The sequence below is a fragment of the Agelaius tricolor genome, unplaced genomic scaffold, assembly GCF_023055355.1.
Source record: "Agelaius tricolor isolate 1412-34295 unplaced genomic scaffold, bAgeTri1.0.p SCAF_55, whole genome shotgun sequence".
NCBI classification, from domain to species: Eukaryota; Metazoa; Chordata; class Aves; order Passeriformes; family Icteridae; genus Agelaius; species Agelaius tricolor.
The window spans coordinates 501,207-635,788 of record NW_027269315.1 but is presented as its reverse complement, the minus strand read 5'-3'; the positions used below and the strand labels follow the sequence as shown (position 1 = coordinate 635,788).

General features: G+C 57.4%; 11 protein-coding genes across 23 annotated transcripts in view; 5 read left to right on the top strand and 6 right to left on the bottom strand.

Annotated features, from left to right (window-relative positions):
* The window catches only part of LOC139604761 (keratin, type II cytoskeletal 4-like), a 5,459-nt gene extending 3,465 nt beyond the window's left edge, over positions 1-1,994 (bottom strand). Inside the window, exons 1-2 of the mRNA XM_071455994.1 lie at positions 1,482-1,994; positions 555-772 (exon numbers count right to left, since the gene is read on the bottom strand). Of these exons, the coding sequence (XP_071312095.1) occupies positions 555-772; positions 1,482-1,994 (731 nt within the window). The remainder of the gene's footprint in view (positions 1-554; positions 773-1,481) is intronic.
* A 7,431-nt stretch (positions 1,995-9,425) lies between these two features.
* KRT8 (keratin 8) lies at positions 9,426-16,930 on the bottom strand. Its single transcript, XM_071455998.1, has 8 exons — positions 15,761-16,930; positions 14,631-14,839; positions 13,945-14,005; positions 13,730-13,825; positions 13,488-13,652; positions 11,831-11,956; positions 11,194-11,414; positions 9,426-10,572 (listed from the first exon to the last, which is right to left on the bottom strand). Exons 1-8 carry the CDS (start codon positions 16,085-16,087, stop codon positions 10,239-10,241), a joined length of 1,539 nt encoding a protein of 512 aa, XP_071312099.1. The 5' UTR covers positions 16,088-16,930; the 3' UTR covers positions 9,426-10,238.
* A 3,150-nt stretch (positions 16,931-20,080) lies between these two features.
* On the top strand, positions 20,081-26,013 carry KRT18 (keratin 18). The gene is made up of 7 exons (XM_071456004.1): positions 20,081-20,533; positions 21,328-21,410; positions 22,775-22,931; positions 23,001-23,165; positions 23,799-23,924; positions 24,659-24,882; positions 25,908-26,013. Exons 1-7 carry the CDS (start codon positions 20,081-20,083, stop codon positions 26,011-26,013), a joined length of 1,314 nt encoding a protein of 437 aa, XP_071312105.1.
* Positions 26,014-27,151: 1,138 nt separating this feature from the next.
* On the top strand, positions 27,152-38,063 carry EIF4B (eukaryotic translation initiation factor 4B). Its single transcript, XM_071455990.1, is given in 16 exon segments — positions 27,152-27,257; positions 30,423-30,560; positions 31,781-31,989; positions 33,036-33,152; positions 33,347-33,401; positions 33,571-33,714; positions 34,107-34,217; positions 34,381-34,548; positions 34,967-35,201; positions 35,666-35,784; positions 35,864-36,074; positions 36,716-36,737; positions 36,739-36,784; positions 37,098-37,185; positions 37,292-37,346; positions 37,882-38,063. Coding segments are annotated over 16 exon segments (1,809 nt in total). The 5' UTR covers positions 27,152-27,244; the 3' UTR covers positions 37,960-38,063.
* A 1,979-nt stretch (positions 38,064-40,042) lies between these two features.
* TNS2 (tensin 2) lies at positions 40,043-54,665 on the top strand. The gene is given in 28 exon segments (XM_071455957.1): positions 40,043-40,543; positions 41,931-42,042; positions 42,449-42,486; positions 42,575-42,613; positions 43,001-43,039; positions 43,560-43,603; positions 43,845-44,013; positions 44,423-44,473; positions 45,057-45,179; positions 45,519-45,583; positions 45,860-45,943; positions 46,303-46,415; positions 46,489-46,549; positions 47,087-47,153; positions 47,254-47,377; positions 47,967-48,032; positions 48,120-48,224; positions 48,621-50,423; positions 50,856-51,143; positions 51,466-51,591; positions 51,955-52,047; positions 52,252-52,329; positions 52,832-52,860; positions 52,862-52,910; positions 53,281-53,467; positions 53,814-53,882; positions 53,971-54,000; positions 54,096-54,665. Coding segments are annotated over 28 exon segments (4,260 nt in total). The 5' UTR covers positions 40,043-40,477; the 3' UTR covers positions 54,238-54,665.
* Positions 54,666-54,759: 94 nt separating this feature from the next.
* On the bottom strand, positions 54,760-61,211 carry SPRYD3 (SPRY domain containing 3). Its single transcript, XM_071455965.1, has 11 exons — positions 61,055-61,211; positions 60,069-60,242; positions 59,763-59,838; positions 59,504-59,628; positions 58,837-58,972; positions 58,380-58,568; positions 57,704-57,853; positions 57,269-57,326; positions 56,446-56,565; positions 56,222-56,373; positions 54,760-55,623 (listed from the first exon to the last, which is right to left on the bottom strand). Exons 2-11 carry the CDS (start codon positions 60,227-60,229, stop codon positions 55,489-55,491), a joined length of 1,302 nt encoding a protein of 433 aa, XP_071312066.1. The 5' UTR covers positions 60,230-60,242; positions 61,055-61,211; the 3' UTR covers positions 54,760-55,488.
* Positions 61,212-61,623: 412 nt separating this feature from the next.
* Positions 61,624-65,294, bottom strand: MFSD5 (major facilitator superfamily domain containing 5). Of its 2 annotated transcripts, none has more exons than XM_071455963.1 (2): positions 64,736-65,294; positions 61,624-64,178 (listed from the first exon to the last, which is right to left on the bottom strand). In XM_071455963.1, exon 2 carries the CDS (start codon positions 64,152-64,154, stop codon positions 62,838-62,840), a length of 1,317 nt encoding a protein of 438 aa, XP_071312064.1. In that variant the 5' UTR covers positions 64,155-64,178; positions 64,736-65,294; the 3' UTR covers positions 61,624-62,837. The 2 variants fall into 2 exon arrangements, with proteins under 2 accessions (XP_071312064.1, XP_071312065.1); XM_071455964.1 differs by having other exon boundaries at positions 65,168-65,253.
* Positions 65,295-67,840: 2,546 nt separating this feature from the next.
* On the top strand, positions 67,841-76,493 carry RARG (retinoic acid receptor gamma). Of its 3 annotated transcripts, XM_071455966.1 has the most exons (8): positions 67,844-68,522; positions 70,912-71,057; positions 71,625-71,766; positions 72,181-72,335; positions 73,149-73,325; positions 73,892-74,096; positions 74,469-74,627; positions 75,313-76,493. In XM_071455966.1, the coding sequence occupies exons 1-8, from the start codon at positions 68,402-68,404 to the stop codon at positions 75,486-75,488; spliced, it is 1,281 nt and encodes a 426-aa protein (XP_071312067.1). In that variant the 5' UTR covers positions 67,844-68,401; the 3' UTR covers positions 75,489-76,493. The 3 variants fall into 3 exon arrangements, with proteins under 3 accessions (XP_071312068.1, XP_071312067.1, XP_071312070.1); XM_071455967.1 differs by lacking the exon at positions 70,912-71,057 and having other exon boundaries at positions 67,841-68,522; positions 71,625-71,747; XM_071455969.1 differs by lacking the exon at positions 70,912-71,057 and having other exon boundaries at positions 68,441-68,522.
* A 1,538-nt stretch (positions 76,494-78,031) lies between these two features.
* On the bottom strand, positions 78,032-83,053 carry ZNF740 (zinc finger protein 740). 4 transcript variants are annotated; one of them, XM_071455974.1, is made up of 8 exons: positions 82,936-83,050; positions 81,880-82,188; positions 80,360-80,491; positions 79,082-79,168; positions 78,919-78,978; positions 78,661-78,775; positions 78,419-78,537; positions 78,032-78,337 (listed from the first exon to the last, which is right to left on the bottom strand). In XM_071455974.1, exons 2-8 carry the CDS (start codon positions 81,886-81,888, stop codon positions 78,245-78,247), a joined length of 615 nt encoding a protein of 204 aa, XP_071312075.1. In that variant the 5' UTR covers positions 81,889-82,188; positions 82,936-83,050; the 3' UTR covers positions 78,032-78,244. The 4 variants fall into 4 exon arrangements, with proteins under 4 accessions (XP_071312075.1, XP_071312074.1, XP_071312076.1 ...); XM_071455973.1 differs by having other exon boundaries at positions 81,994-82,188; XM_071455975.1 differs by lacking the exon at positions 78,919-78,978 and having other exon boundaries at positions 81,994-82,188; positions 82,936-83,052.
* Positions 83,054-83,134: 81 nt separating this feature from the next.
* Positions 83,135-89,945, top strand: CSAD (cysteine sulfinic acid decarboxylase). 5 transcript variants are annotated; one of them, XM_071455959.1, is made up of 16 exons: positions 83,135-83,595; positions 83,883-84,117; positions 84,191-84,654; positions 85,470-85,596; positions 86,247-86,337; positions 86,698-86,804; positions 86,907-87,022; positions 87,517-87,596; positions 87,673-87,727; positions 88,305-88,421; positions 88,496-88,560; positions 88,672-88,753; positions 88,838-89,037; positions 89,105-89,156; positions 89,436-89,525; positions 89,631-89,945. In XM_071455959.1, the coding sequence occupies exons 3-16, from the start codon at positions 84,511-84,513 to the stop codon at positions 89,802-89,804; spliced, it is 1,500 nt and encodes a 499-aa protein (XP_071312060.1). In that variant the 5' UTR covers positions 83,135-83,595; positions 83,883-84,117; positions 84,191-84,510; the 3' UTR covers positions 89,805-89,945. The 5 variants fall into 5 exon arrangements, with proteins under 5 accessions (XP_071312060.1, XP_071312059.1, XP_071312062.1 ...); XM_071455958.1 differs by having other exon boundaries at positions 83,198-84,117; XM_071455961.1 differs by lacking the exon at positions 85,470-85,596 and having other exon boundaries at positions 83,198-84,117.
* LOC139604747 (ankyrin-3-like) lies at positions 89,918-91,970 on the bottom strand. 3 transcript variants are annotated; one of them, XM_071455972.1, is made up of 2 exons: positions 91,571-91,970; positions 89,918-91,078 (listed from the first exon to the last, which is right to left on the bottom strand). In XM_071455972.1, exon 2 carries the CDS (start codon positions 91,021-91,023, stop codon positions 90,382-90,384), a length of 642 nt encoding a protein of 213 aa, XP_071312073.1. In that variant the 5' UTR covers positions 91,024-91,078; positions 91,571-91,970; the 3' UTR covers positions 89,918-90,381. The 3 variants fall into 3 exon arrangements, with proteins under 3 accessions (XP_071312073.1, XP_071312072.1, XP_071312071.1); XM_071455971.1 differs by having other exon boundaries at positions 89,918-91,059; XM_071455970.1 differs by having other exon boundaries at positions 89,918-91,056; positions 91,571-91,969.
* Between the last annotated feature and the right edge of the window lie 42,612 nt (positions 91,971-134,582).

Sequence of the window (134,582 nt, the reverse complement as noted above, 5' to 3'; positions counted from 1 at the left end):
TTGTTCTACTTTTTCAAACTGGACACATTTTATGTTCATATTTATAGACTAAAATAAATTATATATTATAATATTATAATAACTAACAGCAGGAAAATAGTCTTTACTTTTCCTTTTTTTTTTTTTTAACTTCTTGTCAGCCTTCCACAGAAACCCTCAAATCCTGAATGATATTATGTGAAAGAATCATGAGGAAATCCATAAGGAAATTAGAACTGGATTTAGAAACTGATTAATAAATTAAATCATAATGTCACTGATTCTTAAGGAATTCCTTCTTGAGGAGGACAAAGAGTGGAGGATCCTCCTTCAGGAAGAAGCACAATTCAAGCAATATATTGAGAAAATCTGAGAACAGTTGAAAAAAACCTTGAAAAAGCACCACTTTTCATCCAAACTCACTTTTCCCAAAACATTTTACATTTTCTAACCATCGGGGAAAAAATCAATATTGATCAATATTGATAAATATTATCAATATTTTTCATTTTTTCACTGTTTGAAGTGAGTTTTTCTCTCTGATTATTCACCACCAGACACTTCAAGCAACTTACTTTGTCTTGAAGTCCTCCACCATATCCTGGAAGCTCTTCAGCTCTGTGTCCAGCTGGTGCTTCTCACTGGAGAGACAATCCAGCTGCTTCCTCAGCCCACTGATGTAGGTCTCAAAGAAAGGGTCCAGGTTCCTGCCCCCCGTTCCTGCGCCGCCCTGTTCCTGCAGCAGCTTCCACTTGGTCTCCAGGACTCGGTTCTGCTGCTCCAGAAACCGGACCTGAACAGGTGGGGAAAGAGTCAGATGCTCCCTTCAAAACCCCATCTTTTTATTGATTTTTCCCCCCATGTGCTTTCCATATTTTATTCCCATTTAATGTGTGATAACTCCCCAGTCCTACAGGACAGGTAGGACCACAGTGAATGGGGCAAGTGGGCAAAAGGGGGTCACATCCCCTTCCCAATGTTGGAGCTTCTGAACAGGAGAAACACAATGAACTTCATGGGTCTGGCATCTTCTTGTTCAAAATAGCCAAAAAAGTCGCAACATCTTCAAAATGGACCAAAACACCCAAAAAGTCCAATCGCCTCCTTAAAAAAAGCCTAAATCACTACTTATCCCATCTTCTCCTTAAAAATAGTCCAAAACGCCCCAAATCCCAACATCTCCATGAAAATATAAAAAAAAAAAAATCCCACCTTCTGCTTTAAAATAGCTCAAGTCACCAAAATCACATAATCTCCTTAAAAGAAGCCTAAGGCATCCAAAATCCCATTAAAAATAGCCCTAAACACCCAAAAAATTTCACCTGCTCTTTCAAAGTAGCCCAATGTTCCCCATAAAATAGCCCATTTTCCCCTTAAAAACAGCTCTGAACACCTTCAGTTTATGGTGATCTGGGCAACTGCAGCTCTGGGTGCCGCTGGATGAACATCTCCTGGTCATTCCCACCCTCCAGAGCCCATCCTGGAGTGAAGCCCCTCCAAACCTTGTCGATGAAGGAGGCGAATTTGTCATTGAGTTTCTTGATCTCCTCCCGTTCCTGTGTCCGAACCTTCTGGATCTCAGGGTCAATCTCCAGATTGAGGGGGGCCAGCAGGCTCTGGTTGATGGTCACCTCCCTGATGCCACCCGGGGGGCACGGCGGGAAGCCCTGGCCCCCCATCCCACCGTCAAATCCTCCACCAAAGCCACCAAAGCCACTGCCAGGGCCTCCACCAAAGCACCCTACACCATAGCCCCCCCCAAATCCTGCTCCGGCCCCGAAGCCGAAGCCTCCTTGGCCACCAAAGCCTCTGCAGGCACCACCAGCACCCCCAAATCCTCCCAGGGAGGTGCTTTTACTGCCCCCCAGGGAATAGAGGCTCCTGCTGCTGAAGCCACCGGCAGTTCCCCGGCATCCTCCACGGGGCATGGAGCCAAACGTGACCTTGTTCTTGCCCCCGAAGCACACAGAGCTGGAGCTGAACCCCTTGCCAAGAGCGCAGGACTGGCGAGACATGGTGAAGGGTCCCCAAAATTCTGAGCAAAAAGCTGAGGCTGGGGCTTGAGAGGCAAGAGAAGCCAAGTCTGTGGGAGCAGCTGCTGGGTCCCCCTTTTTATGGGCACAGGGAGTTGATCGGTGCCAGGGGGGAGTGGAAATGTCACCTTTTGGGGATTGTTTCATTCTCTTCATTGTTTTCAGGTTTGAAAGGACGCCCTCCTCACTTTGGCACAACCGTGACCTGCCTGCAAACACTCTCCAGAGTGCAAAGAAAAACAAAAGTATTGTTGGTGTTGGAGGTGAACTCCAACCCAAATTCCCTGGGCCATGGCCAAAGCCCCGTGAACTCTCTGATGTATCACACCCTCGAGGGAAACCCTTGTTTTAGCTAAATCTGTCACTTTCGGCCTGACTCCAGTGGCTGGGTTCACTGAATTCCAACAAAAACCCAGCTCCCAGACACACCCTCAGATGCACTCAGTTTCAACCTCCTGCTCCGAGGAGGGGTGACGTGGGTTGTCCAAAGTGTTTCACAACTGGGAGCATTAGTGTTGGGCAGGGTTCTAAAACTACTTTTATGTCAATAAAGGTGATTTTAAAATCTTCTTAAACCTTCTGAAAGCATTTTGAAGTCATTCTGGATCTCTCTGAGTGATGGGTTGAGCTGGGTGAGACACACTGGGATTTGCAGAGACTGAAATATCTCAATATATCTGTGTTGGGCACACCCCAGCAGCATCAAGACTGTTCCCTGACCCACAACTTTGACAGGGGATCACATCCCTCCTCTGAGGAACCCTCCAGGGATTTTGTGATGTTTCCTGAGGGTCCCTGTGGATCTCCAGTCCCTCCACAGCACGTCAGCACATGGTATTCAGCAAAGCCACTCCCAGCCTACCACATTGTTAAAACAACACAATTTAATTGCTTAATTGCTTTAAATTTCTATTTAAATGAGGTGTTGAGCTGCCTCCATTGAGGATCCCGGTTTATCCCACTGTTAAAACAAATAAAAAGCCTCAAAACTTCCCCCAACCCCACACTGCCAATAAAATCCAGCTCTGGATTATCCCGTTTATTGGGAGGGGTTTGTGGAACCAGTTTCAGCTGCAAGACTGTTCACCCCGGCTTTTTTTTCACTGAAAAGATGTAAATCTAGGTCTGGGTGCATGTCCCGGTGTTTCCTCCTGAATCTCATTGGGGATTCCTGAAGCTCCAGGATTTTTAGCCCCAGGGAATTTGCAGTGCAGGGAACAGGGAAGTTGATGCTCCCCTTGAACAATGCGCGTCCTGCATGCCCCAATCCCACCTGGAAACCCCCTCCCACCCTCCGGGGTTCCCCAGCTTTCCAGCTGGAGAGGAGAAGCAGTTTGAACTGGCGGAAGAAGGCGGAGGCTGCATCTCCTCACCTTACGCAACCGGCAGATCAGCCCCAAAACCGAATGAACCTGTTGGAGCCTGGGCGGAGAGCATTCCTGCCAGGAGTTCCCAGGGTGGCTTCAGCAGCAGCTCCTGGCCCAGCTGCTGCCCTGCGGCCAGCCCAGCACTTGCCCAAGCAGCTGCTGGGCCAGCAAAGCCCTGCCCCACCCTGCCACCAAGGGGTGAAGACACCTCACTGGGACATGGGATCAGTTCCCAAATCCCTCCTGAACTCCAAGGTTGAGCATCTCAGATGCTCCAGCACTTGCCGGGATAGGAATGCATCAGGAGCAAAGCTGAGGGTCCAAGGTTGGCCACTGTCACCCAACCAGTGCTGGCCACCATCACCCACCCAATGCTGGGCAACATCACCATCCAACATTGGCCACCGTCCACTCCTCAGTGTTGGCCACCATCACCCACCTAACACACTGGCACCCATGGAGGGCCATCCCCCACTCAGTGTTGGCCACCATCACCTACCCAACGTGGGACACCATCCTCTGCTCAGTCTTGGCCACTGTCACCCACCCAACACTGGCCACCATCACCCACCCAGCAGCTCAACCTCCCACCTTCCCCGTGTATCCTGTGGGACAACCGTGCCCAGCAGTCCCAACCACGGCAATGTGTAGCACAACCAGAGCCCAAATACAGCCATTTTCACCCCAGAACTGTGCTGGGACTGGGTTCAACTGGGAAAACCTCAGATCCGGAAACTCCTGGCTGCTCCGTTGGCAGCCACCGAGCTGGGAAATTGCAGGGCTGGGAGCAGGAGTGGTGGCGGCTGGAACAAGATGGAGTCCCGGGAGATCAAAGCAGGTGTTGCAGAAGACGGGCGGCACCTGGCACTGCCGAGAGCCCCGGGCACCCCGGGATCCACGGCGGGTGCAGAGCTGGCAGCAGGAGCTCATGGCACCCCCAATCCCAGGGGTCACAGCCCCCAGGGGCGGGTTGGCTCATTCCTGATGTGGTGCCATTGGGGTCACCTCTCCTGCTGTCCCACTGCCGGGGGGGACCCCACACCATGCCCAGCCGGAGGGAAAGCTCATCTGAGCCCCAGCGCTGGGAAACAGATCCCAGGGAAGGAGGATTGGGATCGTCAGGGAGGCAGCCCCAGGAAGGAGCACCCACTTGGACTTGACAGCCCCCCATGATCCCCATGAGGGGGTGAGGACCCTTCTGGGGGTCACAGGGTGGGGGTGGGCGCCAGACACAGGCAGGGCTGACCCTGGGGATCCCACAGGAATCCACGGGAATATCCCATGGGAATAAAGACCCACCTGATACACAGGTCCCCCTGCATGGGGGGCAAACAAGGACACCAAAATGGGGTGAATTCAGTGTTAAAAGGGTCAGGGCAGGTGCTCAGGGTGGGGGGGATCCCGTGTTTTTGAGGGAAAACCATTTGGACTGGGGGTGTTGAACCCAGTAGCCCCCCAGCTGCAGCATCACCAATTCCTGAGGGTGGGAAGCAGGTGGGCTGCACCCCAGGGTATTCCTGCATCCATCCCTGCATCCATCCCCACCCTTCCTCCATCCCTCCCTTCCCAAGCCCTTGGGATCACAAATCCAGAACCACCCCTAAAGGGCCGGAACGTGCCCCAAAGCCCAACCAGGGTCCCAAAAATGAGACCACACCCCAAGCTACCCCCCCCAGGCCCCATTCCTGGGGGTTCCCCAGCTCCGGGGGCACTGCACATCTCCCCCCAGTTAAAAGGCAACACTGACTCCAAACGTGCTGGGTCTGGGGGTGCAGTCTCAGGGGCTGCGGGGGATCACAGGGAGGGGACAGGAGGAGGTTTGGGGTGCCGGGAGGAGAGGAGTGCAGGGGTGTGCGTGTGAAAGTACTGAGAGTTTTGGGCGGCTCCTCCCGACGCTAATTACACAGTTAATTGCCCCAACAGGCCCCAGCTTGTCACTGCACCCCAAAACCCCACCCGGGTGGCAGCCAAGGGACCAACCCCCAATACGGGGCACGGATACCCCACTGTGGGGCAGAGACCCCCCCAAAAACACCCTGGACACATCTGTGTGAGGAGGTGCCCACCTGAGCACCTGATTTTGGGGGTCCTCTCTGTGGAGAGGTGGGTTTTGGGGTGAAGGAGCCCGTTCAGGAGGTGGATCTCTGGAGGGCTGAGCTTGGGGGGGGGTCACGTAAAGACAGAGATGGGGGCTGAGGACTCCCTGATCCAGGAACACTGGGGGGCAGGAAGTGTCTGTCTGAGCCTGCAGATTTTGGGGATCCCCTCCATGGGGAGGTGGTGTTTGAGGAGAAGAAGCCCATTCGTGGATTTGGGGGGTCTGAGCTTGGATGGACCCTCAAGGGGTGGAAATGGGGGTTCAGGTTCCCTAGCAGAAAAATCTGGGGGGGGCACAAACCCCAAGTCCCCCGGGCCTGACCTCATCCTCAGACACAGGGGAACCCCCCCAGAGGGCAGGGTCCCCCACATTTCCTCCATCACCCCTCATGAGGCCCCAGAACCACCCCCAACGGTTCAGCACCCCCAAACCCCTCACCCCACTCCCCCCATCCCAAGAGGAACCCAGGTGATCCCAGAAGGAGCAGGGACCCCCCAAAGCTGCGAAACCCAAACACCCTGAGCTCGACCCCAGACACCGGAGGACTCCCATGTCCCCCCAGCATGCCTTGAAGGCCCCGAGAATGGGCCCTAAGGGACCCCAGGGTCCGGGTCCCCTCTCTCGGCTCCTTCTCAATGCCCTGAAAGGCTCAGGGACTCCCCCAAACCAAAGGGGGCGCCCCCGGGCGGGTGAGTCACGGCCCCACCCATGGGATGAGCTGGGTCAGGTCTCAGCCTGCCGCACCCCCCCTCCCCCCCCCCGGCCTGGGGGGGTCCCGAGGTCTCGGGCATGAAGCCCCAGGGTGGGTTCGGGGTCAAACCCTGCATGGGGAGGGATCCCCGAGATGTCCCCGTGCCTCAGTTTCCCTCCCCGGCCACCTCCAGCACCCACAGCTCCAGTGCTGGCAGGTTTGGGTGATGGGGGGGATCAAATCCCTCCCCAGGACCCTGTGGGTGCCCCGGGACCCCCGAGGGTCCCCCGCAGTGTCCCAGCGGGGAGGGGTGAGACCCCCTACCCCAGAGACCCGCCCACGGTTGCCCCCTCCCTGGTTTGGGGTGCCCTCCCGTGGGGAAGGGGGCGAAGCGAGCAGGGGATGCTGGCACTGAGGGGGTCATGGGAGGGCTCCTCTCCCACCCCCCGAGTCCAGATGGCGCTGAGGGTGACACGGGGTGACATCCCGGGGGTCCCACCGAGCTGGAGGGCTCCAGCTCCCCCCCCCAAACAATCCCTGCCTCAGTTTCCCTGCAGGGTCCCCGTGACCCCCAGTTTCCAACCAGGAGGGGTCCGTGGGGCTCAACCCCCCCAGAACCACCCTGATTCCCCCCCCCCCCCCCCACCCCCGAAGCCCCTGAGACCCCAGACCCCCGCTCGGCCGCACCCCCCCACACCCCCCCCCATCTACTTCTAGACCACCGCAGACACCCCCAGACCCCCCCCGACCCCCAGCTCCCCCCAGCCCGCCCGCAGCCCCGCAGCCCCCAACACCCAAACCCCTCCGGACACCCCCTAAACCCACCCCCTGCCCCCCCCCGGCACCTCCAGATCCACCCCAGAGTCCCCCAGACCCTTCCTGACCCCCCCCTAACCCATCAGACTCCCCCCTAACCTCATCTGCCCCCCAGATCCAGCCCCTGGTACCAAACCCCCGCCCCCAAATTCTCCGTGCAGCCGGACCTGGGCGGGGACCCCCATTCCCAACGGGGACCCCCCATTCCCGACTCACCCCACCCGAAATTGGGGGGTCCCAACTCCCGGCTGCCCCCAGCCCCCGCCCGCGGCTCCATTCCCGCTCCTCTGCCGCCCTCCAGCGCCCGCGAACCCCAAAATCACCGGGCCGGGAGGGCCGGGGGAGCTCCGAGGGCTGCGGGGGAGACCTCGGGGGTCCCCAAACCAGCCCTCCCCCCCGCCAAAAATAACCGGACATGGGGTCAGGGGGGCAGGACGGGGGTGCAGGGAGGTGACCCCAATTTAACCCCCCGGTTAAATTGTTTTTTTAGGGGGGGGCGGTGTCAGCCCCCCCGCGAGCCGGCGCCCCCCGTCACCCCAAAGGCCCCCCAAAAGCTCAAGCCCGAATCCCAGGGACCCCGAGTGCCCGACCCTCGGACTCCCCAAATCTGAGGGGCTCGCGGTGGCTCTGAGGGAGCCCCCCCAGCTTGGGACCAGCCCTCCCCTGCCCCCCAAATCGGGGAAGGGTCCCCAAAACCCCCGGGGTGCGAACTGGGGAGCCCTGAGGGCTCCGTGTGCTGCAGGACTGCAGCGCCTCCCCAGCTCCTTAATTAATTAGTGCTTAATTAATTAACCCTCTGCTGGCACTAATTACGGACACCAGGTGTCACCCCCCGGCCTGCGGATGGAACGCGGGGAGGGACACCCCCAAAACCTGCAAGGCCGCCAGACCCTGTGGACACTCCCACCCCCCCCAAGCCATGGAGGGACCCCCGAACCCTCCCTCCCTCCCTCCCGGGCCCCGAGGGCTTAATGATTAACGGGGGTGTCCCCCTTCCCCCCATGGCGACCCTCCAGGGCGGCTCCGAGCCCCCCAAAACGGCTCCGAGGCCCCCAAACCATGCCTCGTACCCCCAAATCTCCACCACACCAGCCCAAACAGCCCAGGGCACCCCCCCGACACCCCTAAACCAACTGGGGGGGGCCCAGGACCCCCAAATGAGGCCGCTGCCCCCCCCCCCTCCCCTGCTGCTCCAAAATGGGGGGGGTCGGAGGGCAGCCAGGGGTTTTGGGGTGCGGTGGCACCCCGAGAGAAAAGGGCCCCACAAAGGCCTCCCGGAGGGACATGGCCACCCCAAAACAGACCCTGGTACCCCTGGATGAGCCCAGGAAGGGACCCAGGCACCCCAAAATGGATTCTGATGTCCCAGAAGGGGTCCTGACACCCCAAAACAAGCCCTGGCATTCCAAAACAGACCAAGGCACCCCAAAATGAGCTCTGAGGGCCCAGGGTAGGTGCTTGTACCCCCAAACTGACCCAAGTACCCATGAACTGGTTCTGGCACCCCAGAGGGTATCCAGGAACCCCAAAACAGACCCTGGCACCCTGAGATGGGCCCTGGCACCCCCTGAGGGAACTGGCCACCCCCAAAAAATCCCTGGCACTCCAAGATGGGTCCTGGAACCCCAGAAGGGACCATGGCCCCCCAAAATTGGGATGGGTTCTGAGATGCCAAAACGGTCCCAGGCAGCCCAGGATGGGCACAGACACCCTAAAACTGCTCTAGGCGTCCAAGAAAGGACCCAGGCACCCCAAAACAGGGATTGCTATCCCAAAACAAGTCCTGGCACCCCTGGAAGGGTCCTGACGCCCCAGGAGGGACCCTCGTACCCCCAAACAGATATTGATAGCCCAGGATGGGTCCTGGCACCCCAAAGCACAGCCAGACATCCAAAAAGGGACCTGGGCACATTGGCACAGTCACAGACACCCCAGGAGGGACCCAGGTGCCCCAGGATGAGTCCTGGTACCCCAAAACAAACCCTGGCACCCACAAATGGGTTCTGGCCCCCCAACACAGACCCAGGCACTCCAAGATAGGTCCTGGCACCTGGGAGAGATCCAGGCAACCCCAAACAGGTATTGGCACCCTGGGATGGGTCCTGGCACCCCAAAACTGGTCCTGGCACCCCAGGATGGGGGCCGGGCACCCCAAGATTGGTCCTGGTGGCCACAGATGGGTCCTGGCACTCTAAAACAGATTCTAGGACCCCCAAACACACCCAGAGACCCCAAAACTGATCTGGCAACACCAAGACTCGTCTCAGTCCGCCAAGAAAGTCTTGGGAACCTCAAAACAACACCAGGCACCCCGAGATATGGATCCCACCACACCCAGATTGATCTGAGCACCCCAATATCGTCCTGGCACCCCAAAACACCCCAGGCAGCCTGGGATGAGCCCTCCCCCACTCCCCTTCCCCCCAGTTATCAACACTCCCGAATTTCCAAGGTTTTATTCCAGCAGCAAGCAGAACACCCAGGGGAGGCCCAGACCTCCCAGTTCCCACCCCCCCGTCCAAGAGGGGACAATGGGGGGGTTGGAGCCCCCCGGGGGAGACTGGCACTGGCTCAGGTCGTCAGCAGAGGGTGCCTGGTGTCCTGTCGGGAGCTGGGGACCCCCGGGAAGGGGGCCAGGATGGAGGGGGGACACACCAAGGGCGGGGATCAGCAGATCAGGACATGGGGGACCCCCCAGGAAGGGAATGGGCTCAGCTGGCCTGAACAAGGGGGATGCCCCACCAAAGATCCCCCCAGGACATGGACAGGACCCCCAGGAAAGGGGACTCAGCCTGGACTTGGGGGCACCCCCCGGGCAGGAAAGAGGGGACCTGGGGGAGGGCTCAGAATGTCAGGACATGGGGGACCCTCCCCCCCACCTCAGAAAAGGGGGTTCAGCTTGGGAGGATATGGGGGAACACCCTGAGAAGGGGAAGCCCAGGGGTCTCAGCTGGGCTGGACATGAGAGACCCCCAGGAAAGGGGGAGGGCTCAGCTGGGCTGGACATGGGGACCCCCTCTCGGGAAAGGGGGTTCGCTTGGCCAGGACTGAGGGGGACACCCTGGGGGGGGCAGGGAACATGGAGGAGCCCCCTGGGAAAGGGGGGGGTTCGGTTTGTGTGGGCATGGGGGACACCCCAGAAAGTGGGGCCCAGGGCGGGGTCAGCAGGTCAGGATTTAGGGTTTGCTCAGGAAAGAGGGGGGCTCAGCTCAGCCAGCCAAGCCAAGGCCTAAGGGTCCCCCAGGAAAGGGGGTTCAGCTTTCCAGGATGTCGGAGGACTCAGACACGAGCTTCCCATCGCGAGTCTCAATCTTCTTGATGACGATGGCCCGGGATTTGAGGGGGGCCGTGCTCTCGGGGGGTGGGGGCGGCACCGAGTACCCTGAGCTGACCACGGCCCCCCCAAACGCCCCCCCAAATCCCCCCCCAAAACCTCCCCCGAGTCCACCTGTGGGGAAGAGGGAGCAGCTGTGAGGAGGGGCACGGGGGGGCACCCAAAATCGGGGGGTTCTGGGGACCCCCCCAAACTCACCCAGGTACCCTGAAGGCTTGGTGTGGATGCTCAGGTTCTGCACAGCAGCCTCCAGCCTGGGGGATCCCCCAGATAGGATCAGTGATGGGGTGGGGGATAAAGGACATGGCCTGGGGGGAAATCTGGGGCGGGGGGGGGGTGGGTCCCCCAGACTGAGTGGTTTTTGTGGGAATCCATAAAATCTTGTCATAGCGGCCCTGTCCCATTTGTGTCTGTATATAAACTGCCAGCGCACAGTTTTGGGGGGAGAGGAATAAGGGACATGGTCAAGAGGGGGGAATTTGGGACGTTCATGGGATGTGAGACATGGGACATGCAATGTCCGTGGGACATGAGATACCCACAGGGTATGGGATGTGGGACATGGGATGTCCATGGGACATGGGATGACCACAGGGTACAGGATGTGAGATAGGGGATGTCCATGGGATATGGGATATGGAACGTGGGATGCCCTGGAATATGGGATCCTCACAGGATATGGGACATGGAGTACAGAATGTTCATGGTATCCAGGATGAAGGGCATGGTAAAGGGGATGCCCATGGGATTTGGGATGGAGCATGGGACACCAGGTGTGAGATATGAATGCCCAGAGGTTATGGGATGTGGGATGCAGTGGGTTATGGGATGTGGGATGCCCATGGGATCTGGGATTTGGGACTGGGGCTTCCCACCTGCTCTCCTCGCCCTCCAGCAGCTTCCTGTAGGTCGCAATCTCGATGTCCAGGGCCAGTTTGACGTTCATGAGCTCCTGGTACTCCCGGAGCTGCCGGGCCAGGTCCTGCTTGGCCTGGGCCAGGGCCCCCTCCAGGTCAGCCAGCTTGGCCCGGGCGTCCCTCAGTGCCAGCTCCCCGCGCTCCTCAGCCTCGGCCACGGCCGCCTCCAGCCCAAAGCGCTGTGGGACAGGACACTGAGCCCAGCATCCCCCCGGACCAGTGTCCCCATCACCCAAAATCCCCAGTATCCCAATGTCCCTCATCCCCTCAGTGTCCCCATGTCCAAGTACACCCAGTGTCCTAGTATTCCATGTCCTGTCATCCTCTGTGGTCCAGTGTCCCTGTGTCCCAGTATTCCTCACCCCCCAGAATCCCTCATATCCCACTATGCCTCACCCCCCTTTTCCCACCAGTATTCCCAGCCCCCCAAAATCCCCCACGTCTCTGAGCCATTGCTCTCTCCTCCCGTTTCCCGGATGACATGCCAAGGGATCCTCAGGAATCCAGTGTGGGGGTTCCCTGGGGGTGCTGGGGGATGTGTGGGGGAGGGGCAGGCCGTGTGCTTCCAAATTTCCATCCGAGTTGGACCCCAGACCTGGTTTTTCAGAGCTTCAATCTCTGCCTGGATCCGCTGGATGCGCCGGTTCAGCTCCTGGATCTGGCTGCGAGTCTGGCGCAGGTCGTCCCCCTGCTTCCCAGCTGCTGTCTTCAGCTCCTCGTACTGGAGACACCAGACAGGGGTGGCAATGTGGGGCATCCCCCAAACCCACCAGTGCCCCAAAACTGGTAGGAAAAAGCTGGGATGTGGCCAAACTTGGAGGGATAGTCCAGGGTGGGATGCGGTAGGTCTGGCTGGGTTTGGGGCTGGGATCTTGGAGGGATGGAGATGGGGGACCCCCCTTTTTCACCAGCACCCCAAAAAACTGGGATGGAAGAGCTGGGATGCAGTGGAGGCAGAAGGGATGCCCTGACAGGGATGTGGTAGCTCCAGTTGGAATTTGGGGGGTCCAGCTGGGTTTGGAACCAGGATCCTGGGGGAATGGAGATTGGAGGGACCCTTTTTTCCCCCAGCACCCCAAAATTTGGGTAGAGCTGGGATTTGCCTGTATCAAGAAGGATGTTCCAACTGGGATGTGGGATCTCAGGGGATGGAGATGAGGGGACCCCTCTCTTCCCCTGCACACCAAAACCAGGGTGGAGAGAGCTGGGATGTGGCCATGCCAGGAGGGATGCTCCAGCTGGGATGCCATGGGTCCGATTTGGAGTCAGGGTCTTGGTGGGATGGGGAGGGGGGAGCCTAATTTTTCTACCAGCACCCCAAAAATTCAGCGGAAAGAGCCAGGATGCAGCGCTGCTGGGAGGGCTGATCCAGCTGGGATATGGCAGCTCTCATTGGGATGTGGTGGGTCTGGCTGGGCTTGAATCTGGGATCCCAGTGGGATGAGCCCTCCCCACTTTCCACCAGCATCCCAAAACGGAGGATGAAAGAGCCTGGGAAGTTCTGGCACTGGGATCTGCACCAGGAATGGAGATGGGGCCCCTCCCTGCCCTGTGGCTCCCCGGGACTGGGATGATGCCAGGGGGAACACTTCAGGCTGGATGTGGCAGCTCCGGTTGGGTCTCAAGCCAGAATTTCTCCCACGCAGCAGCTGCTTCCTCCAGGGCAGGGAGGAAGATGAGGAGGATGAGGAGGAGGAAGAGGAGGAGGAGAAGGAGGATTTGGGGAAGGGAGGAGGAGGAAGATGCAGCAAGGAGGAAGAGGAAGGTTCAGGGAGCAGGGAGGAGGTGACAAGGAGGAAGAAGGATTGAGGAACGGGGAGGAGGAGGAGGACGGGGCAGGGAGGGAGGAGGATGAAGGCTTGGGAACTAGGAGTAGTATCAGGGAGCAAGGAAGAGGATGAAGACTTGAGAAGCAGGGAGGAGGAGGAGGAAAAAAGCTCAGGGCAGGGAGGAGAAGTAGGAATAAGAGAGGATGGGGCAGGGAGGCGGATGAAGGCTCAGGGTGTGGAAGAGGAGGAGGAAGTTTTAGGGAGCAGGAAGGAGGAGGAAGTGTCAGGGGGAGGTAGAAGAGGAGGAAGGATTAGGGAGAAAAGAGGAGGAAGATGAAGGTTTGGGGAGCAGGCGGAGAGGAGGAGGATTAGTGGGTAAGCAAGGAGGAAGAAGGTTTGGGGAACAAGGAAGAGGAGGAAGAGGAGGAGGAGGAGGAGGAGGAAGATAAAGGCTTGGGCAGCAGCAGCAGGTGCTGTCCTGACCTTGACCTGGTAGAGGCCTTCAGCCTCAGCGCGGCTGCGGCCGGCGATGTCCTCGTACTGCGCCCGCACCTCCGCCAGGACCCCGGCCATGTCCAGCTGGCGGCTGTTGTCCATGGACACCACCACGGCTGTGTCCGACACCTGCGCCCGCAGCTCCTGCAGCTCCTGCACACACAGGGGGTGCCTTTAGCAGGGGGGCACCTCCTGAATCCAGGCACCCCAAATCCCAGGCACCCCCAAACCTCCTCATAGAGCTGCCGCAGGAAGTTTATCTCGTCCGTGAGGCTCTCCAGGCGTGATTCCAGCTCCACCTTGGACATGTAGGCTTCATCCACATCCTGCAGGAACACCCCTGTCACCCCCTGTTCCCAGCACCCCAGGGACCCCCACAGCAACCCCTTGGTCTCAGGGACTCCCCCTATGTCGGGGTCCCCCCTCAGTGTCGGGGTTCCCCCACCTTTTTGAGCAGGACAAACTCGTTCTCCTTCTCCGTGCGGTGGTTGATCTCCTCCTCATACCTGGGCAGGGGGACACAAGGATGGGGGGGGACAGGGGCACATGGAGAAATGGGAATGGGGGACATGGGGAACATGGGATATGGGAATGGGGGACATGGGGACAGGGATATGGAGACAGTAGGGAGGGGACATGGTGACAGGGGGGACATGGGTCTATGGGGACATTGGGACAGGGAGGGATACGAGGATGGGAGGACATGGGAACATGGGGACACAAGGGGATGGGAGGACATGGGGAGGTGGGGACAGGGGGACAAAGGGACAAGGCAATGGGAGGATGTGGGGACCTAGAGAGGACTTACACCAGGGATGTGGGGACATGAGGATACAGGGAGACCCAGGGACACGGTGGGGACATCGAAGGCCATGGGGACAGGGGGACACGGGGATGAAGGGACATGGGGGTGAGGGCACACAGGGTGGGGACACAGGCATATGTGGGGGAACACTCGGGGACACAGACGTGCCCTTGAATTCCTCCAGGAGGCTGCGGGCGTGGCGTGGGTGGCATCAGCAGGCACAAGGTGGCATTGGGGGGCTACAAGGTGGCACTGGGGGGTTGTGGAGGGATCTGGGGAGACGTGGGGGTACCCGGGAGATTTAGGGGACATTTGGGGACACTGACTTGGCCTTGAACTCCTCGACCAGCCCGCGGACGTGGCCGAGCTCTGCGCGCAGCCGCTGCCGCTCCTGCCCGAGCGCCTCCAGCTGCCGCCGCAGGGTCCCCGCGTAGCCCTCGAGGAGCCCCCCCAGGCTGCTGCGGGGAGGGGGCTGTGCCCGCAGGAGCCCCCATTTGGTCTCCAGGAGTTTGTTCTGCTGCTCCAGGAACCGCACCTGCGGACAGGGAACAGCACCCCAAAACCAGCCAAAATCACCCCAAAATCACACCTGGGGGAAAGCAGGATCAACGGCACTCCCATACCTCAAAATCACCCCAAAACCACCTCTACCCCCAAATCACACCTGGGGGAAAGGGGGTCAGGGGCACTCCCATACCTCAAAATCACCCCAAATCACCTCCACCCCAAAATCACACCTGGAGGAAAGGGGGTCAGAAGCAATGCCACTCCCCAGAATCACCTCAAAATCACTCGACATCCCAAAATTACCCCAAAATCACCCCTGCACCCCAAAATCCCACTTGGGCGAAAGCAGGATCTGGGGCACTCCCATACCTCAAAATCAGCCCAAAAACACCTCCACCCCCAATTCATACCTGGGGGGAAAGGGGGAAAAGGGAATCAGAACCCCAAAACTACCCCCAAATCACCTCTGGGGGAATGGGTTGGGCTGGAGAGGGGCATGGAGTGGAAGGGGGGGGGGGGGGGCAGGTGGAAGATTTGGGGTCCTGGGGCAAGCTGGAGTCTGTGTGTCCTTGGGTAACCCAGGAGGGGGTTCAGAGTGTCCCCAAAAGGGGGTGTCACTGTCTCTGAGGGTCTCAGAAAGTCCCCAAAGGTGCTCAGGAGGTCCCAGCTGATCCAGAGGGTCCCTGGAGGGCACCCAGAAGGGCTTCTCAGTGTCCCCAGGGGTCTCAGGAGGGCCCCAAAGGTGCTTGGGATGTCCCATCTGAGACTCAGGGGGTCCCAGAGAAGGTCTCAAGTCCCCAAGGGTACTGAAGTCCCCAGAGATGTTCAGGAGGTCCCAGGGTGGTCTCAATGTCCCCAGGTGTCCCAAGACGTCCCAGGTGCCCCAGGAGGTCCCAGAAGCCAGTCCCCAGAGTGGCCCCACCCCTCCTCGGGGTCCCCCCAGCCCCACCTTGTCGATGAAGGCAGCGAATTTATCGTTGAGGGTCTTGATCTGCTCCTTCTCCTCCCGGCGCAGCTCCTGCAGCTCGGGATCCACGGCCACGTCCAGCGGCGCCAGGAGACTCCGGTTGATGGTGACGGCCGTGATGCCCGCGCCCGGCACCCACGAGGGTCCCCCGAGCCCCCCGGAGCCGCCCCGGAGCCCCCCGTAAGGGCCGAGGGCCGGGGCCGTGCTCATCCTCAGCGCCGGAGCGGCCGTGAAGGAGCGGGATGAGAAGGAGCGGCCCGGAACGGCCGAGCTGCTCCGCAGCGGCTCCCGGGGGATGGAGACCGACATCTGAGAGGGGAGAGTGGGAACAGAGGCTGCAGAGAGCCTGCCAAGTGCTGGGGAGGTGCGAAAGGAGGGCGGCTGGAGGATGAGGAAGCTGGAGAAGATTGGGAGGAGGTTGGAAGTTGGGAAAGGAGATACGAGGGAGTTTGGAAAGGGGTTGGAAAGTGGATGAAGAAGGTCGGGGATGGTTGGAAGAGGGTTGGAGGAGGCTGAGGGGGATGAGGAGGCTGCAGGGAGGATGGAGAAGGTTAGAAGGAGGATGAGGAGATTGGTGCAAGTTTGGAAGAGGGTTGGAGAAGGTCCTCAGCTGAGCAGGACGAGGACGACTGGAGGAGGCTTAGGACGGCTGGAAGAGGCTGAAGAGGCTCAGGATGATGAGGACGGCTGGAGCAGGTTGGAGAAGGCTGAGGAGGGGAAGGCCGAAGGCCGCGCTCGGGGCAGGGAGGCTCCGGCGGCAGCCCCGGCAGGACCGGCCGGACGGGTCGGGGCAGGACGGGCCCGGCCGGGCGGAGCGGCCGGGCGGGTTCCGGGCGCCTTCCCGGTTTGGTTCCCGGGTTGGTTCTCGGGTTTATCCCAGAGCCGGGGGAGGAGAAGCGGGGGGAGGGACCGGAGCTTTAACCCCTTCGGGACGTGGGATTGGCGGGATCACCGGGATCCACAGGCATCGGGACGGGAGGGTACGCGGGGGTGGGCTTACCCCAAAATGCGGGTCCCTGTGCTCCCCGTCCCCCTCCGCGCCCCCTCCCGAAGGAGGACACCCACCAACACTCCCTCGGGAGTGTCCCCAGCCCTTCCCCACCGTGTCCCCACACCTGAGTCTCCTAATCTGAGTCCCTGACTCCATGTCACCAAGTCCTGTCACCCAGTTTGGGCCCCCGACCCCAGTCCAGATCCCCCCAGTCTCAGCCCCCAACCCCTGACCCAAGCCCATGTCCTCAGCTTGTCCCCCAGTCTGGGTCTCCAGACCACTGTCACTACCCTGTGTCCCCCAGTCTGCGTCCCTAGCACCACATCCCCAATCTGTGACCCCAAACTATTCCCACAACCCCTGACCCCAGCCCCTGTCCCCAAATCACAACATGGGACTCCAGTCACATCACTCCAAATCTAGCCCCAGACCTGTCCCCAAGCCTCACCAGGGCCTGTCCCCAGTGCCAAACTCAGCAGCAAAATAGGAAAAACATCCCCAAAATGGCATGGGATGGATGGATGGATGTGAGTTCAGGTGAGTTCAGGTGTGTGCAGGTGGGTCTGACAGGTGCCATTGTGTGCAGTGGTGTCTCCTGCCCAGACTTGCCCGGCACGAGGGCGGCACACGCTGGGCACTGGGAGGGCGGCACCCACGGGTTTGGGATCCCGCAGCTGGGATCTAGAGGGAGCTTCCTTCCTTCCTTCCTTCCTTCCTTCCTTCCTTCCTTCCGCCACTTCCGCCACTTCCGCCACTTCCGCCACTTCCTTCCTTCCGCCACTTCCTTCCGCCACTTCCTTCCGCCACTTCCTTCCTTCCGCCACTTCCTTCCGCCACTTCCTTCCTTCCTTCCGCCACTTCCTTCCTTCCGCCACTTCCTTCCGCCACTTCCTTCCTTCCGCCACTTCCTTCCGCCACTTTCTTCCGCCACTTCCTTCCGCCACTTCCTTCCGCCACTTCCTTCCGCCACTTCCTTCCGCCACTTCCTTCCTTCCGCCACTTCCTTCCGCCACTTCCTTCCTTCCGCCACTTCCTTCCTTCCGCCACTTCCTTCCTTCCGCCACTTCCTTCCGCCACTTCCTTCCTTCCGCCACTTCCTTCCTTCCGCCACTTCCTTCCGCCACTTCCTTCCTTCCCCCACTTCCTTCCTTCCGCCACTTCCGCCACTTCCGCCACTTCCTTCCTCCTTCCCTTCTTTCCCTTCCTCCCTTCTTTCCCTTCCCTCCCAAATCCATCCAGATTCCACCTGGGGGGGTCAACGGGTCTGAGCAGCCCAGCCCTACAGGGAGGGTCTCAAGCCCCCCCAGACCTGAGACGCCCAGGAGGGAACACGATCTGCTCCCCCCTCTGCCCCCCCAGGGGCTCCCACCACCTCCAGCTCCCTCCCTAAATCCCGCCCGTCTTATCAGGAAGGAATTTCCAGAGATAACCCTGGAAGGGGGGGTAGGGTAGGTCCCAGACCCTGCAGGACACTGCCCCAGACCCCCAAGACCACCCAAGGAGCAGTGGGGACCCCCTAAGGCCTTGACGGCCCCAGCTGAGCCCCCCCTCGCCATCAGATGGGGACACTGAGGCACGGAGGGACACGGGGGGAACACGGGGTGGCCGTGAGGTGACGGGGGGATGGGGGACGTTATGGGCATGGGGGGGACTCAGGGGGACACGGGAGGACACGAGGAGTGGACACTGGGGGATAGCGGGTGACACACAAGGGACACACTGGGGGGATGTGTGGGGACACCGGGGGCTCACAGGGACATGGGGGACATTTGGGGCAAGTGGGAGGGGGAACACGGCGGGGCGGGGGGACACGGGTGGGACACGTCACCCACCCGGAACGCCCGGAATGTTCCTGATAAGGCCCAGGGTGGGAGCAGCCCCGACACCCCCGCCCCTCCCCCATGCCCTTCAGGGGGTCCCAGGGGGTCCCCAAAGAGGGACGAGGCCACTGCACCCTGGGCGGGACCCCCTGGGACCCTCGGGTCCGGCACCTCAGGGACCCCGCGGGGAAAATGGAGACAAAAGAAGGGAAACGGGGCAAAAAGGGGGAGAAGGGGGAGACGGGGCAGAACAGGATAAAATTGAGCATAAGTGGGGGAAAATGGGGAAAAATTGGGCAGGAATGGGGCAAAACAAAGGGAATGGAAGGGAAGGAATGGGGCAAAGCGGAGAAAAACATGGGTGAAAAGGGAAATTGGAGGAAAAGGGGAAGGACAAAATGGGCAGAAACGGCAAAAAAAAATGGGGTGGAAACCAGCAAAACTGGACAGAGATGGGGCAAAATCAGGCAACAAGGGATAAATGGGACATGAATGGGATAAAACAGGGCAAGATCAGGCAAAAAGGGTTAAAGTGGGACTAGAATGGGATAAAATGACAAAATAGGGCAAAAACTAGTAAAATGGGACAGGAATGGGGTAAGACAGCAAAATGAGGCAAAACAGCAAAATGGGAAGATTTTGCATAAATGGAGTAAAATGAAGCAAAAAGACAGGAATGGAGGAAATGGGGAAAATGAGAAATGGGCAAAAATAGGACAAAAGAGATAAAGCAAGGCAGGGATGGCTCAAAAGTGGGCAAAAATGAGTAAACGGGATATGAACAGGCTAAAATAGGACAAAATGGGGCAAAATGGGGAAAACAGAGCAGAACAGGCCAGGAATAGGGTAAAACAGGGGGTCTCAGTCAGGCAGGGGCTGCAGCAGTGCAAAGATTAGTAGGGTGATGTGGGGCTGGCTATGGTGACCTGAAAAGGTGTGGGGCTGACCCTGCCCCACATCCCACAGTTCTGGGGCCGAGTCCTATTCCTTCGTTCCCCACCCCACAGTTATGGGGTCGATGCCATCATTCTGAACACACATCACAAATCCTGGGTCAGATACCCATCCCTCCAACCCTCATCCTACAAGTTCTGGGGCTGATTCCTTTCCCTCTGTCCCCCACCCCACAGTTCTGGGTCATACCCCTTTCCACCCACCCTGCACCCCACAAGTTTTGGGGTTGATTCCCTTTCCCTTGCCCTGCATTTCCCATTTCTGGGTCAGACTCCCAAACCTCTGCCTCACATCCCACGAGTTTTGGGGCTGATTATTTTCCCTCACACCCCACTCCTCAGGTTTTGGGGCCGGTCTCCGCAGGAACAAAGCCCTGGGCCGGCTCCAGCCGCACCTTCCCTTCCCGGGAGCGAGGCCGTGGGGAGGTGCCGCGGGGCCGCTCCCGGCTATAAATCCCGGCCAGAATTCCCGCCCGGAATTCCATCCGTGCGTCCGTCCGTGCTACTCTCGGGCTCCCGCCGTCGTGCCGCCGTCCCCATGAGCTTCTCCCGCCGCACCGTCTATTCCAGCTCCGTCCGTTCCGGCGGGATCGGGACCCTCGGGACCCCCGGGATCGCCCCCGGCCGCCGCTTCGCCCCCCTGGGCAGCGCCGCGAGCGTGTACGCGGGGGCGGGGGGCGCGGGGTCCCGGATCTCCGTCACCCGCACCCTGAGCAGCGCCGGGGGCGCCTTTGGGGCCGGTTATGGGGCCGGTTATGGGGCCGGCCTGGGGGGCAGCCTCCTCCTGGGGGGCTCCGGGACCGTGGCCAACGAGAAGGAGGCGATGCAGGACCTCAACGACCGCCTGGCCACGTACCTGGAGCAGGTGCGGAGACTGGAGCGGGAGAACCGGCGCCTGGAGACCCAAATCCGGGAGTTTATGGCCCAAAAGGGACCCAGCGCCCACGACTGGAGCCCCCAGTGGGAGCTGATAGAGGAGCTACGGGACAAGGTGGGCGCGCGGGGGGGTTGGGGTTAAACATTAACTGGGGAGGGAGAGGGAAAGAGCTGAACTTTGTATCTGTGGAAGGTCTGTACGTCCCTGGGAGGGCGTAGGGGGGCTTGGGGAGGTCTGTAAGTCCCGTGGGTGGGGGGCTCGGGGGGGGGGGGGGGTCTCCCCACGGGGGGAGCGAAGGACGTGACCAAGGCCACCGTGGTGGGGCAGTGTCGAAGGAGTCCCCCCTCCATTCTTACTCCGATTTTTGGGTAAATTAGACCCCCCCGGTGTCCCCAAAGCCCCTCCTGGAGCCTCCTCAAGGTGACCGGCACCCCTCCCCCCCCACACACACCTAGGCGCCCCCGCCCCGCCCCCACCCTGGGCTATCGCAGCTTTTCCGGGGCGAGGCCCTGCAGGGAAGGGGGGCCGGGGAAGTCACCCTGCCACAGCGACGGTGACACGTGTCCCTGTGTCCCTGCGTCCCTGTGAGTGTCCCTGTGTCTGCGTGTCCATGTGTCCATACCCCCCATATCCATGTGTTCACCTGTGTCTGTGTCTCCGTGTCTGTGTGTGTCCACCTGTGTCCCCTCATGTCCGTGTGTCCCTCCACACATCCCCCATCCGTGCACCCCCATGTCCACGTCCCCCTGTCTATGTCTCCCCATGCCCCTCCCCATGAGTCCCCATTTCCCCGTGTCCACTCGTGTCCGTGTCCCCATGCCCATGTGTCCATCTGTCCCTGCATGTCTGTGTGCCCCCATGTCCGTGTGTCCCCTGTATCCACGGGTGTCCTCGTGTCCCCATCCCAGATCCTGGAGAGCACAGTGGAGAATGCACGCACTGTGCTGCAGATTGACAACGCTCGGCTGGCGGCTGATGACTTCCGGGTCAAGTGAGGGAGGGATACTGGGGATACTGGGGATACTGGGAGTAAATGAGGATGGGAACATGGCAGGAGTGACACGGGAATGAGGATGGAGCGAGAATGGGGATGGAAATGGGGGTGGGAATATGATGGAAAAGAGGGTGGAGATGGGGTGGAAATAGGGGTGGGAATGGGGATGGGGTGGAAATGGAGTTGGAAACAAGGTGGGAATGGAGATGGGAATGGGGGTGGGATTGGGTAGGAATGGGGATGAAGATGGAGGGGGGATGAGGGTGAGGATGGGGGTGTGAATGGGGATGAGGATGGGGACGAGATGGGGATGAAGACAAGGACAAGGATGGAAACAGGGGGATGGGAATGGGGATAAGGATGGTGAGGGAGATGGGATGGAGACCAGCATGGAAACAGGAGTGGGAATGGGAATAGGGTGGAAATGGATGGAGATGTGGATGGGGATGGGGACTAGGGAGAGAACAGGTGGCAATGGGAGTGAGGATGAGGATGGGATGGGGACTGAATGGGGATGGGTGGGAAGGAAGTGGGTACAGGGATTGGAATGGGGTGGAGATGGGACAGGGAGTGCACAAGGACAAGGATGGAAATAGGAGTGGTAATGGAGACTGGATGTGGACAGGGACAGGGATGGGCTGAGGATGGAAATCAGGATAAGGACAAGGTCAAAGATGGAAACAGGAGTGGGAATGGGGATGGGAAACTGGATGGGAATAGGGAAAAGAACAGGATGGGGACAGCTGTAGGTTAGAGTTGGGATGAGACAGGAATGGGAACATGGATGGAGACAGGGATGGGACAGAACTGGAGATGAGGATGAGGAATAGGATGAGAGAGGAATGGGAACGGGAACAGGGGATAAAAATGGGGATGAAGACAAGGAGAAGGATGAGAATGAGAATGGGAACAGGTACCAAGATAGGATGAGTGGAGGTGGCAGAGGAGATGAGACAGGGATAAGAACATGGATGGAGACAGTGATGGGATGAGGTCAGGTGGGGCTGGAGATGGAAATGAGGTGAGGGTGGGACAAGGAGATGGGATGGAATTGAAAATAGAGATGAGGACAAGGATGGGAAGAGAAATGGAGAAGGAAATGAGGATGATGGGAATGGGATGGGGATGGGACAGGGATGGGGAGAAGGATGTGTTGGGGATAGAAACGGGGCTGAGGATGATGGGGATTGAACGAGGATGAGGAAAAGGCTGTGTTGGGTTGGGGATGGAAATGGGGCTGATGATGGGGGTGGGGGACAAGGATACATCAGGGACAGAAACAAGGACAAAGTAAAGAACGGGCACAAGGCTGGCTCAGCTCTGTGTCCCACCCTGGCTCTCCATTCCTGCGGCGTGTCCAGGTTCGAGGCAGAGCTGGCCATCCGCCTGTCTGTGGACAGCGACATCGCCGGGCTGCGCAAGGTCCTGGACGACACCAACATGACGCGGCTGCAGCTCGAGGGGGACATCGAGGCCCTGCGTGAGGAGCTGATCCTGCTGCGCAAGGACCATGACCTGGTGGGTCCAGAGGACTTGGGGGGCTCGGGAGGGGCTGTGGGACCCCAAACTGACCCATGCTGCCTCCAGGAAGTGCAGGACCTGCGGGCGCAGGCCTCGCAGTCAGCGCTGACGGTGGAGGTGGACGCTCCGCAGTCACAGGATTTAGGGAAGGTCCTGGGAGAGCTGCGGGCTCAGTATGATGCCCTGGCCCAGAAAAATCTGGAGGACCTGGAGAAGCAGTGGGGGCAGCAGGTAAGGAACCCTAAAAAACCTGAAATCCCACCCAAAACCAGCCCCAAAACGATCCTGGGGGAGCAGTGCATCCAGGACAATGGTCCTGGAGGACCTGAAGAAGCAGAGGGGGTGAGAGTTGGAGACCCCAAACCCCCACCAGTCCACATCCAAGGGTCCCCAATGACACTCCATAGGGGTGTCCCCAATGGGAGGCCACTGGGGGGGTCCCAAAAAAGGGGAAACCCCTTTTGGGGGGTGTCCCCAGGGTAGCATGGGAGGTCCCCAAAGAAGCCCCACAAAGCCAGGGGGAAGAGGGGTGGCACACCCAGGAGGGACCTGGGTGGACACTCGTGACATTTTCAGTGGCAGCCCTGGGGTGAACTGCTCCAGGAGGTTCCTGGTCCACCCTTGGGGACACTTTTGGGATGGCCTCTGTCCAAGGTGCAAGTTTGGAGCCCCTCCTAGGGCACCCCCACAGTGTGGGACCCCCATTAGGGTCCCATGCCTGAGTCTGGCTCTTCTTGGGATGGTCTCACTCCCCCACCTCCCCTCCAGGACTTGGGGTGCTCCTGATGGGTGGCACCAAGGCTGCTGCCCCCCAGACCCCAAGGTTGTCCCCAGGCCCCCCTAGACCCCTCCTTTCCCTCCCAGATCACAGAGACCACCCTGGAGGTGACGCAGAGCACGAAGGACCTGGACGTGGCACGAGGCACTGTTGGGGCCCTGCGTCGCTCACTGCAAACCCTCGAGATTGACCTTGAGGCCCTGCGCAACCAGGTACCCCAAAATTCTCCAAACTCCCCCAAAAAACCCCAACCCGCCCCCCAAATCCCTCAACTCACAGCCTCACATTCCCAACTCCCCCTCCAAAAAACCTAGCTCCCCTTAATCCATGGCTCCAGAGCCCCAAAACCCCTCCAACCCCCAACCCATAACTCCAGCCACACAAAGGCCATTTTTGAAGTCTTGACCCCCTCCACCGACCCCAAACCCTCTGAATTCCCCAGAACTCGGGGCTGGAGGTGGCACTGCCTGAGCCTGAGGCTCAGGGCATGGTGAACCCCCATAAGATGCCCTAATCCTCCCCTGATCCCCCCCAGAACACAGGTTTGGGGTCTGCATCAACCAATGCTCAGGGTAAACCCCCAGGATTTGGGGTGAACCCCTGCAAAACCCCTACATTCCCCTGAATGTGGGTCTGGAGTCACTGGCTGAGCCCAAGGTGACTCACCCCCCCATTTTCTTGGTGCAGATCCTCCAATCCCCCCATTTTAGGGGTTCTGGCTGCCCCAAAACCCCCTAATTCCCCCACGAACACCCCATAACACAGATTTAGAGGCTGCCGTTGTCGAGGCTGAGGCTCAGATCAAAGTGAACTCCCCCAAAACCGCGTTAACCCCCCAATCCCTCCAGAACTTGGGTCTGGAGGCGGCGCTGGCCGAGGCTGAAGCTCGGGATGAACTCGGGGTGCTGAGTCCCCCGAACCCCCCTAATCGCCCGGGTTCCCCCAGAACGCGGGTCTGGAGGCGGCGCTGGCCGAGGCCGAGGCGCGGGCCGGGGCTCACCTGGCGCAGGTGCAGCTCCAGGTGAGCGCGGCCGAGGCAGAGCTGCGGGACGTGCGGGCGCAGCTCCAGCGGCAGAACGAGCAGCACCGGGAGCTGCTCGGCCTCAAGGACCGGCTCGAGGCGGAGATCGCTACATATCGGCAGCTGCTGGAGGGCGACGACGGCTTCAGGTTAACAGAGGGGGGGGAACTGGGGAAGGGATTGGGTACGGGGGGGTTCAGCTGGGGGGAAGGAATTTAGATAGCGCCGAGGGGGAAGTTCAGGTGGGAGGGGAAGTTCAGGTACGGGGGCGTGAGTTCAGGTCAGGGGAGGTTCAGGTGAGGGGGAGGAGTTCAGGAGGGTTCAGGTGAGAGGGAAGTTCAGGTATGAGAGGGTTTGGGGGGGAGTTTGGTGGAGAGGGAAGGAATCCAGGTACGGGGTGTTAGAAGTTCAGGTGAGGGGGGAATTTGGAGGTATAGTTCAGATATGGGTGGTTTGGGTGAGAAGGGGAAGGAAGGCAGGTACAGGGGGTGGGAGTTCAAATCAGAGGGGAGTTCACGTACAGGGGCTCAGGTGAAGGGGAGGAATTCAGGTTTTGGGGGAAGGTGAGCAAACAGAGCTCAGGTGAGGAAGTTTGGGGGGTGAGTTCAGGTATAAGGGCTCGGGGGGGAAAATTCAGAGGGATGGAAATTGAGGTGAGGGGGAAATGGAGACAGAGGGGGGAGTATATGGGCTGGGAAGGGGATGGAAAAGGATAATTCCAGGAATTGAGTGTCCAGGTGCTGTCCCTGGCATGGGGAGGGGACACCCAGGGCAGATGAGACCCCTGTGATGAGGTGTCCAGGTCCCACCAGTTATAAGATTTTGGGGACAGCCAGGGGACAGCAGTGACATCCAGGGGGATGATCCCAGGAGATCATGTATCCCAGGTCTGTCCTTCAGACAGGATGGCCTGGGGATGGGGACAATGGTGACATCAGAGGGGATGAGCCCCAGGTGTCCCAGTGTCCGGGTCCCAGCAGTTACAAGATCTTGGGAACAGCCAGGGGACAAGGGTGACACCCAGAGGGGACAATCTCCAGGGTGCTGGGACACCCCAGCCCATCCCACTGGACATGCCATCTCCGTCACCTGTTGGGTGACACTGAGGGGAGGACACTACCAGCATGGGGAGGGGACCCCTGGGTGCCCCCACCGCTAACCACCCCCCCCACAGCCTGAGGGATGCCCTGGACAAGGAGACCACGGCCACCACGGCAGGGACAGGGCCCACCAAGCGCGTGATCACCGAGACCAGGGAGGTGAAGGTCCGCACGTACTGAGGGGGTCACGGGGGATCCCTGGCCCCCAAAACCCGGGGGGGTCCCCGAGCTCCCCCCAGATCCAAATAAAGTGCTGATTCCTATGAATAGGAGATGGGATGTGTTGGTGTGTCCTTCCGGAGGGGGAAAACGGGGGTGGGGACATGGGGCTGAGACCGGGAGGAAACTGAGGCACGGGGTGTGCGGAGCTGTCGGGGGAGGGATGGATTCCTGTACCCCCTCCTTGTCACCATCCCGACAACGACCCCCGGTCGCCCATGCCCCCCCGGGACGCCCCTTTTGCCCCCTGCTCATGTCGGTGTCCCTGGGGGCATCGACCTCCCAGAACCAGCCGGGAGGACCCCAAAATGTCCCTGTCCCAGCCGGCCCCGGGATCAGCCCCGAGCTCCGGGCGCCGTCCTGTCCTGAACCGCTCCCGGGGGGACACGGGGGGAACGGGAGCGGGGATCCCTGTGCGGTACCCGAGGGTCCCGGTGCAGTGCTCGGGTGTCCCGGTGCGGTGCTCGGGGGTCCCGGTGCGGTGCTCGGGGGTCCCGGTGCGGTGATCAGGGGTCCCGGTGCGGTGCTCGGGGGTCGCGGGCATCCTCGTGCCGAGGAGTCCCGGCGTCGGGAGTTCCTCGGGCGTCGGTGCCCGGGGATCCCGGCGCAGATGCCTGGGAGTGTCAGTGGCCGGGGGTGGCGGTGTCCGGGAGTCCCCGGGGTGTCAGCAGACCGGGGGTGTTGGTGCGCAGAGGATGACGTGCCCGGGGATGCCGGGACTGGGGGGTCTCGGGGCGCTGCCACGGGTGTCGGTGTGCGGGGCATCGCGGTGCCTGGGGCTGTCGGTGTGGGTGGGAGCCTGTATGCGGGGCTCCTGCTGTCGGGGCTCCCAGAGACCGGGAATCCCGGGGGTGTCAGTGCCGAGGGGTCCCAGTGTCCCGGGCTCCGGGGAGTGACGGGGTCGGCGCGTCTCGGTGTCCGGGGTGTCGGTGCTCGGGAGTTCCGAGCACCCCCGGTGGTGCCTGGGGCGCCGGGAGCTGTCGGTGTCGGCCGATGCCCGGGGGTGTCAGTGCCGGGGGTCCCGGCGGTCCCTCCCCCTCCGGCCCCACCCCCGCAGAACCAGCCGGCCCCAGGCCCCGCCCCCGGCCCAGACCACGCCCCCGAACTTCGCCCCGCCCCCTGACAGGGCGCGACGCTCGTGGTCACGTGACGCCGCCATCCGGGTCCTTTGCCTTCTCTGCCTCGTCCCAACATGGCGGCCCCAGGTGAGCGCTGCGCCGCGGGCCCGGGCCCCGCCGGCCCGCGTGGAGCTCCGCGGGCACTGATCGCGGCACCGATGGCGGTCCCGGGGCTGCTCCGAGCACCGTCGCTTCCGGAGATGGTGCTGGGGGGGAGGCGGTGGCGGGAAAAGCGGGGGAAGCGGCGGGAAAACCGAACCCCCCCCCCTTCCTCCTCCGCCGCGTCCCCTCAAGGCGGGCGCGCGCCCTTCCTCCCCCCTCCCGCCGCTTCCCATTGGCGGGGGTGCGCGCGCGGCCTGTGATTGACGTGCGCGCGCCGGGCCCCCCAACACCCCCCCCGTCTCCCATTGGCGGGGGCGCGCGCGCCCGGCCGGTGATTGACGTGCGTGCGCCCAGCCAGTGATTGACGTGCGCGCGCCGGGCGCGGCCCGGCGCGCGCGCGCGGAAGGGGGGGAGGGGGCGACGCGCCCACGTGGCCGCGAACGGGGGGGGTCGGAGGGGCCCCGGTACCGGGAGTTTGGGGGGAGAGGTGGGATCAGGCTCCCCCCCTCCATTTGCCCGCAGGGGCTTCACCGGGACCCCCTTCCCGGGCCCGCGGTGCCCTTGAGGCTCCTCGGGGTCAATTACGAGGGAGGCGGGGCAGGATGTGACCCCTTCCAGCCTCTTCAGGGGTCGGTCCCGGCGTGGGGGGGCACACCAGACGCCCCCCAGTTCCAACCCGGCTCTCCCCTCCATTCCCGATCCCGCAGCATCTCCCGGGGTCCCCGTCTCTGCTTGTAGAGGGAGGTGGGGTCCCGGTACTGGGGTGAGCACGGGGGGGTTGGAAGGTGCCCCCACCCCACCTGGATCCATCCCTGTCCCGGCTTTCCCTGGGCCTCAGGTGCTTCCCGCATTCCCAGCAGTGTCCCATGCTAGTTTCCTGCGGGAGGTGGGGTCACCCTGGGGCAGCTCTGAGCACCTTGGCGCTCCTGCATCCCAGGCTGGGATTCCCATAGGAGTCCAGGAATGGCCCCACACTTCCCTGAAATCCATAGTGCAGAGGGAAGGGATGGACTGGGAGAAGATGGAGCCATCCCGAGGGTCTCACACACCACCACCCCCTCCCAGTTCCCATGGGAAAACACCGGTGGTGATGGTTCTCTCCATGCTGGATTTCCATGGAATAACGCATTTCCAGGCCATTCTATGAGCAATCCGACCTCCATCCTTTTTATCCTCGTTAAAGCCCTTTGGTTGATTCATTAATTATTATTATCTCTGGTCAGGGATATCTGACTAGAAGCTCTGCCCATCCAAAAATTCATGATCTCTCCTTAAAAAAAATAGGGGAATATTTTTCCAAGCCTTTCTCTTTCATGTCCTTGAAACCCATCAGTTTTGCTCCCCCTGGGACCACTATTGACGTCCCCAAAATCTGATGGGGGAAGGAGGTGACTCCACCATTTCTCTGGGGCTCCAACCCCCCTGGCTCCACCCAGAGGGATTTTTCCTGGCAAATGCAGCAGTTTTTGCCAGGAAAGGTCCCAGATTCAGCGACAGAGCCACATGAGGGCAGCAGTTCCTCCCAGAGGGAGGGAATTGTAAATCCAAAGCCACCTTCCAGGAAATACCCAGGTTTTCCAGGAGGGTCACAGCTTGTGCCTGGGTGTGTCCCCACAGGGGGTGGGATGGGGACAATGTTTCCAGTGGGAATAACAAATAAAGGGGGCTGGGGGGTGGCTCCTGGCCCCTGGTATGTCCCCTCCCAGTGGCTCCTGTCCAATTCTGGTGTCCCCTGTCCCAGTCTGGAACCCCATCCACCCCTGTGTCTCCTGTCCCTATCCTGGGTCCTCATGTCCAGCTCCTCGTATCCCATCCCATGTCCCATCTTGTGTTCTATTCTGTCACTTCCTGTCCCCTCTTGGCTCCTCCTGTGCTGCCTCCTGTCCCATCCCAGTTCCTCATGTTCCATCCTGGTGCCCCACATCCGTTCCTGGTTCCTTCTGTCCCGTCCTGGTGGCTCCTGTCCCACCCTGATGCCCTCATGGCACATCCCAGCACCTCGTGTCTCTCAGTGCCATATTCCATGCAAGTGCCTGTGTCCCATCCTGTGTCCCCTCCTGGTGCCTTCTGTCCCATCTCAGTACCTCATGTCCCATTTGTGTCCCATCCTGGTGCCTCATGTCCCATCCCACTGACTGCTGTCACATCTTGGTGGCTTCTGTCCTCTCTCAACTCCTTGTGTCCTATCCTGACACCTCCTGTCTCCTCTTGACTCCTCCTGTCCCATCCCAGTGGCTGCTGTCCCATCCTGGTGCTCTGTGTTCCATCCTAGCACTTCCTATCTCATCCTGGTGCCTTGTGTCCCATCTCATGTCCCCTCCTGGCACCTCATGTCCCATCCCAGTGGCTTCTGTCCTGTTCCAGCTCATCCCATCCCATCCCATCCTCATCATCCCATGTCCCCATCTGTCACCTTGTGTCCCATCCCAGGGCCTCCTGTCCCATCCTGGTGCTCCATGTCCTCCTGTACCGTTTCCTCCTGGCTCCCGCTGTCCTGTCTCATGTCCCTTCCCAGTGGCTCCTGTCCCATCCCAGCTCCTCCCATTCCATCCCAATGTCCCGTGTCCCATCCTGTCACCTTGTACTCCATCCCAAGGCCTCGTGTCCCACCCTGGTGTCTTCTGTCCCATCCCATTGTCTCGTGTCCTATATCCTGGTGCTTCACGTTCCATGTCAGCTCCTCGTGTCCCATATCCCATCCCTGTGCCTTATGTCCCACCCTGCTGTCCCCACTCCCATTATTCCAGTGTCCTGTGTCCCACCCCAGTGTCCCCAGTCCCTCTGCCCCCGCCCTGTTCCTGTCCCTGCTCTCATGCCACCTATTCTGACTCTCCTTCCCTCCCATTCCCACCCATTCCTGCTCTCATTCCCTCCTGTCCCAGCTCTCATTCCCACACATTTCTGCTCCCATTCCCGCTCTGATTCCATTCTCATTCCCTCTCTGTCCTGCCCATCCCCACTCCCATTCCCACCATTTCCATTCTCATTCCCTCTCTGTCCTGCCCATCCCCACTCCCATTCCCACCATTTCCATTCTCATTCCCTCTCTGTCCTGCCATTCCCACTCTCATTCCCACCCTTTCCCTGTTCAGTTCCCCCCATCCCCACTCCTGTTCCCGCTCTGATCCACGTCTCTGCTTGCTCCTGCAGCGGCAGCGAAGAAGAAGCCAAAGAAGGGGAAGACGCTGACGCTCACGGATTTCCTGGCTGAGGATGGGGGGGGCGGGGGCGGCCCCACCTACATCCCCAAACCTGTGAGCTGGGCCGACGAGACCGACGACCTGGAAGGTGAGCGTGGCATTCCTGGAGCCGGGATGGCATTCCCAGCCCTGGGGTTGGCATTCCCAGCCCCCAGAGCCAGGATGGCATTCCTGGAGCCAAGATGGCATTCCCAGCCCTGGGGTTGGCATTCCCAGCCCCCAGAGCCAGGATGGCATTCCTGGAGCCAAGATGGCATTCCCAGCCCCCAGAGCACCATCCCCAGGGCTAGGATGGCATTCCCAGCTCTGGGGTTAGCATTCCCAGCCCCCAGAGCCAGGATGGCATTCTTGGAGCCAGGATGAGAATGGTATTCCTGGAGCCAGGATGGCATTCCTGGAACCAGGATGAGGATGGCATTCCTGGAACCGAGACAGCATTCCCAGCTCTGGGACTTACATTCCCAGCCCCGAGAGCAGCATCCCCAGAGCCAGGATGGCATTCCTAGAGCCAGGACGAGGATGGCATTCCTGGAGCCAGGACAACATTCCCACCTCTGGGATTTACATTCCCAGCCCCCAGAGCAGCATTTCTGGAGCCAGGATAGCATTTTTAGTCCCCAGAGTGGCATTTTCAGCTCTGTGATTGGCATTCCCAGTCCTAGAAGCAGTATTCCCAGAGCTGGAACAGCATTCTCAATCCCTGGACACCATTCTGAGCTCTGAGGTTGGCATTCCCAGCTTCCAGACTGTCATTCCCAGGTCCTGGAACGTAATTCCTGCCTTCCAGATTGGAAGGCTCCAGGATTGGCATTCCTAGCTGCCAGTGGCATCCATAACTGGAAAAATCCACTGGCTATTCAGTTTTTGGGGAAAAATGAAGCTGGGAGAGCCGTGCAAGTTTTCCTTAGGGATGGGACTCAGTGTCCAGCCAAGTGGGGGAGCAGCAGTGGGATATTGAGGTTTTGGGGACCGGATTCACCAGAGCTTCCCACTGAGCCAGGCTGGAATCCAAGCTGGAATGAATCCTGGAAAGCCACTCATGGGATTGTCTGTCCCTGCCTTGGGTGCTCTGGATGGCTTCAGGGCACCTTTTCCGTGGATTTACCAGTTGCCTCTGGGTGCCTCTGGATGACTCCGGTTTCTTCCCAGTGCCTCTGGTTGCTTCCAGCTGCCTCCATCTGGGTGGGCTGTGGGATGATTTGCTGCCTCCAGCTGACCTGGCCAGCTCAGGATGGCCCCAGTTGGCCCCAGTCAGCTCCAGCTGGCTCTGGCCGTGTGTCTGTGCCCACATCCCGGGTTTCTCTGCAGTCTCCACCACGTGGCACAGCAATGACGACGACGTTTACCGGGCGCCTCCGATCGACCGCTCCATCCTTCCCACGGCCCCGCGCGCTGCCCGCGAGCCCAACATCGACAGAAGCCGCCTCCCCAAATCCCCTCCGTACACGGCATTCCTGGGAAACCTGCCCTACGATGTCACGGAAGAGTCCATCAAGGATTTCTTCCGAGGACTTAATGTGAGTGACATTCCAGAGGGCAGAAATGCTGCTCTCTCTCTATTGGGCACCCGTATTCCATTGCCATGGGGCGTTTTCCTGGGATGTGGGTGTCTGTAGGTTGATCCTGAGAGAATCCCTTGATTCCCCAGCCATGGATCAGCCATTCCCGCTCTTCCAGTGGGATTGAGGAGCCTCCAGTGGGGGGGTTTCCCTGTGGAATCGGGTGGAGGTTAGACTGGGGGGTGGGGCAGGGTAGGGCAGCTCGTTTGCTCCCAGGTGGAAAGAAAACAGCATCAGGAAGCTCATGGATCACACAGAGGTGTTGAAAACCACAAATTGGGAAAAACCAAGTTTATTCCCATTTGAACCTATCCTGTTTTTCCCTCTCCAGCTCTGTACCTGACCTTGGCCTTCCTCATTCCTTTTCCCTATTTCTTGGCATTTGTCATTCTTTAAATATAATTCCATGGACGTGTTGTGGATTCTCCTTTGGTCCAAGCAAGATCCTGGCTTTGCAAGAGGTTTCCCATCAGGAAATCCACCCCAGAAAAATCTAAGGGATGCTTTGGGGACCCCATGACCCCCTAAGATGTCATTTAGGAATGTGGCTCCTGACATTTCTCAGGGCTCCGATCAGTAATGAGCAAGGAGCTCCCACACTTTGGGAGCCAAAATCTAGGAAAAGGAGGTTGTGGGCTACCCTGTGTCCACGTGGGACTTGTGCTGGACACATCCGGGGCTGGTTTTCCACTGGAATGAGCTTTGAGATGGCTCCTGCTTCCCTGAGCCCGGGCAGGAGCCTGCAGAGCATACCTGGCCCTTCCCATTGTTCCCAGTGCAGCTGCCAGAGCTGGGATTCTCTTCCCAGTCCCTCAATCCAAAGATGTTGGAACGTTCTGCAGTGTTTAGGGTGGGACCCCTGTCTTCCTCCTCGTGCACGAGGAGCCCCCTCAATCCCTCGATATCCATGAGTTGCTCCATCCCAGATCCTGCCACCCTTCCGCATTCCCCTTTTGGAAGCCAAGATCCTGAGGTGAGCTTCCCTGCCTTCCCTCCCTTCGCAGATCAGCGCCGTGCGGCTCCCACGGGAACCCACCAATCCCGAGAGGTTGAAAGGTTTCGGATACGCGGAATTCGAGGATATCGATTCCCTGTTCCAGGCCCTGAGCCTCAATGAAGAGGTGAGTCCAATCCCAGCTTCCAAGAGCACATCTCAGGGCCTAAAGGGGCTCCAAGGACCTGGGGAAGGGTTTGGACATGGGACTGGAGTTGGTGGGAAAAGGGCAAATGGCTTCCAGCTGGAAGAGAGGAGGGTCAGGTGGGATATGGGGAGGGAAGTCCCAGCCCAGCACTCACTTCCCATTGTTGTTCCCAGTCTTTAGGAAACAGAAGGATACGAGTGGATGTGGCAGATCAAGCTCAGGATAAAGGTGAGTGTCCAGCCGAGGACATGGATCAGGCAGGGTAGGGATTCAGGGAGAGTGGCCAAGGGCCCAGCCCTGACCCTGCCCTGTTTCCTTCCTTTCCTTTTAATCTTCATTCCCTTTCCCACTCCTTTTGCCTCCCCTTGTCCCTGGCTGTGTCCCTGGCTGCCAGCAGACCGGGATGATCGCTGCTTCGGCAGAGACCGAGATCGCTTCCGGGACTCAGAGCGGTTCGAGAGCGACTGGCGCGCGCGTCCGGCTGCTCCCGATGCCTTCGATGACTTCCCCCCACGCCGGAGCGACGATGGATTCGGGGACAGTGAGTGAAGAGAATGGGCCCAGCATTCCAGGCACTCCCTCCTTCCCCTGTGTCCTGGCAGCTAGCATTGTCCCAAGATCTAGGGGCAGCTGACACTGCTCTGCCTGAGATTAGGAACCACCTGAGCTCATTCCCACCCTGAGTTTGTTCATTTCCATTTGGAGCTCAGTCCCACCCTGAGCTTGTTCATTCCCCATTTGGAGCTCATTTGTTCTCAGCTCTCATTCCAACTCCAAGCTCATTCATTCCCAAAACTCTTCATTCCTACCTGAGCTCATTCCCAGTTTGTAAGGATGAATGGGGCCTCCTCCTTTCCCACATGGAGCACTGGGATTTTCCTCCTTCCTCGTGGAATCTGTGCCTATCCCAGTAAAACCCCATCCTGCTTCCAGGATATCGTGATCGCTATGACGACCGGTATCGGGACGGGCCACGGCGGGACATGGATCGTGGTTTTGGGAGCCGGGATCGCTACGACGACCGCAGCAGGGATTACGACCGAGGTGGGAATTCCCAAGGGTTTTCATGGGCAGAGAGAGTGGGACCGAGACCCCCCCCCATGGCCAGCGAGTAACTGGAAATCCCCCAAATTCCCAAACTGTTGTCACTGGGAATCTGGGCTGCATTATCCCTAGTGACTCTCAGATGATCCATCTCCTTCCCCAGGCTACGATTCCCGAATAGGCAGCGGCCGGAGAGCCTTTGGAAGCGGGTACCGCCGGGACGATGACTACCGTGGCTATGAGGATCGTTATGACCGGCGGGATGACCGGATGGATCGGTGGAATTCCCGGGATGATTACGGCCGGGATGACTTCCGCCGTGAGGACAGAGGTGGGGTGGGACTAGGGCCGTTCCTTTGGGAATGGTGGGATATGATGGGAATGATCCCGTGGAAAAGGTGGGAGCAATAGGGAGTGGTCCCTTGGGAATGGTGGGATATGATGGGAATGATCCCTTGGGAAAGAAGGGATGGGGGGAGAAGGGTCTCTTGAGAAAGGCAGGATGGTACAGGAATGATCCCCATGGAAAGGTGGGAAGGACACAGAATGGTTCCTCAGGAAAGGTGGATTAGGATGGAAATGTTCCCATGAAAAAGTGAAAGAGAATGGGAATGATCCCTTGGGAAGGGTGGGCTGGGGAAGGGGATGATTCCTTGGGAATGGCGGGATGGGACAGGGATTATGCTGTCAGTCTCAGCACTGTTGCAGGTGGGATCAATGCCCACCTGGATCTCCTGGCTCGTTCCCAGGTCCCACCCAGAGACCGAAGCTCAACCTGAAGCCCCGGAGTGCTCCCAAGGAAGAGGAAACTTCAGCAGCTCCCGCTGCCCAGTCCAGCCGGGCTGCTTCCATCTTCGGGGGGGCCAAGCCTGTGGATACAGCAGCTCGGGAGCGGGAGGTGGAGGAACGGCTCCAGAAGGAGCAGGAAAAACTCCAGCGGCAGCTGGAGGACGACAAGAGGATCGACAGACGGCCCCGGGAAAGGTGGGAATGCTGCCTTGGGAAAGAGGGAATGGGATGGGGATGGTCACTTGGGAAAGGTGGGAAGGGCTGGGAGTGGTCTTTTGGGAAACATGGGATGGGTAAGGAACGATCACTTAGTAGTGATGGGATGGACAAAGAATGATTTGTCACCCAAAAGGTGAGGGGATATGGAATGGTCTCTTGGGAAAGGGGGTATTGGCTAGGAATGATCCAGTGGCAAAGCGAGGGATGGGCATGGAATGATCCCCACGGAGGGGTGGGATGGAATGGAAATGATCCCTCAGGAGATTGGGGCTGATCCCCACAGAGAGATGGGAGGGACAGGGAATGGTCCCCAGGGAAAAGCGGGATGGGTGGCAGTGATCCTTGGGAGTGGTTCGGGTGGGATGGCATTCATCCTATGGGAAAGGTGGGATGGGGCAGCCCTTTCCCAGTCCCCTGATCCTATTTCCACCCTATCCCAGGCATCCAAGCTGGCGAAGCGAGGAGAACCAGGAGCGATCCCGGACAGGCAGTGAATCCTCCCAGAGTGGCCCCGCGGGACCCCCGGGAACGTCCACGGGCTCTGGCCCCACCGGCCGGAGTGAGTCGGGGTCCGGGGCAGCCGCAGCGTCCCAGCCCGGGGCGGCCAGCAGCTGCCACACGGGTTTGTGTCCCCCCAGCCACACGGAGGAGGGAGAGCGAGAAATCCCTGGAAAATGAGCCCCTAGGAAAAGAGGAGGAGCCACCCTCACCGCCCCCCAAATCCCGGGAGGAGAAGCCAAAGGTGATGCCAGCACCGCCTCCCAAGGAAAACGCCTGGATGAAGCGGAGCAGCCAGAACCCCCCCGGCAATTCCCAGAGCTCTGACTCGGAGCAAGCCTCCCCAACCAGGTGAGTGTCCCAGGAAGGAGTGGCCTGGGGGGTGCTTTTCCAGCCCTAATCATTCCATGGGTCCCTGCTTTTCCCTAGTGGAGGACCCCAAGGGCCAGGAGTAGGGGACCCTGACATTCCCAGGGATGATCCTGTAGTGCATCTCAACATTTCTGTTGCCTATCCCAACCTTTCTAAGGCCCATCCCAACACCCCTTTATCACAGACATGTTCCTGTGCACCATCCCAGTGTTCCTGTGGCCCACTCCATGGAGTCACTGGCACATCCCAACATTCCTGTGGCCTGGGGATGCTTCTGCCACACATCCCAATATTACCGAGCCCCATCCCCATGTTCTGTGGCACATCCCAACATTCCTGCAGCCCCTGGAGACTCTTCTGCTCATCCCAACCTTCCTGGGTTCCATCCCAGCATTCTTGTGCCCAATCCCAACTTTCCTGTGGCTCAGGGATGTTCCTGTGCCCCATCCCAACATTCCCAGGAATTCCCTGTGGACAGACCATTCTAATACTCCTGTCCTCCACCCCAGCATTCCCAGGCCCTATCCCAACATTCCCATGCCCCATTCCCCCATGTCCCTTGATTGGGGCCATTCCAGGGACCCCCCCTGATGCCCCTCCCCCCTTTTCTGTCTCCCCAGTGGGGGCCCCTCTGGCCCCACCCCCCCCTGGAGATGATGCGGGCCCCCCCAGGACCACCCAGAGGAGAGGTGAGAATGGGAGGAGGGGATTGGGAAGGCTTGGGATGGGTTTTGGGGATTTGGGGAAGTCTTGGGAGCACTTGGGGGGCTCAGAAGGTGTTTAGGGGGGCTTTGGGGGATTTTAGGGGAGCTCAGGGGGGCGTGGCAGGGGGCTCGGGGGGAGGTTGGTATCAGGGGATCTGGGAGGGTTGAGGCATTTTGTGGGGGTTTTAAAGGGGGTTGGGGGGTTCCAGGGATGTTGAGGCCTTGCTGGGAGGCTCAGGAGGGCTTGGGGAGCTCAGGGGATTCTGGGGGCTGTGACCCCCCCACCCTTTCCCAACAGAGGAACTGAAGCCTGAAGGGGGTCGGGAGAGCAGCTCCAAGGGCCGGAGCTGCAGCCGTGGCCCCGCAGGAATGGGGGACCCTGAAAGGTGAGACACCCCCACACCCCCCCCCCCAAAACCCCCTCAGGAACCGGGAAACCCCCCCAGGCACATGGAATTTCCTGGGAATTGACCTCTGACCTCTGCTCCTCAGGAGGGACCCCCGGAAGGAGCACGAGCCAAAGAAACTGGAGGAGAACCCCCTCTCTGTAAGGATCCAGGGGGACCCAGAGAAGGGGGAGGGACCCCCCTCAAATCCCGGGTTTGGGGGGTTTTGAGGAATTTCACCATAACTGATGCCCCATGCCTCCAGTTACCAGCAGGGGCTGTGACCCCTCTTGGAGGTGACTGAACCCCCAGGGGACTTCGACCTCTCAAATCTCATTTTTTGGGGTATTTTGGGAATTTTCTGCTTTACTGTCCCCCTCCCTCTGCCCACCCCCACAGTTCAGCCTTGGGCAGTCTGAAACCCCTTTGGAGGAGGCTGTGAACTCCCCTTTTTGGGGTGCATGACCCCCTGGGGGTCTTCACCCCATTCAAATCTTGGTTTTTTGCGGGCTTGGGGATTTTTTTTTTCACCAATGACCCCCCTGGCCCTCCCAGCTCAACCACCCCAGCAGTTTTGGATTTCTCTGGCCCCTTTTGGGAGGCTGTGACCCCCTGGTTTTGGGATGTGTGAGTCCCTGGGGATCTTTATTCCTCTCAAATCCCATTTTTGGGAATTTTTCCTGGTTTTTCCTGCAGTTCAGCCATGCCAGCAAATATGCCGCGCTCTCCATGGATGGGGAGGATGAAGGTGATGATGAAGAAGGAGCTGAGTAAAAGCTTCCTCCCCCTCCTCCTCCTCAGCTGCCGTGGGAACCTCCGGAGATTCCCAAAAATCCCAACCTTGATCCAGGCGAGACGGAAATAAAGCCTAAAACTCATCAATTCCCTCAGCTTCTTAAATCCCGAAAAAAACCCACCATGAATGAACGGGAATCACCCCAAAATCAGCACAGGGGGCGGGAGGGGTAATTCCAAGAGTTTTCTCGAAAGAAAAGCCCCCCTCTCTGTGTTTTCCATGGAATAAGGGGTGAGGAAGAGCTGGCCTTCCTCCCACCCCCTCCTCACTGGAGCCCCTCCAAAACAGGGATTGGGAGGGATCCAACTCCCCAATCCCCCCTCCTGGGATCTCCCTCTGCCTCCCATTTTCCTCACCTCTGGAATGTTGATTTCCCCCTAGACACCTTCATCATCCTCCTGCTCACAGGTGCCCCCCAATTCCCCCACCCAATTTTTGGGATGCAAACCCTGCCCTTTACACAGGAAAACCTGGATTTCCACCCCAGAACCTCAAGATACTCTGAGATTTTGGGATTTGGGGTGGGCTGTAAAAATGTGTAAAAAGAACCTTCCCAGAGGTTTTGGGAGGTCCTGGGGGAGTTTTGGGGTTCTCCCCCAGGCTGGGGGCTGTTTGTCTTCTCCAATAAAATGAGCTGAAAAAGATCAGAAAGGCCCCAAATCCTTCTGCCCTTCTCCTCCCCACCTTGGAGGGGAGCGGGGCAATTCCCAAAGCCCCCCAGGGGGAATTTCCTGTCCTGACATTGGTCTTCCTTTCTCTGGGCTTCCTTTTTCCTTCTTGCATCCTTCTCTTCCCTCATTCCATCTTTCCTCCTCCTTCCTCATCCTTCTTCATTCCTTCTTTCTTCCTGCCTTTCCTCCTCCTTCATCCTCCTCCTTCCTTCCATCCTCTCTAGCTCTTCCCCCCTTTCCTCTTCCACTTCCTTATTTATTCCTCCTCTCCATCATTCCATCTCCCGTTTCCCCTTCAACTTCCTCTTTCCACCTCATTTTCTTCCTCCTCTTTCCTTCTTTTTCCTTCCTCCTTCACTTTTCTCCTCCTTCCATCTTCTTCCTCCTCATCCCTGATTCTTCATCCTCTTCCTCCTCCTTTTTCATTTTTACTCCTTCACCTTCATCCTGATCCTTCCTTCTCTGCGTCCTTCCATTCCTCCTCCGCCCCCGTTAATTAACGGTAATTAACTGGGGGCACGGGCCCAGCACCGAGCCCCGGGATGCCGCCCCCCCCCCCCCCCCCCCACCCTTCCTCTTTCCCGGCTCTTCCCAACCGCTGGAATGCTGGAGCCGCCTCCCCACCGCTGGAATGCGGCCCCCCCCGCGGCGGCTCCGGCCCCACAAAGGGGGGTCTGTCCTGGCCGGGACGGGGGCGGGGGGAGGACCCCAGGGGCCGGGAGAATGGGATCCTGCCAACCCCAGCCGGGCTGGGACCTGATCGGGCCCCTCAATCCCGTCTGCACCTCGAAAACCTCAAACCCAAATCCTCTTCTTGCACCCCCAAAAGCCCCTCCCCAATTCCCCTCCTGAACCCCAATCCCCTCCCTGCACCCCAACGCCCCCTGCACAATAACCCGCACCCGAAACCGGCCTTGCACCCCAAAACCCTCTTTGCACCCTATTTCCTCTCTCCCTTCAATAACCCCCACCCCAACGGCCCCCAAAACCCCTGTACACCAATTCCTCCCCTTGAAACGAGCTCCCCCCGCAGGGGCCTCGCAAGGGAGGGGTTTGGGGTCCCTGCAGCCCCTGGGGAGCCCATCCCGAGACTCCGTGGGGTCCCTTGAGCCCCTCCGAACCAACATCCCCCGGCCGGAGTTTGGGAGTCCCGTGTGCTGAGGATCCCCTTTCCCACCTAATCTGGGGGTTCCGTGGGGGGGTCTCAGCCTCCCCTTTCTCCTTGACTTTGGGGGTCCCCATGGGGTGGGTCTAGCCCCCCCTTACCCCCCGAGTTTGGGGGTCCCGGGGGCCCGCGGGGGCGGGTTAACGGGGAGGACGGTAGGAGGAGGAGGAGGAGGATGAAGAGGAGAGGGCGGGGGCAGCGCCAGGAAGGTGCCGGGGGGGGCTCGGGAGGAAATTTGGGGGATCCTGGAAGTGAGAAAGGGGGAAACTGAGGAACCGTCAGCAGAGGGAGGTGTCACCCCGTGTGTCCCCCTGTGTCCCTCCCCTTGTGTCCCCTGTGATCCTCCCGGTGTCCCGTCCCCGTGTCCCCCCCGTGTCCCCCCGTGTGTCTCCTCTGTGTGTCTCCCGTGTCTCCTCCTTGACTCCCGTATGTCCCTCCCGGTGTCCCCTCCCCGTGGCCACACGTGTCGTTCCCGTGTCGTCCCCCCCGTGTCCCCCCCGTGTCCCTGTCCCCCCCCGGCACGGGAAGCGGCTCCGGGCTCGCGGAAACGGCCCCTCCCCGCGCGCCTTCGGCCACGGAGCCGCTCGCGGGACCCGCGGGGAGCCCCGAGAGCCCCCCGGGAGCGCCTGGCACCCCCCGAGGTCCCCGCGGAGCCCCCCCATGAAGCCCCCCGGGGCTGTGGGGACGCTGCTGCGCGCGCTCGGCCGCCGCGATGGCCCCGACACGGTAGGAGCGGGGGGAGGTCCCCGTGGGGGGGGGTCCCGCGGGGTGGGGACCCCCTCGGCGGGGAAGGGGGGGCTGGGGGCGTGGGGAGAAGCGGGGGGACCCCCCCCATGGCGCCCCCGCGGGGTTCCCGCTCCAGCCGCCCCCTCCCCACGCGTGACGCTGGGTGACCTCGGAGGGCGGGGGGGGGCAAAGTTGAGTCTGACCCTCCCCCTCCCCCTGCCGCCCCTCCCCATATTTTCCCACGCTCACCCCTCGCTTCCACTTTCCCTTTTCCCCCATTTTCCCCCATTTTCCCACTTTTTCCCGTTTTTCCCACGCCCCTCCCTCCCCGCCCACGCCCCCCCCCGCTGCCCCCTCCCCCCGCTCACGCTCCGACGCCCCTCCCCCTCCGTGGGAACGGCGGGGTCGTCCCAGGGGTCGCCGTTTCCTGGGCTGGTCCGGCCCCGCTTCCTGCGGGACGCGCTGTCCGTGGCCCGAGGCCAGAGGGGCCGGGGGGGACACGGGGGGGACACGCGGGACGACACCGGGGGGGGGACACGGGGAGGAAGGCGAGAGGACCCTGGCGGACACGGGTGGGACATGAGCGACATGGGGGGGACCCGGGGGGACACGAGAGAGAGCGGGGCTGCCGGGGGAGGGACCGGGAATTCCGGGAGGGGCAAGCGGGGGGGACGCGGGGACACGGGGGTGGCGCGGGGAGTGACATGTGGGACACGAGGGGCTCACGGAAGGGACATGGGAGACACGGAGGTGGCACAGGGACGATGTGGGGGGGACAGGAGCGGGATCCGAGAGAGGGCACAGGGGAGGACGGGGGGGGCACGGGGGAATATTGGGGGTGACAAGAGGGGGACATGGTGGAGACACATGCGGGGACACGTGTGGCGCCATGGAGGGGACACGGGTGACACGGAGGAGACGCGGAGTGGTCAGTGGGAAGTCATGGAGGGAACATGGGGGACAGAAGGAGGGACACGGGTGACACCGAGGGGGACACGGGGGTGACACCTGGGGACGCGTGAGGGGTCAGAGGAGGACGGGGGCTATGCTGGGGGGCGACACGAGGGGACACAGAGTGACACGGTGGGAACTGGGTGGGACTGGGGGGCCGTACACGGGGGGGTCACCGAGGGGACCCGGGGAGGACACGGGGGGGCTCACGAAAGAGACACAGAGGGTGACAAGGGGGGAGGACAAGGAGGGGACACGAGAGGTGACATCGGGGAGGACATGGGAGGACACGAGAGGCGACATCGGGGGAGACATGGGGGGACAAAAATGGGATCCGGGAGGGTGGTGAGGGTGACACAGAAGTGACGCGAGAGGTCGTGGCAGTGGCACGGGGAGGACGCGGGGGACAAGCGGTGACCCCGCCGTGTCCCCCCAGCCGAGGCCGTCCCCAGCCGCCCCCCACGCGTTCCGCGAGCGGAGCCTGCGCCGGGGGGCGCCCTGCGGGGGCTGCGGGACCCCCCTGGGACCCCACGGGCTCGTGTGCAGAGGTGACACCCCCGGGACACCCCTGGGACACCCCTGGGTCACACCGGGGGGGCTGGATGGGATGGTGGGGGGTTACTGGGGCCAGTGGAGGTACTGGGCAGCTCCTGGGGGCACTGGGAGGGCACTGGGCAGTTACTGGGAGCACTGGGGGGGCACTGGGCAGTTACTGGAGCACTGGGGGGGCACTGGGAGGGCACTGGGCAGTTACTGGGAGCACTGGGAGGGCACTGGGCAGTTAATAGGAGCAATGGGGGGTTCCTTGGGTGGTTACTGGGGGCACTGGGGAGTTCACTGGAGGCAGTGGGCGGTTACTGGGGATACTGGGAGGTTGCTGGGGCAGGGGAGGATGGGGGGGGGGGGGTACTGGGGGCCCTGGGGGTCCCTGATGTCGCCGTTGTCCCCCCACAGTTTGCAAAGTCGCCGCCCACAAGAGATGTGAGAGCAAGGTACGACGGGGGGGCGTCACTCATGGGCGGGGGGGGGCCCTTTTGGGGCTGGGGTCCCATTTGGGATGATTCCCGTATCCTCCTCCAGGTGACGGCTCCGTGCCAACCTCTGCCCCCGCCTGAGCTGGTGAGTGGGGGGGGGGCGCGACCTCCCCGAAGCCGCCGGGCAGGACCCGAGACCCCCCCAAATCCCCCTCGAGACCCCCAGACCCCTCGGACACGACCCGAACTCCCGAAGCATCCCCGGGCAGGACCCCCCGAACTCCCCTCGGGACCCCCAAACTCCCCAGGCAGGATCAGGGACCCCACGGAAGGGGTGAAACCACCCCAAGCCCCCCCGAGCAGGAGATGGGACCCCGCACCTCGGGAACCCCAAACGCCCATGTCAGGACCCGGCACCCCCGATATTCCCGCTGAACCCTAAACCCCCCAAATCCCCCTCGGGACCCCCCGGGCAGGACGCTGCCCCCTCCCCGGTGCTCGGGCCCCCCCAGACCCCGCTGTGTCCCTGCAGAGGCGGAACACGGCCCCGGTGCGGCGCAGCGAGCGCGTGGTGAGAGCCCCGAGACCCCCGGAACCCCAAAACCTCCTGGACTCGCTGAGCCCCTCGTGACCCCTAACCCCTCCCTGTATCCCCAGTCCCCCTCCCGGGAACCCCCCAATATCCCCCCTGGGACTCCCAAAACCCTCTGACCCTCCCCAGGAGTTGGGGACCCCCGACCCCTCCCACCCCTGACATCCCCGTGACCCTGCGGTGTTTTGGGGACCCCTCTGACACCCCCCTTGGCCCCCCCTTACCCATCCATGACCCCTCCCGACCCCTCCGGACCCCCCTCATGTTTTGGGGACCTCCCTGCCCCTCCTCGTGTTATGGGGACACCCCAGGTACCCCCGACCCTCCCTTGATTCCCTCCACCCCTCTCTATTTTGGGGACCCCCCCTGACCCCCTCCTTTGCCCCCCCTTCCCCACCCCCGTGTTTGGGGACAGCCCTTAACTCCCCCCGTGCTTTGGGACCCCCCCTGAGCCCCTTTTGCCCCCCCTCGTTTTTGGGGCTCCCCCGGGACCCTCCAGGGCTCCTCGCTCGACAGCGCCCCCCAGCGGAGCACCCTGCCCAGGTACAGGGTTTTGGGGGTGCTGGGGGGTCTGGGGGAATTTGGGGCGATCCCAAGAGGTTTTGGGGTGCTGGGCGGGTCTGGGGGAATCTGGGGGAGATCCCAAGAGGTTTTGGGGCCCTGGGGGGTCGCGGGGAGGGTTGGGGTGCTGGGCAGGATTTAGGGCGCTGAGGGTGAGGTTCCCCCCGGCGCGTTGGGGGTTCTGGGGGTGCCCCCCCCGTCCTGAGCCGCTGCCTCCCCCCAGGACCCCCCGAGCCCCCAGCCCCGAGGCCGCGCCCCTGCCCCCGCTGGACCTGGCGTTCGTCACCGAGCGGATCCTGAGCGTGGCCCTGCCGGGGGGCGAGGGGGGGCCCGGGGCGCACCTGCGGCACCTGGCGCGGCTGCTGGGGGCGCGGCACGGCCCCAACTACACCGTGAGCCTGGGGGGCACCTACAGGGCAGCTGGGGCTGCTGGGGGGCAGCTGGGGGGTAACTGGGGCTGCTGGGGGGGTAACTGGGGTGCTTGGGGGCAGCTGGGACTGTCAGGGAGGTACTGGGGCTGCTGGGGGGTAACTGGGGCTGCTGGGTGGCAGCTGGGGCTGCTGGGGGGGGGGGGCAACAACTGGGGCAACTGGAGCAAATGGGGCTGCTGGGGGGGCAAGTGAGGCAACTGGGGCAACAGCTGGGGCATCTGAAGGGCTCTGGGGGCACTGGGAGCCCTGGGGGTGGGATAGGACACGGGGGAGCCGGGGGTGGTGGGGGCTGGGATCTGGGGGTTCCAGGGCAGTTTTGGGGCGCTCCCGGTGGGTCCGGACTCCCCCCGACCCCGCGGTGCCCCCGCAGATCTTCAACCTGGCCGAGAAGTGCCGCGACCTCCCGCGCCTGAACCCCAAAGTGAGGGGGGGTCCGGGGGTCCCGCGGGTTTGGGGGGTCCTGGGGCCGGTCCCACGGGGTTAGGAGGGCGGTGGGGGATGGGTGGGGGTTCCCTGGGGGGTTGCGGGGGTCTCGAGGGGTGAAGAGGGTCTCGGGGGATGGAGTTGGGGTCTCGGGGGCCTCCCGGTGGGTTTGGGGTGCCCCCGGTGGGTTTGGGCTGTCCCGGTAGGTTTGGGGTCCCCCGCGGTGTTTGGGGGTCCCGGTGGATTTGGGATGTCCCGGTGGATTTGGGGGTGTTCCGGTGGGTTCGAGGTCCCCGCGGTGTTTGGGGTGTCCCGGTGGGTTCGGGGTCCCCGCGGTGTTTGGGGTGCCCCCGGTGTTTGGGGTGTCCCGGTGGGTTCGGGGGTGTCCCGGTGGGTTCGGGGTCCCCGCGGTGTTTGGGGTGTCCCGGTGGGTTCGGGGGTGTCCCGGTGGGTTCGGGGTCCCCCGCGGTGTTTGGGGTGTCCCGGGGGTCTTGGGGTCCCCCGCGGTGTTTGGGGTGTCCCGGGGGTTTTGGGGTCCCCCGCGGTGTTTGGGGTGCCGGCTCTGAGCCCCCCCGCCTCAGGTGCTGGATTTCGGGTGGCCGGACCTGCTCGCCCCCCCCCTGGAGCTGCTCTGCTCCGTCTGCAAAGCGCTCGAGGGGTGTCTGGGGGGGCACCCCCGCAACGTGGCCGTGCTGCTCTGCAAGGTGGGGCCGGGGGGGGCTGGGGGGGCATCTCGTGGGGTCGGGGGGGGCTGCGGACAGCGGGGAGGGGGCGCGGAGGGGGCTGGGGGACGGGGAGGGGCGCGGGGGGCACTGGGGGGGCACTGGGAGGCACTGGGGAGGGGCATTGGGGGCAGGGAGGGGCACTGGGGGGGCACTGGGGGTCCCTGGGATGCGCTCGGGGCTGTGGGGGGCACTGGGTGGTGCTGGGGAGACTCTGGGAGACACTTGGGGGGGCTCTCGGAGCCATGGGGGGGTACTGGGAGGTACTGGGGGGTACCGCGGGGTTCTGAGGCTCCTCCCCTGTCCCGTCCCGTCCCCCAGGGCAGCAAGGCCCCAGTCGGGGTGGTCGTGGGGGCGTTTCTGCACTACAGCGACGTGTGGGGCAGGTGAGGGGGGGCGGGGGGACTTTGGGGGGACCGAGGGGGGTAAGGGGGGACTTGGAGGCTTTTGGGGATAATGGGGGCTGGTGGGGGTTTATGGGGGGTTGGGGGGCAGGGCGGGGGTCCCGGGAGGGGGGGGAGTGCAGGGTGTCCTGGGGGGGTAAAGGGGCCGTGGGAGGATTGGGACTGTGGAGAAATCCTGCGGGGTTTGGGGGAGTCTTGGGGGTCCCGGGGGTTCGCGGGGTCTTTGGGGGTACCTTAACCCCCTTTTCCTGCCCCCAGCCCCGAGCAGGCACTGAACGCTCTGAGCATGAGGAGATTCTGCGAGGAGAAACTGGGGGGGGTCCTGCAGCCCTCCCAGCGCAGGTGGGGGAGCTGGGGGAGGCCATGGCGGGATTTGGGGTGTTTTGGGGGTGATTTGGGGCAATGGTTTTTGGGGTGGTTTTGAGGGGTTTTGGGGGGTGTTTTGGGGTGTTTCTTCTGGTGACTTTTGGGTGCTTTTGGGACGGCTTTTAGTGTTCTAGGGGTAACTTCTGGTGTGGTTTAGGGTGATTTTTGGGATGGTTTTAGGGTGATTCTTAGGGCTGATGTTTTGGGGGTGGTTTTGAGGTTATTTTTGGCGTGGTTTCAGTTGGTGTTTGGGCTCGTTTCGAGGGGATTTTTGGCATGGTTTTGGTGTGGAGTTGGGACGGTTTTGGGGTTCCACCTGTGCCCCATCCTCCCAGGTACACGGAGGATTTTGGGGCGCTGCTCTCGGGGCGGCTCCGCCTGAACAGCTCTCCCCAGTTCCTGCACCACGTCCTGCTGCCCCCCCTGCCTGCCTACGACCCCCCCGACGGTCAGTTTGGGGTGGGGGGAAGGACTCCAGCACACCCCCAGGGCCGCCAATAATCCCCCTGTGCCCCCCCTAGGTTGCCGCCCCTTCCTCAAGATCTACCAATCGCTGCAGCTCGTCTACACCTCGGGGGTCTAGTGAGTGACCCCCCCCCCCAAGCCTGACCTCCCCTGCACCTCGGGGGGGTCCGGGAGCCTCCCAAACCTTGCCCCCCCCCGTGCCGTGCCTGCTGGGGGCGTCCCGGCCCGTCCCCCACCCCTCCCATCCCCCACTGTGCCTGTTTGGGGGTCCTGGGGCGCCCCCAAAGCTCACAGCCCCGCCCCCCAACCTGACCTGCACACCCGACCCCCCCCTTTGAGGGGTGCAGGGACTCCCCCCAATTTCCCCCAGTGCTCTGTGGATGCTGAGGTTTCAGAGGGTACCCACAATCCTGACACACCCCCCAAAATGATTGCCCCAAACGTGCCCCCCCGAACCCTGCCCCCCCCAATGCCCCCCCTTTCCCCGCAGCCCCCCCCAAACCCTGACCCCCCAAACCCTGACCCCCCTTTCCCCAGCAGCCCCCCCAAACCCTGACCCCCCAAACCGTGACCCCCCCTTTTCCTCAGCAGCCCCCCAATGCCCCCCCTTTCCCCGCAGCCCCCCCCACACCCTGACCCCCCCTTTCCCCGCAGCCCCCCCGCCTCGCAGTCTCTCTGTGTCACCCTGGAACCGGCACTGCTGCTCAAGGGGGACGTGATGGTGAGGGGGAGCCGCGGGGAGGGGGGACCCCCGCCCTCTGTGTGTGACCCCCGCCCACCTGTGCGAGCCCCCCGCCCACCTGTGCCCCTCCCCCCCCCAGGTGCGCTGTTACCACCGGCGGCGGGGGGGGCGCGAGGCGATTTTTGGGGTTCAGTTCCACACGGGGACCCTGCGCGGGCCCCGCCTGAGGCTGCGCCGGGACGAGCTGGACCTGGCCTGGCAAGGTGGGGGCACGGGGGGGGGGCACGGGCCGGGAGAGCCGGGGCGGTGCGGGGCTGGGGGGGCGCGGGAGCACAAGGGGGGTTTGGGGTGCTCAGGGGGCTGGGGGTGCTTGGGGTTGGGGTTGAGGTTTAGTGTTTGGGTTTGGGTTAGGGTTAGAGTTTGGGTTAGGCTTAGGGTTTAGCGTTAGGGTTAGGCTTACGGTTAGGTTTAGGCTTAGGGTTTAACATTAGGTTTAGGGTTGGGGTTAGTGTTTAGGTTTAGTCTTTGGGTTAGGATTAGGGTTTGGGTAAAGGTTGTTTTAGGGTTAGGGTTAAGGTTTGTTTAGTGTTAGGGTTTAGTGTTAGGGTTATGGTTAATGTTAGGGTGACTCAGAATTTATCTGGAGGGTTGCATGGGTGGATTTGGGGTCACAAATAACAGGAGCGCCCCCAGTTCCCCCATGCCCCCCCCCGACGAAAGCAAGCAGGGCGGTGCTGGGGAATTGGGGTGTGCAGGTTGGGGGGTGAGGGCTGGGAATGGCACCACCGGGGGTGCAGGTTATGAGGACCCCCCCTCCTCCACCCTGCCAAACGCTCCTGCTGATCCCCCCAGACCAGCGCTTCCCCCCCGACGCCACCGTCGAGTTCATCTTCTCCTCAGGCCCCGAGAGGGTCGAAGGTGGGTTTCGGGGTTTTGGGGGGCAGAGAGAAGCAGGGGTTCCCCGCTGTTCCCCCCTGACCTCTCACCCCTGCTGGCCCTCCCCAGGCTGGGTCGCCCCCCGCGGCCCCCCCACCACCCCTATTGATTATGGGGTGCAGGACCCCGCAGTGCGGCGCGACTCCTTTGAGGAGCCCTGGGACAGCCCCGAGGGTGAGTGGGGGGTCCGGGCAGGAATTGGGGTACGGGAGGAGGGACCCTGTGACTGGGGTTTTGGGGGGTGCAGGGGGGTCTGAGGGTGCTGGAGGGTGCTGGGCTGTCCTGGGGCGGCAGGGGTGGGTGCATAGGAGGGTTTGGGGGGTCGAGGGGACTTTGGGGGTGCACGGGGGGCTTTGGGGGAGGCCAGGGGGTCCCCCCTTCAACGGGGGAGTTGAAGGCCTGGAGAACATGCCAGTGGGTACTGGGGGTGCCCGTGGGGCTCTGGGGGGCAACGTGGGTGTACGGGGGGGTGTCCCCATGGCCTGAAGGGGTGCGGGAGAACACGGAGGGTCCCGTGGGGGTTTGGGGGTCCGGGTGGAGGGGGGGTTTGACCGCCCTTCTTCTGCCCAGAGCCCTCCCACACCTGGGGTCCCCTGGATGGCAGCCCCTACGCCCGCGTGCAGAAGAAGGGGGGTCCCTCCTCCCACGGGGGGGACTCTGACTCCCCGCCCCCCCCCGGAGCCCCCCGCGGCCCCCCCACGGCCGCCGAGCGCCGGGAGCTGGAGCAGCTGCTGGGGGGGTTCGGGGTTCGGGGGGGCCGCGAGAGCCCCGGCCCGGGGGAGGAGCCCCCCGACACCCCCGAAGCGCTTGGGACCCCCACAGTCTATGGGAGCCCCGAAGCACTTGGGAGCCCAGCGCCCTACCGGAATCCGTTACCCTACAGGACCCCGATATCCCACGGGAGCCCCCCCTTCCATGAGACTCCCCCATCCCACGTGACACCGCCATCTCATGGGACACCGCTGTCCTATGGGACCCCAATATCCCATAAGACCCCCCTATCCCACGGGACCCCCGCATTCCATGGGACCCCTGCTCCCCACAGCCCCCCTGGGACCCTGACACCCCACGGCTTCCCCACATCCTGTGGGGCCCCCAAACCCCAGGGGTCCCCCACACCCTATGACCCCTCAAAGCCCTACAGGACCCTGACACCCCATGGCCCCCCAGCACCCCAGGGGTCCCCAACTTCCTTCGGGATCCTGGCACCTCATAGCCCCCCAGCATCCCCCGAGACCCCAATATCCCACGGGGTCCCCGTGTCTTATGGCACCCCGATATCCCACAGGACCCCAATATGCCGGGGGTCCCCAACATTCCACGGGACCCCACTTTCCCAGGACACCCTGTTGCCCAACAGCACCTTGGGATCCCAGGGTACCTTCACATTCCAGGGCTCGCTGCTGCCCTACAGCCCCCCAGCGTCCCACGGGACCCCCACATCCCTGGACACCCCGACTCCATATGGCACCCCAACATCTCAGGGGTCCCCTTCACCCTATGGGACCCCAAAATCCTACGGGACCCCCCCATCTCATGGATCCCCAACACCCCAGGGCCCCCACACTCCCCAGAACCCCACCCCAGCCCAGAAGTCCCCAGTGTCCTACAGCCCCCCAATAGCCCACGGGACCCCACTGATCCACGAGACCCTGACACCCTATGGGACCCCAACATCCCAGGAGAGCCCAGCCCCCCACAGCCCCCCGACATCCTACAGCCCCCCAAAACCCCACGGCACCCCGGCATCCCCCGGGCTCCCCATCTCCCACATCACCCCGGTATCCGAGGGACTCCCAGCCCCCCACGGGACTCCCATGTCCCATGGCCCCCCTGCATCCCTCAGCCCCCCGGGAGCCCACGGGACCCCCTCACTGCACAGCCCCCCCGCATCCCACGGGATCGCAGCACCCCAGAGCCCCCCCTGTGCCGCTCACAGCCTCCCGGTGTCTCCCACCCCCCCGAGCCCTTGGGCCCCTCCCAGCACCTGGGCCCCCCCGTGCCCCACCCTGTGCCGCCGAGCCAGCCTGGCCTCCTCCCGGGACCCCCCAAAACGGGGGGTGCAACGCTCGCTGTCCGAGGGGTTCCCCCCGTGGGGAAGCTACGGGCGCCCCGTGGCGGGGGGGTACCTGCTTTTGGGGGGGCTCCCGCCCCTCTGCCCCTGCCAGGACTGCCAGGGCTGGGGGGGCATCTCCCCGCTCCCCACCCGCCCCATTTACGGCGGGCACGGCTGGGGGGACCCCGCCGCGCCGCCTCCGGAGCCCCCAAATTGCCCCCACTGCGGCCGCCCGGGGCTGGGACCGGAGCGGGACCCCCCCCCCGGAAAAGGGGGCTACGACCCCCCCGCCGTGGGGGAGCCCCAGGAGCCGACAGGTAACGATGGGGGCGAGAAGGGGTTAATGGGGGCGCTGGGGGGTGTTTGGGGTTTGGGGGGATCTAAAAGGGCTTGGGGTGGGTTATGGGGCGTTAAAGGGAGTTGGGGGGGGGGTCTTGGGGGAGATCGTGGGAGGTCAAAGGGTCCGTGGGGAGGTCTGGAGGGGTCGAGGGGGGACTGAGGGGGGGTCTGAAGGGGCTGGGGGGTTCTGGGGAGAGGTCGTGACCACTGAGGGGCTTGGGGGGGAGGAGGGCTTGGGGGAGCTGAGGCGTAAACTGAGGGAGGCTGGGGGGATTTGGGGGGATTAAAGGGGTACCCGGGGGGCTCGGGGAAGTTGGGGAGTGCCGGGGGAATGGAGCCACGGGGGCAGGTCTGTGGAGGCCCCCCCAGAGGGTTTTTGGGGGTCTCCCCTCTCTTTGTGCCCCCCCCAGGACGGCGGAGCCCCATTGAGGGGACCCTCTGGCCGGGCCCCCCCCGCGCCCCCTCCCCCGGCAGCGGCACCCCCGGCTCCCCCCCGCCCCCGCAGCCGCCCCTGCCCGAGAAGCGGCACCCCCCGGCCCCGGGGGGGCCCCGGGACCCCTCCTCACCCCAGCGCAGCCCAGGGGGGACCCAGGGACCCCCCTCAGCGGGGGAGGGGCCGGGCGGGACCCCCCCCGGGGGCACCTTCGTGCAGGACACGAGCAAGTTCTGGTACAAACCGGGGCTGTCCCGGGAGGAAGGTACGGGGTGGGGGGGGGGGGGGGGGGGGACGCGGATGGAAGGGATGGGTTTGGGGGGGGTCTTGTGGGTTTTCAGGGGGGATTGAGGGGCTGGGGGGGCTTGAGGGGGATCGGTGGAGCATGGGGGGGTCAGTGGGGGGGTCAGCGAGGGGAGGTCAGTGGGGGGGGGGGTCAGTGGGTGCTGGGGGTGTCTGTGGGGAGCACCGGGGGGTTCGGGAGGGATCTATGGGCGGAGTCATGGGTGAGGTCTATGGGTGGCTTGGAGGGTTAAACAGGGGGGTTGGTGGGGTTCCCCCCGTGTGACCCCCCCGTGTCTCCCCAGCCGTGGCGCTGCTCAAGGCGGCCCCTCCCGGCTCGTTCCTCGTCCGCCGCAGCAGCAGCTTCCCGGGGGCCTTCGGGCTCGCGCTCAGGGTGGGGGTCCCGCCCCCCCGCGCCACCTCCAGAGCGGGTATGGACCCCTCCGAGCGCCCCCGAACCCCACAGACCCCCCTGCATGCCCCAAATCCACTTCCTCCCTATGGAATACTGGGGGGGGGGGGGGGGGGGGGGGGGGGGGGGGGTGTCTCGGGCGTCTCCCAGGGCTCTGACACCCCCAACATCCTGGGACCCCTGAAAATCCCCCCCAAATTCCCCACCAGCAGCCCCCAAATCTACCCAGAGACCCCCCCCCCCCGCAGTTCTGGGGGGCCGTGGGGGGTTGGACACCCCCAGCACCCCCTGAACCCTCCCGGACCCCCCCATGGACACCCCCTGGAGGGGCGGGGGGGATCTCGGGCGTCTCGCTGGCGTCTGACGCCCCCCGGTCCCCCAGGGGACCCCCAGGAGCAGCTGGTCCGGCACTTCCTGATCGAGACGGGCCCGCGGGGGGTCAAAATCCGGGGGTGCCCCGAGGAGCCCTACTTTGGTGAGGGGGGCTCGGGGGGTCTGGGGGGAGGGGGAATGGGGAGGTGGGTGGTAGGGGCTGTGGGGGTCAGTGGGGTCTCAAGGGGAACTCGGGGGGGGCTCAGGGGGGTCGGGGGAAGGGGGGGGTTGGGGTCCGAGGGAATCTGTGGGGGCTTCGGGCAGTCCGTGGGGGTTTTGGGGTGCCCTGACCCCTCTTCCCCCCCAGGGAGCCTGCCAGCGCTGGTACTGCAGCACTCCATCACCCCCATCTCACTGCCCTGCACCCTCCGCATCCCCCATGCAGGTAGGCACCCCAAAAACTGCGGGAACACCCCAAACCCCCACAGGAACCCCCCCTCCAACTGCGGGTACACCTTCCCAACCCCTTCCCGGGACACACAAAAGCCCCCGGGAGAAAACCAAAGCCATGGGATGCCCCAAAAACCCCGCGGAGACACCCCAAAACCCCAGGGAACCCCCCAAAAGCTCCCCAGGGAAACTCCCAAAACTCCCCTGGGAAACCTCCAAAACCCACAAGGGAACACCTCAAAACCCGCGGGGACACCCCAAAACCCCCACGTGGACCCCCTGAACATCCGCTGGGATGCCCCAAAACCGCGGGAGCCCCAAAACCGCAGGAGCCCCCAAAATTGCGGGGACACCCCCAAACAGTGGAGACCCCCCCGAAAAGCTGATGGGACGCCCCAGAGACTCCTCCAGCCCCAAAATCCCCCCAGAGTCCTCCCAAACTCCCCCAGCCCCTCCATGTCCCCGGCCGCCCCCCCACCCTGAGCCTTCCTCCCCAGAGCTGCAGGAGGAGCCCCCGGAGCCGCCGGGACCCCCCCAATGTCAGCACGGCCGGAGCCCTCCTGAGGCAGGGGGCAGGTGGGGCTGGGCACTGGGGGCACTGGAGTGGGGGGCACTGGGATGGGAGGGGCACTGGGGCACTGCAGGCACGGGAATTGGGGCACCATGAGGGGTTGGCATTGGGACAGGGGGTACTGCGGGGGCAGGTCCCGGTTTTGGGGAGGTTGGACCCGGTTTTGGGGTGCTGGTCCTGGTTTTGGGGTGCTGGTCCCAGTTTTGAGGAGTTTGGTCCGAGTTTTGAGGAGGTTGGGCCCAGTTTTGGGGAGCCTGGTCCCGGTTTTGGGGAGGTTGGGTCCGGTTTGGGGGTGCTTATCCAAATTTTGGGGAGGCTGGTCCTGGTTTTGGGGTGCTGGTCCTGGTTTGGGCAGCTCTCCCCGTTGCCCCCCAGCCTGCTCCGTGCTGTTCCTGGGCTCGGTGGGCACCGAGGCCCTGACTGGGCCCCAGGCCGTGGCCAAGGCCGTGGGGTCCCTCCTGGAGGGGGCCCCAAGCGCGGGGGGGTCCCCCCGGCCCCCCCCCAGCCCCGTGCACTTCAAGGTGTCGGTGCAGGGGATCACCCTGACGGACCGGCAGCGCAAGTGAGGCACCCCTGAACCCCCCCCAACCCCAAACCCAGACCCCTCTGACCCTCCCCATCCCAAACCCAGACCCCCCTAATTCCCCCCAGCCCAAACCTAGACCACTCTGACCCCCCACCCCAAACCCCGACCCTCCCCAAACCTCCCAGCCCCCCAAACCCCAAACCCTCAAACGCCCCAAAGCCCCGTCCTGAACCAGCAACCCCTGCAAACCCCGAATCCCCCAAACCCCGAATCCCCCCCAAAACCAACCCCGGCCTCCCCCCGGAACCCCTCGGCACCCACCGACCCTGCCCTGCCCCCCACGCCCCCCCTCACCCCGTGCTCCCCCCGGTGCCCCCCCCAGACTCTTTTTCCGCCGGCACTACCCCGTGAGCAGCGTCACCCACTGTGGCACCGACCCGCAGGAGCGCCGGTGAGCGGGGGCACGGGGGGGGGGCACGGCGGGGAACCCCAACCTCCCAAACCCTCTCACACCTCCCAACCCCTCCAACCACCCCCAGGTGGGCGAACCCCGACGGGACCACGGCCAGGTAGGCGGGGAGACCCCCAGAACTCGACCCCCGGGAAGGAGAGGGGGCACAGCTCTAACTCTGGCTCGCCCCTCCCCCCCCGCCGGCCCCCCCAGGATTTTCGGGTTCGTGGCGAAGCAGGCGGGGGCCCCGGGGGGGGGCAACGCGTGCCACGTGTTCGCGGAGCTGGACCCGGAGCAGCCAGCAGGGGCCATCGTCACCTTCGTTACCAAAGTCCTGCTGGGGACACGGCACTGAGGGACACTGGGGACCGCCCCCGCACCCCAAAAACCACCTGGGCAGGGGGGGCTCGGGGGCACCCTCCAAACCCAGCGGGACTCCCCCCGCCACTCTTCACGGAGGTCCTGCTGGGGACACGAAACTGAGGGACCCCCAGAATCCCCTGGGACCTCCAAAACACTCTGGAGTCCCCTGTGCCAAGGGGGGGGACAGGGGGACACACATAACCAAGCCCCCCCCCCCCATCATCACCTTCATCACCATGGTCTTGAACACCCCCAAACCCCCAAAACCACCCCTGGCTCCCCCAAACCCTCCCAGACACCCCCGATTTGAGGGAGCACAAGGGGACCCCCATAATTGTCCTTCCCACCATCTTAAGCACCAAAGTCCTACTGGGGACCCCCAAACTCCCCCTTAAACCCCCCCCCCCACACCCCTCCAAATACTCTCCAGACCCTCCAACTACCCTTGAAGGACCCCAAACACCCTCAAGTGAAGAAGTGGAGATTGGTAGAAAAGGAGGCACAGGGACATCCCTTGCAATTTGGGGGGTCCTGGAGGAACCCCAATAAATCCACATTTATTTTGGTGTAAGAAATTGGTTTATTTGGTGGGGGGGGCGGCATGGGGACCCCCGCCCGCCATGTGCAAACATCAAAGGGGACCCCAAAACCAGCCCAGCCCCCAGCACAGAGCTGGGGACTCCGGGGTTCCATGGAATTGGAAGGGTCTGGTTACATTCATGATGGGGGACCCCAAATCCTGCCCCCTGGAACCCCCCCAGGAATGGGGAGTGCTGGAAGAGATGAGGGGGTGCAAGTGTGATTTGGGGGGCACTGGGGGTCAATGGAGTGGGAGGGGTTGGGTGGGCTGGGGAGGGTCAAAGGGGGGGGCATGAGGGTCACCCATTGTGGAAGGGGCAGGACTGAGACCCCCAAATCCACCTGGGGGGTCACTGGGATAATTGGGGGGGGCAGGAATGGGTCCCCCAAAAATGGGGGGGCCATGGCTGAGACTCCCCAAAAACCATCTGGGGGGGGCATGGGTGGGGTACTTTTGAGGGGGGATTCAATGAGGGGAACCCCCCTCAAAGAGGCCCCATAAGAGGGACATTATGGGGGTGGGGGCAGGAGTGAACCCCCTAAAAACCACCTTGTGGGGGTCTCCACTGCCGTGGAAACCCCCTAAAGTGCACTGGGAGGGCCCGGGGGGGCACCAGGAGCACCGCAGGTTTCAGGTTTTGGGGGGCCCCACGCGGGCCTCCCCTTATCCACTCAGGGGGTGCAGGTCCACCTTGACCCTCTCGCCAGTGCTGAGCATCCCCACGGTGGGGAAGAGCCCCCCGGGGGGGACCCCAACCTCCCTGCGCCCCACGACCATCCCGTTCCGTGTGAAGAACACCTGGGGGGCACAAACCAGGGGGTTCACCCTGAGACTGGGGGGCAGCGGAGACCCCACCCCCCCAAAATAACAGGGGTGAAGGGGGGAGTAAGGCAAGGAAAGATGAGCCAAAAGGGGGGTATAGGGGGATTTTTGGGGTGAGAGGGCACAAACACATGGAGGGGGGTTCAGGGACACACAGCAGAGTCACCCCAAAATATGAGGGGGGGGCGGGGAGGCCCCAATCTCCAATGAAGTGGGGACAAAGGGGGTGACCCCAGAGTGAGTCACTGTCAAGGGAACCCAAGGGGGCTGCAGGGTGGATTTCTGGTGTGATGGAGGGTCCAGGGGTGGGGCACAAATGTGTTTTGGTGTGATGGAGGGTCCAGGGGTGGGGCACAAATACGTGTGGGGATCGTAGACAAACCAGGGGTCACCCTAAAATATTAGGGGGGCGGGACACCCCAACCCCCCCAAAATCCAGGTGTTGGAGCCCCCAGACTGATTCAAAAGGATCCCAAAGATGGACAAAGGAGAATTTTGGGGTGAAGGAGAAGCTTTTTGGGGGCTTTTTTAGGGCACAGATTTTTTTTTTTTTGCGGGGTGTCCCCACCCTTACCACGACCTTCCTGCCCTCCTGCTCCTGCTCCATGTCCTCCCCATCCTCTTCTTCCTCCTCCTCTTCCTCCTCCTCCTCCTCCTCCTCCAGGTACATCACGTTGCGCACCTTCACCTTCACCTCGGGCGGCTCCGAGGCGTCATCGCTGTCACCTGGGGCGGGGAAAAGGGTGAGGGACCCGCCCCGAGCCCGCCCGGCCTCGGGGGGCCCCAGCCCCGCGGTACCTTCGCTGTCCCGGCCGTAGTCCCGAGGGAACATGATCCCACAGCCCATCACGTCACCCTTGTAGCAGCGGGGGCCGAAGGGATCCCCGACCCCGCTGCCATGGAACAGCTTTCCGTCGTCTGGGGGGGAGACCTCGAATTAGGGGGACCCTCCCAGTTTGTAGAGGAAACCCCAAGATACCTTCCATGGGGGTGCATCCCAAAGAAAGGGGGAGAAATGGGCAGAGAAAGGGGAGGAGGAGGAGGAAAGGGAGAAGGGGACAGCTGGGGATGGGGGTGCATAGAGGGATCCCCAAATCCCACCATGAGGAGGAGCCCTCCCATGGGGCTGCATCCCAAAAATAGAAGAGAAATAGGCCTGAAGGAAGGAAAGGAAGGAAAAAGAGAGTGAAGGAGGTGAAAGGGAAAAGGGGGAGAAAGGAGCTAAAAGGGTCGAAAAGGGGGAGGAAGAGGCCATAGGGCCCCCTCCGCCCCAAGGAATAGAAAACCACCCCTCAGACCTCCCCACAGAAGTGCACCCCAAAAAAAGAGAGGATACTGGGTTGGGAACAGAAGAGGATGAATAGGAAAAAGATGGAGGAAGGGAGAAAGGAGGAGCCATGGGGACCCCCCAGATTAGGGGGGACCCCCGAGGTCATGGGGAAGACCCCCAGACCCTCATTATAGGGGTGCAACACAAAATAGGGAGGAAAAATGGGAAATGGGTTTTCAGGGGCAGAAAGAGTAGGAGGAGTTGCCACTATTGGGGTCCCGTGTTTGGGGAGTTCTGGAAGAGGGGGGGTCCTGGCCATTCTGGGGGTCCCCCCACTTCTGCGGGGCTCACCTGCATGGTAGGCCACCGAGCCCCTGCTCCAGCCAGGGTGACGATTTTTGGGGTAATCCTGAGGGCATGCACAGGGGAGGGAGGGAGGTAAAGGCAATGGCAATGTTGGGGGGGGGTCAACTCATAGACCCCCAACTCATAGACCCCAATTTTCCCTCCCAAACCCTCATTTTTGACACCCCGCCCCAACCTTTCAGCCAAGCCCCAGCCCGGGGGAGAGGTCCAGCACCCCCGTACCCCAAACCTGAGCCCCCTCCCTTCCTTCCTTGGCCACTCCCAGCCCTAGAGGAGGCTCCAGCCCCCCTTTACTCCCTCTGTAACCCCCAGACCCCCATTTTTGACCCACATCCCCCCACTTCCCTACCACCCCCAGCTCCGTAGGTGTCTCCACCCCCCTCAGCCCCCCCGTACCCCAATTCCGAGCCCCCCGCGCACCTTCCTGGCCACACCCAGGGCGATGTAGCACTTCTCGCCGGGGTCCAGGATCTCCAGCTCGAAGTAGTGGCTGCGGGGGCTGAGCGGCCGCCGCGCCTGGGCCAGCCCCACATCTACAATGCTCTTCCCCTTCCCCACGTACTCCAACACCTGGGGGGGCGCGGGGGGGCTCAGACAGGGGGCAAAGGGGGTACCCCCCAACCCGGACCAGCCCCAGATCCAGGAAATTCATGCCCTTCCCCACCTAAAAACAGCACCTGGGAGGGTTTGAGGGGTGCTGGGGGAATTGGGGGATCACAGGGGCTGAGGGGGGGAGCCATAGAGGGTTGGGAGGGGCACACACAGGGGATTTGAGGGGCACCCAAGAACCCCCAGACTCCTGATGTTTCTGCTGGGACCCCCCTACCCTGGCCCCGTGTCACAGCCCCCCTTTTCACCCTCCCCAGGATTGGGGACCCTTTTTGTCCCATCCCCAAAACTGTCCTCACCCAAACTCCCAAAGCCCAATTCTTCTCACCCCATAACCTCAATTTCTGACCTCCCAACCCAGGAAGGAGCTCCAATCTCATCCAACCCCACTCCCCTGCACCCTCATTCTGAGCCCCCTCCCCACCTCCCTGGGCCATCCCCAGTCCTGGGGGAGGCTCCAGCCCCCATTTCCCCCCCGGGTGCTCACGGAGCCGTAGAGCCGCACGTCGTGGAGCCTCCCCCACTCCTCCTCCAGGCTGTCCACCAGCATGGCTCCCCCCTCATCCTCGGGGGGCCCGGGGGGGGGCAGGTGCAGCCGAACCTCCTCGCCCAGCGAGTGCAGCCCCACGGCTGGGAACAGCCCCGGGGGCGACAGGGGCACCCCCAGACCCCCTACCTGCAAATGAGGGAGTCAGGATGTGAGGGGGGCTCAGGGACACCCCCAGGCCCCACATCTGGGATTAGGGAAACTAAAGTAGGAAGTGGGGGGGCTCTGGAAGCTTTGGGGTTTCAGAAGCTTTGGAGATCCCTCCATCCTCTGTCCATTCTTTGTGAAGAGCAGCTGGGGCAGGGGTAGAAGAACCCCAGTTTATGGGGTCCTGAAAGGTTTGGGGGTGCCCCAGTGAGTTTTGACGGTGCTCTGGGCAGGGTGGGGATCCCCTCACCCTCTGGCCGTTCTTGGTGAAGAAAACCTGGGCTGGGGGGGCTCCGAATGAGCCCCTCTCGACGCCGCAGCCGATCCGGTCCCCAGAGCTGCACTTGGAGCCGAACTGGCGCCCCTTGGCCCGACCACTGTAGAGCCTGGGACACCCCAAAACCGGGAGGGACCCCGAAAAGGGGGGGTCAGATTGGAGAGAGTGTCACTAAGGGGGGACCTCAAACCTGGAGCAGACCCCAAATATTGTGACAGGCCCAGGTGCCCCCCAACACCTCCCAGTCCTGCTGCCCCCCTGGCCCCCCCTCCATATCCAACACCCCTAAGGTCCCAGCACTCCCCAATATCCCAACAATCCCCAATATCCAACACGCCTAAGCTCCCAGCACTCCCCAATATCCAAAACCCCCAAGGTCCCAAAACTCCCCAATATCTGACATCCCCAAAGTCCCAACACTCCCCAATATCCCGACATCCTCCTGCTATCCCAATACCCCTGACATCCCAAATCATTCCATCCTTCATCTCACATCCTGACATCTATCAGCGTCCTCAAATTTCTTACCATCCCAACACCCGCAATTATCCCAACGCTTCTCCGCTAGCTATCGCGACATCCCCACTACCCGAACAATCTCCGCCCTCCCGGCCCCGCCCCCCGCTATCGCGACACTCACTTTCCATCATCGGCGTGGTAGGCGACGGAGCCGGGCCCCCATCCCGGGGGGTGCTCGAGGCTGTGGCAGTGCGGGACCAGCCCCACGGCGATGGTGCCGCGGACGCCGCTGTCCACGATGGACACCTGGGCACGGCCCGGCGGGGTCAGGGCTCCGTGTCCCCCGGCACAGCCCCCCGGGATAATCCCCTTGTACAGCCCCCGGCACAGCCCCCGGCACAGCCCCCGGGCCGGCCCGCGCCCCCCGCACCCCCGCTCACCTCGAAGTAGTTGCTGTCGCGGGTCAGCGGCCGCGGGGCCACGTAACAGCCAACCTCGCCCGAGGGGCCGCGGTAGCTGCGGGGAGCAGGGGCGGGGCTGAGACAGCACCGGGGGCTGAGACAGCCCCCGACCCCCCCCGGGTACCCTCAGACACCCCTCAGGTCTGTGGGTGCCCCCAGGCCCCCCCCCCATCCCCCTGGGTGCATCCCCCCCACCTTCCTTCCTTCCTTGGGCCCCCCCCAGGCCCCTCCCACACCCCCTTTTTGTGGGTGCCCCCAGCCCCTCCTGGGGCTCCCCCCGGATACCTGAGGGTGTCCCCGTCCACCAGGATGTGTCGGGCGCGCTCCTGGCAGCGCAGGCCTCGATCCCGGTCCCGGTCCCGGTCCCGGCCCTCCCGCACCTCCCGGATCTCCCGGATCCGCCGGCGCCAGTTGAGGAACCTGAAGTGCAGGTTCAGGTCATCCATGGCGGGGGGGCTCCTGCGGGGAGGCAACGCTGGGACCCCCGAAAGGACGGGTGGGACCGACACACCCGAAACTGACACCCCAAATCGGCCAGGAACCCCCAGAACCCGAGATCCCCCAAAACCGCCCCCCAAACACTCACCTGACACCCCAAACACACACCTGATACCCCAAAACCCACACTCGACACCCCAAAACCGCCCCTAAACACACACCTGACACCCCAAAACCCACACCTGACACCCCAAAACCGCCCCTAAACACACACCTGACACCGCAAACACACACCTGACACCCCAAAACCGCCCCGAAACACACACCTGACACCCCAAAACCGCCATCAAACACACACCTGACACCCCAAACATACACCTGACACCCCAAAACCGCCCCCTAAACACACACCTGACACCCCAAAACCCACACCTGACCAAGCCAAATCCACACCCGACCACCCCAAATCCACACCTGACACCCCCAAACCCACACCTTGCACACCCAAATCCACACCTAACACACCTAAATCACACCTGACACCCCCACATCACACCTGGCACACCCAAATCACACCTGACCCCTCCCCCCCCCCCAATCACACCTGCCAGCCCAATCCCGACCCCCGCCCCACACCAAGGTCCCCCCATGCCGGGGGTCTCCCTTCCCCAGCACCCCCGACCCCCCCCGTTCCCCCCGCACCGCGGCCGCCCCCCACCATGCGACCCCCCCGACCTCCCCAGTTCCGCCCAGGACCCCCAAATCGCTGCCATACTCCCCAGCCCGGGCTCTTCCCGTCTCCCCAGAGCCCCCCGGCCCCCAGCGCCCCTTACCGGGGGTCCCGCCCCCTCCATGGGCCGCGCTCACATCCGGGTCCCACTCGCTTCCGCCTCCCTGTGCCCGCCCACTGTGCCCCGCGGACTAACCGCCACCCGCTGCGCCCCCACTGACGGCTCCCTCAGCCAATCGGAGGACGAAACGGGAGGAAGGCGGAGCCTACCGAGGAAAACGGGCAGTGTGCGTCATGACCACGTGACGTTGCAGGCATGGGGCGAGATGCGTAAGGGCGCCCCCTGCGGGACGGGGGGCTCCGTGGGGAATGGAGGGAACTGGGGAGAAGTGGGGGGGACTGGGAGGGATTGGGGAGGACTATGAAGGACTGCGGAGGGATTGGGGGGAATGGAGGAAACTGGGGAGACAGGTGGGAACTGGGAGGATGGGGGGGTTACTGGGAGGACTGGGGGAACTGGAGGATACTGGGGGCACTGAGGGGCTCAGCCTGGGGACAAACCAGCGCTGTGCTCACACTGGAGATGTGGCTGGATTGGGAGTCACTGGTTTGAACTGGGGCCGCTCAAGGGGGGTTTCAGGGTCCCCCAGACCCAGGGGGGAGGAGGAGGACTTCACAAACACCTCTACTGGGTGGGTTTATTAGAAATTAATTAAGTAATTAATACACCCCCACACCCATGACAGCACACGGGGTCGGTCACAGGCCACAGCTGGTCTGGTGTCCCCATGTCCCCTCTGCTGTGCCGTGGGGGAGGTGGCACTGTGACTGTCACAGCCCAGGGGTTACCTGGGGGTGCACCAGTGTCCCCATCCCCTCGTTATGGGGGTGACACCGTGATCTGTCCCAGCTCAGTGTCACCTCGGGGTGTCCCCATGTTGCCACCCAGAGCTCGTTGTGGGGATGGCACTGGTAATGGGTCACCAGCAGAGCTCTGTGTCACCATCGCAGTGTCCCAGTGTCACTGTTACCCACAGCTCAGCCATGGGGGTGACACCGTGACCTGTCACAGTTCCTTGTCATGATTGGGGTGTCCCAGTGTCAGTCACCCAAAGTCCATCATGGGGTGGCACTGTGACCCACTGCAGTTCAGTGTCCTCAAGGGGTGTCCCAGCCACCCACAGTCCATTGTGGGGTGACACTGTGACCCCTCACCGCTCAGTGTCCCCATGGGGTGTTTCTGTCACTCACAGCTCAACACAGGGGTCACACTGTTGAACCCATCACCACCTGGTGACCCCATGGGCTCGTCCCGTGTCCCTGACCCTGTCACATTCTGGTGTCCCTGTTGAGCTGTCCCAGTGTTCCTGTCCCAGATAGGTGTTACTGTCCTTGTCCCCGTAAAATCCCAGTGCTCCATCAAGCTGTCCCTGTGTCCCTGGTGTCCCCATTGAGCTGGCCCGGTGCTCCTGTCACTGTGACATCCCAGTGTCTCTGTCCTTCTCATATCTCAGTGTCCCTGTCATACCTTGGTGTCCCCACTGAGTTGTCCTGCTGTCCCTGTCACACCCCAGCATCCCCATTCCTATCACACCCCAGTGTTCCCATCAGGCTGTCCTGATGTCCCTGTCACACCCCAGCACTACACCCCTATGTCCCTGTCATACCCCAGTGTCCCCATGGAGCTGTCCCAGTGTCCCTGTCCCACCCCAGTGTCCCCATCGAGCTGTCCCAGTGCCCCTGTCCCCATCGAGCTGTCCCAGTGTCCCTGTCACAGCCCAGTGTTCCTGTCACACCTTGGTGACCCCCTCAAACTGTCCCAGTGTCCCCATCAGAGCCAGGTGTCGCTGCTGAGCTGTCCCAGTGTCCCTGTCCCAGTGTGCCTGTCACTCCCCAGTGTCCCCCTCGAGCAGCCCCTCGTCCCCCACCCTCAGCCCCTCGTCCCCACGGCTGGTGCCCAGGACCCCCCCGGCTGCCCCCAACGCCACCAGCGCCGCCAGGGCGGCGGCCCCGAGCACGGCCCGTGTCCCCGCGGGGTCCCCGGGCAGCGCTGGCAGTGCCAGCGCCACCCCCAGGCCTAGGGGCAGCCGCAGCCACCGCGCTCCTCCCGCCGCATTACCCCCGCCCTCCAGGCGGCGCCGCAGGAACGCCATGGCCGGGAAGTAGATCCCGCAGGAGAGCTGCAGCAGCAGCACGGCGAAGAAGTCGCCGGGGGCGTCCAGCGGCAGGGCCAGGAGCACGAGCGCCAGCGCCAGCAGCAGCACGGAGCCGGGCAGGAGCCGCAGCGGCTGCAGCCGGAGCCTCCCGGTGGCACCGCGCCGGAACAGCGCCGAGCCCGCGGCGCTGGCGGCCATGAACGCCGAGAAGGCGATTCCCAGCGGGATCCCGTGCGGCTCCAGGACCGGCGTCCAAAGGAAGGCAAAGATGAGCAGGATGCTCTCCACCAGGGCCTGGACCAGCCCCAGAAACAGCGCCCGGGGCTCGGACACAAGGCCCCGAAGGCCTTCCCCGCAGGCCTTCCCACAGGGCCGGCTCTTCCCGTAGTTCTCATCCCAGTTTTTCCCAGCGAAGATCCCCGAGAGAGCCAGGAAGGGCAGTGCCGCCAGGAACGGGGCCGCGGGGCCCAGCAGCAGCCCCTCGGCCAGCAGCCAGGCCAGCAGGCCAGCTGCCACGGCCAGGCCACTGTTCCAGAGCGCCACGCGGGAGAAGGTGTCAGGAATCCACTCGGCAGGGAAGTCGTGGCGCTCCAGGTGCTCATGGAGGTACCAGGACTCAAAGGCGGAGAAGAGGAGGGAAGTGCCGAGCCCTGCCAGGACCCGGGCGGCCGCCAGGGCCAGGAAATCGTGGGAGAGCTGCAGCAGGCAGGACACGGAGCACAGCCCCGAGGACAGCACACAGGACTTCTTCCGGCCCAGCCGGTCCACAAAAACCCCGGAAACGAGGCCGAAGGCGACGTTGGAGGCGAAGCCGCAGGAGTAAAGGGCGGCGATCTGGCTGCGCAGGAAGCCCCGGCTGTGCAGCAGCTGGAAGAGCAGCGGGCCCTGCAGCCAGTCGGCGGCCAGCGCCGGCAGGTATCCCAGCAGGAACTGCCGCTGGAAGCTGCGGAACGCGGGGTTGGAGGGCGGGGGGCGGCGCGGGGCCGGCTCCAGAGCCAGGCAAGTGAGGAGGAGGAGGGCGAGGGCAGAGCAGGGCAGCAGGAACATGGTGGGGAGGGGGCTCAAGAGGGCCTGGGGAAGGGAAAAAGGGAGATCATCACTAGGAGGAACTGGGAGAGTTCCAAGGCACCACCCAGGTGCCCCAAATTCCTCAGACAGCCCATGGGTTCCCTAGGGACCCCCCACCACACAGGGACTCCCAGCATCACTGATACACCACACAGTCCCCCACAGCTCCTCCACAGGCCACCCCTCCAAGGCCACACAGACCCCCCCCCCCCCAGGCCCCACAGAACCCCCACAGACCCCAAACCCCCACCAGAGTTCCCCACAACCCCCCATACCCCCCAAGCTCCAGATTCCCACGGGCCCCACATAGAACCTCCACAGACTCCCCATAAGACCCTCATAGAACCCCCACACCCCCCCACAGGACCCTCGCACCCCAAATCCTCCTTAAGCCTCCCACATATACCCCCTACAGAGCCATACAGCACCCCCTCCACTCCCATAGCCCCCACCCCGACCCCAGAGTTGCCCCATAGGATGCCCCCAGACACCTCTCAGACCCTCCAAACCCCCTCCATCCCTTCCGGTAACCCGTGGGTCCCTCAGGGTCCCCTCCATACCCCCGGGCCCCGCCGGCGTCGCAGCTGCTCCGCGGCGCCTCTGCCGAGCCACTTCCGCTTCCGGTCCCATGGGCGCCGCCATGTTGGCCCGTGTCACGTGACAGAGGCCTCCCGCACTGGCCCCCCAGGTGCCCACAGAGACACCCAGAGACCCGCGGGGACCGGTGGGGACCCCCCGAGGGACCCTCAGACAGCACACGAGGGATTGCGGAGATCCCCGAGTGTCCCCCACTGTACCCCCCGTGGGGGGTGTGCGGCATCCCAGCCCAAAGAGCCGCCCCCTGACACGCCGCGGGGGGTTTGTGGGGACCCGCGCCCTCAGAGAGCTCGTGCGAAGAGCCTCGAGCAAACCCCCCCGGTACCCCCGGAACCGCCCGGAACCCCCTCTCCGTGTCCCGGTACCGGGGGCTGCCCTGCCCGCCCCTCACTCACCGCCGCCTCCGGGGGTCCGCGCTGCGGCGCGGGGGGGCCGGGCCCCCCTCACTTGAGGCTCAGGCGGGGCCGGGGGGGGACGCGGCGCGGGGGGGGGCAGCATCGGGGGTGACACGGGGGAGGACAGGCCGGGGCTTGGCACTGGGGACAGGCGGGGGGGGCGCAGCAGGGGGGGCGGCAGGGCGGGGGGTGATACTGGAGGCAGCAGGGAGGGGGGTGACACTGGGGGGCGCAAGGAGGGGGGTGGTAGGGCAGGGGGGGACACTGGGGACAGCAGGGCAGGGGGTAGCACTGGGGGAAGCACTGGGGGAAGCACTGGGGTGGGGGGTGACACTGGGGACAGGGGGGTGCGGGGCACCAGGAGGGGTGGCAGGAAGGGTGACAGGGCAGGGGGCAGTAGGGGGGGGCGCAGCAGGGCGGGGGGTGGCACTGGGGGCAGCAGGAGGGGGGTGAGCAGAAGGGGCAGGGCGGGGAGCAGAAGGGGGGGGCGCAGCAGGGTGGGAGGTGACAGGGGGGGTGACAGCGCGGGGACGTTCCCCCGCGCCGGCGGGGCCGGGGTCGCGGCCAGCCCAGCCCCATGGCCGAGCCTCCCCCCTCGCAACCCACGCCCCCCCCGGGGATTTACCGGGCAAAGCGGCTGAGCGGGGGGAGCGGGGGGGGCACGTGGCGGCACCCGTGGGTGAGAGACACGGGGACATGAGGACACGGAGTGGGGCACAGGGGACATGGGGACACCGGGGACATGGGGAAGATGGGGGGTGGGGGAACACGGGGGACATGGGGCGACCTGGGGATAGGGGGAATGAGGGGGGTGCAGTGGGGAGGGGGATATGGGAGAGCACCGGGGACACGATGGGGCACAAGGGATACGGGAGAGCACAGGAGGACACAGGGGTTATGGGGGTGCACAGTGGATGCAGGGGGGCACAGGAGACATGGGGGGGCACAGGGGACATGGGAGACATGGAGAAAATTGAGGGCAGGGAACATGAGTTTGGAGGCAATGTGGGGACATGGGGGGACACACAGGACATGGGGGACGTTCGGGACATGGAGGAAATGGGGATGTGCGGGGACATGGGGAACACAGCTGGGGGGACACAGGGGACATAGGGGTGCACAGGGGACATGGGGAACATGGTTGGAGACACGGGATTATGGAGGCATGGTAGGGCACAGGGGACACCGGGGAGACACGACTGGGGGGAGGAAGGGGTTATGGGGCATGCAGCAGCATAAGGGACACGGGGGCCATGGGGAGACACACGGGACCCTGGGGACATGGGGAGGTCACAGGGGACACGAAAGACATGGGGCAACACGATTGGGTGGACCCAGAGTTATGGTGACTTGGGGGTCATGGGGATTACGGGGGGATGTTACTGAGGAGACACAGGTTGGGGACATGTGGGACACGGGGGACACGATTGGGGCTCACAGGAAATTATGGGGCCATGGGGGCTGTGGGGAGACATGGGGGGACAAACGGGAGAACAAACGGGGGGACACGGGGGTTGGGCTAGGCACACGGGGGGGTCCCAGCGTGGCGGGGGCAGGGCCGGGGCTGCACAAAGGGGCCATTGAGCTGCAGTGGGGGAGGGGCGGGGAGAGGAATTTCCACCCAAAACATTTTCCATGAGCCCATTCCTGCCCCTCCCCCACTCCAGCCCCTCCCCTCCCCTTTTCCCGGCACGGGGGGAGAGGCGGGGGTGGGTTACACGCATGTCCGGACATGGGGACACGTGTGTGCGTGCGTGTGACGTGCAGGGACACACCCTGCACATGTGTCCTCATGCCCAGACATGTGTGTGCTCACTGGAGGCTGGGTAAAGGTGTGTGACACGTGCAGTGACATGTGACCATCGCATGTACAGGTGCGTGACACATGACCATCCTGTGTAAAGGTGTGTGACACATATAGTTACATGGGATCATCCCATGTACAGGTCTGTGACACACATAGTGACATGTGATCATCCTATGTACAGGTATGTGACACGCACAGTGACACCTCACCATCCCGTGTTCAGGTGTGTGACACACGCAGTGACATGTGATCATCCCCACGTACAGATGTGTGACATGCCTTTCTTTACATGTGATCAACTTGTGTGCAAGTGTGACACATGCAGTGACCTGTGCAGTGATCCTCTGTACAGGTGTGTGACACGTGCAATGATCCTGTGTGCAGGTGTGTGAGCTGTGCAATGATCCCGTGTGCAGGTGTGTTACTCCTGCAGAGCCCCAGAAATGCAGTCGGGCAGGCAGTGCTGGCACAGCCCTTGCACACCCAGACACAGCTGTGCACACCCACTCATACCTGTGCACACCTGGATATGCTCACACACACCTGGACATGCTGGCACACACCTGTCCACAGTGCACACACTGGGGGAAGTGACAAGGGGATTGGAAGGGACTGGGAAGGACTGGGGAGATGGCGCGGGGGACTGGGAGAACTGGTAGGACTGGGAGGGATTGAGGGGTGACAAGGGGACTGGGAGGGACTAGGAAGGGCTGGGGTAGTGACAGGGAACTGGAAAGGACTGGAAGAACTGGGAGGACTGGGGAGACGGGTGATGACATGAGGACTGGGAGTGCACGGCGTGGAATTGGGAGGGACTGGGGAGGGCGTAACGACGCGGGGACTGGGAGGACTGGGAGGGGTTGGGGGAGACAGGGGGCGGGCCTGGGTGCCCCCCAGGGAGGGAGGACACACGGAGGGAACAAACACGCCTGATACCATGTGACACATATGACACGTGTGTACGAGACACCGCGTGCCCGCGCCCCAGGCCGCGCCCTCTGCTCCAATACCCGCCCATTCCCCGTCCAGCCCCGCCCATCCCTGAGGCCACGCCTCGTTCCTGCTCAGCCCGGCCACTCCAGGCCCCTCCCCTTCCAAGCCCCTCCGTCTCAACCCCGGCCCTGTTCCCAATTTAGCCCCGCCCATTTAAGCCCCGCCTATACTCCAGCTCTCACATTCCAAACGACCCCGCCCCTCCAGGCCCCGCCCCGTTTCCCGTCGCCGTTCACCACCTCCCACCGAAGCCCCGCCCAGACCCCGCCCCATTCCCCGCTAGCCTTCCAGCCCCAGCTTGTTCAGGCCCCGCCCCTCGCTCAGGCCCCGCCCCCGCAGCCGCACCCTCCGGGGCCGCTCGGGGCCGATCGCGACCGGGGCCGATCGCGACCGATCGCGGCGGGCCCGGGGGGCCCGGGGGGACCGGGGTCGCCATGTTCGGCTGCGTGGAGGCGGCGGCGGCGCCGCGGCGGCTGCACGACGTGACGAACCGCGGGGGCTGCGCCCTGCGCAGGGTCCCGGTGCCCGCCGGCTGCGGGGGCCCCGCCCGCAGAGGTACCGGGGGGGCCGGGGGCGAGGGGTGAGGGGGATCGGGAGCGCCCGAGGGGTGGGAGGGTTCTCGAGTGTGTGTGGGGCTGGGGGGGGCGGGGAAGCGCGGCCAGGTGTGAACTGAGCGTGCAAACGGGTGTGAGAGCGAGTGGGGGCGCGCGGTGGGTGCGTGGGGAGTGTTCGTGTCGCGAGTGGGTGCTCGGGGTGCTCGGGAGACCCTCTGGGCGTGCGAGTGCGTGTGCAAATGAGCGTGAGCGTGCGCTGGCTGTGCCCCCGCGGGGGTGACTGCGCGGGAGAGGCGGGGGCGCGGCTGCGAGTGGGTGTGGGGAGCGTGGGGGATCGGGGCCGTGGGGAGGGGTCTCCGAGAGTGAGCCCGGCTGTGCCAGCGAGTGCCCGTGTGCGGGAGGCGGCGTGTCGGGGCGGGCGTGGGGTTGGCCCCGTGTCCGCGGGTGGGTGCGTGGGTGTGCCGGGAGCTGGGGTGCGAGCGTGTCCCAGGGTGTGAACGCTCCTGAGGGGGGGTGAGGGTGACCCGGGGGTGCCGCGGGGGTGGCGGGAGTGACGCGCGTGGGTGCCGGAGCGGCCTGGGCGTGTGCGGGAATGACGCGAGGGGGTGGCCGGGGGGCGTGCGCGCGGCGGGGGGCGAGTGAGTAAGGGGGGGACGTCCCCAAATTCCCCCCAGGAGGGACCCGGGGTGGCGGGGGGGGGCACAGGGACGCGGGGACCGCACTGGGGGAGCCCCTTTGGGGGCTCGGGGGACCTGGAGCCTGTTTTTGGGGGAGGTCGCGGTGTCCCGGAGCCCTTTGGGGGTCAGAAATGGGGACCCGGTATTGGAGGGGCACAGGGACATGGACCACACAGGACACTTTTGGGGAGGTCGGGGTCCTGGACCCTGCTTTGGAGGGGCTCGGGGGCCCCGACCCTTGTTCTTTTCGGGGAGTCGCAGACCCCTTTGTGAGGGTAGAAAGAGGCACCCAGTTTTGGGGGGACTCACGAGGGGGGTCCTGGGGGCTCCACAGGAACCCTACCGTGTACATCTGGGCACAAACGGGGTGGGAGGGGATAGAATCCCCTAAAACGCCCCTAATTTCCCGCCTTCCACCTATGCCAGTGGTGCATTGCCCCCTCCTGTGTCCTCCCCCCTCCCAGTTCCTCGGCCTAACTGGTTCCAGTCGTGGCCGCGCCCGCGTCCCCCCGCGTCCCCCCCGCGCTGCCAATGTGGCACTTTAACCCCTGCGGGGCTGCCCCAAACCCGCCCGAACCCCACTTGGCGTGGGGACGGGGGGGAGGGGGCCCTTTTCAGCAGGGCGGGGGGGGCGTCACCCCCCGGGTTTTGAGGAGAACCCCCGTGGCCCCCCCAAATTCCACCCTGGGCGGAGGAACTTCCCCCCACCTCCCCCAGTTTAAGCCTGATGGGAGACTGCCCCTTGGAGCGCGGAGACCCCAGAAAACTGGGGGCCCCACAGAGTCGTGGCCCCCGCCGATGTTTTTGGGGTGCTGTTTTTTGGGGCGCTGTTTTTTGGGGCGTGGATGCTTTAATTCGGGTTCCTCCCCCTTCAAAAATCAAACTTTAAGAGAAAACACGCACGGTGGGGGTCCCCCAAATGTGCCCCCCGAAATGAAACCCCCTCCCCGCCTCAACCCTCCGCGGGGAATCCCCAGTATTGATGCGGGGGGGGGGGGGGGGGTTGGGGGTCAGAGCCAGCCCTCTCCAAACCTGGGGTGCGCCTGGGTGGGTCCCCGTGACAGGGGCCGGAGTGTGGTCCCCAATTTCGGCCTCGTTTTTTTTAGGGTGGGGTCCTCCCCCGCCCCCCCGGGTTATTTTAGGGTGCCCGTGGCACGCGCTGGGCGGGGTCCCCTCGCTCCCCCTTTCCCCCGCGGTTACAAACGCGCTGCTCGAGGCCGGAATTTCCTCAATTTCAGCAATTTTGGTTTTTTTTTAGCAAAACACACAAAACGTACCCAAAAAAAAATCTGAAACCAGCCGCCCCTCCCCCACTGCCGCCCGGGCTGCGCGTCGGGGGGCTCTTCCCTCCCCCCTGTGTCACCCCCGGCACTGCGAGGGGGGGATTTGAGGGGGCTGGGGACCCTTCTCCCGGATTTTGGGGTTTGGGGAAGCTGGGTACGTCCCCACGCCGGGTGTTGGGGATCAGAGGGGAGAGGATGAACACTGATATGTCCCACACCCATGGTGGAACCCCCGGATTTCAGCCCCCCAGCCCCGATTTTGGGGATTTGCAACTCAGGTTTTAGGGCCGTGGAGGTGACAGCGAGACCCCCAAAATCACACTGAAGCCCCCTGTGCTTCAGTTTCCTCCAGCCCCCGTTGTGGGCTGGGGCCCCTTTGGAGAGGGGTTGAGAGGGGCTGTTTAACTCCCTCCATCATTTGCCCCCGCAGCCCTGGAGCCCTCCCCTGGGCGGGTTTTGGGGGACACGGGCCCCCCCTCGCCACCGCCCCCGCCCCGCGTGCACAAGCCTTGCTTCGTGTGCAGTGACCGCAGCTCTGGCTACCACTACGGAGTGAGCTCCTGTGAGGGCTGCAAGGTGCGGGGGAGCCGGGGGTCCCGGGACCCCCCGGGCAAGGGGACCCCTGAGACAGTGGAAACCCTGGGGGGGGGGCAGGGGGGGCCCCCTGAGGCTCTGGAAACCGTTGGCGGGGGGGCACTGGGGACCCCCTGAGACACTGGAAACCCTGGGGGTGGGGGCAGTGGGGACCCTGTGATGGGAGGGGGGGCACTGGGGACCCAGCACTTGGAGGAGGGGGCATCACTGGGGACCTGCCCCAATAAAAGGGGCTCGCCGCAGGCAGGGGGGATCCACCTGAGGAATGGTGACCCCTTGGGAGAGTGGGAATCCCCCAAGCACTGGGGAGCTGTAATGGGGACACTTGGGGACATCACAGACCCTGTGGAGCGAGTGGGACCACGCCTGGGGGATGGGGACTCCTCCCTAGGTCAGTGGGCACCCCCTGGGGAAGTGGGAGCTCCCCAAGCCCTGTGCCCCATCCTGGGATACTGGGGAGCCACCGAGGAGCCTTACTGGGATCCCTGGGGGTGTGATAGTGGTGCCCCCAGTTTGGGGGTGCCCTGACTCCCCGTTTTCCCACTGCAGGGGTTTTTCCGGAGGAGCATCCAGAAGAACATGGTGTACACGTGTCACCGGGAGCGCAACTGCCAGATCGACAAGGTCACCCGCAATCGCTGCCAGTTCTGCCGCCTCCAGAAGTGCTTCCAGGTCGGAATGTCCAAGGAAGGTGCGAGGGGGTCTGGGCTGGGGTCCCCCGAAGTTGGGGACCCTCCCAAACATTGCTGAGGGGCCCTGGTGGTGTCGCGGTGGGCCTGGGGATGTTCCTGTCCTTGGGAGGGACTTGGGGAGGATTTGGGGTGGTGGAGGGGATTGTGGGTATTTCCCCACAGTTTGTTATTGTGTTGTTATTGTGAGGCTTTCCCCCCTTGGATGTGAGGCTTTCCCGCCTTGGTCCTGCAGAGGAGTTGCCTAAAATTGAGAACCCCTCCCCCAAAGCCTTGCTGAGGGGTCCCAGGGTTCTGGGGATGCTCATGGTGGGGATGTTCCTGTCCCATGGGGGATTTTTGGGGGAGGAAACCCCACCTGAGAGGGATCTGAGGGGACACACCAATGCCCCCAACCCCCAATCCCACCCCCCCAGCCGTGCGGAACGACCGGAACAAGAGGAAGAAGGAGGTGAAGGAGGATTTGGGTGGGGATGAGCTGAGCCCCGAACTGGCTGAGCTGGTGCGGAGGGTGAGCAGAGCCCACCAGGAGACCTTCCCCTCCCTGGGCCAGCTGGGCAAGTACACCACGGTGAGCAGGGCTGAGGGTCTGGGGGGACCAAGGGGGGGGGCCCCAACTCTCCCCCAGCCCTTGGATCTGGGGCAGGGTCACTGCTCCCTTCTGATCCTCCCAAACATGAGCACTGGGGGCAGTTGGGACTGTGGACATGTTCAGAGGGAGTGGGGCACCAAGTTTCTGTCCTTAGGGGGTTTTGGGGGTCCCTTTGGGGGTGACCCCAATCCCAGCCCTCACACCTACAGTTGGGTCCCTGTTCCCTCCTGATCCCTCCAAACCATAAGTGCTGAGCCCTAGGGGGGGGGGCTGGGAACAAGTTCAGTGGTAGGGGGGCACTGGGACAGCACTGGGGGTCGTGGGTGGTGTTTGGGGGTTACTTGTAGGAGGGACTCTAATGCTGGAGCTCAGAGCGGGGTCTCTGCACGCCCTGACCCCTGAAAACTCAGCTGCTGAGTAAGGGGGGCAGCTGGACCTGGGGCTGGGGGTCACTGAGTGCCAGCACTTTCCAGGGAGTCCCAGCAGGTCCTGAACCCCCATAACTGAGCCTGTGTCCCTCATAAACTGAGCACTGACCACATAGTGCAGCTGGACCTGGGGCTGGGGGTTACTGAGATGGGGGTCTCAGTGGTCTCAGGGAGTCCCAATCCACCCTGAACCCCCATAACTGAGCCCATCGTCCCCAAAACCTGAGCACTGACCACTGGGTGCAACTGGACCTGGGGCTGTGGGACAAGTTCAGGGTGCTGGGGTTGGGGTCCCAGAGGTTCCAGGGGGTCCCAGGGGCTCCTGAACAGTCCCCTAACAGCTGTGGCCCCCCCGTGCCCCCAGAACTCGAGCGCTGACCACCGGGTGCAGCTGGACCTGGGGCTGTGGGACAAGTTCAGCGAATTGGCCACCAAGTGCATCATCAAAATCGTGGAGTTTGCCAAGAGGCTCCCAGGCTTCACAGGGCTCAGCATGGCCGACCAGATCACTCTGCTCAAGGCTGCCTGCCTCGACATCCTGGTGAGGCTTGGGGGGCGCTCCTCAGGGGGCTTAGGGGCTCCTTGAAGGGGCTTGGGGTGGCCCACGATGGTCCTGACCTCGCCTCCCCACAGACAGATATCCTGGAGAGGGGCTGGGAGGTCTCCTGGGAGGGCCTGGGTGGGTTTGAGGATCCCTTGGTGGGAAACTTTATGGTCCCTTAGGTGCTTTTTGTGACCTTGGGCTGTTTTGGGGTGTCCCTGACCCCGACCCCCACCCAGTGCTGTGTCTGTCCTGTGGCAGAGCCAGAACAGGACAGGACAATGCTCCAAGATGGGCAGATCATGGGTGGATTTTGGGGTCCCTGCCCTGCAGATGCTGTGGATCTGCACCTGCTTCATTCCAGAGCAGGACACAGTGATGGGATGGGCTGACCCTGAGTGGATTCTTGGTGTCCCTGGAGGTGTTTTCAGGCCCTTCTGTGGATTTTTATTGTCCCTGTGTGGATTCTATTGCCCTTGGGTGATTTCAGTGACCCTGGAGGGATTTTTGGTGTCCCTGGATGTATTGTGGTGCCCCTTGGTGATTTTGGGGTCCCTGCCCCGCAGATGCTGCGGATCTGCACCCGCTACACGCCAGAGCAGGACACGATGACGTTCTCGGACGGGCTGACGCTGACCCGGACCCAGATGCACAACGCGGGGTTCGGGCCCCTCACCGACCTCGTGTTCGCCTTTGCGGGGCAGCTGCTGCCGCTGCAGCTCGATGACACCGAGACCGGGCTGCTCAGTGCCATCTGCCTCATCTGTGGGGGTGGGGACATGGGGGACATTGCAGGACACGGGGGGGACAGGGGACTGAGTCAGGGCTGCTCATCTGTGGGGTGGGGACGTGGGGGACATTGGAGGACAGGGGACTGAGCCAGGGCTGCCCAGTGCCATCTGCCTCATCTGTCAGGGTGAGGTTTTGGGGGACATTGCAGAGACGTTGGGAGCGTATCAGGGCTATGGCAGACATGGGGACATGGGACTGAGTTGTGGCCGCTCAACTGCGGAAGTGGGGACATGAGGGGATAGTGGGGGGAGATGGGGATCTCCAGAAGATGGGCATGTGGGGACATGGGGACGCAGGGACAGGGGAAATGGGGACGATGTCTATGCAGGTGGTGTCTCTCTCTCTCCCCAGACCGGATGGAGCTGGAGCAGCCCCGGCGCGTGGAGCGGCTGCAGGAGCCACTGCTCGAGGCTCTCCGGGTCTATGCCCGGCGCCGGCGCCCGTGGCAGCCTCAGCGTTTCCCTCGGATGCTGCTCAAAATCACTGACCTGCGTGGCATCAGCACCAAGGGTGAGCAACCCCCAGATCCCCGGGGCCCCCCAAACTGCAGCAACCCTGCCAGGACCCCAGAACCCCCCAAACCCCCTTGGGATCCCCCAAAAACCCCCTAGCCACAGTGATCTTCCCAAATGCTGTTCAAAGTCACCACCAAAGAGGACAACCCACAAACCTTCCCAGGATCCCAAAACCCATCAGGACACCCCCAAACCTGCCCCTGGCACCACAGGATTTGAAGCTCTCAGGGAGGCACAGTTGAGGGTCCTGGGGGTGTTTCAAGGTTTTGGCAGTGCGGGGGGGGGGGGGGGTGGGGGGGGTGGTGGGGTCTGAAGCTCATTTTGGGGTTGTTCAGGGTATCTGGGGAGTTCAAGGTTTTGAAGGCGTTGAAGCTTTTGCGGGGTTTTGAAAGTTGGGGACTGTTGACATTTGGGAGGGCATTGAAGTTCATTTTTGGGTGGGATTCAAAGCCTCAGGGGGAGATTCAATCTCTTGTGGGGTTTGCAGCAAGGCTTTGCAGCAATTGAAGCTTATTTTGGAGGTGTTCAAGGTCTTGGAGGGGTACAAGGTTTTGGGGGTTCAGGGTTTTGGGCGGGAGTTGACATTTGAGAGGGTGTTGAAGCTCATTTTTTGGAAGGGGGTTCCATCTCTCAGGAGGGGCCCAAGGCCTTCAGGGGTGTTGACATTTTGGCTCCCCCAGGGGCAGAACGAGCCATCACCCTGCGCACGGAGATCCCGGGGCCGATGCCCCCCCTGATCCGGGAAATGCTGGAGAACCCCGAAATCTTCACCGAAGTGGGGGGGGACGCACCACCCCCGGCCCCAGACCCTCCTGCTGCCCAGGACAGTCCCCCTGGCCCCCCCACATCCCCATAGCCCCCCCAGCTCGGGGAGGATCTCCAAAACCCATCCCCAGTGGGGTGGGACATTCAGAGCTGCCTTCCAGGGAAGCTGCCTTCCTCCTCCCTTTTGCTCCAGGGAGGGGGAGCTCCCCAAAGTGCCCCCCCGAATTTGGGGAAGGGGGCAGAGACTGACAGAGCAAAGCTATTGCCTTAAGCTGGGGGAGTCTGGGGGCACCCCCCAAACCTCAGCTTCACGCCAAAACCTCCTCAGACCCTGCTGCCACCCCCCCCTTGTACTGGGGGGGCTGTGAGGGGGGGGAGAGTTGGGGGCCCCAGCATCTCCCCACCAAATTAATGCCTGACACTCCCACGGTGCCCCCCCCATGGTTTATTTATTGGACACAGGGTGGATTTGCGAGGGGGGACACACCCCCCTTCTCCCCCAGGACATCCTACCCCCCAAATCTGGGGGCACATTGTTTATATTGGTGGGGGGCTGCTTGTGGGTTTTGCTTTTTGATGCTGTTGGGGTGAGGAGGGAAACCCCAAAACTGCCCTCCCCTGGTGGCCCCCCAAACACTACAGAGACCAAAGATGGGGGACACAAGGTGACCCCCACAACCTCCCCCCATTTCGGGGTGGGCTCAAGCCATAGGGTGACCCCAAAATCCTGGGGGTCCCCCCAGACCCAACTGCCCTCCCAAATCTCTGTTACCCCCAGCCTGGCTGGATTGTAGGGTCTGGCTTTACTGGCCCCCCTACAACTGCCCCCCTGAATGTGGGGGTGCAGAGCCCTCAAGGGGAGCCTGTTACACTACACAGAAGGGTACCCCCCCGGGGGCTGCACTTTCACCCCTATTTATTCCTCTGCGTTTACATCGGGCCCCCCTCAGAACAGGGCCCCCCCCGCTGCTGCACCCTGCTAATTCCCCCCTTTTTGGGGGGCCCCCCTGCCATGTTTACAGCCCACCCACCCCCTCCCGCGCTCAGGGGGGACATGGGACTTTTCTATTTTTGCAAAATAAAGTTATGGAAATTTTGGGGGGAGTAATGAATTTGGGGCGGGGGGGCTGTAAAGGTGACTTGGGGGGAGAGGGGAACCTTGGAACCCCCCCTGAGGTGAGGGGGCACCCCTGGGGTACGGGGGAGGGGGGGAGGTACCTGGGGTCCCTTCTGACTTAGAGACTCCCCCAGGGACAAAGAGGCTACTTGAGGACCCCTCCCCAATTGGGAGGACCCCCCAAAATAAGAGGGTCACCCGGGGACTACCCCTAGCTATAAAGAGGGGACACCTCTGTGCCCCTCCCCAATTTAAATCCCCCACAGTCCCAATGTAATCTCCCCTGACTTTGTTTGGCATGAGTGGGTTCTGGGGTCCCCCCTCACTCCCCAAAGGACTTAAATTTGGGGTTAAAAAAGGCAAAAACCCAAGTTTTTATTTAAATAAACCCTAACGGAGGAGGGAGGACACACAGTGGAGGGGGAAACTGGGGGGACACAGTGGAAAGGGGGGACACAAAATTTGGGGACCCTTAGAAAAATCTACAGTTTAAAAGTGACCCCCCCCGCCCCCCCTCCCCCCCCCAGGGCTGCACCCCGCTTCCCCCCCATAGCAAAATAACTGTATTAAACCCTAAATCCCAACAAAACACCCCAAAAATGAAGCCAGGGGGTGTGAGGGAGCTGGGAGCCCTCGCAGGTGGGGGACCCTGGGGTTCCCCCCCGCCCCCCCCCCCCCCCCCCCACCTCTCCCACCAGAATCCCCCAACCTCCCCCAGCACCCCAACCCTGCCGGAGCCCCCGAACTGCCCCCCTGGGCCCCACAAATTTGGGGGAATGGGCTCAGCAGAGCCAAAGTCCTTCTTGAAGTGTCATTGGGGGAGGTCCCCAAAATTTGGGCCCCTCCAAAAACTCCTGCAGGCCCAGAAAGGGGGTTCAGGGCAGAAAAATGGGGGGGCGCAAACTCATCTCTCTTGCCACTTGGAGCAGTCTGTGATGGGGGGAGAGGGACCCCCCAAAATGGGGGGAAGAGCAGGGCCCACCTCGTGGTCTCTGGGGGCTGCTCCTGCCCCCCCCCAACCTTGCCCCTGATCCAGGGGTTTTCCTTTCCCTTGGAGCAGGGTTTCCCCAGAAACTGGGGTCCCCTTGCCCCCCCTTCCTTGCCCCCACCTAGGGCGCAGACCTCCCAGCATGGGGGACATAGGCAGCACCCCAAAACTATGTGGAAGTAGGGGAAGCCCCCCAAAATCTGAAGGAGTTCCAGAGGAAATGGGAAGTGCTGCTGAGTGTCCCACAGGATGCGCCGCTCAAGGGGGCCCCCAAATTCCTTTTCCTATTTTCCAAAAAAAAAAAAAAAAAGGGGTGTACCCCCCCAAGCTGAGGCACTCCCCAACATCTTCAGTTTTCCTCCTTTTCCCAAAGAAGAGAGGGATTGTTGCTGCTGTTCCCAGTGGGACCCTCCTACCTGTGCACAGGCATCCCGGATCCGCCGGGATTTCAGGCAGTTTGGGGGTTCCCAGTCTTTCCTAAGAGGGGGAGGGGTGGATTCAGGGGTATAACGATGGCGGGGGGGGGCACTTGAAGATTCCAGGAGGATTTTTGGGATCATAATCCAAGTTTTTAGGCCGGAGGGCAGGAACGATCCGTTTTTTCATGCTGGCAGCACTCGTGTTCTTCCCCATCCTTAGAGGGGTGAGAAATCCAGGTGAGGCAGAGCATGGTGATGTGCGGGGGTGCAGGAAGAAACACCCCCCTCCCGCACCCCCTGAACTTCCCGGTATTTCCAGATTTTCACAGCAGGAGCTGGGAGTCGGGCGGGGTCTTGGTCTGGCAGCCTTGGCACATGCGCTTGTGTCGGAGCAGCCGGTCCGTGCGGGAGAAGCTCTGCGGGGACAAGGCGGGCTCAGGTCTGGCGGTGGCGCTGGGGATGCCCCGCCCATTCCCACGGGAATTCTCCGGGAATACCTGCATGCAGCGCTCGCACTGGTAGGGCTTCTCCCCGCTGTGCACGCGCTTGTGCCGCTCCAGGTGGTACTTCTGGATGAAGCGCATGTCGCACATATCACACTCGAACGGCTTCTCCCCTGGAATTCCGGCCGGGAATTAGTGAGGGAAGGGCCGGGGAGACTGGGACTGCTCATTAACGAGGGTTCATTAGCGGTGGAGGGAAGGGGTGGGGGGGCTGCTCATTAATGAGGGCTCATTACCGGTGTGGATGAGGATGTGCCGTTTGAGGTGGTAGCTGCTCCGGAAGGCGCCGAAACAGTGGTCGCAGATGAAGTTCTTGAGCTGGAAGGAGCCGTTTTGCTCAATCACCACCATCTGAAATGGGGGGGATTTGGGGGTTCAGAGCCGGGGGGACCCCCAGCAGCCCCCCCAAATCCCCCCCCCCGGCCGTCCTGCGCCTGCCGGAGTTTGGGAGATTGTCTTCCTCCTCCTCCTCCTCGTGCGGCGCGGCGGCAAACCTGGGATCCTCGGCGGGAGGAGCTCGGGGGTCCCTCGGCGCCGGGAACCCGCTTGCGGCGCTGCCGGGGGGGCGAGGGGGTGTCAGCGGCCCCCGAGATGGCCCCCGACCCCCCCCAGACCCCAAAATCGAGGGGGGACCCCCCGCTGGGGGAGGGGACCTGCCTTTTTCATGGATTTCTTGGGGTTGGAGGCCTCAGGAGCATCATCGTCCTTGCGGGCACGGGGCTTGTCGGGGTCCTGGCGGAGGGACTGGGGGGGACAGGAATTGGGGTGGGGGTTGGAAAGGGGGGTTTGGGGAGCAGAAGTTGGGAGGGGTTTGGAACAGGGCAGGAATTGGGGAGACGGGATTGGGAAGAGGGGATTGTGGGTCCAGGAATTGGCAGGGAGGGGTTTGGGAAAGGGTGATTGGGGGGCAGGAATTGGGATGGGGGATGGCGAGGGGGGAAGTTGGGACGGGGGGGAAGTTGGGACGGGGGAAGAAATTGGGGGGCATTTGGGAAAGGGAGATGGAGGGACCAGGGATTTGGAAGGGGACAGGAATTGGGGAGGATGGATTGGGAAGGGGGGATTCGGCAAGCAGGAATTGGGGCAGGTTGGGGGAGCAGGAATTGGGGGACGTGAATTGGGATGGGGGGATTAGGGAGGGTAAATCGGGGCAGGAAATTGGGGAGGGGGGGTTCAGGATGAGCGGGAATGGGGAGGTTGGGGGATAATGGAATTGAAGGGGAAACAATGGAATTAGAACAGGAAAATCCGAGGCAGGAAAAGACCAAATAAAAGAGGAAAAATCCAAATGAAGGAGAAAAAGTCCAACAAAAGAAAGCAAAGGGCAAGTGAAGGAAGGAAAATCAAGTAAGGGCCGGAAATAGGAAATGAAAGGATGAAAAACTCAATTAAAGCAGAAAAAGGTCAAATGAGAAGTGGGAAAATGAAACTAAAGTAGGAAAACTAAAGGAGGAAAAAGCCAAATAAAGGCAGGAAAAAGCCAAATTAGAAGTGGAAAAGGTCAAACAAAATGTAGGAAAGGATGACTAAAGGGAGAAAACCTCAAATTCGAGGAGAAAAAATTCAAATTCAAGGAGGAAGAGGCAAATTAAAGGTGGAAAATGCCAAATTTGGGGCAGAGTAGCCCAAGTTAAAGCAGGAAAAAAAATTAGTTGGAAACCCCCCAAAAAAGTCAGAAAAAAAGAAATTAAACATAAAAAAAGCAAATTAAAAGTGGAAACCCCCCAGATTAAGTGTGGCAATACCCAAATTAAAGGTGGAAAACTCCAAATTAAAGGTGGAAAACTCCAAATTAAAGCAGGGAAGCCCCAAATTAAAGGTAGGAAAAGCCAGACTGACGGCATAAACCCCCAAATTAAGGGCAAAATCCCCCAGTCAAAGGTGGGATCCCCCATGGAAGGTGCCAGATCCCAGCCAGGGCGTCCCACTCCGTACCAGGAGGTCAGGGCTGGAGCCCCGTTCCCGGTTCCCGTCCTGTTTCCCGCCGGATTTGGGCATCATCTTCTTGCTGGCGACGGTGGGGACGAGGCAGACGCCCGAGAGCCCCTCGCAGGCCAGGAGACTCGCCTGGAACAGGGAGGGACCCCCAGGATCAGCCCCCAGCCCGGGAACACCGGGGGGCACCCTGGAGGGGGGTGGGGCAGCAGTCCCCTGCTTCTGGGCCCTGATGGGAGCTTTGGGATAATCTGGGGAAACTCTGGGATGATCTCGAGGAAAGTTTGGAATAATCCTGGGGAAACTTTGGGATGATGTCAAGGGAAGTTTGAGGTAATCTGGGGAAGCTTTGGGGATGATGTCAGGGGAAATTTGGGATGATCCCAGAATAGTTCTGGGAAGACCCCCAAAGTGGGACAGAGGGGGTTGAACCCTCTTCTTTCAGCCCAATGAGGATTTAAAGTCAAATGGGAAAATTCAAGGGAATTATGCGCAACTTTGGGATAATCCTGTGGAAAAGTGGGATAAACCCATGGCAAAATGGGAAGACCCCAAAACTGTGAATGGAGGAGGATGAACCCCCTTTTTTGAGGCCTGTTGGGACCTAAGGGTTAATGGGAAATTAGGGGATAATCCCAGGGAAAAAATGGGGAATTATGGGGAAAATCTGGGGTAATTCCTGAATAATTTTGTTAAGAGCCCCAGAGAAGGAGGGTTTAGGGGGGGGTTGAGCCCCAAATTGATTTGATGCCTGACAGGACCTAAATGCTACCGGGGAAATTTGGGAAATCCTGGAGAAAACTGGGATAATCACAAGGAAAATTCAGGATAAATGTGAGGAAGTATTGAGAGAATACCAGGGAAAACTGGGATAATCCTGGGGTAACTCTGGGAAGACCCCAGGGTGTGTTTGGGGTTGGAAAATCTTCTTCCAGCCCAGAGAGGATCTAATGGATAAGGAAATTTCAAGATAATCCTGGGGAAAATTTGGATTATCCCAGGGAAAACTGGAACAATTCAGGAATAACTCTGGAAAAACCCCAAAAGTGGGGAGGGAAAGGTGGGGTGAGGCAAAGACACTCCCAAACCATCTACTGAATGACTGACCTGCCTTTATTGGGGCCCTAAAGGCTACTGAAGAAATTTGGGAAATCCTGGGGAAAACTGGGATAATCAGGGGAAAAATTTGGGATAATACTGTGGAAGTTTGGGAAGAATCCACATGTTGAGGGGCATCTTGAACCTCCTTTTTTGAGGCCTCACAAGCCCTCAGGGCTAAGGGGAAAATTCAGGGTATTTCTGGGGAAAATCAGGATAATCTTGAGGGGAACAGGGATAATCCTGTGATATCCCCTGAAGCAGGATGGGGGGATGGGGAGGCACCCCCCACCCTGGCGCAGGGGGAGGGAAGCTCCAGCTCTCTCCCCTCTTCTTTCCCTTTTCCCATTTTTTTGGGGCCATTGTTCCCCCAAATTCCTGGGCCTGGGGGTGTCAGGATGCAGGGGGTGGGGGCTCATTACCTGAGCCATGCTGTGGGAGCCTTTGGCCTTACTTCTTGCCCAGGTAAAGCTCGTTTGGGGTAAGAAAAGGTGGGATCAGTAAATTTTTATGGATTTTTGGGCGGGCTCCAGTACCCGCCACGGCGCCGCCATTCCTTCTTCTCCTCCTCCTCCTCCTCCTCCTCCTCCTCCTCCTCTTCCTCCTCCTGAGGGGGCCACTGGGGCAGGAAGGGGGGGGAGACAGGGCCGGGCTCTCCCCCAATGCCGGGACCCCCCGAGCTGGGCGGGTGCTGGATCTGCAGGGACGGAGCTGAATCCAGAGGGATCCGCCTGGGGGAACAGCAGGAAAAGGGGTCAGAGGCGGGGTCGGGGGAACAGAGGGGGGGTTGGGGTGGGGTCAGGGGGGAACAGTGGGGGGGCAGTGGGGGTCAGAGAAGGGCCTGAAGAGGACCTCGGGGTGGGAGCCGGGGGGGAAACAGGGACACCCCGCGAGGAATGTGGGGGGGGTGTCCCAGGACCGGATGGCACTGGGGGGGGAAATTCCTGAAACAGGGGGCGTCCCAGGGGAAGAAGGAAAATGAGGGTCCCGAGGGTGGGTGACTCTGGGGAGCGGGAGGTGGGCGTGGGGACGGTTCCGGGGATCCCGAGAGTGTCTGTAACCTGCGGGGGTTGGAGGAGTCGGGGGGTGACACAGTGGGGGATCACCAAGTCTCGGGGGGGGGCGTCACGCCCGGGGGTGAGCGGGGAGGGAGGGAGCACGGAGGGGGTGGGACCACCAGGGAGACCCCGGGCACAGTAGAGATACCGGGGGTGTCCCAGCGGCTGTGTCCCGGGGAGGGGTCACAACCGGGGAAAGGCCTGGGGAGGGCCACGCCGGGAGGGGCCGCACCGGAGATCGGGGCCGCCTCTCTCGTTAGGGACCTCCCCCCAATCCCTCCCCATCCCCCTCCCACCCCGAGCCCGTTCCCCTTCCCTCATCCCCCGTGGGAACGGCCCCCCGGTGCCGGTCGGAGTCCAGGCGGCCCTCAGGGTGCCGGAGAGTCTCGCAGGGGGTGTCACGAGGGGGTCGATCCGTACCTGCCGCGGCCCCTCCGCGCTCCGACCGCCCGAGCCCGGCCCCGCCGCCCCCCCGCCGCCGCCGCCACCCGGAACCGGAAGCCCCCGCCCCCGCCGCCGCTTCCGGGGCCGCAGGGCGCCGGGCGGAAGTGCGGGCTTCCGTGCGCATGCGCAGAGCGGCGGCGTGACGGCGAGTACTGCGCCGCCATCGTGGGGGAGCTGGGGAGGTGGGGGGAGTTACCATGGCAACGGCGCGGCCTGGACTCCTCTGAGAGCCCCCGACCCTCTCCAGGGGAGGGACCTATCCGGGGAGGGTCGCACCCCCCGTCGATCCCCCCTGACTCACCGCGAGCGGGACCCACTACAGCCCCCTACATGTCCCCCCATCCGCGACAGGGACCGAACCCTCCCACCCGCCAATCCTCCGCCGGCGCCACGCCCCGCGGCCCCCACTCGCGACAAACCCTTGGGGACCCCCCACTACAACCCCGCTTTGGGCTCCCCCCCTCACTCCCACCCCTTCCCTTTGGGTGTCCCCCGTTACTCCTTTTGGGGGCTGGTCCGCCCCTTTCCTCTGCCCCCCCTTTTTGTCCCCCCAGACTCCCCCGGGGCCGGTACTGGCTCTCCCCGTGGCGTCTGGGAAATGAGGGGGATACTGGAAATGGAGCACTGGGATTTGGGGTACACTGGAAATGAAGGGCACTGGGAATGGGTGTGGGGACACAGGACATGGGGGACACCAAACACTGGTGGGGGGACACACTGGGAGTGATGGGAGGACACTGGGGACAGGTGGGCTGCACAATGGGGACAAGGGGGACAATGGGAATAAGTTTGGAGACCCTGGGAATGGGTGGGGGCCACACTGGGAATGGGTTGTGGGGACACTGGGAGTGGGAGGTCATATGGGGTCACCACTCTTCCCATAGATCCGGGGACACAGTCCTAACCCTGCCCCCTGTCCCCAGAACCCTCCGGGGCTCCTTCCCGAGTCCTGGACTTTGCTCCTTGCCCCCTGGCGACGTGACCAGAGGAAAATTCCATCCTGGGGAGGGAAGAGAGAGGAGCTGGGAAAGCCTGATCCAGAAGAGCCTGATCCCAGGAAAAGCTTCTCCTGGGAGCACTTAATTCTAGGATCCCCTGGTCCCAGGATCACCTAATCCTGATCTTGGAAAATTGCAGCTGGCAGAAGTGAGAGGAGAGGTGAGTCCAGAGAGCCTGATGCCTGCAGAAACCCATCCTGGGAACACCTAATTTTGCAATCATCCTGTTCCAGAACTACCTCATTCCAGAAGAACATCATTCTGGAATCGCCGTATCCCAGGAGAATTTCATCCTGAGAGAGCCTTATTCCAGGAGCACCTCATCCCCAGGGAAAGCTCAGCCTGGGATCACCTTATCCCAGGAGATCCTTGTCCCACAATCACCTTGTTCTGGGACCACCTTATCCCAGAAGATCCTTGTCCCGGCATCACTTTATCCCAAGATTATCTCCTTCCAGGAGAAGCTCATCCTGGGATCCCCCACTCCTGCCACCTGCTGCCAATTCCAGGGTCCCTCCCGCTGCACTTTGGGGTCTCCTTGTGTTCTCCTGCCATGGCTGAGCCCTCTGGGTCTGGGGACAGCATCTCATTGGAATGTCCTGGCCTGGACACGGCCGCTGGGGAGGAATTCCTGCAGGAAGTGTTCCAGATCCTGCTGGAGGAGGGCGTGCGGAAGAGCACAGATGTGACACAGAAGGTTGGGACACTGGGGCACTCGGGAGAGGGGGGGTCCCCAGTCCCATCCCTCCCATTCCTGTTTCCAGTACCATTCTCAATCCCAATCCCATTCCTGTCCCCACAGGTACGTGACTGGAAGGAGCTCCCTGGGAAGGGGTGGGGTTCCTGATTTGTCCCTATTGCTTGTCCTGTTCCCAGTCATTCCCTGTCCCAGTCCCAATCCCATTCTCATTCCCAGTCATTCCCAATCCTATTCCCAGTCATTCCCAGGCATGTGACTGGAAGCAGACTTGGAAGGGGATGAGGGTCACAATATTGCTCCTTTCCCAGTCCTATTCCCATTCTGAAAACCAGTTCCAGTCCCATTCCCAATCCTGTTCCTAATACAAGTCCTGCTTCCAGCCCTGTTCCAACAGCCAGTCCCATTCCCAGTGCCATTCTCAGTCCCGTTCCCATTTCAAGTCCTGTTCCCATTCTGAGTCCCCTTCCCAATCTTATACTCTGAACAGGACTGGGAGTGGCACTGGGGCTGGGAATGAGAGTAAGTCCCAGTTGCAGTCCCATTCTCATTTCCAGTCTCGTTCCCCATCTTGTTTCCATTTCCAGTCCTATTTGCAGTCCCACTTCCAGCCCCATTCTCATTCCCATTCCCCATTCTGTTTGCAGTTCTGGTGCCAGTCCCATTCCCATTCTGTTTCCTGGTTCCAGTCCCAGTCCCATTCCCAGTCTTGTTTCCATTCCCAGTCCCATTCTCAACATCATTCCCAGCCCATTCCCCCTGCGGTTTCCAGTCCCGTTCCCAGTCCCTCCCAGTCATTCCCAGCACTTTCCCAGGTGTGTGACTGGAAGGAGCCGCAGGAGCTCCGGGACCTGCTGGATCTGGAGCTGCGGAGCGACGGGGAGGGGCGGGAGCGGCTCCTGCAGCGCTGCCGGGACGTGCTGCGCTTCAGCGTCCGCACTGGTGCGCTCCCAGTACACACCAGTGCACACCAGTACAGCCCCAGGCAGGCCCAGTGACTCCCAGTTTAGCTCTGCACAAACTCCATTTGGCGCAGCAGCTCTCACTTCAGCCCAGCAGTTCCCAGTGTGGCCCTGGTGCCTCCAGTGTCAAACACTGTGGCCCCTGCCATGTTCCCCTCCATGAACCCCCGATCTTCTGTGTCTCGCTTGACTGCCCCCGTGCGCCCCCCCATTTCCCCCCCTATCCACTCCCTGACCCTCCCCATGTGCCCCCAACTCCCCCATGTTCCATCTGTTCCTTCCCTACCCACCCATCCTTCATGTCCCCCCATCCTCCATGTCCCTCTTGTGTCCCCCCTGATTCCCCTATATCCCCCCTGCCCCCTCATTTTCCCACTTCCTCACACCCCCTCATTCTGCCCTCCATGTCCTCCTCCTGTCTCCCCAGTCTCCTTATGACCCTGCTATGACTCCGCCGAACCTCCCAGGTCCTTCCCTTATCTTCCCGTGTTCCACCCCCCACGTGCCATCCCAAACTCTCTCATGGTCCCCCCCATTTCTCCCTATCCCCTCCCATATCTCTCTCTGTTCCCCCCTCTCCCCCCCCATGTCCTCCCCTGACCACCCTCTGTCCCCAACGTGTTCCCCCAGGTCACCCCCGCTTCTTCAACCAGCTTTTCTCAGGGCTGGACCACCACGCCCTGGCTGGCCGGTTCCTCACCGAGACCCTCAACACGAGCCCGTGAGCCCCCGACACTCCCAAAGGGGGGCTGGTGGGTGGGGAGACCCCTCAAAAACCTGCTGTGACCCTCCCCTCCCCCAGATCCACCTGCAAGGAGCTCCTGGTGCTGATGGAGTGGGGGGAGGATTTTGGGGTGCTCAGGTTTGGAGGGAGGGTTTTGGGGGGATTGAGGAGCCCAAATGAGAAAGTACCTGCCAAAACCCTTTGCTGACTCCCCTGATCTGGCCCCCAGTGTTGGTGCTGATGGAGGGGGGGTTTTGGGGGGAGGGTTTTGGGGTGCTGAGGCTCTGGGGAAAGTTGTTTGGGGTTCTGAGGTTTCAGGGGGAGGGGAACCCCCCAACTCCTGCTGGGCCCTTCCAGGTACACATACGAAGTGGCCCCAGTGCTGGTGCTGATGGAAGAGCAGGTCCTGGCCAAGCTCCGGGAGCTTGTGGGGTGGAGCAGCGGCGACGGGATCTTCGCTCCCGGTATCCCAGACCCTTCCTGAGGGGTATCCCTGTCCCCCCTCTGCCCCTGGCAGCCTGTCCATGGTGCCCTGGGGGTGAAACAGAGGTCCCTGTCCTGGGCAGGGGGCTCTATGTCCAACATGTTGGCCATGAATGTGGCGCGATTCCGGCGTTTCCCGGAGAGCCGGAGCAGAGGGAACTGGGACCTGCCTCGCCTGGGCCTGTTTGCATCCCAGGAGGTGGGAGTGGGGGCTCGAGGTTACCCCAAAACCTAATCCTCAGAGTAATCCCAATTCTAATCCATGGGGTCATTCCAAACCTTATTCCTGGGGTCACCCCAAAACCTGATCCCTGAGGTCATCCCAAAACCTGATTCCTGGACTCATCCCAAATGTGGCCCCCTGAGGTCACACCGAACCTGATCCTCTGGGTGACTCCAAATCTGATCCCTGGGATCCCCACAAAACATGATCCAGGGGGTCACCTGGAGTCATCCCAAAACCTGATCCTGCTGTTGCCCCAAAGCTGATCCTTGGAGGTTGCCCTAAACCTGATCCATGGGGTCACCCCAAAACCTGCTCACAGGTTACCCCAAAACCTGGCCTGTGGGGTCACCCCAAGTCTGATCCCTGAGATTACCCAAAATCTGGGGTTACCCCAAGTCTGGTCCCTGAGGTGACCCCAGATCTGGTTCCTGGGGTCCCCCCAATCCCAGTCCTGTTTTCCTGCCCAGAGCCATTACTCCATCCTAAAAGGAGCTGCTCTCCTGGGAATTGGCACGGACAATGTTCACCTGGTGCGGACAGATGAGAGGTGAGTGCTGGGAGGTCCCGAGGGACCCCAGGTCAGGGGATTCCTGCATGTATCCATCCCTATCCCTTCCTTTCAGGGGGAAGATGATCCCGGAAGAGCTGGAGAAGGAGATCCAGAGGGTGAAAGCTGAGGTCAGGAGAGGCTGCACACCTCAAAGCCCCTCAAACTCCCCAATGCCTCCACAGTATCCCCAACGGCCTTCCCAGGGTTCCCAAAGCTCCCTCAAAGTCCGTGTGTCCCCCTCTAAGTCCCCAAAGCCTCTCCAATGTTCTCAAAGCCTTTCCCATGTCCACAAACCACCCTCCATGTCCCTCAATGTCTCCTCAAATCTCCCCAATGTCCCCCCAAATAACCTGAATATCCTCCAATGCCCCCCCACTGTCTCTTCAACTCTTCAATGCACCAAAGTCCCCTGTCCTCCCCAGACCTCCTGTCCCCCCTTAAAGTCAGTCCCCTGTCTGCCCCAAAGTCCTCTGTAGCCCATTTCCTGCACCCCCAATGTCTCCCTGTATCCTCCAGCCCCCCCCAGCCTTCCTCCTCAGCCCCCTCAAAGTCCCCACAAATGCCCACCCAGGGCTCAGAGCCCCTTCTTTTTCTGTGCCACCATCCTGGCCACCTTTGACTCCCTATGCTCCCCTGCCCTCTACCCCCTTCCATGCCCCCTGCACCCTCCAATACCCCCAGACCCCTCCCTAATCCTCCCCCCAGGGCTCGGAGCCCCTCTTTGTGTGTGCCACGAGTGGCACCACCGTCCTAGGTGCCTTCGACCCGCTGGACGCCATCGCCGACGTCTGTGCCCGCCACGGGCTATGGCTGCATGTGGACGTGAGTTCAGGGGTGCTTGGCTGGCGGGGGGCTCGGGGGTCCCCCTGTGGGTGCTGATCCCCCTTTTCCTGCAGGCAGCATGGGGGGGCAGCGCCCTCCTGTCCCCCCGACTCCGTCACCTCCTTGCCGGCATCCACAGGTGTGTCCCTCCCCCTACCCCTGCAAAAGACTCCCACCCACCCTCTGAGCTTTTGGGGATACCCTTTTTCCCCACAGGGCCCCCCCAAACTCTGCTGTTTCCCCCCACCAGAGCTGACTCAGTGACCTGGAACCCCCACAAGCTGTTGATGGTGGGGTTGCAGTGCTCGGCATTCCTGCTCCATGACAGCTCCGTAGGTGCCCCCCATCCTGAATTCATGCTCCTAGGATGCCTTCTGGGCCCCCTCATTAATTTTGGTGCCCCCTGCTCCTCCCAGGGGCTCCTGCAGCGCTGCCATGGCGTGGGGGCCTCTTACCTGTTCCAGCGGGACAAGTTCTACGACGTGTCCCTGGACACAGGGGACAAGAGCCCCCAGTGCGGCCGCCGTGCCGACGGCCTCAAGCTCTGGATCCTCTGGAAAGCTGTGGGGACCCGGGGGCTGGCACAGCGTGTGGAGCGGGCGTTCAGTGCCACTCGGTGAGCCCCAGGATCAGGGGGACCCTCCACCCTCCCAAACTTGGCTTCACCCCTTTGCTCTCCCCAGGTACCTGTTGGAGCAGGTGAAGAGGAGGGAGGGATTCCAGCTGGTGATGGAGGTAAGGGTGATGGTGGAATGTAGGATGGGGGATATGGACACCTAAGAGTCCTGGAGGTTGGAATGCCACAGGTTTAAATTATCCTGGAGCTTTAACTCCCTGGGGGTTAATCCCAAAGGTTTGAATCCCCAAAGTTTAAATTCCAGAGTTTTCAATCCCAGAGGCTGAAATCTCAGAGGTTTGAATACACATGGCTGAATTCCTGGCATTCCGAATCCCAATCAGATTCTGAGAATTGGGTGAATGGCCATGATCTCCTTCTTCTTCCTCTTCCTGCAGCCAGAATTTATCAACCTCTGCTTCTGGTTCATCCCACCCAGCCTGCGGGGCCAGGAGAACTCCCCGGAATTCTGGGACAAACTGGGAAAGGTGAGCCCAGAATTCCAAATTCCCCCACCACCAACAGCCTTCCAAATCCCCAAAAATCACCCAAAAAGAAAAACAAAATCCTCCTGAAATGGTGTTTCCCCCTAGGTGGCCCCAACCATCAAGGAAAAGATGATCCGGAGGGGCTCCATGATGGTGGGATACCAACCCCAAGGATCCCACGTCAACTTCTTCCGGCAAATTATCACCAATCCTGCTGTCACCCGCCAGGACCTGGACTTCTTCCTGGATGAGATACAGGAATTGGGATGGGATCTGTGAGCACTCCCCAAAACCCCTGTGAAAGACCCCAAAACCTTCCCCCCATCCCTGAGGAACAGAGCCTTGATTTCCTCCCCACATCCCAAATTGGAAATGACCCCAAAATTCCACACTTTTGGAATAAAACAGCATTTAATGGTCCTGATCTGATAATAATTTGATATAACCCCACCCTCAAAATAGGGTTTGGGGTGTAGGGGGTCCCTTAATTCCCCTGGAAGCTCCAGAGGAGGTTGTGGATTCTGGGAACAGCATGTAGTGAGTGGCCTTGTGACTCTCCTGACATTCCCATGACTTCTTGAAGCTCCAGAGGCTGGAACTTGTAGGGAAGAGGATCTGTTAGTACCCAAAAAAACTCTTGTGAGAGTACTGCAAAACCTGCTGCGTCCATCCCTGAGGAGGTGGAGCAGAGCCTGGACTTCCTTCTGGGATCTTTAAATCAGGAGTAAAGATGGATGTTCTCCGCACTTGATCCTAAAACTCAGCACTCATGGAATAAAAGAGCATTTAATGGTCCCAATTTTAAATTAATGTGATATCACACTCCCCTCGCCCAGAAATGGAGTTTGGGGGTCCCTCAATTCCCCTGGAGGCTCCGGAGGAAGTTGAGGATCTCGAGATCAAGACGATCGGCTTGCTCAAGGCAGGCTAGGAGCTGGGACGCCGTGGCTTCGTGTCGCTGCCGCCGCTGCCAATCCCGCAGCATCTCAAAACTCCGCAGGATGGAATTGTTCGGATTTTCCTCCTGGATCTGCTCCAGCCGGCTCCGCTCCAGCCCTAGATACAGAATTCCCACCTCCTGCCACTCTCTTCCCAATTTTCGGGCGACTGTCATCAAATCCTTCTCTGTCAAGCGTCGGGAATTCACGGGTGGAGCTGGAATCCCTCCAGGATGCTGTCCTGAAGTGGGGTCCCCGGTCACATTGGGGGTGTCCCCATTAGGTTCCCTGGGGGTTTCCTCCAGGATTTGCTCTTCCAGGGGCAGCTGGAAGCGCTGGATGAGGTCGAGGCGGCCGATCTGCCGCAGGATCCTAGCGGTCACATGCAGGAAATTCCCCGGGAAGCGCTCGAGGAGGATCTGGCACAACTCTGAGCGCGATGCCTGGAGCACAAGCCCGGCAGGAATTTCGCTTCCCAGTAGGTACTTCAGGTCCTGGAACTGCTTTTCCGAGAGCGCCTGGTGCACATCCAGCAGCGCTGCCCGCTCGTCTCTCGCCATCGGGGCAGAAAATCCCGCAGGGAAATGGGGTCACTGCTGGGACACAAGAGCTGGGCTAGAGGAATCACCATGCAGCCCAAAAAGTGGGGGATAAAGGGGGTGACCCCTGGGCCCAAAAAATTCGGGGTGTGAGTGGAGAGGGGTCACCCTGTGCTCCATAAATTGGGGATAGATGGGTCACCACCCACCCCGAGGGCTTTCCTGGTGCCCCCGGGGCTGAACCCTCCCAGCGTCCCCCTAGAGCACCCCGCCCTGCCTTGGGCCTGAGACCGCCGAGCCTCCCCCCAGTGGCCCCCCAACCCTGGGGCTGGGTCCCCACTGTGCCTCCCCATCCTTCCTTGGGCCTGGGACGCCCAATGTCACCCCAGTGCCCCCACTCTGTCCTGGCTCCCCCCGATGTCCCTCCCGATGTCCCCGCCGTGTGCCTAGTGCCCTTCCTTCCGGGTCCCCACGATCTCGCGGCGCCCTCGGTACTTCCCTAACCCGGATTCCCACCGTTCTCTCCCTCAAGCCCATCGTTCTCCCGCCGCCGCCGCCCCGCTCTCACCGCGCTCCGTTCCCGCCAGGGCAGTTCCGCATCTGCGGAGTGGAGGCGCGGCTTCCTCTCCCGCCACAGCGGAGCGGGGCCGCTTTGAATGGACGGGGCGCGTCCTGCGTGGGGCCGTCCGGAGCGGAGTCCGGAGCGGAGTCCGGAGCGGAGTCCGGAGCGGAGTCCGGAGCGGAGTCCGGAGCGGAGTCCGGAGCGGAGTCCGGAGCGTCGTTTGGGGGCTCAGGGGCGGTTCGGGGGTGCGGGTAGTGAGTTTTGGGCCCAATGTCCAGCCCCGAGTGCGACCGCGCGGGAGCCCTTCCCTTCGCCCGGCCTCGTCCGGTGCCCCTGAGCCCCCGTGCTCCCCAACAGCGGTGAGTGGCCACCGGGGACACCCCCCCCCCAAACGGAGAGTGAGCAATTCCCCTCGCCCCCGCCGTGTCCTTTCTTTTTTCCGCTTCCCCTTGCGAGAGCTCCGCCGCGATTGCTGAGTTGCGGGAGGAGGGGCGAGAGGGAGCGACCCCCCCCCCCCCCCCCCCCGCCAGATACAGGGGTTCCTCCGTGGGGGAATGGGAGGGGCTGTGGGGTGGGACGAGGGCAGTGCCATCATGTCACTGTGTGTGACCCCAGCGTCAGGAGGAGCACGGAAGGGCTTCGGGCAGGCCGAACCCTCCCTTGGGGGAGGCAGCGGCCCCCCCGTGGGGTGTCCTCGGGTCACCCCAGTTCTCTCCCTGCCCCCTCTCTTCCCCCCTGGTCCTTCCGTCCAGGGGACAGCGGCAATGGACGCTGGGGGGGGGTCGGCCCCCCGGGATCCCCCCGGCCCCACGGATCCCCGGGAAACCCCACTGCTCGAGGGCCCCCCCACAGGTGAGACCTCTCCACCTCCTGCCAAAGAGGCCTCTGGCCACGGCAAGAGGTTCTGAGGGGGAATCGTGGAGGGGGGGTGGATGCTTTTTCTGGGGTCCCTTAACGACCTGCAATGGGGGAGACCCTGCCCTTGTGGTACAGGGAGACCTCAAACCTCAGGGAGGGTCCCAGGGGGTCCCAGGGATGGGGGGGCTTGTGGTCCCACGGTGTGGAGGGACCCCGATCCCAGAGTATGGAGGTGACCCCATCCCAGAGTAAGGGAATCTTAGGAATGTTGGGGTAGCCCATTCCTATGGCACAGGGGTACCTCAATTCCAGGGTAAGGGGGGACAGAGATGTGAGAGTATCCTGCACCCTTCGTGTGGGGGTAGCCCAGTTCCAAGGTATTCCCCTTTTCCATGCCCCAGGATACAGGGGTGTCACATTCCTGTGGCCTAAGGGTACACCAGTTCCAGGGTCTGGGGGTGCTCCAGGGATGCGGGGATGTCCCAGTCCCATGGAATGGGGTACCCTGATCCTGGAGTATGGGGGTTCCCCAATCCCAGGATATGGGAATCTCAGGAATGTGGGGTTGTCCTGTGCCCATGGTGTAGGATGCCCTGTTCCCAGGGTATGGGGCTGTCCCAATTCCAGGGTAAGATGGTGCCCTGCTCCAACAGCCCAGGGGTGCCACAGTCCTGGGGTGCAGCGATGTCTCGTTCCCATGGAATGGGGGTGTCCCAGGGTTGGGGTACAGGGATGTCCCATTCACATGGAATGGGGTACCCCAGTCCCAGGGCATGAGGATGCCCTGATCCCAGGACATGGCAGCACCACAATCCCAGAGTTAAAGGTCAATATCACCTGATTTGGGGGTGCAGGGTTCTAATCTCATGGCATGGGAATGCCCCAATATTGGGATGCAGGGATATCCCAGTCCTGTGGGATGGGGGTGCCCTGATTTTGGGGTGTGAGAATGTCCCAGTCTCACGTATCAGGATGTCCCAGTGTTGGGGTACAGAGTTACCCCAAACCCATGGCATGAGGGTGTCCTGATTTTGGGGTGCAGGGGATTTTCTGGGTACCCCAAGTTCATCCCTGTTTTCCGGAAGGAATTTGTCTGTTCCAGCCCCTGGCCCCCCTTGCACCCCAATCCCAGACCCTTGTTTGGGTGGCAGTGCGGAGCTGCAGGAAGTGAACTCTGGCTTCGGAATATGATAGGGATGGGGGTAGGAAAGGGGAGGGAGGAGGTGGCAACAGGTATGGGGAAGAGGGAAAAGGGATGGAGAAGGCTCAGAGGAGGTGGAGAAGGGAAAGAGGGGATGGAGAATGCAAAGAGGGGATGGAGCAGATAAGGATGGGAGAAGGAAAGAGAAAAGAGGATGGGAAAAGGGGAAGAGGAGTTGGAGAAAGGTGGGAAAGAGGATGGGGAAAGGACAGTGGGAATAGAGAAGGTAGAAATAGAATGGAGAATGTGGAAAAGGAATGGAAAAGGGAAAGAGAGGATGGAAAATGGAAAGAAGGATGAAGGGACCAGTGGGACCAAGCTGAGACAGAGGGCCAGGTGCCAGTTGGAAAGGGCAGGTGTCATTGGGATGGAGCAGGCGGCAGGGGGCCCCAAGCCCCTGTCCTTGCCCAACTGGTGCCCACCCTCCTCTTGCACAGCCCATCCTGGCCCGGCCTAGCAACACCGGAAGCCCCCCAGGCCCCCTGTGGGGGGACCAAGTCCCCTGAAGGAGCTGCTGAGGCCAGAAGGGGCTGGGCTGCACCCCACTATCTGTGGGGAATGTGGGAAGGGCTTCAGCTGGAGCTCGGGCCTGGCACGGCACTGCATCACCCACACTGGGGGGTAACCGTTCACCTGCAGCGCCTGCGGGAAGGGCTTCAGCCAGAATTCCAACCTGGCCACGCACCGGCGCATCCACGCCGGGGAGAACCCCTTCGGCTGCCAGGACTGCGGGAAGCGCTTCGGGGAGAGCTCGGCGCTGGTGCAGTACCAGTGGATGCACACCGGGGGGCGGTCGTACACATGCAGGGAACGTGGGAAGAGCTTCAGCGTCAGCTCCAACCTGCGGCAACACCACTGTACCCATGGCCGAGAGCAGCCTCACCTCTGCCCTGAGTGCAGGGGCACTTTCTGGAACCCTGGCCAGCTCCGGAGGCACTGCAGGGGGCATGGGGACAGTGACACCTGGATGAGCATCAGGACACCTGGATGGGGTTGGGACACATGAATGGGGATAGGGACATCGTGATGGGCACACTAGGATGAGGATGGGGAGGAGGGGATGGGATGGGGACAAGGACAGCAGGGGTGGGGCACAAGGATGGAGATGTGTTGGTTTGGCCTGCAAGGCCTGCGGCGAGCCCTGCCTGTGTGGCTGCCCCGAGCCAGCTGCACTGCCAGTGGAAAGGGCAGGGACAGTGGCAGTAGCGTCCCCTTCCCAGCACCCTGCATGAGGGGAGGCGTTAAATAGCGCCAGCACCACAGCAGCTGCCACTGCCCTGCAATGGCAGCAGGGCTGTATGGCCAACAGTGCAAGCACAGCGAGCAGCTCCCTGATGCAGAACCTAGACAAAATCGACTTAGTGCTGTGTTGGCAATGGAGAGAGACAGGGACACTGACTCAGTGATCAGAATCTGATTTTTTTGTGGGATACAAACGCTTATATACTATTTCAGGGAGTATATAGTAGGGAGTAATGTGTACTACAATGATTAGGTTTAAATCACATACACATACTTAGGCATATAACATCTCTTGCTTGCAGAGTTTAATGGTGTTGGAATTAAATCCAATATAGCCGGATGGAACGTGCCTGGGCTTGTCCCGCCCTTGCTGCTTGACCAAAAGAGGCAACTGTGGTGACTTCACCTCAGAGACACCTCTGGCTAGCTGGGTGGATGTTGCAGCTGGGTACTTGGGACAAGTCCAGGCATGCAGGAGCTCAGGTTTACCTCTGGCAGAGGTAAGCTTTAAGGCGAGGTGAAGGAAAAGGTGTCGGGTTCTGCTAGAGGGTTTCGATCCAGAGCTTTATTCCTAGCCCACAAGCCTCTGAATCCAGCAACAGCTCTAACAGAAGTTCCTGAACCACGTGGTTGCTGTTCCTTTTAACCTCGGGGAGAGGGGGAGGGAAGGGGCAGGGATCCCACCAACCAGGTAAGGGGGGGGAAGTCTCAGGGGACAAATGACACCTGGATGGCCCAATGTCCCCCAGGGCTGAAAGGCATCTTTTGAACTCTGCCAATCCCTCAAGCTCTTCTGGAATGCCAAGATTGACAGACAGCACTCAGCAGGGGGCAAGGGAGAGGGAAGGGAGTGGTCATTGGCAACTGGGGAAGGACCGGGAAACTGAGGCAAGCTATCACACCGCAACAAATGGATTTTCTTTTTCCAGTAAACCCATTTGATTTAATCTTCTTGCAATGCTTTTGCCAAGGCATCCTGTTATCAAATCTCTTATGTTAACCAGGTCCAAAGTCCATAATCTGTCTTGTGTCCCCCAACATTCCAACAGCGCTGTGGGATCCTGCAGGAATCTTTGAACTGGTGGAACTTGTTGGCAATGGTACCTGTGGGCAGCAGTTTTTCTTCTAAGCAGAGAAGAGGAGGAAGTGAGGACATGTGAGGTAAAACAACATGGCAGCACCAAGGTCAATGGAAAAAGAGGGGGAGGAAGTGCTCCAAGTGTCAGAGCCGAGATTCCTCTGTAGGCCATGGTGAGAACTATGGTGAAACAAACTGTCCCCCTGTGATGCACATAGTCCACAGGGGATGCAGACATCCACTTGCAGCCTGTGGGAAAAGCGTTCACGCTGGAGGGGGTGGATGCCAGAGAAGGCTGTAATCCAGTGGGAGACCCAAATAGAGAGAGAGAGCCCTTGCTTCCAGACACAGAGAGAGAGAGAGAGAGCCCTTGCTTCCCAACTAGAGCAGCCTCTTCTTAGAGGACTGCACCCCAAGGCCAAGCGACCCATGCCACAACAGTTTTGGGACAACTGTTTGTCAGTGGGAGGGACCCCATGGCAAAGTAGAAAAAAGACTCCTCTCTCTGAGCAAACAGAAGATCTCGAGTGATGAACTCACCAAAACCCCCATGCCCTGTATCCCAGTGCTGTTGGTGGGAAGGAGGGAGGGGAAAAAAGTTATTGTAAGGGCTTATTTTACTTTTCCTTGTCCCCCTCTGACTCTGGTAATAATAAATTTACTTTATGCCTTTAAATTTGAACCTGTTTTGCCCTTAGAGTGTTTTTCTTCCAGTTCTTATCTCAACTCATGAACTCTTCATTAATTCTTTTTTTTCCTCTCTCTCTTCTGCCCAACTGTAACAAAATAGGGTAAGCAAACAACTCTCATGGGTGCCATGGGATTTGAACCCATGCAAAGGTTGTGTTACTGGGCATTACCTGCCCAGGGCCCTAGATCAGCTGTATATCAAGATACAGCATAGTTTCTTATCTTGTCCAAAATAAATGCACTGCCAAAAATTTCAGAAGACCACCTTTGGGAAGGGGAAATTACGTGCCAAATTGCATCTTCCAGGAGACTACCTTCAAAAGATGGAGATCAACTCCATAATCGAACAAGTTGGGGCAGTGAGTTTTCAGTAGGGGAATGCAAGGTTGGGGTAGACAAGGCTAGGCAAATTTAAGGAGGGGCAGGCAACAGAAAGGCAAGACCAGGGAAGAAAGGGCTAGGTAGGTGAAGGTGGAGGACGACTGTGTAGGGCAATAAACAGTATTTGCCTTTCCTCGGCTTGCCCTTTTTACCCCTTCCTTGCCTGACTTTGCCTTCCATGACTATCTTCTCTCTTGTCTTACCTTTCCTTTCTTTCTCAAAACTTGCTGACTGCTCTGTGTCGTTCCCTTGCTATTCCTGGCACTCCATTGCCTTGCTCGCCCATCCTCCACCCTGGCTTCTCTATCTCAGTTTTCCTGGCCTTGCTGTACATTGCCTACTCCTCTTAGGACACTCATTGCCTTGCCTGTCTAGCACTTCCCCTGCCTTGCACACCTATCCATTGCCTAGCCTTGCCCTGCTTAACACTTCTATAGCCTGTGCTGCGCTGCATGCCCATACCTTGCTATGATATGACTAATTTTCTTCCCTGGCCTGACTTTACCCTGCCTGTCCTCCTTTCAGTTCCCTTTGCCTTGCCTACTCACACCTTGCATTGCTTTATTGACCCCTCCACATCATTCATTCTCTTGTTCTTCCTTCCCCTCCACTGCCTGGCTCACCCACACCCACCTTGACTTCCCCAGTGCTTTTTCCCTAGGACTCTCATTGTCTTGCCTTTCCCACCCTTGCATTTCCTTGCTTTTCCTGCTCAACCTTGCTTTCCATTTTAATTCCTGACCATCCTTTGCCTTGCCTTCCATCCCCCAACCTTCCATTGATTTCTCCAGGGTTCTATGCCATTCCCTTCCAGTTCCTACCACTGCATTGCCTGGCATTGCCTTGCTCACCCATTCCCCACAAAGACTTCTTTAACCATTTTTTACAGATCTTGCATGCATTGCCTTGCTGGTTTCTCTAAAGACTCTCACCGTTTTATCTATCCTTCCCTTGCCTTGCCATTCCTACCCAACCTTGAATTTACTTGCCATTTCTGAACATTGCTTGCTTTGCCTTTCTGACCCCTCTTTGCAATTTATATTCCCTCCCTTCTCTCAATCACCTTGCTTTGATCAGCTCACACATCCCATACCATTACTTCCTTACCCCATTTTCCCAGTTCTTGCCTTGTTGCTTGATCCTCACGTTGACTTCATACAGCCCCAGTGTGGGGGCCAAGTGAGGTGGTGAAGTCCCGCTACCTTCCCTAAAAGTGTCTTTGAGGAGACCGCATTCGGGCAGGCTCACAACACACACACACAACTGGCATTCAAGCATGCCACGGATTGTAGCAGGCATAGGGCCTGCAAGGCCTCCATGGCAGTCAGCAGCCTAAGATAGGAAATGCCTAGTCATGATGGCTGGACTTAAGAAGCTCTTCTCCCGCCTTCAGGCCCTTGCTTATCTCTCTGTAAGATGATAGGTCACTTTTGCCTCGACCCTTACTATTGGACTGTTTTCTAAAACTCCTGTACCCTATATAAACCCCCATTCCTGCCCAGTTTGGTAGAGGAGATGTCACTGGGACCCTTTGCAGAAGACATCAATAAAGACATCTCTGTGGAACCTCACACAGTGCTTCTCATGTCTCTCCCAGAGTCTGCCAAAGGCACTTAGCAAGCCAAGAGCTGAAATCATGAATGAGCTGATAATCACTAAGAGTTGATCTCACTTAAGAGCTGAGCTTGCTAAGACTGCCTGTGCCTCTGGAGCCTGCCTGGGGGGCCTGGACAGGTCGTGCTTAATTGGACTTCTCTGTCTTGGGCACCCATGGCAGCCGGAGTTGGGAGACCCCAGAAGCCCCAAAAACCACATTAATGGATAGCTGCCCACAAGGAAACACAGGAGGTACTTCTGTGTGCGGTTCCAATGAGGGTTATTTGGGTCCAACGCCAAAGGGGTCCAGGGAAAGAAGACCCAATACAATGCAAGGTCTGGGGTTAAATGCAGGGAGAGAGGGGGCGGAGCAAAGCATCAGAGGGCTAACGATCTGAGGGCACAGGGGCAGTACACAGGGAAGGGACTAATAGGGGATGCCAGGGTGGATAGGCAGGGTTACAGGAGCCAGTGAGGGAACAGGGAGTGAAGAACTTGCTGGAACATGTACATCTGAGGGTCAAAGGGGTAGGGAAGGCCAACGGGCCAATGGGGAGAACAGAACTGGGGATAATTTACATTGTGCTGTGAGGCACCATGGGGGAAGCCTTTTTTCCCCACCCCAACCTGTAGGGAATGCCTGGACCTGCAGTGCATCTTTCCAGGGCATCACCATTGCCTTCTCCTCAGTAGGCTCATGGGCCTCCACAACTCCTCCTCCATGTTTAATCAAGAAGGCTTCCCCAATGGACTTCTGCAGGCACTTAAGAAAGCAAGGGAACGTAATCAGGACAACAACAACTATGATAAAAACCTATAAAAGTCCTTTAACAAAAGATAAAACCCATCCCGTAAGTCCCCAATATTCATAGTCCTATAGGTCCATCTGAGCTTTTTTCGATCTTGATATTTTCCACCAGCTCCTCCAGCCTTTGGGTGCTCGCATGGATTGATTTTGAATGTGATGACAAGTTGAAGCAGCACATCCTGGCAAAGTCCTGACAGCTGTGTCCATGGGAGAGCAATAGGAAATTGATGGCTGCTCTGTTCTGAAGCATTGTGTGCCTGGTAATCTCTTCATCAGCAAGTAGATTGTTCAGGGCAGTAGATGTAGCATTGACCTGCTTACTGAGCTAGCACCCCAGGTGAGTAAGCTTACCGAGGACCTTAGCAGCAGCAACCCAAGGTAAAAACAAAGAGGCTGTGACCGTCTTGCCTTTACTCCAATTGACAATTTGGCTATCACAATTTTCATTGAATTCTGTGTAGGATCTCTTTTTGCGGGCCAGTTCACTTTTCCATTTCCAATCTTGAATTAGGGTTATGTTTGGGGTAAGGGTAGTAAGCCAGCCAAGGCTGCAGGGCCCTCCTTGAACTCGTGAGGGATCCCAGCCCATACTTGATCCACACAGATAAGAAACACTCCCTGGGGGAGTACTTTGGGATAGTAAGAGGACACAGATGGTGTAGAGCTGGTGTAAGTGCATCAATTTTCTAAATTATACACTTTCTGAATGGTGTCACTTTTTTTCTGTAGATGGATTGGGTGCGACAGAATTTGGGTCAAGGCTGACTTGGTTGCGTGTAATAGAACTGAATGCAGAATATGGCTTCAAAGGACCCCAGGAAATCCAATTCCTGAGGTTCCTCTGGTGCATGTGGCAGAATCTTTGTCCACTCATCCCAGGTATCAACAAGGTTTGGTTTCTTACCTGTGTAGGGATCATAATTTGCTGTTAGAGGAATTCCCACCAGGCATGTTGACAGCAGATTTTCTACACTGCCAATGTACAAACACAGACTGTCCTGTTGAAGGGTCTTCACCAGGGTGACCCAGATGTTTTGGGGATGATGCACGCGGCTATCTGTGGTAGGGCAAGGAGCATCCAGAGCTTTATAGTAAACAGACAGTAATTAAGCTTCATCAGGAGCATGGTGGTATCCTGGGGACAAGGGGTTCTTCCTGTGGGTTTTCAAAAAGACAAGGGGAAAGATATAACTTGTTACCTTTATAAACTTTTTTCACTCTTCCCTCAACACGCCTCCTTCTTGTTTAATAAAAAGAGGGGAGTGGGAAGAGGAGAAGGATAGTTGAAAAAGTAACAGTATACATTAAGATACAATGAAGGATACAATTAAGATACAATAAAGCTAAATGAATAGGGATAAGACTTATTCAATTGGTTAAAGGTAAGTTTGCTGAAGATCTCTAGTGAATATGATGTTGTCAAATCAGTTGACTAGTTGGTTGAGTGTAGTTCTTTTCTTTCTTTTTCTTCTTCTCCAAGTGGCTTGTGTTTATTGGTGTTATTCATAGTGCAGCTCTTTGGATGGTCCTGTAGGGGCTGTGCTTGGCACCTTGACAAAGGGCTTGATGTTTTTGCCCAGGATCCACCTTGGGCCTGACCCTGTAGAAACACAGGCATACCCTCTCCCCTGAGTTATTAATGGGAAAGGGCCTATGATTTGTTTGGATTCGGGGTCCTTTATCAACACAGGTGGTGTCTCCTTGAGCTGGGCTTGAGTGGAGGTGGAGAAGTGCCTGAAGATAGGGAAAGCTGGCAAAGGAACTGTTAAGAAAGTTGATGACATACAAAGCTTTGCAGAGCCTTTCAGTGCTGGATAATGTTCTAACGCACCCCTCCGCCCCCCCTTCCCGCCTCACCACACTGCTGATCAAGGACCTGCTTGATGGTATGATGGGCTCTTTCAACACTGACTGTCCTGTTGGATGCCTGTGCTGTGCTTCACTCCCCACTGATTAAGGAATTGTTGGAATTTGTGGGAGGTGTAAGCAGGGCTGTTGTCTGTTTTGATGGCCTGTGGAATGCCCAAGGTGGAAAACGCAAGGAGGAAGTGCCGGATTACATACTTGGCCTTCTTTCCTGCATGCACTAAGGTAAATACAGCCCCAGAAAAAGTATTGATTGATCTGTGAATGTATTTTTATCCTCCAAAAGAGGGGTAGTGGGTGACATTGGTCTGCTATAGTTGTAGGCTTTCTGGACTATGGGGGTTTACCATGATCCCCATCAACAGTAATGCATGTTCTTGGCAATTGGGGTAGGAGCCCACAATTGCCCTTGCCTGATCATGAGGTAACTTGAACACCTGCATTAACGTGGGTATGTTCTGATGGAAGCAGTTGTGACTCAGCTTGGCCTGCTGAGAAATGTTCAGCAAAGTGTTGTAGACTGCCATGGCCACAGCATCAGCTCTCCAGTTTCCTTCGGTGATAAGGTCCTGGGAGGTTGGTGTGTGACCTTACATACATAATATGATAGGGTTGCTCTCTGTGGGAGAGAAGGTAAACAAGTCTTGAGAGAATCTTACGTAAATTTGGATTGGCAACCTCTTTTAATAAAGAGTTTTCAGGTCTCTCAGCTACCCTAGCAACACATGCTCAGTCAGTGACTAGATTTAAATGTTGTCTGAACCTCTCAAAGGCTCTGACCACAGCTGCTAACTCTGCAATTTGTGGGGATCCCTGGATAATCCAGACATCAGACTCCCACTCCTGCGTGTCTGGGTCTTTCCAAGTCATTACTGACTTATGGGATCCTCCTGAACCATTGGTAAAAACAGTAAGACCTTTCAGACGAGTTTTGCTTTTTAGAGAGTTTGCAATTAAGTGAAATGTGGAATTAAAAAGCTTGTGCTTTGGATAATGAATTAGAATTTGTCCTGTGTAGCTGTTGAAAGCAAACTGGAGGTGCTCATTTGTCTGGAGTAAAGCATCCAGATCATGTAGTGTCAGTGGTAGATGCATGTATGTAAAGTCACACCCCACTAGGGTGTGAAGATGAGCTCTGGCTTTTGTGACCAGTTGAGCCATTATTTCTTGCAGTGTCATGATTGTTTTCACAGGCTGGCAAGCCTGGAATACCCATGCAATAATTAAAATTTGGTCTTTTAGGGTACTGTCCCATTGAAAAATAAGTCCATAAAATTTGGGCAACACAGCCAAAATGCAAAACTGAAATGGCAGAGCAGGGTCTGTTCTGTGCACTCGTAGGGCTTCTGCTACCTTCTGGATGGCTACCTTGGCGTCTGGGGTGACGGTCCTTGGTGAGTCAAGGTCCTCTCTTCCTCGCAGGAGGTTGAACTGCGGCTCAAGGTCCCTGGTTGTGATCCCAAACAGTGGAAAACCCCAGCTGATACTCCCAGAGAGTTGATGGAGGTCTTGCAGGGTCCTGGGGCTGTCTTCTATGGTGAGCTGTAGGGGTACAATGGTTTGTTTACCGATCCGGAGTCCAAGGTAGGTCCAGGGGCAGGTACATTGGATTTTCTCAGTGACAATCTCAAACCCAGCTTTCTGAATAGTGTCAATGTTTTTTTGTAGTACAATGTCCAGGTAGGAGTCAGTATGAGTAGAAATTAGAATACTCCGTGTAGTGGAGTAATGTCACGTCAGGGATTTTCTCCCAGATTGGCGAGAGAACGGGGGCCATGAACATTTGACAGATAGAAGGTGAGTTTTTCATTCCCTGGGGGAGGACTCGCCAATGAAAGCTTTGTAGAGGGGCCTGCCTATTCAGGGATGGGACTGAGAATGCGAAACATTGTGCATCTCTGGGATGGAGTGGGATATTAAAGAAACAGTCTTTGACGTCAATGACTGCCAATCTCCAGTCTCGTGGGAGCATTGAGTGCAAGGGTAGGCTGGGCTACAGGGGACCCATATCCTCAATGACCTCATTGATCATTCTGAGGTCGTGCAAGGGCCACCACCTGTCTATGCCAGGTTTTCTAATCACAAAGACAGGGGTGTTCCAAGGGGCTATTGGTGGGAACGATGTGGCACTTGGATAACTGCTCTTGAATGAGGGACTCAAGTGCTTTCAGCTTTTCAGCTGAAAGGGGCCACTGGTCCACCCACTGGCTCATCGGTCTTCCAGACCAGTTGTGGAGTCACACGCTTTACAGTGACCCCAACTGGAAATCCTGTGGTAAAGAGGGGATTTCTAGCCTAGCCCCGCATTGGGGTAACAGGTCCCTGCCCCATAAGATAATGGGTGCCCTAACCATGAAAGGTCTTACCATGGCTACCCAACCCTCAGGTCCCTCAATTAGGATAGTTTGTTTGCTCCTCATGGAGGTGACAGCTCCTCCAGTCCTAGAAATGACACCATTTGCTGGTACCAGTTCCCAGCCTTGTGGCCGCTTGGAGAGGGTGATGATGGTGACATCTGCCCCGGTGTCCACCATCCTTGGAAGATAAATTTTGAAGCCTTTTTATAATCAGGCAGCACTCTAAAAGGGGAATGTCTTGACCTACAATCTCTGTCCAAAATGCCACTGGGTTTGTCAGGTGTCCAGTCTGTCCATTTCAGTAGGAGAAAAGCTTGAGCAATGGAAGTGCCTCGATGTAAAAACCATGGTGGGTTTAAACACATTAATTATGATCTCATCTCTTGGACCCACAGTCTGGACTTCCACTAACACATGCAATTTGTCAGGTCTGTTGATTGAATCACCAATAACTCAAATGTCTCATGGTCCATCAGCAGGTCCAAATTTCCTGGTTGGCATTTAGTAAACTGCTTCATCATCAAATTGTATAGACAAGGAACTTACCAGTGAGCGTTGGGTCCCCATCTGGGCATGTTAGTAGGTCTTGGAGAGCTGGCGCTCCTCTTCATAGTAGGTGTCATTGTAAATGATTTCTCAGTACACTGACTCTCCAAGATGGTGGGGAATGCACGACAGAACAGCTTGGAATTTGGTGTAATTGTGTGGGGCTGCCCCACACTCAGCTTGTAGTTTCCTGGATGTTGCTGGTAAACGGGGTAATGTTGGATCTGCTGATGATGAGAACTGCAGACAATGCTTAAAATGTTCTTTGCACTCTTGACACGGTGGCTGATGGACATGTAGTGGAGGGGTATTGTTGTAAAACGTCTTTATTGCACTTGACCGGAGGATGACTGAGTTTGCAGCACTTGAAACAATTCATATTACCTTTATTTTGTGGTGTTACTTTTGCTGTCATGGAAATTTCAGCCCCCCCTTGCTGACTGCCAGGGCTACCATATGTTCCATAGATGTTAATTGGGTGCACACCTCTACCATCTGCTGGATGGTGGGCTCAGGGTCAAGAGGGAGTGCTCTTAACATTTTCCTACAGTCTATGTTCATGTAAGAAACTGCCAGCTTGCAAAGCAATTCCTCTCTTGCATTGGGATCATCAGTCTGTTTATCAATGCTATCTTTGAAGCAGTCAATAAACTTAATAAATATTTCATTGGTATCCTGGCAGATGTCAGCAAAATTTTGTTGCAGGGTGGTGCCGTCTGGTGTTTTAAAAAGAGCATTTTGGGTGGCATTCTAAATAACATCCAGGACAGCCCTAGGGATGTCCTGTGCTTGGTCCTACTGGCTTGAAGTGATCACCCTCTCCACTGAGCATCTCTAAGGTCATTTGGGCTTGTTCCTCCTCATCTTTATAGCTCTTAATTAGTCTCTTAAGCTGTTTTTCCTACTCATGCTCCCAAAGGAGAAACTCAGCGGGAGAGAGGAGGACTGCCATCATGTGCCGCAGGTCATGCAGCACGAGAACATGGGCCGAGAATGTCACATTTAGTAAATTTTTGAAATAGGGTGACCCCCTCCCATACTTTACACAGTTCTCTAAGTTCTCCATATGGAATAGACTCCCACTTCAGGTTTTTCCCTCTTTTCAATTGGGCAGGGGCCACCTGGATTTGTAGCCTCCCTGCAATCTCCCATTCACCCTCCGCAGTAGTGGCCTGCTTCTGCACCTCTGCCCAGTGATCCTCAGGCTCAGTATTTGAGTCTGAGGAATCACTGTCCTCTTCCTCCGAGGAGGGAGGTCTTTTGGCACAAGAGCAGTGCTTCCTGTTAACCAGCGTGGCCTGGTGTGGGCTGCTGGCAGCCAAGATGGCTGCTTTCCAGTTACCATCATGTCTACTTCCAGCTCCAGTGATGTGGGAACCAGCATTGTCATGGCCACCAGAGGTGGAGTTTTGGGCAAAAGAGATGGAGAACACAAGGGGAGAGGCAGGACCTGCACCAGAAGGGTGGCACTGGGAGAAAGAAGTCCCAACACAGGAGCCACCATTGATGTGGTGGGTGGAGGGGAACACATCACAGGGGAGGAGCTCGACGATGGAGGAGCGGGAACTGAGAAGGGAGGAGGAGGGTTCTGGGTGCCATTTTGTGGTGGCAGGATTAAAATTCGTGCCATTTGGCCTAAGACAGTTGGTCCCCTCATGGGGTCAGCGCCATCTTGGCTCATAATAGTGGATGGGGGAACCAGGAAAGAGGCTATAGGGAGGAGAGTTAGGTTACAGCTCAGGATCGTGTAATCAGCACCATCCTGAGAGAGGGACAGTGTCACGGTTTGATGCTGGCGCAATGCCAGTGCCCTCATGAAAATATGTGCTCCCTGGAGTCTGCTGTGAGATGTGACCAGGAATAGAGCAAAGCAGGCTCCAACTTAGGAATAAAGAAGAAAAACTTTATTAACCTACAACTATATATAAAAAGAAACACACACAGAACTCAGAATGAAAACCTTCCAAAAACATTCCTCTCCCCCCACCAAATTTCTAATACATCACAGTAGTACAAAACCTTGGGATCTCAATTCAGTTACCACCCCTTAGATCACCAACTCTCAGTCCATCACCACCCTTTAGATAATCTGTTCTCAGTTCATCAAGAAGAGAGGAGTCCCTCTTGTACCATTGGCTTCCCCTGGAAACACAGTTGAGACCTTTTGTGTTTCCATGTCACACGTGGCACCACCTCGAGAACATTTGCCATCGTGACCTCTTCCTTCCATGCCCAGTGCTCTCATCACTGCACATGGACCAGAGCTGCTTCTAGGGTTCCCTTTTTAAGGATGCTTTGCCCAGTTCCAAAAAAAGCACAGACTCTCACTTTTGGGACACCTGTCCCCCCCACATTCACCCTGTGGGGCCGAGGGGTCTCAAGAACAGAGATCTTCTTCTTCCCTGAAGATGGAGGGCACCACCACCACCACCCTCCTCATCCGTCATCTCTGTTCACGCACTCCTTCACATAACATCACTGCACTCTCTTGGCTCCAAGCCATTGCCTCCCCGTAAATGCAGTCCCTGTGTCACAGGAAAAATGGTTCTGTCCATGGCTATACAAGAAAAGTCCAAGGTCAAAGGCCACTCCATCATCCCTCCCACCTAAGATTCTTCTCAACTTCTCTCATGGCCCATTTCCTCTTATCTCATCTCTATCTCTCTTCTCATTCAACTCCAGGAGGATCAGCATTTGTAAGGTTTCCATCATCCAAGAAAAGGGTTAAAAATCTCAGTCTCTGCCTGTCCAGAACTCCCACGGCTGCCCTGACGGGCACCTTCTCGCCGCACCCCCCTTCTCCTTCTTGGCTGGCCGTGCAATCAAATTTCAAGGTGCCACAAGCACAGACACCAGCTCTCTCTCTCTCTCTCTCTCTCTCTCCTGGGGGGGGGTGATGGCTGCCCGACACCTCTCAGTGTTCCTCTTCCCTTCCATCCTGCAGAGGCCTTCACCTCCCTTCTTTGTCCAAGGCCCCAGCCCACCTCACCCAGCCGCATGGCTTCCTCTCCCCCACCTAGCCTGAAGCTGGGCAGGGGAGGTCTGACCTCTTTCATGGATGGAACCCAAGAGAAAATTTTCTTGGGAGTTCCCTGCTTTTACCCCCCTGTGTTCTCAGAGGCGTATCCATGTCCTCAGTGGCCACACCAGGTGCCAATATTCAAATCTGAGCACCTATTGGTTTGACCACAGCATCTTAAAAAACTCACTTCCTTTTCAAACCAGGACAGATAGGAGAGGTCAAGAGATAGCAGAAGACTGGTAGCAGTTCTGTGCTTTTTTGCAGGCTCCATCGCTCAACCTTCCCTTAGAGGAAGAGATAGCAGGAATGTGAGAGGAGGAGAGTGACAAATGGAGATATAACTGGGGACTCAAATGAACAACATTTCCCAAATTTTCCCCAATCGCTTTATCAGAAAAATAAATTGAATGAAAGAGAGGATAGAATTTTGTCGTGAACGGCGGGAGAAATGCGACACACCATATGCGATGAATAGCAAATCCCGAAGTTTATTGAAACCCCACACATATTTATATTGGTGTTAATGAAGCTTATACATATTGCAAAAGCTGAGCTCATTATTGGTTAAAGCACACTTAGATCAACCACACCTACTTCTATCTTCTAACAATTATTTTGCTTCTATGTTTGCATTCTTCTAACTTTTCTACCTAAGATATCTACATTTTCTGGCAAGCAATTTTCTCCCCCGTCTTCCCGTTTCAGGGAAGGTCACTGTGACCTTTGTCAGTGATTGGGCACTGGTTGCTCAGTTCCCAGCTTGTTTCTCCTATCCTTATCCATCGGTATCACATCGAAATGTCCTTTCTCAGCTAACCAATTATCCAAAAAGCTCTCTACAGAATTTCCCCACTTTAAAGTTTCCCTCTGTTTGAAAAACATAATTTCACCCCAACTTTTTCCTAAAATGGAAGTGATGAAACTGATTCCCTTGTAACATTCACAAAATAATTGAAAATAAAATGAATGAAATTCATGAATTCTTTAAATTCCCACTTAAGAACTTAACACCCCGAGAAACAAGGATTAGTTTAAGTTGGGTATAAATCTCCCACTGCGGAACAGTGAGTCTTGAGCCCATTCTGCTGTTTCACACCCACAAGATTTAAAAGGAGAAAATAATAGGAAAGGGTGACCCTGACTGCAACTCACTCACCCAACAGTGGGTCAGCACAAGATCTTGCAGGGGTCTTGCAGACACAATGGATCTTCACTCCAGGAGGGTTGCCTGCTGCACCTTCGTGAGGTTTTTCTTGAAATAGGAGTCCTCCGTCCAGGAAGTGGCTGTCCTAATGTGACTTAAAATCTAATGGCAACAACCACTAGAGATGCTTGGAGGGGCTTGAGGACCTTGAATGTCCCTGTTTGGGTGCCAGTTGTAGCAGCAAAGCAAGGTGGTGAAGTGCTGCTACCTTCCCTAAAAGCTTCTTTGGGGAGGCTGCGTTCGGGCAGGCTTACAACACACACGCACACCTCACACTCAAGCACGCAATGCACAGCTGTCCACAAGGAAACACAGGAGGGTCTTCTGTGTGTGGTTCCAATGAGGGTTATTTGGGGCCAATGCCAAAGGGGTCCAGGGACAGGAGACCTGATACAATGCAGGGTCTGGGGTTAAATGCAGGGAGAGAGGGGGCAGAGCAGAGCATCAGAGGGCTAACGATCTGAGGGCACAGGGGCAGTGCCTAATACTAATAGGGGATGCCAGGGTGGATAGGCAGGGTTACAGGAGCCAGTGAGGGAACAGGGAGTGAAGAACTTGCTGGAACATGTACATCTGAGGGTCAAAGGGGTAGGGAAGGCCAACGGGCCAATGGGGAGAACAGAACTGGGGATAATTTACATTGTGCTGTGAGGCACCATGGGGGAAGCCTTTTTTCCCCACCCCAACCTGTAGGGAATGCCCTACAGTGTGAGAACTCAGCACATCACTCCGGATGTCCAGAATTACCGAGAGAACCCTTGGAAGTCTCAGAAATCCTAGAATGTTGCCAAGAGTGTTTAGTAGCTTGATTTTGATCCGTCCACAGAAGTGACAACAGTTTGAAGACATGAGAATCACTTTAGAGTAAAGGGTGTAAAAAAAGACACATTTATAAGGTGAAATATAGACTTTAAAGTTTTTAGTACAGGGGAGTTATAGAAACAAGATGGAGAGATCAAGGCGTGTCTCATCCTTCTTCTTTCTTCTTCTTGTCTTCCATCTTCTGTGGAGATGTTGGCACTTACAGATTGGTTTATGGTGAAGGTGCACTTGCTAACATAAGTGAAAAGTATTAGAAAATAAAAGTAAATATCATGTACATAGATTTTAGTATAAAAAGACATGACCGCCCCGTGAGTAGTCAGAGTGCCCTTGGCTGCCTTGCAAGTCAGACCTCTGTTAGGCAGACAGAAAATTTTGTAGATAAGAAACAATAAACAATCTGAAGATTGAAAAGCTGAAGAGTCCAGACTCGTCCTTTGAAACGCGTACCACCCAAGAACCTCCCTACCCGTGTCCGGGCAGAGACAGACAGCCGAACCAGACACTACAGGAGCCTACAGTGCATCTCTCCAGGGCCATCACCATTGCCCTCTCCTCAGAAGGCTCATGGGCCTCCACATCCCAGAGTTTCAGGAGCATATTAGAGGTTAACCAAGCAAGGTCAAAGCCAGCCAGACTTGTCTGTCTTGGCAAATTTCATCTGGGAGGGTACCATGACGTAATGCTCACTTGCCTTGCCTTGGAAACCCAATGATTTCCTTGCTTTGCCCTCTCACCCTCCCTTGCCCTGCACTGCCTTGCATGCCAACTCCTACTCTTGAGCGGCCTACTGCTCTCCTCTAGGGCCTTGCTTTGCTAGGCCTGTACCTCCTTTACATTTCCTTGTAATTCCTGACAATCCCTTCCCTTTCCTTGTTTTCTGGATCCATCCATGTCCTTTCGTTGCCCTTCTTACCACTCCATTGCCTTGCCTTGACTTGCTCACCCACTCCCCACCTTGACTTCCCTACTGCTTTTTTTTTTGCCTTGCTTTGCCTTACCTGTTTCTCTTAGGACACCCATTGTCTTGCATTGCCTTGTCTTGCCTTGTCTACCATACCTTGCATTTCCTTGCCATTCCTGACCATTCCTTTACTTTGCTTTGCTTACACACACCATGCATTGCCTTGTTGCCCCTTCTGGAGCCGTCTCTTGCCCTTCATTCCCTTCACTGCCTTGCTCACTCATCCCCCACCTTGAATTTTCTAGCCATTTTTCCTGGTCCAGCCTTGCCTTTCCTTGTCCTTCTAGGACTCTCATTGCCTTGCTTATCACTCCCTTGCCTTGCCTTCTAAAGCCACCACTTGCCTTGCCTGGTCTTTGAAGCCTTCCCTTGTTTTGCTTTACCTTGCTGGAAATCAAGACCCCCTTTTTCCATGTATTTTCTGGCCTTGCCCTGCCCTGCTTGATCCTGCAAGGGCTCTCACTGCCTTCACAGACCCCAGTGTTTCAGAAGCACATGAGAGGCAGCCCAGGAGAGGTCCCATCCAGCCAGACCTGTCTGTCTGGGCAGCTTTTGTCTGGGATCAATCCTTGGCTGTATTGAATTTTGGACAGGCAATCCACATTTTGCCACAGCAATCCATGGGCTCCAGGACCAAAATGACATTTTCCTCTACAGGAGGGAAAGCACATAGACCCACTATTTCTGGTGCACATGACAGGAAGCCCAGGGGAGGTTAGACCTATTCGTCCTTGGCAGTTTTTGTCTGCCACCAATCCTTGCATGTCTTGAATTTTGAACAGGCAATCCTCATTTCACCCTTGGGCTTCAGGACTAGAATGACAGATCTTTTGCACAGGAACCAAAGCGTGTAGCCAGGGTGTTTCAGGTATATATGATTTATGCCCTTTCCACTGACTAGACCTTCACAGCATTAAATTGCTGTGTTGTAATATAGCAACGCTTAGTGCCAGCAAGAACATGCTTTAAGCAGATAGTAAGCAAAAATATTATAGTAAGGCTACGAAACGCAAGTAATAAATGACACGATTATGAAAGTTTCTTTTTAAGTGAACAGAGAGGGGGAATTGTAGGAATCCATAAAATTTGAGGGTTTTAGGAAAGCTGCAAAAGAGAGGCCTCGGATACAGCAGAATTGTGAACAGTGCTAAAACAGCAGTTATGACATATGTCAGCAGAAAACATTATTTAAACTGTAGAAAAGGCAAGGGCAAATAGAACAATAAACCTATGTATTAGTGCTTTTCTGAATAGCTTTCTAAGTTGCAGAAAGTTTATCTAGCAAGATATTAGGAAGGTTAAGCTAATGAATGGAGCTCTGTGCATTGTCTCTTACAGACAGGTATTGTATTCGAAATAAGCAAGCACTGTTTTAACCAAAGCTACGTGTGTGTATGGTGATTGGATAGAACTACTGTCAATATGCTTTTGCTTTATGTAATTGGTCAAGAAGCTTATAAAGTATGTTGTAACATTAAGTTTTCTGGCTTGCTGCCTCGATTGTAAGCTGTTAGCATCTTCCCATTATCATAATCATGTAATGAGACTGATGCTGAAAAAATAAATAGCTCGAGATACTTTCCATAGCAGCCCTGTCCTGTTCACATCTGTAAATAAACTCCCGGCTGGCATCAATAGTCACAGATGTCAAAATTTTGAAAGAATGTATTGTATGAATTTGTGTCCTAGGATGACATTATGATGCTTATATCCCCAGCTGTCTGTTCTGTTTATGCTAGATGTTATATTCTGTGCCTTCAAGACTTGACCTGAGAGTAAAAGCAGAGAGTAGAAGAAGCACAGAGTTTTGTTATCAGCCTGGTCTCACTCCTCCACTGTGGTGTCTGGGCACGGATGGGGCAGAACATGGTGCTCTGTTGTTTTTTAGTTAGTTTAGCCAGCTAAGGCACAGAAGTTTTCCCTGGACTGTTTTTTTCTTTCCCTTTTCTTGGAACTGTTCAAACCTGCTCTGGACTGGGACCTGGGGAGCACTGAGAGCTTGCACTTGGTGGCCTATGGGGGCCTACTCTGGGCAGCAGCCTTTCCCAGTGCCGGAGGGATTGATAACAGAGCGAGCATCCACAGGAGAGACTTTCCGAATTTGTCATCTCTTCAGAGGAGTGATGGAGTTTGGTCATCTGGCATTGTTCACTTTTTGTGCTGGGGGGTGCTTTGCCTGTTAAATAAACAGGTTCTTTCCACTTCTCTCTGAGGAAATGTTTCCCAAACTGGTTGGAGGGAGGGGCCGTATGGGTTTGCTTTCTGGGGGGCCCCTTTTGGAGGTTTTCTCCCAAATTTGCCCTAAACCAGGACAATTTTCAAATCACAGTGAATCAATTTACAAGAGCACTACAAACAAAAGAGAGATTTATCAATTACACCTAAATGAAAGATAGCTAAATAGTCTTTTCAAGGGTTGGGCCATCACTAGATAGCTTAAATTGCTGTTAAAAATTGGATTACTAATTTTGTTAGTGATTGTAATTATTGTTTTGTGTCTCCCCTGCCTGCTTGGATTTTTGCAAAGAGCCCTGCAAAAATCCTTGGCAGCTGTGTTTGTAGCTCAAATACAAAAAGGGGGAAGTATGGACAGGCTTGGCAGCTGGTCTACAGGCCAAACAACTGAACTACAGAAGAAGAAATTGATAAAATATGAGTGTATCTATAACGAGGAAGAAAGTAAGGCTGTTAGCATAGAAACTGATAAAATAGACACATAAAAGGATACTTGCAGTTAGAGGAGTTAGAGTGCCATAGTGAGCCTTCTTAATTTGTTGTAAACTCTTGCCAATTAATTATTGATGTTAATTGTTTTGTACCAATAAAACACAATAACCTATTGCTTTGTCCAATGAATACAATAAGCTGTTTTAATGTAACTAATGACTTATGATCACACTTTGTTAGGGGTATAAAAATTGAGAATAACTTGTAATAAAGAAGCCATTGTTGTCACTGCACAATTGTGTCAGTGTATGTCATGTGTCCATCTCTACAGTGACACCCCTGTGCCAGGGCAATGCCCTGGGCCGATTCTTCTATGAAGTGACATAGATCCTCAAGCTCTCCTGTTCCAAATCCTACCTTAGGGAACTTGGGTTCATTGCTGTTAGTTTGGTGTTTGGTTGGTTTGTGTTCATTGTTTTCTCCTATGTGCAGATCTTCAGGGCTGTGCTGAGGATCCCCTCTGAGCAGGGACGGCACAAAGCCTTTTCCACCTGCCTCCCTCACCTGGCTGTGGTTTCCATGTTCCTCAGCACTGGCACATTTGCTCACCTGAAGTCCCCCTCCATCTCCTCCCCATCCCTGGATCTGGCACTGTCAGTTCTGTACTCAGTGGTGACTCCAGCACTGAGCTGCCTAATCTACTTAAGGAACTAATAAGGCTAATAAGCCTAAGGAACCAGGAACACAAGGATGTCCTGAGAAAAACTATGACTTGATACTTTTCAGAAGCAAAAAAATGCCTGTTTTCTGCTGCATATTTTTCAGAGTGGAACTCGTGACTGGCCCAGTCTGCCTTCTCAGGTTTTTGGTGGTAGTAATGGGTTCTTATTGCCATAATGTTTTGCTCAATGAAATGTTATTATTCATCCCTAATCTAATTCCCTGTATACCTCTTGAATTTGATACAGAAGCTCTGCAAACCAGGATTTGTACTATTGCTTTATTTGAACAAAATAAACTACCTTGCAGTGTCTTGTTTACCTGGGATCCCAACTCTGAGACCTGCACAAAGTAATAGAGGAGAAGGGGAAAAGAGTCCCAGCACAACAGCACTGCCAGGGAGCAGGGCTTGGTTCTTTCAGAGCTGCTCTTCTCAGCTCCACATTCCCTTTCCCAGACCTTTGGTGGGTGCAAAGTCAGAGTGCTCTGACAGCTTGGTCACTGTCCTGCTGTGTGTCCGTGCTGTGACCACAGGCAGGGACAGGCCATGGGCACTGCTGGGACACAGATGGGCTCCAGCACAGCAGCTCCATCAGCAAAGGGCATCTCCTGAGGGCAGAGCGGGAGGGCTTTGCTCTCCTCCAGAGCTGCTGTCAAGAATGTGCCCCAGCAAAGCCCAGTGCCTGGGGCAGAGGGGGAGTGTGGAGGGGGGGCTCACAGCAGTGTCCTGGCACAGCCAGAGCTCCTGGCATGGACCTGACGGAGCAACAGAGCAGGGCCTGGACTGTGTCCTAGTTCCAGGGAAGGTGCCCTAGGGCAATTGCCCCAGATAAGACCCTTCAACCACCATTCCCAGCACTGACCTCTCTCCTCACCTGCAGGAGGTTGTTTGTCCCTGCTTGGAGGGACACCAAGTGACCAGGCCTGCAGGCCGTGTTTGCTTTGTACTGAGGAGACTTCAGCAGTGTATCGTGTTTGTGTGTGAGGAGATGAATCCAAGTGAACACAAACACCATCATCAGCACTTGGGGGTGGCACAATTCCAGTGGCACAAACAGTGCCTTGAGGCCACTTCACTCTGTTATAGATGGGTAATGCAATGGTTGGCTCTTGCAATTAAGAGATTGATATTATATGTATGTTAAGGAAAGTTTTACTGATGTATAGTTATGTTACAGTGATTTGTTGTTTAGATGTCCTCTGTTCTCCCCATAGTCTCCCTTCTCCCTCCATATAGTTGCCAAGAGACTGCCTTAGTAGTCTGGGAATGCAGACAGAGGGCGTGTACCTGTGCCTTTGCATAAAACATTTGAGAAAAGCGGAAGCTTGTTACACTAGGAGGTGCTGCATGACAACACCTCACCTCCAATCAAGTGGCAAGAAAGAAGACTCCACCAAAAAAGAGTTTTTTTGACTTTGGGAAGGGCAGACTTTGGGAAGGGCCAGGTTGCTTGAGGCAGTGCCCAGGGGTATAAAACGTGGACCAGCCATTTTATAGATGAGCTCATGGCTGCCAGGGTCACCAACTCCCAGCATGCTGTCCTTTAAAAAAACCTTCAAAATTTTTAATAGTGAATACCGTTTTTCACAAATGGGGACTTGTCCAGGATTTAAAAACCACATCTCTGTGTCCCTAGGATATGCTGGACAAGACGCTTGTCCCTGGCCAGTTTGGTGGCTCAAATGACTTCTCCTGCGACTATTGGTGATGAAGGAGCTGGCAGATGAGCTTGTGAAGCCACCCTCCATCATTTATCAAGACTCATGGCTCACGGGCGAGGCTCCAGATTGGAAACTGACCAATGTGACACCTGTTTACAAAAAAGGTAGGAAGGAGGATCCTGGTAATTACAGGCCAGTTAGCCTGACCTCAGTACCAGGTGAGATAATGGAGCAGTTCATACTGAGTGCTATCACACAGCACTCACAGGATGGCCAGCATATCAGACCCAGTCAGCATGGGCTTACAAAGGGTAGGTCATGTCTGACCAACCTGGTCTCCTTCTGTGACCAGGTGACCTTCCTGGTGGATGCAGGAAAGGCCATGGATGTTATGTATCTGGACTCCAGCAAGGCCTTTGGCATTGTCTCCCACAGCACACTCCTGGAAAAGCTGCAGCCCGTGGCTTGGACAGAAGCACTCTTTGCTGGGCTCAGAACTGGCTGGATGGCTGGGCTGGAGTGTGATGGTGAATGGTGCTGCATCCAGCTGGCAGCCAGGCACCAGTGACATCCCTCAAGGGTCTGTACTGGGACCAGTTCTATTTAATAGTTTTATAGATGACATGGATGAGGGCATCGAGTCTTTCATTAGTAAATTTGCAGATGACACTAAGCTGGGAGCTTGTGTTGATCTATTGGAAGGAAGGAGGGCTCTGCAGAGAGACTTAGATTGGCTGCATGGATGGGCAGAGTCCAACAGGATGAAGTTTAATAAGTCTAAGTGCTGAGTTCTACATTTTGGCCACAAACATCCCCTACAACGTTCCAAGCTGGGGACAGTGTGGCTGGACAGTGCTCAGGCAGAAAGGGACCTGGGGGTGCTGGTCGACCGCTGATTGAATATGAGCCAGCAATGTGCCCTGGTGGCCAAGAAGGCCAATGGCTCCTGGCCTGCATCAGGAATGGTGTGGCCAGCAGGAGCAGGGAGGTCATTCTGACCCTGTATTTGGCGCTGGTGAGACTGCATCTTGAGTACTGTGTCCAGTTCTGTGCCCCTCAGTTTAGGAAGGATGTTGAGATGCTTGAACACATCCAGAGGAGGGCAACAAGACTGGTGAGGGGCTTGGAACACAAGCCTTATGAGGAATGTTTGAAGGAACTGGGGTTGTTCAGCCTGGAGAAGAGGAGGCTTAGAGGTGACTTTATTGCTCCTGAAGGGAGGTTGTAGACAGATGGGGTCGGTCTCTTCCACCAGGCAGCACTGACAGAAACACAGGACACGGTCTCAAGCTACATCAGGGAAGGTATAGGCTTGATATTAGGAAAAAGTTTTTCACTGAAAGAATAATAAAGTACTGGAATGCTCTTCCCATGGAGGTGGTATAATCACCATCTCTGGATGTGTTTAAAATAAGACTGGACATGGCACTTGGTCCTGTAGTCTAGTTGAGGTGTTAGGGCATAGGTTGGACTTGGTGATTCCAGAGGGCTCTTCCAACCTCATTATTCTGTGATTCTGTGATTGGAGATTGCGGGTCAATACCTTGGAAACAACAAAAGAATAAATAATGAAAAAGAAGAGGAGAAAGAAGGGAAACTGCAGATGGTCTAGAAGATTGTGAGTACCTGTGCATGTGAGTGAGACGCTCCGTCAAAGGCCTTGCTGGAGTCCAGATACATAACATCCATAACATCTCAATTCTACTTGAGAAATCACACCCATACATTGCCATGTTACACTGCTAGTAATGCTTTCACAACCTTTTCATCATTAGGTCTTCTGGTGAAGTGAATGATTAGAACATAAGCAAGGGCATTTGTTCAAGATGCTCCAGAATGAGTTGTGGTCTGTTCTCTTCTTTGCTGCCTATGTTAGCACTGAGCTGCAAAAAATGAAAGATTACTATGAAAAGTGTTACTTTTAGTCTAAATTTGTAAATGATGTTTGGAACACCCTGTTAAATGAAATGGTACTTTAGATACTCTTTTAAAATATGGCATCTTAAGGGAAAGTTGAATGTTCTGGTCTGAAAGTAGCACCTTCTATGTAGCCATGCTCTTAGCTGCCAGTGTCATCTTGAATCCAAACACCCTCCTGCAAGGAACCACTGGTTCTGTAGTCCACTAAGGGGAAAAATCAAAAATCGGTCCATCCATGCTTCCTGATTTAAAATACAAAGATATATAAAGGTATGGTGTCCCTAAACAATTCTCTGCAGTTGAACACTACTTATCTGTGCCGTGTTTCTTCAACTTACTTGCAAGTAATTCATGCCTTAGGTTATAGTGAGAATTGCTTGGTTTGAAGATGATTAAAAAGGGTATGATAATACTTTTGTGCCTCTGCTATAAGGATGCTTTTCAAATCCATACAAACTTCCTGCAAATGCAAAAACATGCATCCTGTATTGTCTTAGGTTACAATATAAAAATGTATGTAAAAATGTTCCCATCCTCAAGAGCTGCTGAAACCAGGAGGGGCATTGTTTTTTCCTTATCTGCTGTTAATGCGCCCATCAATGCCTTGCCACATGATTCAGAGATGACTCCCTCCGGGAGCCATTTCTGTTTAACGGGTAATCAAGGACCCACTGCATGACTCAGAATGATATCAGCCCATTGTGAGATGCTCCGCCCAGGGGAGAGGAGCTAAGCATCCCCAGCTGGATATAATCTGGGCTTTCAGACACCACAAGCAGTCTTCCCACTGGATTCCCAGAGGAATGGTCACCCTTACCCACTGGTCTTCCAGAGGACAAGAGCTACCAGATGGTTTCTACAGGATCACCACTTCAACAAGACCATTTCATCTGGTCTGCTGCCACCACCCTAACTAGCAGGGTGTCAGGTTGTATTCTGTCAATGGTTTTTCTTTTGTATTATTACATGGATTTGGTTTTTCCCCTTTGCCTAAGAAATTGTATTTCTGACTTGGAGTCTTGCTGCCATGCTGGATTTCTTCAGACCGACTAGCTCCTGACACCAACAGCCAGAGTGGGCTGCCCCCAGAAAGCTGTCAAATCCAGGGTGCAGCTGTAGGGCACAGCTGCTCTATGGCACAGGTGGACTGCATTGGGGATAGGACTGCGCCGAGGGCAGGGACAAGGAACAGGGAGAGGTCTTCTGTATGTTTTCCAAAGGAGTTTCTTCCCTGGAGGGTCAGGGACACAAAGACACTGACCCAAATGCATACATCAACTTAGAAATGGGGAGAGGTCCCAGAGGAGGATACAATCTTTAACACACTGGGAGCAACTGGGGGTGGACTACAAGGCGGGGAATACAATGTTTAAACTAATAGGGGACTACAGGGGAGGAGAATAACTTAAACAAACCAATGGGGTTTTGAAGACTATAAAATTGATAGGGAAGTTTCTAGAGAAAGGGGCAGGCTTGGGGAGGGATTGACATTCAGTGGGAGGAGGAAAAGGGAACAAAAGGGCAGGTCTTTGGGGAGATGGACAACTAGGGCAAAAACTAACAACACGGGGGGAAAGGAACAATCCCTTAATAATAAAATATGCTACAACAGCACAAAACAGGAAGTATTATAAAACTGGCTACTAGAACTGCATTACAATCAAAAACACACATGACTCAGAATGATGTCAGGCTGCAACAGCGTCTCTTGCTGGTTTTGCTTTCATACCAGAAGAGGTGCCAACCGAAAAATTTGCAAATTTAAAAGTTAACTGGCTGCAGTTTTGATTTCCTTCTTATATATATCACCAAGGGGCTACCTACTTCTCTAAGTGGCTTAGCAGCATGTCTGTTCTTAGTGCCAAGCAGGGATTCACTTTGCCAGGCATGGAGGAAGCTTCTAGGAGCTTTTCACAAAAGATTCACTTCTGTGGCTGTCTTCTTCCCTCCCCACCAAAAACCAAGCTATGCAAAACCAACACCTTAACTAATCCGTAGTACTTAGTATGCATCCAATAATTCCTTTTAAACGATGCTTTAGAATTTTTACCAAATGCACTGAAAAAAAATGGATCAATAATAATGATCAAAATAGTTCCAGTTCAATAGAAATATTGGGTCATGCAACTCAGGTTTACATAACTATTTTTTGTACAATCAACAGAAGCTTTTTTCACCTCTAAAGAAATGTTTCCTGATGGTTTGGATCAGAAGATCCAGTATTGCCATCCTGAGATTTTTGTTTTGAAGGCCATAAGCTGTGCTCAGTGTTTTGGGTATATTCTTTGTTGTGCCTTGCGTATATTTTGGCTAGAAAGCCAGTATAGATGATGTTCTTGCTGCAGTAGCCATGCTAAATAAGGCAGAGCATCTGGCTGATGTACTGGAGCCATAGACTATCCACCAGATATATTCCTATATCTCTAAAGAAATATAATATTGGCTATGCTCTGGGAGTTTTACAGAGAGAAAGATCCTCATAGCTCTAATGATTTGTCTCCTGGAGTTCTGAAGAATATATTGTAAAGAAGAAGGCTGCTGTCTTTCCCAACAATCTTCCGTGCATTCAAGAGGATCATTTAACTTCTTGTCTGAGAATGAAAGAAATATTAGTAGTAATTAGTTCTTTTTCTCTGTCTGTGCATCACTGATTGAGTTTGAGTAGGTTACATTTTATTTTTTTTTTCTTTAAATATTACATCGTAAGGTGTTCCAAATTCCCAAATTCTGCTTCACTTTATTTTGTAGGCCAGACTGGTTCATCTTCTCTCTGCTGTATTATTGTAGACCATATCTGAAGGATTTTTTTTCATTTTGAACATTATTAAATTTAAACTGTATGAACAGAACACTTTATTTATCATTATTTTACCAGTTTGCAAGGAAATACAGAATTTGGAAGACAAGTGCTTCGACTCCGCTTGTGGTTTTCAATGGAAGAGAAGAATTACAGTGTCCTACATTCACAGCATTGTTTGCAGTAATATTGCAGCTAGTTTCCAGCAACTTAGGTCAGGTTCTGGAAGCAGGCACCCATGATAGGATAGAAGTCTAAACAGTTTCAGTTTGGCGGCTTTTCTTGAAAAATAGCTAATATGTCTCAACGTTGTGCTGAATCTTGTTGTACAGACTCTTCTTTTGACGTCTGAACTCCTTCCTGGACTTTTGTATCTCAGAATCAGCTACAGTAAACCTGTGTTTCCTTATAGCTTTAAGAATTTGGTTCTAATCTATAAAAGCAAGAAAAGGTTGCCATATTAATACAAGCGAAAGAATATGTTAAGAAAGCAGTTAATGGCATGGGTTTTTTTCTACAAATTGGAGCCGAGATTTAGTTGTTTGATGGGGTTTTTTTGCTTCTCAATAGAATTTTAGAAGTGGTGGGGTAAGAAAGTGTAGATTTTTACAGGTTTGCCTTTAAAGAAGAATAACAGGCGAAATTGTTGAAAAGAATTAATCCAGAACTCTATGCCTTTCATACAGAGTTTCAGGAGTGAAAAGCAAGAGGAGAGAGTGCAGACAAGATGATTGAATAGAATGAATTCAAAATAGCTTTCTTTTCTCCCTGAATTACAGCTCTAAACCTCGGGGTATTAATAGGAAATACATCACAATCTCTAAGATTTAAAAATGGATGATGAAGTTTTATATCCAGTAAAATGTAAGGCTTCACATTTTAATCTGATTTGCATTTTGGTGAAAGCCTGGCATCTTTTGCAGTTTGCCAGATAACAAGGGATTTAGAACAGTAAGTATGCAAGTAATCTTTTGGACCCTTCATCTCCCTTCTTATGACAAGGAATAGATTTATTATGCTCCTATTTTTATTCCATCAGGGGATTTGATCATACAAATGTCTAGTCATTCTTTCCTTGTTTTCAACCACTCTAAGAGCATTCATCAAAACTATTCAGTAGTTCTTGATCTGCAACAGTGACGAGCACTAGACTGGTAAGAGTCAGTGGGCATCAGCAGATCCCCTATGACAGCAGGTGGTGGGCTGTTCTGGCAGGACTGATGTTTGAGGGGCTCGAATTCTGTGAAATAGAACATTCGAGGGATGGGAAACATGGAAACAGATTCTGAGCTTTCAACCCAACGCATGAACAAGTAATAAGGCAGGTAATTTTCTGTGGAAATTTCTTTAGGCCCAGTGTTGTGGATGATGATTACTCTTCCTACCTCCTTTGGCCAGCTACCAGCGCAGACACGTTACTCCGCTTATGGACAGAAAACCAGAAGAAGGGCTTTTTGACCAAAACACCTATCAGGACCTTAGAGTGTTTTTTGCTCCAAAATGTTTCAAGGCAGATAGGGAAACAATTCCATTTTCAAGAGTGTGTTGAGAAGACAAGGCTGAAAGTTAAAAACCATGGGTTCTGTTTCTATATATGTTACTGATTGTGCTTATTATCTTAGTCATGTAATACATATATATATATTTGGTAGGGTTTTTTTCTTTTTTCTTTTTTTTTTTTTTTGTTAATGCATCCTTGGGATAAAAGCATAGCACAGAAAAGTACTGTACGGTTAAAATACTTTTGAGATGGCTCATGCTGAAAAACTTGTAGCTACTGCTAAAGCCCATTGGCCAATTCCTGCTTCATTTCTGAGAAGCTATAAAATTCCCATCTGTTTTTTAGTTCTAATGATCTGTCGTTATGGTGGAGATGCAAATTAAGAACAACCATTTTTGAATCTGTAGGGATGTATTCATCATTTTGTAGCTGCCTTTTCAGTTTCGGAGCCACTAATGAATAAAAGAAGTATCTACACTGTTTTCAGACCATCCACTACTGTCCACATGCTCAGATTCAAAGCTGAACAATCCTGTCTGGCCTCATTGGGAGGAATTATTTGCATTCAAAAGACTAGACTAGTATTTGATTTCCACCAGCAGAGTCCATTGGGCAGCTTCTATCATCTACATTTCAATATTTAATCCTCCTCTATGTTTACTGTGCAAAGCTCTTTCAGAATGATGGTGTGCCCACTGTCTCACCAGCTGTGACGTTTGCAGCGAGTCTCCCATGGAAAGGAGCTGTAAAAAAGGCAAGCCAGGGCAGTGATTTCTGTTGCTCACTTGCAATACCCACAAATCAAAGCTATTTAGCCTAATTTAAGGCTGAAAAAGAACATGCCTTCAAAGGATTCAAAAAATCATCATTCAATACTGCAGTTCAGTATTCAGGACAAGAGCAAAACCCACAGGCTGAGAGAATTAGGGCTGTTTAGCCTGGTGAAAAGAAGGTTGCACGGAGACCTCACAACACCTTCCGGTATCTGAAGGGAAGCCGGAGCGGGATCCTTCATTAGGAACTCTGGAGACAGGACAATGGGCAATGGCTTCAAAGTGAAAGAGGGCAGGTTGAAATTAGATACTAAAGAAATTCCTCCCTGTGAGGGAGGTGGTGAGGTGTAGCAGGCTCCAGGCCTGCTAGGGCCCTGTGGAGGGAAGAGGCTTAAAGATAGGAAATGCCATGTCCCAGTGAAATAGCAAGCCCCTCTCTTCCACCTTTCAGACCCCAGCTTACCTCTCTGTAACCCCATAGGTCACTTTCCCTTAACCCCTTCTACTGGATGATTCTGGATACCCCTATACCCTATATAATGGGCTGTTTTAGCCCATTCTTGTAAGAAGAGCCATTGCTGGAACCCTTCACAGACCCCCAGTAAAGACATTGCTGTGGAACACCAAGATGGCCTTCTCCTCTTTCACCCTGCATCTGCCAGTCAGCCTGCAGCGCCTTAGCAAGCAAAAGAGCTGAACTCAAAAGAGCAGATAATCACAAAAGAGCTGATGTGCCTTATGCTTGCTAAAGGTAGCCAGTGACTGAGAGCTGCTTGGGTTTCAGGCAGTCTGTCCCCATAACAGGACTGAGCTATCCGGCCCATGCAGCCTGCTCAGGGGCAAACCTGCTCACAGCAGGAGGCTAGGACAGTGAGGCACTGGCACAGCTTGCCCAGAGAAGTTATGGACACCAGAACCTGGTGTTCAAGGCCAGGCTGGATGGGGCTCTGAGCAACCTGGGCAAGTAAAAGGTGTCCCTGCCCATGTCAGAGGGTTGGAACCAGATGGCCTTTAAGGTCTTTGTCTACCCCGGCCATTCTATGATCCTGTGATTCTGCTGTGGTAGCGTTCAGGATGGAGCGTGTTCTGCATGTTGGCCATTTCCAATACACCATTGGTTCCAGGTGCCTTACACTAGCTTGCTCCCTGAAAATTCTGTCAGAATGAAGAACATCTCTATATATATTATATAATAAATGAACAAATGGGTTTGCACATTTGTCCACTAAGTTGTTGATGAGATTGCTGTGAAGTTTCATTCAGTTTTCTTGTTCGCTCATGACGCTGATGGTCCTTGTGCCAGCTGCCTCAAAGGCAGCATGTGCCTCCTCCTCCCTTCTCCCGCCTCCCTCTTTCAATTTCTTTCCGTTGACAAGTTAATGTCATTTTCCCTTTCATACCTGAAAATCCCTACATGCTTCTGGGTTTTCTCCCTTTTCATACAGATCTTCTTCCACCCTTGACAATCCATACTTTTCATACCATAAGGGCATGCTTGCAGGCATAAAAGATTTTGATTCCTTATTATATCTATGGGAATTTAATTAATAGCTTCATGCCTTTTCACAGAAACAGTAAGGAACTGATAGCTTGTTCCCTGAAGTACATTAGGAAGAGAATGAAACATTAATCATGTAGAGTGGAAAAGTTGCTATCTATTTTCTTCCAGGAACTACCCTAAAAGATGCAGGGGGTGATGAAGCCTGGCTAGATGAGTTTCCCTTCTAATGGAAGGAAACAACCACGCCACTTCATACAAGTCAGTCCTATAGAAGAGAGAAATTCACTTCTGGGAACATTGCAGGATTTGAATGAAGAGTCACACTCATCCTTTGTTGCTTTGTTGTCTGCTTGGCATGGAACACGCTGCTTTGAAGAGGGAAGTGACTAACAGACAGTCCACTTTACAAACACATCTGCTTCCCTCTTCTTCTGAGACCTCAGCACAGAGCCCTCTTTGGCATGGTACTTCAAGGTAAGAAGGAGCGGGCAGAGGGCACTGCGAACAGACAGCAGTTTGCAGGTTGTATAGGAAAGAGGACTGCCCCTTGAATGTGGTGTGAATACAAACTTCCACCAGTTTCAGGGGTATGCTCCAGCCAAGCTTGTTGTCCTGGCACATTTTTTCTCTGTGAAACGCTTTGCGGTATGATCTGGACGACAAGAGACGCAGAATACGGGGCTACGTAGTGCTGAGAAGGTAAGTGCCTGGCCCCAGTGTCTTTTGGCAGAAGCAGCGCACTAGAGCCGTTGGCTGCTGCCACAATGATCTGTGTGAGAAACAGATGCCTAATCCCCTCCGGGAGAGTAAAAGCAGGATTGGTTACAAGAGTCGAAGAGCACTGGGCTGGTGGCTGCCGCATACCAGCTGTAAAAGGAGCATGACTCCTACTGGCCTACCAACCAAACTCATGGTGGCAGTGGTAAGGATTAAAGTTCAGTGAGAGCTATTTGTGCTGCTACCTATGGCCCTTCTGTGGAAACAAATGTGCCTACTTTTAGGTTCCGAGATCCAGAGAACACAATGCAGCAGAGAAGGGAAGGACAGAGTGCACTGGTGAGTTTGATGGGGCATATGTGGGGCAGGCAGAAGGTGCAGCCCAAGGCTCACTTTTATTTCTAGAGCCTTTTTCTACGCAAACAGCTGCTGGACGTTTGCAACAAAGATGTGAGAGTGAAAAAGTGAGGGCAGGTCTATGGGGGAAAGAAGATACAGAGCATTGTGCACAGTTTAAAAGCTGTTTAGAAAAAAAAAAGGAGATACTTTGAGAACATCTGTCTTGACGCTTCCACCTGTGTGACCTCTAGCTGCTTGGACACGGCCACAATGAAAGAATGTGAAAATATTTGTGCTGCCAATGTCAGTTTGCACAGGAAAGAGGGTAGGTTGGCAAATGCCTTCTGTCCTGGCACATCTGTCAGTGAGACGTGCAGTTGAAAATGCTTGGCTGTAACAATAGTCTCTGCCACTTTGAGAGAATGTGCTGATGCTATATATATATGTATATATATCATTGAGAAAGAACGTGTGAAGCGCTAGTATGTTTTGTTTGGTTGACAGACTGCAAAGGGACTGTTATGGCCAGCACTGCCTTTTTGTTGTAGGACTTTTTCTTTGAGAGCAGCTACTGGACATTTTGAAGCGGTTTGGGGTCTCCAAGACTTAGAGTGCAAGATGGTACCTAGATCTTGAGGGAAAGTGCATATCTCCAGGAAGCTGGATGCAGTTCAGTGGGTGTGAGTTACATGTTGAGCAGCTGATGGCCCAGAAAACATTCTAAAATGAGAGGCCGTGCTGCAATTGCCTTTTATTTTGAAGCTTATAAACTGTGCAGCCAACAATGAAATAATTCCTCTCCCTTCTCCGCTACATGCAGGATCCCATTCTGTCAGTGCGCAAGAGCCAGGATTCACAGCAGAGCTCTTGCCCCCACACTGCTCCCACACGAACGGGGCTGGGCTAGAAAAGTGCTTGTCTTTTTCCTGGGCACTGTCAGCGCTCATCTAAATAACCACAGCACAGCATTGTCAACTCACAAAACCAGGACACACACCGAGCCCAGCTCACAACCACCCCCAGGACCCAGCCAAGTCAGAAATGTCCCTGCTCTCCAATCAACTGTGTCAGGACAAAAAGATTTCACCGATCTACCCCTTCCAAGTGGATACTCTTCTTTGCCCCACACTCAAAGGCCAACACCAGCTCTTCTGCCCTAACAAACTTTTTCTCTCTCGTAGAGTCTGGTAACAAACTTGAAAACATCAGCCAAGCTCACAACAGGGCTTGCAAAACTTTTGGTGGAGAAAGCTCTTTGCTGCCTACAATTTCAATTGCACCCATCAAACTATAAACGTGCACCCTGCTATCGCCACTTTCCTTCTCAGCTCTAGGTACCACCGTAAGCCTTCAATCTCTCAGAGTCAGGATCCAAATGGGATGGCACCAGGGACTGCTCACACAGTCCCTAAAGCTACAAGGGACAAAAACCTGTCCTGCAGAGGCCTGGCCTGGCCTCTGCATTGCCACTGACAGTTCAACAGCTCTAACCCAGAGAACTGCCTATTGGGAAAAGCCTTTCAATTCACTGAGACCACCCAAAGTGCCCATCCAAACTTTGCCAAAGGGAGGAGGAACTAGAAGCCCATCTCAAAAGAAATGGCATCCCCTCCTCCAAAATCCAAAGCATCCAGGGCCTGATCCTCTACAAAGGTGTCAGACCACTGTTATTGGGCATTACCTGTGCGGGGCACTAGCTTGGCTGCACACCAAGACCCAGCACAGCTCTTTACCTTGTCCAAAAGAAGTGTGCTGGCAGAATTTCAAGAAGGCTGCCTCAAGGAAGTGGAAAACACATGCCAAATGGATTCTTTCAGGAAGGAGACTGCCTTCCAAAGATGGATACTGACTCCATGATTGTACAAATTGAGTCAGTGCTTCCAAACCAAATATGCCAGGATAGAAAGTTGCTGCTGCCCTTAAGCTGCACGACACAGCTTCTTATCTGCACCTCCAACTGTGGGGCTAAGTTCTTTCCTTCCCATGGGAAAGCATTACTGTTCTCCTTCAGGAACTTACTGAGCAAAAGTTGCATACCACATCTGTTACTGACTCTGTCCAACAATGGCTCCTACACAGAAAGGACCAGGACAGAAATGTCTTGCTGTACTATACCTTCCCATGATACCTTATCATCTGCCCTACCAACATTGCCACCATATCTTTTACTTCCCAAGCAAGGAAAGGCACTCCAAGTCACTTGGCTTTGCCTTGCCTCCAGTACCATGCCTAGTTTTCCTAGCCTACCCTACCCTAGCTTTGCTTGCTTGCGTATGGCTGCCTTGCCTAGCCCTTCCAATAACTTCCTGGCTTTGCTTTGCCTTGTCTACCGCTCTTTGCCTTCCCTTCCATGCGGGTAAGGCAATGCAAAGCAAGTGTAGGCAGTTGTAGGCAAGTCAAGGGAGAGGTTGGCAAGGCTGAAGCTGTGAGGGGAAGCCAATGGAATGGTAGGTGAGAGAAGTCCCAGAAGTTAGAGGCAAGGCTGGGCATAGGAAGTAATAGTAATAGGAAGGGCTAGGCAAGGCAAAGCCCTGTAGGAAAACTGTAGGCAGGTCAAATGTGGGGCATGGGAATGCAAAGCAATGGAGAATCAGCAGGGCAAGGCAAGAAAACTGTTGGGTTGCCAAAGCAAGGCAAGTGGCAGGTCCATTCAAAGATTGCTGGTACACAAAAGCGGCCCGGACGGACCACTCTGTCCAGCCTTGATCTTGCATGGGCCATCTCTAATCTGCACCTAAGACACTTGGGTTGCCTGCTTTCCTTTGTATGCAAAAGATCTGTCATTCTGCTCCTGAAGCCCAAGGGTGAAAGATGAATTTTATGTCCAAAATTCAAGACATGTAAGCATAGATGTCAGAAGAAAGCTCTTAAGACAGACAGGTGTGCTTGCACGTGACATCCTCCAGGCTTCCTCTCACATGCTCCTGAAACACTGGGACCTTGAGAAAAAAAAGCCAGTGGAAGCCTGGAGAATCCTAGGAGAAGCAGGCAGGGCAATGCATGTTGAAGAAATTCCACAAAAAGAGAGGTGGTGAATTCCAGGTGGGGGACTGGTGAGCAAGGTAATGCAAGGCACGGGAGGGGTTCAAGGGCAAGGCAAGACAAGTGGTGGCTTTGCCAGGCAACACAAAAGAGAGGGAGGCAAGGCAATAAGAGTCCTAGAAGGAGAAGGAAATGAAAGATTGGAGCTGGACAAATGGGAAGGAAAAGGATAGGTGAGCAAGTCAATGCAAGGCACTGGGTTGGTATGAATGGTAGGGGAAGGACATGTATGGGTCAGGAAGGCAAAGGAAAAGAAAGGAATTGTCAGCAATGACAAGGAAATGCAAGATTGAGTAGGAAAGGCAATGCAATGTGGGGGAGGGATAGGCAATGCAATGGGTATCTTAACAGGAAATGTCCATGCACAGCAAGGCCAAGAGAGAAGTGGTAGAGAGGTCAAGGTGGGAAATAGGTGAGTGAGTGCAGCTAAGAAAGAAAGAAAGAAAGAAAGAAAGTGCATAGCTCTCGTGTGTGTGTGTGTGAAGTTTGCAGGATGCAAAGCAAAGAAAGCTGTCTCTTGTTTGTGGAGTGAATGGATATTTTCGAACATAAGTGGCAAGGTCCAAGCAACCTTTTCATCCTGGCCATCTGTGAGTGTGAGACATAGCCAGAAACGTCTCCATTTAGATTCAGACTGCAAGCACAACATAGAATGTGATGGTGTGAATAGCTGAGCAGGAAAGCACATCACATCAGCATGTTTCAACAGAAGCAGTTAGTGCGAGAAGGAGATGGACGCGTGGGACTCCAGCAATATGGCAATGCACTCAGCTGAGAAGCAAAGTGCAATGCCTCGGTGTGTGCTCTGAAAATAAAAGGCTGCAAGGAAAAGGCAAGGGGACAGGTCAGTGAAAGTTTTCTGTCCTGGCACACTGAGCTGTTTGAAGGTGAACCTCGTTTGGTTTCACTAAGGACTCGGCGACATGGAGAGGATGTGCTTGTCCATGTAGCTGAGAAGGAAAGTGAGAATCACTGGTACGTTTGGCAGAGTTTGTAGGCTGCGAGGAGAAGGTGACGGCCAGGCCTGGCTTTTGGCTGTGGCACTTGTTGCAAGGAAGAAGCTGCTGGATGGTTTAAGCTTTTGGGGATCTGCAAGAGTGAAAGACTACGCTGGTACCTCATAAAACTAATGCTTGTTGATCATCTGGCTGAATCTATGACATAAACCAGAAGTGAAATTTCCACCCATTCACCCCAGTTTTTTCACCTTTTCATCCAACAGCCTGGGCCTTTTTGAAGCTGCTGTCAAACGCCTTGCCTTGAAAGCTAGAAGTGTCTCAGTTTACCCACTAAGAAACATGGAAAACAGTTCAAGTCAACTTCAGAATTGCCCCGAGCAGAGCTGGTGTTTCAGTACCCAAAATTACCATTGCGAATATGTGCAAGAATCATCATTTTATTAGGCAAACATTTGAAATACGGTAGCAGCTTCATCTTCTTGTCGTTGCAGTCCTTGGAAGTTTTGCTATTTACTGAAGCAGGAAACAGTTCAAACACGAGAAACTTAAGAATCCAAGCTCACTGGCCATTGTGCAAATAGCACTTGATGAATTCCAACCAGCCCGAGAGTCCCCAGCCTTTGAACAGTCCACTCAGCCAGTCGTCAGTTTCTCTCTTGATGTCCGAGGTCTTTTGCCAAGGTAGTCCATACATGCTTTGGGCTGAGGGGCTATCCAGATCGCTGGTGGGATGATCGCGAGCAGGATGAGGAGCAGGCTTGGTCTCATGGCGTCTTGAGGCTACACACGAACCATGGGATCTAAACTGGTACAAGGAACTTAAGACAAACATATTACAAACTATTCCAGATAGGAGGCTTAAATGGAATTTCCTCCAGAGAACACGTGCGGCGTTTCCTTCTCCAGTCAGCATTGGCAACCTGGGGCGCTTCTGTCAATTTCTCTGAGACCTTGGGAACATAGGGCCTTACCCATTTGGAAGGAACCCACTTTAACCCAGAGGGGGTGGACACACAGGCGTATCCACGTCCCCAAGTAACCAATTTGTAAGGTCCCACCATTTTCCAAGTCTCAGGGTCTTTTACTAAAACCAGAGGCTTTTCTCTCAACATCGTATGACTGCTCCCTCCAAAGAGGCGCAGGATGGGAGGGTTCAGGCTGTCAAAGGAACAATTCAGAAAATTGATTGTGAACAATGCCCTGGACAACCGGATGTGGGGGGCTTCCACTTTCAAAACATGTTGTTGCTGGTCCAGGACTCTTTTAATATTGCAGTGAGTCCTTTCTACAATGGCTTGACCTGTAGGGGAGTAGGGGATGCCAGTTTTGTGCTCTACTCCCCATTACTGCAGGAAGCTCCTGAACTCCTTGGATTTATAGGCAGGCCCATTATAAGTTTTCAATTCCTTGGGGATGCCCATGAAAGAAAAAGCCTGTAAGAGGTGCTTAATGGCATCATTAGGTGACTCTCCTGTGTGGGCAGAGGCATAGACTTCTCCAGAAAAGGTATCTACACTAACATGAACATATTTCTGCTGTCCAAATGACTGTATGTGTGTAACATCTGTTTGCCACAGTTCACAACTGTTCAACCCCCTAGGGTTTGCTCCTGTGCTTACTGTAGGGAGTGCATGTTGGGCATGTGTCCACAAACGCTTTGGCCTGTTCTCAAGTGATGTGAAACTGACGAACCAGGCCAGGTGCATTTTGGTGGAAAAGCTGGTGGCTGATTTTTGCCTGTTCAAAAACATTTGGAAGAGTGGCTATCACTGCAGGTGCAGCAAGAGCATCTGCCCTTCTGTAGCCTTCAGTGATAAACCCTGGCAAGTCGGTGTGTGACCTGACATGCATCACATAAAATGGTTGCTCTCGGTGGGTGACTGACTTTACAAGTTTTGAGAGCAATTTGAAAAGTGTGATGTTAGACACTTCTTGCAGTATTGCTTGATCTGCCCTGGATACCATTCCTGCCACAGATGCTGAATCTGTAATCAGATTGAATGGTTCTGAGAACCTTTCAAAAGCCCTAACAACAGCAGCCAATTCAGCAACCTGAGGTGAACCTTCCACCTCAGCAATGTCTGTCTCTCACTGCTGGGTTTGAGGATCCTTCCAAGTCACAACGGACTTGTGGGACCTCCCGGATGCATCTGTAAAGACAGTCAGAGCGTTTTTTAAAGGTCTCCTACTCAGAGCACTTCTCAATTTCAGAATAAATTGAACATCTTGTTGGAACATTTTGTGGGCAGGCTGGTGGACAGAAATTTGTCCTGAGTAGGAATCCAGAGCAAACTGCAACACTTCATTTTCTTGAAACAATTGTTCGAATATTTGCATAGAATTTTGACCCGATTTTAACTCAATTGGAATCTGAATGCACTCAAAGTCACATCCTGCTAACTCCCTCATCCGGGTCCTTGCTTTCTGGATCAGTTCTGCTACCAGCTCCTGAGGCTTTGTCATTCTCTTGGACCTTTTGTGACTGAGGAAAACCCATTCTATGATCAAGAGAGGGTCCCTCTTGTCCTGGCCCTTTTTAGGTGTACCCTTTGCCTTAGGAGTTTGTTTTTCCTCCCACTGGAAAATGATTCCATGGAGGTGTGGCAACTTACCTAAGATGATAAATTGGAATGGCAGGTCAGGCCGGCATTGGTGGGCCTGTCTTGTGGACATTGCAATCTGAACCTTTTCTAGAGCTTTCTGTGCTTCTGGGGTAATAGACCTAGGAGCACCCGGGTCCTCTCCCCCTTTCAATAAATTGAAAAGAGGGGCAAGGTCTTTGTTAGTCAGACTGAGCCATGGTCTTACCCAGTTCAAAGACCCACACAACTTGTGGACATCCGCAAGGGTCTTGATCCTTGGATTGATTTCTAGTTTTTGAGGAACAATGGTCCTATTTCCAATTTCTAGGCCCAAATATTTCCAAGGTGGCATCTTTTGAATTTTCTTTTCCTGGAGCTCGAACCCTGCAACAATCAATGCATCGATCGTTAGGTCAAGCACATGAATGAGTAAATCATCATTGGGGGCACACACAAGGATATCATCCATATAATGATAGATGATGGCCTTTTCTGCAGCTGCACGCACTGGGGAAAGCAGAGAAGAGACATACCACTGGCAGATCGCTGGCGAGACCCTAAGGCCCTGAGGGAGAACTGTCCAATGGTACCTTTTCATAGGGGCTTCCATGTTGATGGTGGGGACCGAAATGCGAAACGCGATGCATCATCAGGGTGTAGGGGAATATGGAAAAAACAATCTTTTATATCAATAACAGCTAATTTCCAGTCCTGGGGAAGCATTGTTGGGGATGGCATACCAGGTTGGGGAGAACCCATATCTTCAATGACATTATTAATTTGTCGGAGGTCGTGGAGGAGCCGCCATCTCTTTTTGTCAGCTTTCTGAATGACAAACACTGGAGAGTTCCACGGGGACGTGGTCTCCACAATGTGACCCTTTTTCAGCTGCTCTTCCACTAGCTCCTCAAGAGCCTTTATTTTTTGTTTACTGAGCAGCCACTGTTTCACCTCAACTGGTGTGTCTGTTTTCCACTTCAATTTTTGGGTGGGGCGCTGTTGTTCAATGACCGTTGTACAAAAATGCTGCGGAGAGTCTGGAATATCAATTGTGACACCCCACTGGGCCATTAAATCTCTCCCTAACAAAGGTTCGAATAATCTAACACAAATGGATGGATATTTGCTAATTGTCCGTTTGGTCCCTCGACTGGGATGATGCTTTTGGATTGTTTTGCCAATTGCAGGCCTCCTACACCTTTAACATGACTGTCAACGTTTTGCAAAGGCCAATGTGCAGACCAGTCTTGTGCTGGGATCACTGTGCAGTCTCCACCTGTGTCTACAAGCATCTCAATGTATTTTGACTCCCCACCCCCACTGACATTACACCAGATTTTGGGTTTGTCCTTCCCAATAACTTGGACCCAGGCGACTGTGGGCCCTTGTTTTTCGGTGCCTTCAGGCAAAAACGGCACAGGGATAGCTTGTGCAACAATTTGACCTTTGGGAAGAAACAGGGGTGGGTAGAAACAGTGCAGCCCGAGAACGAATTGCTCAGGATCTGATGTTGTCATTCCTGGAGCAATTTCAATCTCATGTGGTGTGTGTTTGGTGTCCCCAGTGACGACGTACTTACAGCGAATGCAGTGCCAAGTACCCTTCTGATCTGGGTTGACAGAGACAAAATGCCAGTCAGTGTCTTTCAGGTGGAGTGATTCTGTCAGCTGCAACCTGTAAGGCTCATTGACAGAAGACGTGGTTAACATAGGTTCATTTAAATCATAACAAAGGTTATTTTGTTGCATTTTTAACAGTGGACCAGCAGACGTGGTCTTTGAAGCATCTGCTTCACTTACAGAAACAGTAACATTACCGCGCACTTGGTTTGTTTTGGTTCCCTTATTCCCTTGGCCTACTCTTTTTGTGTCTGTACGCCTAGCAGGCCGGCGCTCCCCTTCTAGTTTTTTTGTTGTTGTTGACCCCCTGGAAGTGCTTGTAATTTCCCTCCCGTGCCATTTCTAAATTCATCAAATTGCTTTTTCAGGGGGCACTGGTTACTCCAGTGCCCAAGGTTGTGGCAAAGCAGGCATGGCTTTGTGGGGTCCACCATTGCTGGTCGTCGCTGCTGCCCAGGGTACTGCTGTGCTGAGGGAATGGGCGCAGGGCTGGCAACGGCGACACGCTGAGGTGGTCTTGGCAGCAGCCTTTCTCTGGTGTCTTCAGCTACACTCATCAGAGGCACTTTCCTGTTACAGACTAGAAGCATATCTTTTAGTGTAGGGGGACATTCGAGAAGAAGGCTCAAAATTGCCGCTCGACCCTGTTCATTTGCATTTGTAAATGCCATTTCCTCTAAAACTTCTTCCCTTGCATTCTCTTTTTTAACTTGGATTTCAATGGCTCTAGTCAACCTTTCTACAAATTTCAGAAAAGGCTCGGATGGTAGCTGCTTGATCTTACTGTAGGGCTCAAAAGGCCCCTCAGGTTGGAGGGAAAAGAATGCTTTTTCAGCTGCTTCCTTTACCTTCTCGAGTGCTACTGCAGGAATTACAGTTGCTTGGATTCAGGGTGAAGACCACTGACCTACACCGAAGAGATGCTCAGTGGTAATTGGAAGGCCATTGGCATCTTTTGCTGTGTTTGGATCAGCCTGCATGTCTGGGAGAGCCTCTTTTAGCAGTTGTTTCCATGCTACTTCCCATAATTTGAATTCTGTGGAGGTCATGAGGCACGAGAAAAGCTGTTTAAAATCATGTGGGATTACTATATTTCTACTCAATTCAGAATTTAAGACGTCACGGAAATATGGACGGTGTGGGCCATACTCCTTGTGAGATTTACAGATCTCTTTAATCAATTGTCGTCCAAAAGAGCTCCAATTAGCAGTTTGGGCTGCTCCCCCTTGGGCTGCAGGCTGATACGAAACAGGGGCAAATGACAAAGTGGGACCCTGTATTGGGTCTGCAGCTTCCTGCCCTGTATCCCTCGCATTGGAATTACTGGGAAAACAGAAGCAGGTTTGGGGACATGCAGTGGGCGTGCCCCCACCGTGGGAACCCGGGGAGGGGGTGGGGACGCAATGGGAACAGGGGGCGGGGACAGGGGAAAGGCAGGGGGCGGGGACACCTGGTGATGTCACATCATCAGACGCCCCCTGGGAGGAGTAGAGGGGCGGAGCTGAGGGTACAGCAGGTGAGGGAGGGGGAGGGAAGGTGTCACGAGGAACAGAAGGGGAGGGGGATGGGGAAGGAATTTTGGGA

What these genes read in the sequence shown, in the direction of transcription:
- KRT8 (XM_071455998.1), bottom strand. Translation starts at nt 16,087, where the DNA reads ATGTCGGTCTCCATCCCCCGGGAGCCGCTGCGGAGCAGCTCGGCCGTT. An exon ending in AGTTTGTCCTGCTCAAAAAG is followed by an intron (nt 13,826 to 13,944) that starts GTGGGGGAACCC and finishes GTGTTCCTGCAG; the next exon opens with GATGTGGATGAAGCCTACAT. An exon ending in TGCGGCAGCTCTATGAGGAG is followed by an intron (nt 13,653 to 13,729) that starts GTTTGGGGGTGC and finishes CTGTGTGTGCAG; the next exon opens with GAGCTGCAGGAGCTGCGGGC.
- SPRYD3 (XM_071455965.1), bottom strand. Translation starts at nt 60,229, where the DNA reads ATGGATGACCTGAACCTGCACTTCAGGTTCCTCAACTGGCGCCGGCGG. An exon ending in TCACCAAGAACGGCCAGAGG is followed by an intron (nt 58,569 to 58,836) that starts GTGAGGGGATCC and finishes CCTCATTTGCAG; the next exon opens with GTAGGGGGTCTGGGGGTGCC. An exon ending in CCCTGGGTGTGGCCAGGAAG is followed by an intron (nt 57,327 to 57,703) that starts GTGCGCGGGGGG and finishes GCATGCCCTCAG; the next exon opens with GATTACCCCAAAAATCGTCA.
- CSAD (XM_071455959.1), top strand. Translation starts at nt 84,511, where the DNA reads ATGGCTGAGCCCTCTGGGTCTGGGGACAGCATCTCATTGGAATGTCCT. An exon ending in TCCAGAGGGTGAAAGCTGAG is followed by an intron (nt 87,728 to 88,304) that starts GTCAGGAGAGGC and finishes TCCTCCCCCCAG; the next exon opens with GGCTCGGAGCCCCTCTTTGT. An exon ending in CTCCTTGCCGGCATCCACAG is followed by an intron (nt 88,561 to 88,671) that starts GTGTGTCCCTCC and finishes TCCCCCCACCAG; the next exon opens with AGCTGACTCAGTGACCTGGA.
- KRT18 (XM_071456004.1), top strand. Translation starts at nt 20,081, where the DNA reads ATGAGCTTCTCCCGCCGCACCGTCTATTCCAGCTCCGTCCGTTCCGGC. An exon ending in TGCGCAAGGACCATGACCTG is followed by an intron (nt 22,932 to 23,000) that starts GTGGGTCCAGAG and finishes TGCTGCCTCCAG; the next exon opens with GAAGTGCAGGACCTGCGGGC. An exon ending in AGAAGCAGTGGGGGCAGCAG is followed by an intron (nt 23,166 to 23,798) that starts GTAAGGAACCCT and finishes TTTCCCTCCCAG; the next exon opens with ATCACAGAGACCACCCTGGA.
- MFSD5 (XM_071455963.1), bottom strand. Translation starts at nt 64,154, where the DNA reads ATGTTCCTGCTGCCCTGCTCTGCCCTCGCCCTCCTCCTCCTCACTTGC.
- LOC139604747 (XM_071455972.1), bottom strand. Translation starts at nt 91,023, where the DNA reads ATGGCGAGAGACGAGCGGGCAGCGCTGCTGGATGTGCACCAGGCGCTC.
- ZNF740 (XM_071455973.1), bottom strand. An exon ending in GCTCCAGCCCTGACCTCCTG is followed by an intron (nt 79,169 to 80,359) that starts GTACGGAGTGGG and finishes TGTCCCCCCCAG; the next exon opens with TCCCTCCGCCAGGACCCCGA. An exon ending in CCAAGAAATCCATGAAAAAG is followed by an intron (nt 78,979 to 79,081) that starts GCAGGTCCCCTC and finishes CCCCCCCGGCAG; the next exon opens with CGCCGCAAGCGGGTTCCCGG.
- RARG (XM_071455966.1), top strand. Translation starts at nt 68,402, where the DNA reads ATGTTCGGCTGCGTGGAGGCGGCGGCGGCGCCGCGGCGGCTGCACGAC. An exon ending in GCTCCTGTGAGGGCTGCAAG is followed by an intron (nt 71,058 to 71,624) that starts GTGCGGGGGAGC and finishes TTCCCACTGCAG; the next exon opens with GGGTTTTTCCGGAGGAGCAT. An exon ending in GGTCGGAATGTCCAAGGAAG is followed by an intron (nt 71,767 to 72,180) that starts GTGCGAGGGGGT and finishes CCACCCCCCCAG; the next exon opens with CCGTGCGGAACGACCGGAAC.